Source organism: Leptodactylus fuscus, chromosome 9 (assembly GCF_031893055.1).
Source record: "Leptodactylus fuscus isolate aLepFus1 chromosome 9, aLepFus1.hap2, whole genome shotgun sequence".
Lineage (NCBI taxonomy): Eukaryota > Metazoa > Chordata > Amphibia > Anura > Leptodactylidae > Leptodactylus > Leptodactylus fuscus.
In genome coordinates, this window is record NC_134273.1 from 65,220,868 (window position 1) to 65,365,046 (window position 144,179).

Here is a 144,179-nt window from a genome sequence, read left to right on the forward strand (position 1 = left end):
CCTTACATGTTATGATTGTTTGTATGTGTTGCCATGTTTATTCTGTATTCATTTGTGTAATGTTGTTAAGCTATTGTTCTCTGGTTTCACTTGTCCTAGTGAGCTGTGGTCTCCATAGCAACACACACTATAGTGAGTGGATCTGTAGCTGGAACAGGAAATAGTCATAGCAGAGACAGGAAGTAGTATTCTGTAAGAGCCAGGGAAGGAGAAGCAAGGAGAAGTGTGGCAGTGGCCATCTTGTGTTTCAGACACTGTGTTGTGAGGATTGCCATAGCAGCAGTAGCAGGACAGAGAAGCTGTGTGACAGCGCCCCCATCACTATCAGTAAGAGGACAGGATTACATCAGGCTGAGCAAAGCTATAACCCTGGCAGCCTGCACCGACCTCTACAAGGTAACTGAGCCCCTGCAGTAGACCATAATCTGGATCTGCAGACATCTTAGACTCTCTGCTAATACATGGGAAGGTGTCATCCAGCTACAAGCCCCTGTGCCACAGCTCACTGCTACAGGACAAGTGACCAGCAGATGCCTGTTACAATAAAGCAGTGAGCACTTCTACTGATCCTGGCCTGGACATTGCCTTCCTTACAGCTAAGCCCTGGGCTAAAGCTCTTTGTTGGAGTAGAGCACTGGCACCCACATCACCATCTCAGCCCAGAGACCAGTGGGTGTCTCAATACTCCAACTGGCGTCACAACTAACTGACTCTGCCTATTACCCTGTGCACCTCTCCTGGGAGTTCTGGTGCCAATAAGGTCACCGTGACAGTCCAGCCTCCTGCACGGTTCTCCCGGGGTGGTCGCAGTTGGCGTCACGAACAGGATTGCTGTGCCATTGAAAAAAAGAAGGGAGGCACTTGAGCTGCTGGCAGGAAAAAGGATCTGTGACTGCGACACTGTGCAATATCGCCATCTTGGCCCTGCATCGCACGCTATACCTGAATCTACAGCACAGGCAACATCAGGTGAGCCACGTACCTCCAGTATGTTTAGGAACAAAGAAAAAAGGGATTTTGTCAGTTTTAAACACCAAGGGTTCAGTAGTGAAGATGAGGAAGAGGGGTGTAGTGTTTCAGCCCCCACAGCTGCAGTAATGCCAATCACAATGCCTTATTACCCAGGCATGCCATGGCTGCCACTCTATGTAGGCGAGCCAAATACTCTAAAGGACTTTAAAGAAAAGATGCAAGCGACTTTCAAAGTTTATCCCCTCACTGCTGAGCAGAAGGTTGCTATGTTAATGGGTCAGATGGGAGGAGCAGCCCTCCGTGAAGTTAAGTCCTGGGATGTTAAGGAGAAACAAACTGTTAAGCAAATTTTTGATAAACTGCGCGCCATATTTGAAACTAAGACTCTGTCAGAACTAAAAGCTCGGTTCTTTAGCCGCAAGCAGAACGCAGGTGAAAGTCTTAGAGACTATGCTCTGAGCTTGGATGAAGCTCTCCGCCAGGTTGCGCAACTAGATCCTCATGAGCTTCACAATTATGATTGCACGCTGAAGGAGCAATTCATCGAGGGTGCTACACCTGATGCAGTTAAAATGCAACTACGTATGCTTAACTCTCAAGACCCCGACCGACCCTTCAACCTATTTAAAGAGACAGCCATCCAAATCCTTAAAGTGGACACAATGCCAGAGGAGCGGCATAATGTGCCCTCAGCTTCTACAGCACCTCCGCCCTGTGTAATCCAACAACCCATTGCTCAGTGCACACAGATCCAACCTTCTGACTCCAACCTTGAACTCCAAGGACAAATCGCTGAACTTTCAAAGAATCTAATTAAGCTTTGCAAAAAAGTGGATGACCTTCAGCTGACACCACCGAGGTCTCCCTCATCCCGGCACTGGCAGCGACCTTCGCCACGTCAGTATTCACGCAGACCGTTATTCCGACCTGGTCGCAGGGTCACGGACCAGTTTGATTCATCCGGAAGGCCCATCTGTCGAAGTTGTCATTTACCAGGACACGTTGAACGAGAATGCCAGTCTTTAAACTAGGCCATCCTGGGGCAGAGGACCTACCCCCAGGAGACAACCACCACTATGGTCCACTATCACCTGAATGGGGCCGACGTTTCATTGGAGACCGTCCTATCCTTTCCATCAATATGAACAACATCCCACTGACTGCTCTCTTGGATACGGGATCACAGATGGCTACCATGCCCCTTGCCCAGTTTGAAAAATATTGGTCTCGAGATCAGCTACAACCATGCAATCCTCATGAGCAGGTGACTCTAATTGCCAGCAATGGACAAGAACTTAAACAGGTAGGATACTTCCTAGCCACCCTTAAGATTGGCAAAACCGAACTGAAGGATCAAGGGATTGTCATTGTGGACGTTGCCAAAGACAGAGACACTCCCTCCATCATTATTGGGACCAATGTCCTAGTTAATTGTTTTGATGAAGCCATTGCTGCCTTGTCTGACACTCTTCAAATAGCCGCTCCAAAAGAGAGACACATCTACCATAAGGCCATTAAGGTTTTGGTCCAACAACAACAGGTCCAACTTTCCCAAGGTGAGATCGGAAAAGCTAGGGTGACTGACGCTAGACCCATCATCTTACCACCTGGTCATGTGATGATGGTCTGGTGCCGGGCCAGGTTTGGTGTCAAAGGCAGGGATTACTCCGTGCTCATCGAGTCAATGCCTACGGATCGTACAGTTATTGCTGCCCGTAGTTTGGCTAAGGTGACCCATGGATGAGTCCCTGTACAATTGTTGAATTTTGGGGATTCTGAAGTTACACTACCACGGTATACAGTGGTTGCCAAATTATCCAGAGTTCAGGATGCTGATTGCCTCCAGAGAGTCCATTGTGGAGCTCAGACCACCAATTCACAACCCACATGTAACCCCACTGGGGAGCAAAAAGAATGGTGGCAAGAGATTCACCTTGGAACCCCTGAGACGCCTTCATCTCAGCTGCAAGGGGTATTGCGGGTAGTTCACGAATTCGAACACATTTTCAGCAAGTCCCCTATGGACTTTGGGCATGTCACTGCAGTGGAACACACAATTCAAACTGGTGATCATCCTCCCATCAAGGAAAGACATAGGCCCATTCCCCCAGCACAATACCAACAAGTAAAAGGCTTACTCCAAAACATGAAGGATTCTGGTGTCATAAGGGACAGCCGAAGCCCTTGGGCTGCTCCCTTAATACTTGTCAAAAAGAAGGACGGTACCATTCGCCTTTGCGTGGATTACCGCAAATTGAATGATATCACCCACAAGGATGCGTATCCGCTGCCCCGGATAGAGGAGTCCCTTGCAGCTCTTCAGTCTGCAGCCTACTTCTCTGTTCTGGACCTTACCAGTGGATACTGGCAGGTCCCTATGTCCCCAGCTGATGCTGAAAAAACTGCCTTCACAACACCAATGGGTCTGTTTGAATTTGACCGGATGCCATTTGGGTTGTGCAATGCGCCTGCCGCATTCCAACGGCTCATGGAGTTCTGTTTAGGTCATCTAAACTTTGAGTCTGTCCTGTTATATCTGGATGATATAATTGTTTACTCCAGAACATATGCAGAGCATTTGGATCACCTTGCGAGAGTGTTTGAGTCTTTGGATCGCTATGGTCTGAAACTCAAACCTTCCAAATGCCATCTCCTAAAATCTGAAATCCAATACCTGGGACACATTGTGAGCGCTGATGGGGTGTCGCCAGATCCTCAGTACACTGAACGGATACGCGACTGGCCAACTCCTGAAACGGTAAAAGACATCCGTAGATTCCTTGGGTTCGCCGGTTATTACCGTCGATTTGTAAAAAACTTTGCCCGGATTGCTGCACCCTTACAGGCTGTACTGATAGGTCAGTCTACCACCCGATCTGGTAAGAGTCCAACTATCCAATGGACCCCTGAAATGCAAAAAGCATTTGAGGAGTTAAAAGCGGCCTTAGTCGGTCCAAATGTCCTTGCTTACCCTGATTACAGTAAACCGTTCATTCTGCAAACAGACGCAAGTAAAACTGGACTTGGTGCTGTCCTTTCCCAGAAACAAGAAGGTTTGATTAGACCCATTGCATTTGCCAGTCGTTCGCTTCGGGCAACTGAACGTAATGACTCTAACTATAGCTCCTTTAAGTTGGAGTTTCTGGCCTTGGTTTGGGCGGTTACCGAAAAATTCCATCATTATCTCACCGCCACTCCTTTTGTTGCATACACAGATAATAATCCTCTGACCCATCTTAGCACTGCCAAATTGGGAGCAATTGAGCAGCGTTGGGCTTCACGTCTTGCCAATTATCAGTTTACCTTAAAATTCCGTGCAAGTTGAGTCCCTCCATCATATGGATTGGGAACAAGTCCAAAAACAAGATCCAACATTGCAAAGATTAAAAGACCTTTTAAAAGATTCTAATTCAATAGGTCTAGATAACAATGCAAGCCCTGAACTTCAAAATCTTTGGCGAGAGCGCGGTCGTTTAACCTATCTGCAGGGAAAACTGGTCCGCCGTTATGTAAATCCTCGTACCCATGAGCGAGTGTTTCAGATTGTGATACCAAGACAAGACGCTCCTTTGATCTTGGATGCGTATCATAATCAGTCAGGACATTTCAATGCCCAAAAGACAGAACGAACCATTAAGGATCGTTTCTACTGGGTGGGAATGCGCCCTCAAATTGAACAGTGGTGCCGGGATTGTGCACAATGTGCTTTGTGGAGAGGATCTAACCAACGGGCCCCTCTACAGGGCATTGTCACAGTCAGACCACTAGAGTTGGTAGCGCTTGACCACGTCAAGTTGACTCCAAGTCGGTCAGGTTACACTTATGCACTAACAATGATTGATCATTTTTCAAAATTCATGGTTGTAGTCCCAGTAAAAGATCTCACTGGTAAAACAGCAGCTCGGGAATTCCAAAGACATTTTGGGCGACCCTACGGTTATCCTGAAAAGATCCTTACTGATCAAGGACCTGCATTTGAGTCAGAACTTTTTCAAGAGTTCTGCAACCTCTATGGGTGTCAAAAGATCCGCACTACAGCTTACCATCCCCAGGGTGATGGGCTTTGTGAAAAAGCCAATCAAATCATTATCAACATGCTGAGAACAGTTGCCCGTGAAAAACGATCTGAGTGGCCAGAGCTATTGCCAGAGATCACTGAGATCTATAATAACACCAGACAGGATTCCACAGGGTACACTCCTGCATACCTCCTTAGAGGACAGTTAGGACAGCTCCCCGCTGATCACCAAATGGGAGTGATTACAGAGGTTAGGTCCCCACCTTTACCAAATGACACTTGGGTAGCAGAAAGACTAAGGGTTAATAGAGAACTTCAGGAACTTGTGTGTAAATCTCTGGACCAGGCTAGACACAAACAGCCTCTCCAGTATGACAAAGGAGCAAATGCTCAACCCTTGCAACCTGGAGATAAGGTCCTAAAAAGGCGACATGTTAGGCATCATAAGTTAGAGGATCGTTGGGAAGACAAAGCCTATGTTGTCCAAGAGGCACCACATGATAACCCTAAAGTGTGTAAAATTGTTCCAGAGGATGGAGAAGGTCCATCCCAGTTAGTGTCTCGAGATGATCTCAAAGTCTGTCCCTCCTCTTATACCAGTCCAAGAGTGACCCGTCGGTTACCGGCTACTCCACACGCTCTGTCACAACCAAGACGGACATTACCATGTATACCCATTCCTGGCCAACATTGTACAGAATTAGGACTTGCTCTGGCTTCCCCTAACTTATACTTCTTTGTGAGACCTACGGTTACACCGTTGCAAAGAGAGACTCCTTCTGTGTCAAGGGAAACAAGTGACTCCATTTCCTTAGAGGACTTTGTATCAGAGACTCCGGATACTCAGGTACTCCCTGTTGACAGAGAGGAGGCCTCAGAGCCTGAAACAATTTCTCAAAGGAGATCCCAAAGGATAAACAAGGGTAAACCCTCAGTTCGCTACAGCCCTTAAAGGAGCATGCCAAGATCAGCCATAGTAGACTGTGCATTTCAGCTGATCATCTGCCTTGGAAACTTTTGTTTATCTTCACTTCAACAAATAAGCCATATACCTGGTGCCATAGTGGCGACACCATGCTTGGACTGCCCAAAGTTCTACCTCTATGTTTATTATTTGTTCCTAACCCATTTAATGTTTATTCCATTTACTTTGGACTATGGGATATTTAAGCCATTGACTGTTTTCTGTGTTATTGGTAGCCTGAGGACGTGCTACATTCAAGAAGGGAGGGATGTAACCCCCTCACAGGAGTTACTAATGGTTATTTGGCCATAGAAGTGCCTTACATGTTATGATAGTTTGTATATGTTGCCATGTTTATTCTGTATTCATTTGTGTAATGTTGTTGAGCTATTGTTCTCTGGTTTCACTTGTCCTAGTGAGCTGTGGTCTCCATAGCAACACACACTATAGTGAGTGGATCTGTAGCTGGAACAGGAAATAGTCATAGCAGAGACAGGAAGTAGTATTCTGTAAGCAACCAGGGAAGGAGGAGCAAGGAGAAGGGTGGCAGTGGCCATCTTGTGTTTCAGACACTGTGTTGTGAGGATTGCCATAGCAGCAGTAGCAGGACAGAGAAGCTGTGTGACAGCGCCCCCATCACTATCAGTAAGAGGACAGGCTTATATCAGGCTGAGCAGAGCTATAACCCTGGCAGCCTGCACCGACCTCTACAAGGTAACTGAGCCCCTGCAGTAGACCATAATCTGGATCTGCAGACATCTTAGACTCTCTGCTAATACATGGGAAGGTGTCAGCCAGCTACAAGCCACTGTGCCACAGCTCACTGCTACAGGACAAGTGACCAGCAGATGCCTGTTACAATAAAGCAGTGAGCACTTCTACTGATCCAGGCCTGGACATTGCCTTCCTTACAGCTAAGCCCTGGGCTAAAGCTCTTTGTTGGAGTAGAGCACTGACACCCACATCACCATCTCAGCCCAGGGACCAGCGGGTGTCTCAATACTCCAACTGGCGTCACAACTAACTGACTCTGCCTATTACCCTGTGCACCTCTCCTGGGAGTTCTGGTGCCAATAAGGTCACCGTGACAGTCCAGCCTCCTGCACGGTTCTCCCGGGGTGGTCGCATTAATGTAGTCCATTATGCATTGTGGGAGTCCCTCGATGTCACCTGGAAATGCGTCTTGAAACACTTCCCATAATGTTATATTAAAACAGTCTCTCAGAGTCTCGACCCTTGGGATACAAATACAGTGTCAATCCTCCCTCACTACATCTATTCCGGGAGCTGCTTGAAACTGTCTCCCAAATGCCCTACATTAGATTCCTCACTGAATTGTGTGCCTATTCTAGTGAATCCTGTGATAGAAAAAATTACCTTAATTTTCCTTAAAACACAAAGCCATAGTGTTTGATTCAGCATCTCCACATACAGTTTTAGAGCATAAACTAACATTAAGTATATGTCTCAAATGACTCATGCTATGTATTTTATCTATATGTAACTGTTCCTCTGGGTTCTTATACGGAAGATTCACATAAGTACAATTGTCATCTCATTATCCTACTCTTCACGAAACTCAGGATTTAGCTCAACTGTAGAAAACACCTTCTACAGCAGACATAGATTCTTCATGCAAATAGGTAGCATGTAATGCTGTATCTCCTGCTGCAGCCATCTACGCCTAACTGTGGCGAGCAGCACGATGCAGGATCTGCAGCCTTTTTCTGGCCCAGTAATGAGCCCAGGATCTACACCAGGCCTGAAGCCTACTCCAGATCTGCCCTGGACCACACATACGTCAGAAACCTGGGGCTAATATACAGGGGTGAACCTGCCCTTTTCGCGGACAACAGAAAAGCCGCCCCCCATCCCCCCGGGAGGAGGGGGTGGAGCGGAGGGGGCATGGTGGAGCGAAGGGGGCGGGGCGAAGCTAATGGGTCGGGGCTTAGCGGTGTTCGCAGGCAGAGAGCAGGCAGGGAGAGGACCTGCTCTCTACCTGAGCGTGAGGGGAAGCCGCTGGAGAAGCGCTGCTCCAGCGGCCTCCCCAATCCACCGCTCGGTGCTAAGCCAGTCCAAGACAGCTTGTCCTGGACTGGCTTAGGTAAGCAAAAATGCCGCCCTCCCTGGGGCCCTGGCATAGCGCCGCCTGAAGCGGTCGCTTCAGGTCGCCTCATGGGAGGTGCGGCACTGCTAATACTGTATATCTGGATTCCAGCACTCTGCCTGTCATCAATTTTATATCGGCAGTAGAGATGAGCGAACACTATTCGAAACAGCCGTTTCGAATAGCACGCACCCATAGAAATAAATGGACGTAGCTGGCACGCAGACTTTGCCGGCGGCCGGGTGTTTAACCCCCCGGATGCCGGCTACATCCATTCATTTCTATGGGAGCGTGCTATTCGGAACGGCTGTTCCGAACAAGGTTCGCTCATCTCTAATCGGCAGGAGTCTGGCTGCAGGGATTCCCGCATATCAGCTGTTACTGTACTTTTCATAGTGGCTGTTGTGAGTACTGAAATGATTGCTCCATGTGAGTCTATGGGCGAACTGCTGTAGTACTTACAATGCTATCAAATGTACTGTATATGGTAAGGAAGCACTGCAGGGGAAACAGCTGATATGTGGGGGAGGGGGGAGGGGTCTACAATTAATATAAAGAGGATGTAAATTTTCAAAAACCGGATGAACTCTTTAACCTGACAGTTTCAATGGCTTCTGAAGTGAGTTATCAGATGCCAACATATTATCAGATTCAACTTTTCTACATCTCTATCTAATTTTATTGTATATATTTTTCTTGTATTATATTGTTCAAAATCTATTTGTATAAATACTTTAATAAAATAACACGTGATCACTGAAGTGCATGATTATAGTTACCATTTATAGTACAATTCAAAAACAAATGATAAAATGATAATAAAATTTGGAGGATCTGCGCTCCATCTGTGTACTTAACCCTTTCCTGATGTTTCGGGCAGACCATTTTGGCTGGGATCGCTGTGCTAGCATTGTATTCTGTGACCCTAGAGGGTCAAAAATTAAAAGTAAAAAAGAAATTTGAAAAAAAAAAAAATTATTTCAGAGACTGGATTACATCCTAGTTAAAGAACTCTTGATAACATCAGTTAGAGCAACCCACGTAGGCCCCATTGCTATTTATGACCATTCCTCGGCCCTAATAACAATCATGGTGGCTATTGTACAGAGAAACTGGATTGGTGCTCGTATGAGTCACTGTTATAGCGCCCAGATTATATACAATACATATATAACAACAAACTCCAATAGCGACATAAATGTAACTCAACTGATACATATCAGTTGGATCTAAGTATACTCAGATTGAATTTGAATGATCTTTTGGCCAAAACCCCCCAGCATCATAATATTTACATTAGCAGCCCAAATTCTATGCTCACAAAGAAAAGGGAGGAAAAATTAATGTCCGCCTTCATCAAGAAGTATAAATAAAAATCCTTCATAAGAATAAAGGGGCTTCCATATCAAGAACATCTGAAATTGAACAAAGTTTTAGTGACTATTGCTATGACTATTACTTTCCCTTTTCATGGACCCTTGAATAAACTGAAACCTATGAGGGATCCTTCAAAACGGATTACCCTCGGATGTACACATGGCTGTGAAAAACATACTTTTTCACTCTCAGCTACAAGTCCCTGTTGTGTTCTGTAGCTGTCAGAGCTTTGTTATGCTGAACCTATCACCAATTTCGGATGGATATTTAAGGCCTGTTCTCTATGTTTCAGGTGCCTGCTATTAGTTATTTACTTACTAAGGGTGCATTCACACTGAGTAAACGCTAGCTTATTCTGAACGTAAAACACGTTCAGAATAAGCGGCGTCTAAAGCAGCTCCATTCATTTCTATGGGAGCGGGGATACGAGCGCTCCCCATAGAAATGAATGGGCTGCTTCTTTCACTGCGAGCAGTCCCATTGAAGTGAATGGGGAGTGCCGGCGTATACGGCAAGCTCTGCTCATGCCGGAGCGTACACGCCGGCACTCCCCATTCACTTCAATGGGACTGCACGGAGTGAAAGAAGCAGCCCATTCATTTCTATGGGGAGCGCTCGTATCCCCGCTCCCATAGAAATGAATGGAGCTGCTTTAGACGCCGCTTATTCTGAACGTGTTTTACGTTCAGAATAAGCTAGCGTTTACTCAGTGTGAATTCACCCTAAGTTTGGCTTCAGATCATATATATATATCTATATCTATATATATATATATATATATATATATATATATATATATATATATTCGTAGCTGTAATACTGACCTTGGTTTGTTTGAAAGATATTCTCTTGTCTTCTGATTTTGACGCTGACTTGGATTGACCCTGGCCTGGATACAATTCAACTCTCCTGTTTTTGAGCTGCCTAGTGAGTGGTACGGAGGGTCTTGTTTTGTATTCAGCAGAGTCTGAAGCACTGAGCACTTCTCATATGGAGATTAAAATTTTAACATTTTTAATACTTATGTTTTTTCAGTGCTGAATTCTATTTTTTCGGTTCCCACTACTGGGATGGTAACCTTTGTCCAAATTCAGTATAAGACCAGCCAGTTTTGCATTAGGCTCTGGTGAAGAACATTTGGGGTGCCTTATATCTATCTCCTTACGCATTGTCAGATTTAACTTGTTTTACTACTCTCTATTATCAGCCATTTTGTGGGAATTGTTCGACTGGTAACTCCATAACAGAAACATATCAAATGTGTTCCGCTTGCTTCTACCTATGCTCTGCCTTACTGTGGTTCTTGCCTATTACTTCTCTAATGACATTTGGGAAGTCCAGCTTGTTTCAGGTGAGACTTATGGAGAACACTCCAGGGTTAGCAATCTAGGGATTCCCTATAGGTAAGTGGAGGGAAGTACACACGCTCCCGTAGACTCTGCTCCAGGGGTTAATCTCTAGGTCAAATCCTTTAGTGACCGAATAGTCTCTTTCTCCAGTAAGCCATTGTTGCACTATAAATGCTATAGACCAATCATACCTGGATAAAGGTTGAGTCTAGAAAGTTGTTAGGTCCTCCGTCCTCATCAGTCTACCCTGTATGTCCATTGTTAATGGAGACTGGTAATAGTTCCAGGGATGGACAGAAGCCCAGTAAGTAAGAGGGGCCACCGATACTCTAAAATCGGGAAGTACGGTAGCTATCTAATGGGATTTGGTGTAATGGGGGACGCTTTATCATGAGAGTTAGAAGCCCATATAAGGTGCACGTACAGGGGCCCATTGCTGTGTGTCTGCTCCTCCCAAGTTCATAAATAACTCCCACTCTAGAATAGTTCTTCATTTGAAAGAGAAACACTTTTACTTTTCTTTTGTATATAGTAACATTTCGTAAGGAGTGTTTGCTATTACTGAGGTCTTTGTTTTTATCTAGAGGAGTCTGGGACAGAAGGTCTCAGGAAGGTAGTCGCCAAGACTGATCTACTGTGTTTAGCCTTGCTAAAACATACGTCACTCAGGAGGTTCTGTCTTTGCCTGTCAGTAAAGTTTCTCGCATTCGATGACAGAAATTTCCAGAGGGCAACGCTGGTTTCTCTGTGCTGTCCAGCTGGTCTAAAACAAAGCAGTTCTTGGAAAGCGCGTCCATTATATAGCATTAGTCAGGATGTAGTGATGAAGTCCAGCATTAGTCAGAGCAGGACATTCTCATAACCTTGTCAATGAACTTAGGGTCAAAGGATTGGAAATTGGGATCAGGCAGTGATGAGACGTAGGTGTGAGTGAATAAACACATAGTAGAATTTGGGATGGTTGACCTTTCAAAGGACAGACATACACTGCAAACAGAATATTTTCATGAGATAACTTTAGTGAAATCACCAATTCCTAATTTGTTCCTGAATGCAAATCATGTATATTGATATCCTTTACAGGTTATATTATTCAATAATTTCTTAAAAGTGATTTCAATATATGATGAAACTTCTTTTTAGTGCACAAGGACTGCAATGGGTTTGGTTCCAATAGCTCATCTCTATTATCTCCTTTCCAACTTTATTTTTTTTTTATAAAACCATTGAAAAATTAGGGCATTTTATAAAATATCCTTTCCAATTCCAATTCTGCTAACCTAATAATGTCCAAACCAGCAATCGTAATAATTGTACACAATTGTGCCAAGTATCTGGGAAATGGGAGAAGAGGTAGAGTGACTCGAGGACTAAGTGCTGGTTTGGATGATGTGACCTGGGGTGAAACCCATTTGGAACTCCTGGATTTGACACCTTAAAGCCTCATAGGACGTCAGTATTCACAGGCTCTCTGGAGAAACCCTTAAATTTTTATTTAAATGGATATGCCCATCTGGGACATTTATGGCACATCCATGCCTCTTTTACTTGCATCTGTTTTAAGAACTGGGTCCCTGACTCCCGTTGCATGACTGCAGTTAGTACTCTGTATTCACTTTTATGGAACCCTCATCCCATAGACTATGCTGGTCTCGCATGCATGGAAATAACTCATTAAATTTCAAGTTATTCCTACTCCATTGGAAGCATGATAATGACCAATAGGACCACCATGTGTAACACCCTTGTGGAAGATGTATATGTCACTAAGATTTCTAGACAAGGTAAATAGATTTTTTCAACAGCTTGACGAAACACTGTAACTTGGATTTACTTATTTTAAAGATTCTTGGAAAAAACACTTTTTCAAGGGAACATGTCTTGTAACCACAGGCAGCGTGAAATCACAACTCGGTCCCTAAAGGCAGAATGTTACATTTTATTCTGGAACACAACTGTGTTTCAGAGAAAACATAGTTTTAAAATAAGGGGGTAGAGAAGAGTTTGCTGTGTGGTTTCAATGGCTCTGCTTCCTTGTCAAGTCTATCTCTATGGGTGAACGCAAGCTGAGCAAAGCACGGAGAGTCCATAGTGGACTCATCTCCCTGTTCCTAGACTCATCTCCCTCTTTCTGGACTTATATCCTTGTGTCTGGACTCATCTCTCCATGTTTGGACCCATCTCCCTATGTCTGGACTCATCTCCCTATGTCTGGACTCATCTCCTTGTGTCTGGACTCATCTCCCTGTGTCTGGACTCATCTCCCTGTTCCTAGACTCATCTCCCTGTGTCTGGACTCATCTCCCTGTGTCTGGACTCATCTCCCTGTTCCTAGACTCATGTCCCTGTGTCTGGACTCATCTCCCTGTTCCTAGACTCATTTTCCTGTGTCCGGACTCATCTCCCTGTGTCTGGATTCATCTCCCTGTGTCTGGACTCATCTCCCTGTGTCTGGATTCATCTCCCTGTGTCTGGACTCATCTCCCTGTTCCTAGACTCATCTCCCTGTGTCTGGACTCATCTCCCTTTGTCTTGACTCATCTCCCTATGTCTGGACTCAACTTCCTGTTCCTGAACTCATCTCCTTGTGTCTGGACTCATCTCCCTGTGTCTGGACTCATCTCCCTGTTCCTAGACTCATCTCCCTGTTTGTAGACTCATCTCCTTGTGTCTGGACTCATCTCCCTGTGTCTGTACTCATCTCCCTGTGTCTGGACTCATCTCCCTGTGTCTGTACTCATCTCCCTGTGTCTGTACTCATCTCCCTATGTCTGGACTCATCTCCCTGTGTCTGTACTCATCTCCTTGTGTCTGGACTCATCTCCCTGTTCCCAGACTCATCTCCTTGTGTCTGGACTCATCTCCCTGTTTGTAGACTCATCTCGCTGTTCCTGGACACATCTCTTTGGGTCTGGACTCATCTTTCCCATTCCTGTCTCACGTTTAAAATGTTGTTTTTTCTAAAACAATATTCTCTACCATGAGGGACCATGTCGGGTTTTATGCTGCCAGTAGTTTCGGCAGCGAGGTGGTGGCCGGTACCCTTTGATGACTTACTTTTCATATGTAATATATTCCCGGCTATTTCCACAGGTATTCATCCCCTATCTATTTTATAAAGCATGTACGTGAGATTCTAAGACCGCTTATTTACTTTACTTATGGGGCTCTGACCTGCCATGAGAAACTGGCAAGTTACATCCTCCATAATTCCCTAACTTTTCCAGTTCATCTTCACATAACAAGAGGAGGGGTAGCAGAACTCAACAAATAAACAACAGGCTTTGTGATCCGGCTAGCTTTGAATAATGAAGTCATCCTCACTAGTCTGCATGTGGACAGGCAGGACATTCATGTGAACACAACACATGGACCTAGTGTACCTAACAGCTCATATTATTTGTCAGAAGGGAAGCTAACTTGTGAATCTGGAGAATGGAATCAGGTCTGTAATACAGATGAAGCTGTTCCCATCCTGCACAACATGTTCCTATAATAAGATAATTAGCGGCATATGGACACGTCTGCATTGTGTTAGGGCAGACACACTGGCTTCTCTTTGTAGTCTACAAGTGGCCTGCAAGCTGTGGTTCTTCAGCCTTAGCAAAACTACAAATCCCAGCATGTACTGACAGCCACCAGCTGCTTCACAGCCGTCTTGGAAACTCAAGTTTGCAGACCACTGCTTGGAATAATTTATAGTAGAATAATATTTGTCTTGTGATAATTTATTATTAGATTTCTAGGTAGGGCTAGAAGCTCTCATCTCTGCCACATGTAACCCTAGGGCAGTGCTATATCTTTAATAACTACAGTTCGCCATCAAATTAAACAGAATTATTATGCAATAACATTTCACTAAAATCATTAGTCAGACAGGAACAGAGTACAAATATATCAAGTCGGCTGAGATTTAGATTTACATTCTTTGGTAACTGTTTCATGTGCTTAGACAAAGGAGATGGAAATGGGAACTTGAATCCTGCAATATATATAGTGAATGAATGTCAATGGGCATATATTAAATCATATGTAAAATATGGCATATATGTCATCATCATAGCTTAATATAAATCCATTTATTCATATTAAGATTACAAAATCCATATTTTTTTTCATTTTTCTATTCAAGGATTCGTACAAGGGCTTATGTTGTGTTGGTTTCAGGATGCTTTGCAGTTGGCATGAGACAAGACTGGTGGTAGCGCTCACCTCGTCTTCTCCGAATAAGCTATTTTCCAGATGTCCCAAACAATCGAAAAAGGGGATTCATCAGAGAAAATGACTTTACCCCAGTCCTCAGCAGTCCACTCCCTGTACCTTTTGCAGAATATCAGTCTGTCCCTGATGTTTTTTCTGGAGAGAAGTGGCTTCTTTGCTGCCCTCCTTGAGACCAGGCCTTGCTCCAAGAGTCTCCGCCTCACAGTGCGTGCAGATGCACTCACACCTGCCTGCTCCATTCCTGAGCAAGCTCTGCACTGCTGGTAGCCCGATCCCGCAGCTGAAACACTTTTAAGAGACGGTCCTGGCGCTTTCTGTTCTTTCTTGGGTGCCCTGGAGCCTTTTTGCCAACAATGGAACCTCTCTCCTTGAAGTTCTTGATGATGCGATAGATTGTTGACTGAGGTGCAATCTTTCTAGCTGCGATACTCTTCCCTGTTAGGCCATTTTTGTGCAGTGCAATGATGACTGCACGTGTTTCTTTAGAGATAACCATGGTTAACAGAAGAGAAACAATGATGCCAAGCACCAGCCTCCTTTTAAAGTGTCCAGTGGTGTCATTCTTACTTAATCATGACAGATTGATCTCCAGCCCTTTCCTCATCAACACCCACACCTGTGTTAATGGAGCAATCACTGAAACGATGTTAGCTGGTCCTTTTAAGGCAGGGCTGCAATGATGTTGAAATGTGTTTTGGGGGATACAGTTCATTTTCTAGGCAAATATTGACTTTGCAAGTAATTGGTGTTAAGCTGATCACTCTTTATAACATTCTGGAGTTTATGCAAATTGCCATTAGGAAAACTGAAGCAGTAGACTTTGTAAAAATTAGTATTTGTATCATTCTCAAAACTTTTGACCACGACTGTATGTCTAGTAGACTGTAGACTGTACAGTGTACTGGGAAGCTGTAAAAAATATTATAATGTGGTGAAACTGAAAAAAACCTTACTTGTGTCATTTTCTTATAAATTTAACTGTACGGTGTTCACCATGGGGTAAAACCAAGATGTTACCTATATTATGTAGGTCAGTATGATCACAGCAATACCAAATTCATTTATTTTTTCATGTTCTTGTTAAAAACTACAGCTCATCACCAAAAAAATAAGACTCAAACATCATATGTTACAAATGTTATGGCTATGAATGTGGAAAAGTTAAAACACAAGAATTCCCTTGCCTATCTCAAGTACAGCACCCTATTTTCTGTCTGTACAAGGGCTCTAATACAAACTTTGTAGCATATAACTTTCTCTTTCCTTTTTAGGATATGTTCACTTGTGTTTTTTGGTAGGGGGTTTGGAAGAAATTACAAGAAATTATATTAATTGCATTTACAAAAAAAAAAAAAAAAGATACAAGAAAACTCTTTCCAGAGAGTGACTGGGTGTATATTCTAATGGATGAAGGAAGCTGAGGCATAACTGGACTTATTGTAACTCTATTACCCAAGGAGGGGCCTACATAAACTTGGAGCCAGAAGCGTAACTTGATGGGGTGCAGAGGGTGCAATCGCACCAGGGCCCAGGAGCCTTGGGGGCCTATAAACACTATCAGTACTTCCATCTTGAACATAAGCCAAGGAGGCCCACAGGTTACCCTCACCACATTAAGGTTGATTAAACCCCTTAGCACACGTAACCCTCACTATGAAGAATTCATTGTAGGGATGAGGTAGGGGGCCCCAGACAAAAGATTGCATGGGGGCCCACAAAACGTTAGTTACGCCACTGCCTGGAGCCTCCCACCTCCTATCCCTGTATAATAACCTTAGCACAGGTCACAGAGCATGCCTAGAATACATTTCCATTGACTTCTATTTGATTTCCAGACCACAGACCCTTATGGGCCACATGACTACTATAAAGCATATTTCTGACAGCTGATAACAGCAGCTCCGACAAGATGACCACTCTTATATATCATGTAGAAAATATTTATCAGTATCTTATTGTAGTAAGTAAAATATATAGGGGATACAATCCCTTTAAGAACATTTGTTTTCATATTTAGAGCTTTACTTTAAGGTTAAGGCCCCACGTGGCCTCCTGCAGCAAAAAAGCATTAGCTACCCATTACATAATGTAATGCTATCACCTGGGAAGCCAAACTAGCTCTTATTTTCATTTCACTTGTATGTTAGCTGGAACTTTATTACTGTTTCTAGTTTATAAACTGGTCTGACAGCGGCTAAACAGGTCCGTCAGGTCTGCGGGTGAATTGCATAAAGATATAGACGCTAAAAATCTTCTGGCAATCCTTATGCTTACACGAAACACTGTTTTATTTAGGCTGGTTTGTTGGTGTCTCTTATTTGCTAAGCAACCATTTACGTAATCATCATCTCCAAATATTAATTTATAATTAGCCCACAATATTAGGTGTAAAAGGATATTTCCACCTCTCAACACCACCTAGATTTTATATAGAGACACAATCCAAATAAAATGGAGTATCTTTGTGACTATTGTGCTTTACAATGCTCAAACAATTCTAAGGTAATGGATTACTCTCCTTGTTCTACTGGTTGTCATTGGAAACTGGCTAAAAGTTGTGGTCAGACACACCCTTCCAAAATGTAATGGACCATATCATGTTACTGTATATGGCTGATCACAGACTGGAAATGATCATACAAGTCTCTATACATGTAATTAAAGAGGACCTTTCACCACTTTTGGGCACAGGCAGTTCTATATACTGCCAGAAAGCTGACAGTGCGCTGAATTCAGCGCACTGTCGGCTTTCCCGATCTGTGCCCGGTGTGAAGAGCTTACGGCCCGGTACCGTAGCTCTTCTATGGTCAGAAGGGCGTTTCTGACCATTAGCCAGAGACGTCCTTCTGCCTCGCGGCGCCTATCGCGCTGTGCTGTGGAGCGGGGAGGAACGCCCCCTCCCTCTGCTCACACAGATTGTCCGTAGACTAGCATTATCAGCAGAGGGAGGGGGCGTTCCTCCCCGCTCCACAGCACAGCGCGATTGGCGCCGCGAGGCAGAAGGATGTTCCTGGCTAATGGTCAGAAACGCCCTTCTGACTGTAAAGCGCTACGGTACCGGGACCGATAGCGCTTTACACCGGGCACGGATCGGGAAAGCCGACAGTGCGCTGAATTCAGCGCACTGTCAGCTTTCTGGCAGTATATAACACTGCCTGTGCCCAGATATGGAGAAAGGTCCTCTTTAAGCTTGAAAAGCTGAGATATGTAAAGGGAGTCCGTTACCAGATCCCAGCGTATCAACCCAGCACTACAGATAGATAGTGTCAGGGGCAGGGCTGGAACCTCCGCAGCGCCATGCAGAGACTGCCGGCCCTCCTCCACCTGCACTCCCAGGTCCCTTACTTCCAGGCCTCAGGAGGCAGACCAGAACCTCCATAACATTGTGTGGGAATTGCTGGCCTCCTCCTAAGCTGGAAGGGGTATTTCTGGTTTTCGGCCTAGTGGCGGGCTGGAACCTATTTAACGTGGCCTGTCGCTGGCTAGTCAGTTGAACTAATGTCCTGGCAGTAAGCGTTCTCCTGTGTTCTGATTACCTGTGTTTCCAGCCACCTTGCCTTGACTTTGACTTTGCCTCCTGACTTTGTTCTGTGCCTGCTCCTGTTTATGACCCCGGTTTGCATCTAGACCTCCACTTCCTGAATTACCATTTTGTACTGATTGACCGTCCATGTTACCGACTTGGTCTACCTGATGTTACCATTGGATTAACCTCTGTACTGTGTTTCCCTCTTGGTGATGACCCTGGACCGTATGATTACGCTGTACTCTCTGCTGCCACCTGCCACATCCTTCTGGATCCTAGGACCTTCACTGCAACCAAAAACATCTGCTGGTAAGAGATTTCAGTGTCTGGTTTACTGTGAATTGTGGTGTGCTGTGTGTTTGGCATTTCCCAACCCATACCACTCGCCCAGCAGTGCTGCCAAGTCCATCCCCACCATCTGAGGCTCTGGTGAACACCATTGTGGGGTTAGAGTTGATACAGCCCAGGAGGTGTTGGATACACAGTGCCGTATTTACCATTTAAATCTGAGTATCTAGTACTGGTTCTCTCTAGAAGCCCAGATCTGTATCTCTTATCTTAACAAATAGGTTACGGCCACATGAATCAGTCATTGTTTTGCCTTTTGTGAATCAGCAGCTCCATTGCAAGACATTGCTGTTTTTGTCAAAATGCAAATGAGATCTTTAGACCAAATGAGATCTTTGGCATTGTCATGGCTCCAAAGAGGCAACACCCTCATTGCTCCAAAGAGTTCATTGGTATATTGACAAAATGGTTATATTCTGGCAACACAGTCATATTACTAAATAGGTCCCTTCGATCTGATGAGGCTATGAGTGTTAGGACAGTGCGGCAGCTGCGGCTCGGTTGTTGTATTTTGCCGGCTGTCACATTTTCCTACTTGATACAGACCTGCTTATCAGGGGTTAACTTCACTTGCAGCACTAGGGTGTGGTTGGTTATCTGACTGACTAGGGTGTCAGCCAATGTGCGCCCGGGGCTGGGCTGGTTGGTCAGGACCGCCCTTTCCCTATTTAAAGGGATTCTACCACTAAAACACATTTTTTTCTAGTTAACACGTCGGAATAGCCTTTAGAAGTGCTCTCCGCCGCGCCGTTCGTTCAAAATACCGGTTTGTACCGGTATGCTAATGAGTTCTCTCGCAGCGATGGGGGCGTCCCCCATCGCAGGAGCAGCGATGGGGGCGTCCCCATTGCAGCTCGAAAACCGACCGCAGCGCCGCCTCTATGGTCTAGCGTATCCTTCCCTTGCCTCTTCAGCGTCTGTCGGACGCCTGCGCAGTACGCTCTGTTCGGCGAAGATTGCCAAACGTGCTGCGCATGCGCGAAATTGCAGTGCCCGCACTATGGCTGGGACCGCAATTTCGCACATGCGCAGTACGTTCGGCAATCTTTGCCGAACAGAGCAGACTGCGCAGGCGTGCGACAGGACGCTGAAGAAGCAAGGGGAGGATACGCAAGACCATAGAGGCGGCGCTGCGGTCGGTTTTCGAGCTGCAATGGGGACGCCCCCATCGCTGCTCCTGCGATGGGGGACGCCCCCATCGCTGTGAGAGAACTCATTAGCATACCGGTACAAACCGGTATTTTGAACGAACGGCGCGGCGGAGAGCACTTCTAAAGGTAGGAGACGAATAGCCTTTCTAAAGGCTATTCCGACGTGTTAACTAGAAAAAAATGTGTTTTAGTGGTAGAATCCCTTTAAGGAGCCAGGTAACTCCACCTGCTGCCCGAGTCTCATTCCGGATCCTTGTGTGTGTGCTTACTTACGTGCTTACTCTTTAGCTGGCCTTAGCTAGAATCTACCCCTCAGATAGAATCACACAGTTAGTTGGGCAGTAAGCTGCCTTGTTCTGTTTGCACTGGTAGCACACACTCTGTACTGGTCTTTGTCTAGTTCAGAGGTTCTGACTAGACTCTCTTGTTTGTAGTAGTGACTGCACAGGCCTTCACTGTGAATTAACAGAGCACACCGGGTTGGTGTAGTGATCTGCAGTGACACTTACTGCCAGACCTTGTTCACACCACGGTGTTCCTGCAGTTCAGAGCCCATTTGGGCTCCACAGGGTTTTTGTTTAGTTGTTTTTTTAATAACCCTACTGACCATAACAATGAGGCTGGTGAACATTGAAAATCCATGTCAGTATGGCTGTAAAATTCTTTTTGAAAATGTCCTACCTGTCCTACCTTCTTAAGGTAATCCAGGTAAGGAGTGACACTGCACTGAAATAAGCTCAGTCTAGGACTCATGAGATCTCATTATTTAGCTATTAGCAATAATAACATTCTCTCATTAATATTAGATGGGGAAACTTTAACAAAGAAATGAAAGCTATTCTACTATGGCTTTTCATTGTAAGCACACAACACCATCAGGTGTAAGGCTGCGTTCACATCAGTGTTTGGCTCTCCAGGCAAAATCAGTTTACAAAACAGTCTCAAAATTCTCAAAAACTGTATTCAGTTTGTATTGTGAAGTTTGGTGAGAGATGCTGGATACATGTGAAAGCGGCTCTGAAATATAATAAACCTGTACATAAGTAATGCAATGTATTTTCAGGGTCATGCAAATTTTGGCTTTAAAGGGAGTCTGTCAGAAGTAAATCCATTATGACATGAATCCCAGAACTTTGTGCAGGCGATTCTAGAGTTTCCAAATATGCCTCTGTATTCATCGTTGGGGCCTCATGTTTATGGAAATGGATATTGTATGCATATGCTAATGAAGGGGAAGTGCTTTGGGAGTGTCTTAGCTTAAAAGGGTTTACCCAGGCAAAAAATGTTTTTTTTTGTTTTTTTTTTTAAAAGGCCTGTTAGTGCTATATATATGGGTTAATAAGTGCATACCTTTAGCAGTGTTTTGAGTGATTTATGGGGCTTCTGGGAGCTCCTGGCACCTACTGCATTTGTTTAAATGGTTCAGCTTCGTGCTACGTAGCTTCCACACTAACCCCTCTCACCTCCCTCCCTCCCTCCCTCCCTCCCTTATATGTCTCTCTAGCTTTCCCACCCACTATTAGCCCTTCCCAACTAACTCTGCTCACCCCCCAACCACTTACCTCTGTTCCTTCCCAGGCTCCTCCTGTAGAACGGCTTCTCCATCTTTTCTGACTGCGGGCATATAGTCATCTTTTCTACTACGCAACAGTGGCAGCGCACCAGCAGTCAGAAAAAAGGGAGGAGCCATAACTTACCGCAGGAAGAAGTCTGGAAGGAAGAGAGGTAAGTATAATGGGATGGATAGGGAAGAGTAGTATATGTTTAGTGTTTATGTTTAGTGTAGGGATTAGCGTTTATCACAAACAACCCCTTTAACTGGGCTTTGGTCTAAGCTCTAGATTCCCAGATAAAGCACTTCCCCCTCATTTGCATATGAATAAAACAGTTAATTACTTGAAAATGAAGCTCCAAAACTAAATTACATATTTGGAAACTGTAGACTGACCTGTACAAGGTAATGAGAATAGCTTTATACTGAATTTACTGCTGGCAGACTCCCTTTAGCTAAGTAATATAATGATGACTCCACCCTCATAAAACTATAGTACTGCTTATTGCCAACAATATTTTACATGTAAATGTCCATCTCAGGCCCGGTTCAAATCTACATTTCGATCATTCCGTTCCCCTCCCCACAGAAAAGCGCTGCAAGCAGCATTTTTTCTCTCCACATTTTTGGTGCGGAAACCACACGGACCCCATTATAGTCTAGGGGTCTACGGGTTTCCTAAGATAACCGCTTTTTTATGCGGATTAGGTTTCTGTTTGGGGGGTCCCGAAGCGAACTCCCCGAACAGAAACCCATGCCAAGATGCGAACTGGGCCTAAGAATTTGCTGAGGCAGCTTTTGCACCTAATGTCTCCTGCTATACTCTATGACTAGATATTCTGCAAAACTCTAAAACAATCAGAATAAGGAAAACTTCCGTCTCCTCCCTCAGGAAAAAAGAAAGCTTTTAATCTTTCTTATTGTTGTCCAAGGTCAGTCATACTTAAGGTTCAATTGACTTCCTTCCTCCACTTGATGTATATCTTAAGCAACTAGTGGTATATAACTCAAGCCTGTGACTAATGTGATACGCCGGATTTACTGACATTGTAAGGAAATGGTAACATTTGTACAAATCATTATTAGGGGGGATTTTTGGTCTTTAAAAAGTTGCCCCCGATTTTTAAACACTATAGAGCAACAGCTAATAAAAGGATGGCAAGAATTTCAAAAACTTTGAAATATAATGTTTCTTTGTCTTATTTTTGTCTTTAATTGGAGGTATTTAAGCGTCAATGCACATGGAGTTTTTGGCTGTGGAGTCTGACGCGGGATCCGTGTCAGAATCCGCGCAGAAAAAAAGCCTCCCATTGACTTCAATGGGTTCCTTTTAGGAACCCATTGAAGTCAATAGGAGGCTTTTTTTTCCACATGGATTCTACTGTGGATTCCCCGTCAGAATCCGCGCCTAAAAACTCTGTGTGCGTTGACCCTTACAGAAATAAATCTCACTGAGGATGCCTTAAGTAAAGGCAGGAATCCCATTCGAAATGTGTTGAAGGCTGCCACCACCCCTGTGATCTTATCATGTGATTTTATGAATATTCAATAAAGTTGGAGGATTGTGGTCTTAAACTCTCGAAGATTCACCTAAGGACACTTACCCAGTGTAGTTCCATGTGCGTGCATGATGGGATTCATAGATGAGGCATGGTCAACTGGATTTTATAATTGGCTGAGTGATTTTACTCTTATGGCACAGATAGTCAGTGTCATTCTACAATGAAGTCTATGGAGAGGAGGAGAAGGAGAGGAAGGAGGAGAAGGAGACAGACAATGATATGAGGCTAAATCAGTTGCCATCATTGCAAGCAGGCTTATAATGACAGGAAACACCTACCTGTATATACAGTTAGGGCCAGAAATATTTGGACAGTGACACAATTTTCGCGAGTTGGGCTCTGCATGCCACCACATTGGTTTTGAAATGAAACCTCTACAACAGAATTCAAGTGCAGATTGTAACGTTTAATTTGAAGGGTTGAACAAAAATATCTGATAGAAAATGTAGGAATTGTACACATTTCTTTACAAACACTCCACATTTTAGGAGCTCAAAAGTAATTGGACAAATAAACATAACCCAAACAAAATATTTTTTTTTTCAATATTTTGTTGCGAATCCTTTGGAGGCAATCACTGCCTTAAGTCTGGAACCCATGGACATCACCAAACGCTGGGTTTCCTCCTTCTTAATGCTTTGCCAGGCCTTTACAGCCGCAGCCTTCAGGTCTTGCTTGTTTGTGGGTCTTTCCGCCTTAAGTCTGGATTTGAGCAAGTGAAATGCATGCTCAATTGGGTTAAGATCTGGTGATTGACTTGGCCATTGCAGAATGTTCCACTTTTTTGCATTCATGAACTCCTGGGTAGCTTTGGCTGTATGCTTGGGGTCATTGTCCATCTGTACTATGAAGCGCCGTCCGATCAACTTGGCAGCATTTGGCTGAATCTGGGCTGAAAGTATATCCCGGTACACTTCAGAATTCATCCGGCTACTCTTGTCTGCTGTTATGTCATCAATAAACACAAGTGACCCAGTGCCATTGAAAGACATGCATGCCCATGCCATCACGTTGCCTCCATCATGTTTTACAGAGGATGTGGTGTGCCTTGGATCATGTGCCGTTCCCTTTCTTCTCCAAACTTTTTTCTTCCCATCATTCTGGTACAGGTTGATCTTTGTCTCATCTGTCCATAGAATACTTTTCCAGAACTGAGCTGGCTTCTTGAGGTGTTTTTCGGCAAATTTAACTCTGGCCTGTCTATTTTGGGAATTGATGAATGGTTTGCATCTAGATGTGAACCCTTTGTATTTACTTTCATGGAGTCTTCTCTTTACTGTTGACTTAGAGACAGATACACCTACTTCACTGAGAGTGTTCTGGACTTCAGTTGATGTTGTGAACGGGTTCTTCTTGACCAAAGAAAGTATGCGGCGATCATCCACCACTGTTGTCATCCGTGGACGCCCAGGCCTTTTTGAGTTCCCAAGCTCACCAGTCAATTCCTTTTTTCTTAGAATGTACCTGACTGTTGATTTTGCTACTCCAAGCATGTCTGCTATCTCTCTGATGGATTTTTTCCTTTTTTTCAGCCTCAGGATGTTCTGCTTCACCTCAATTGAGAGTTCCTTTGAGCGCATGTTGTCTGGTCACAGCAACAGCTTCCAAATGCAAAACCACAAACACCTGGAATCAACCCCAGAACTTTTAACTACTTCATTGATTACAGGTTTACGAGGGAGACGCCTTCAGAGTTAATTGCAGCCCTTAGAGTCCATTGTCCAATTACTTTTGGTCCCTTGAAAAAGAGGAGGCTATGCATTACAAAGCTATGATTCCTAAACCCTTTCTCCGATTTGGATGTGGAAACTCTCATATTGCAGCTGGGAGTGTGCACTTTCAGCCCATATTATATATATAATTGTATTTCTGAACATGTTCTAGTAAACAGCTAAAATAACAAAACTTGTGTCACTGTCCAAATATTTCTGGCCCTAACTGTATGCTTAGTGGGTTTTCCTTAAGGCTCAGTTCACATGTGCGCTGAGTCTCCGTACAGGGTTTCTGTTCCCCTCTCCGCATGAAAAATGCAGAAAGAAAACCACCTCAAGTAGTGTTTTCTTTCTGCATTTTTCGCCCTTTTCAGGTAGAAACCCAACAGAAACCACACGGATCCCATTATAGTCTATGGGTTCCACGAGTTTACTAAGGTAACTGCTGTTTTTTTGCAGAATAGGTTTCCATACGGGGGTCCTCAAGCAGAACCCCCCAAACAGAAATCTGAACGCAGATGTGAACCGGGCCTTAGCCCACTGAGGGCTGGGGTTTATATAATACATTAACATATAACTTAGGGCGGGTTCACACCAGCGCCCGATCTCCATTTTGCAGGTTTCCGTTTCCTGCCTGAGAAACTGGACAGGAGATGGAAACAGGCAGACAGTTTTCAAACCCAATGATTTGAATGGGTTTGCAAAGTGTCCGCCCGTGAGCGTCTTCTGCTCTCCGCGGCCAAGCCGTTTTTTTTTTAATCGGACACAAAGTCATACATGCAGGACTTTGTGTCCGGTTAAAAAAATGGTTTTGCCATGGAGAGCTTCTAATTTACTTCAATTAAAAAAAAAAACAACCTATAATTGCCCATTTTCCTAGAGCGGTTATGTGACCACCTCAGGGACACTTTCTGATAATCCGGCGACGATCTGTTTCGCTGCTCCCAAAACGGAACATCACCATCACTATCCCCATCAATACTTACCAAGCCAATCTGTGTCCGGGGATGGCTCCACCCTGTCTTTCTGTCGTCTAGTAGTGGGCAGAATAGATTAGCCAGGAAGACGGGGGAGGGTGGGAGGGGCTAATAATGGTCAGGATCGATAGTCAGTGAGAGTGGGAGGTGTAGGCTTAGTGAGACAGTGAGTGTGGGAGGGGCTTAGTGAGACAGAGAGGAGGGGGGCTGACTGAGAGGGAGTTAGTGCAGCAGCTACACAGGAAGCTGCACAGCAGGAACTTACATCTTGTAAATAAAGGGAGAAAATGCCAACAGCAATCAGAGACATCCAGAAATCACTCCAAACACTGCTAAAGGTATATGGGTGTACAGATCTTTATAAAAAATTATTTTCTGCCTGAAAAACCCCTTTAAGCATGCTTCTTATTCTCTGTAGCATTTTCAGCCACATAATTTCCTGCACAAATGTGTTATATATACACCAAATATTGGACAGGGGATTTTCATTTTCTATTGACTCCGATAATAGAAATCATCTTCTTAAAGGATTAGAAAAAGTAAAAAAAAAAAACTGTGCCAAAGCTGTCTACAGGCTGTATATGGTATTGCAGCTAAGCTTCATTAGCTAAATGGAAATCAGCAGCAATATCAGACACAACCCATGGACCAATATGGTATTGTTCTTGAAAAAATGCATCTAGGTTTTCTAATCCTGATTAATCCCTTTAAACTCCTCAAGAAGTGACATGACATTTCTGGCCATGAAACAGAAACTCTTTCTAAATCAGCAACATAAAAATATAATGCTGTGTATTTCTAATTAAATCAATGGGATGATGTTGGCAGGAGCGTTGGATGTGTATTTTGCCAAAATATGCTTCCTAAAGGCTAAAAATCTGGTCTGTGTACTAGCCAGATGTCCTAGCCTGAACCCAGTCCAAGCACCCGGAATTATTGCATCAGTCACCTACCTATACTACCTATGGCTGTGTACAGTATGGGGCAGTAGAGCTGTGTTCAGACAGGGACTCATTCCCCTGCATTCCCCTAAAGATAGTCTTAAGTAGAGATGAGTGAACACTGTTCGATCGAATATCAGGCCGTTCGAGGTATTCGATTCCAATCGAATACCATGAGGCAAACGCACTAAAAATTTGTTTCCCCTCCCACCTTCCCTGGCACTTTTTTTGCACCAATAACTGCGCAGGGGAGGTGGGACAGGAACTACGACAACGGAGGCATCGAAAAAAAATCGGAAAAAGTAATTAGCTGGCTAAATCAGGTGACCTCCAATTTATACGAATGGTGGATTTAACATTCGGTTAATTTGAGACTGTGAACTAGACAGGGATAGATGTACTGGCAGGGTTAGCTAGGGATTACCTTTATTTAGGTGGGAAGGTCACTCACCCAGCTCTTTGGGGCTCTATCTGGTCGGGATCCCTGTCAGCTTGCGATATGCGGTTGCTGACTTTTTCCCATAGGAATGCATTGACTAGTGTTGATTGGCCAAATGCCATACAGAAGTACAGCATTCGGCCAATCAACACTGGTTCTGCCGGAGGCTCGTCTGTGAGGAGGCGGAGTCTAAGATCGGACCAGAATGGAGACTGCTGTGGACCGATCTTAGACTCCGCCTCCTCCGGCAGAACCAGCGTTGATTGGCCGAATTCTGTACTCCGTATGACATTCGGCCAATCAACGCTGGTCAATGCATTCCTATGGGAAAAACTCAGCTCACGCATATCGCAAGCTGATAGGGATCCTGATGTAATACAATGACTTGGGCATGTTAGATGCCCCCAGACATGCTTCCTCTGCTGTCCCAGTTGCATTCCAGGGTGTTGGCATCATTTCCTGGGGTGTCATAGTGGACTTGGAACTCTCCTGAGTCAAAGAGTGGGATCCCCTGAAACGAGCATTTTTCTCCATAGACTATAATGGGGTTCGATATTCGTTCAAATAGTCAAATATTGAGGGGCTATTCGAAACGAATATCGAATATTTTACTGTTCGCTCATCTCTAGTCTTAAGTATAACATTTCTCTCCTGACAAAGCTTGTATAATATATTTCATGTGTTACTGTCATGGACATGGATATTGTGCTGGAAATAATATTCTATTCACTGTTTATATAGTGTTTATAGTAAATACATTGGATATGTTGCCACATCATACTGCGCACACGTATGTCTGTGTAATGTCTACAAATATTACACAATAGTCACAAATTATACAACTAATAATCAATAAGTTATTAATTAGGCTATTGACCCCATGAGTATTTGACTGCAAGGAAGAGTAGTCTGCCAAGGTATATACTGGTATACATACCATTAACTATAGGGCTGATGTACTAACATGGCGCTTACTAAATGGAGTTGGTGCACCAGGTAATAGCTGATTTGCTGCTGGAATTTACTGTAATGTTATAGTCATCAGAAGCAACTTCCGGAAAATAAACATTAAAGGGGTTGTCCAGGACAAACTAAGAATTAACCCCTAAACTAAACACTGTCCCCCTACTTAACTTCTAATTGACTTCAATTAAGAAAAATCTATAATTACCCAAATCCCTGGAGTGGTCATGTGATTGCCCCAAGGACACTTTCTGATAATCCAGTGACATTCCGTTTCACCACTTCTGAAACGGATGGCTCCACCCCTCGTCCTGTCTACTAGTGGTGAGAGGAATAGGTTAGCTAGGGAGATGGGAGCAGGGTGGGAGGGGCTAGTAATGGGCTAGATCACTGGGCTATGGAGACGGGAGCAGGGTGGGAGGGGCTAGTAATGGACAGGATAGCTAGGCTAGTGAGACAGGGAGGTGGAGTGTAACAGAGTGAGAAAGGAGGGGGTGCTGAGTGAAGGGAACTAGTGTAGAAGCTACACAGGAAGCTGCACAGCAGGAAGCTAACACCTTGTAAACAAATGCAGAGGATGACAGCAGCAACCAGAGACACCCAGAAATCACTCCAAACACTGCTAAAGGTATATGGGCGTACTTATTAACCCATCCCTAGCACTAACTCACCTTTCTTAAAAAAAAAAAAAAAAAAAAAAAAAATTTTTGCCCGGAAAAACCCTTTAGGTTACATGGGCAAACTAAAATTTTGTCATGGATTTTTCATGGCAAAATTTGTGACAAAATTCACAAGAGTCACTTGCAGATTTTGTTACAGATTTTTCAGCAAATATTAATGCTCTAGAATATAAAATTTGAGAATGAACATAAGTCTAGAGAGATCTCATTGATTTAATGCTACTGTATTATACTATTGAAGATCTGAGTATACCCTGCAACATTTACCCTGAAAATTCGGCCTGGCTCTTTTTTAAAAATTTAGACTAAATAATTTGCATAGCTTTTAATAGATTCAATATGAAGGATAGATTCTGTTATTTTGACACTTAAATAGGGATTTCCATGGACATAAGCAATAACACTTGATAGATGGGGACTGAACTCTGCAATTTTCACCCATGAAGGTTCCATGTCTAACCATTAGGGCCCGTTCACACGGAGTAAACGCGCATGTATTTTGGCAAAATACACGTGTAAAAATAAGACTCCCATTGACTTCAATGGTCAGGAAACTGACTCAAATTCCTCCTCCAAAAAACGTCTCACCATACAGTCCTAGGGTGAGACGTTTTTAGGAGGAGGAGTTTGAGTCAGTTTCCTGACCAAATTCCTGAACAAAAAACTCAGTGTGAACACAGCCTTAGAATAATACAGCAGTTCAGCATTTTTGCTACTGCTCTGCTTATCTACTTTATATGGGACTGCCGAAGAGAATTAGATTATATCACCGTAGAGTTGTGTTAAGTGTTAGCTCTCTTCTTGACTTCCAATCTATTCCAACAGAGGGACACTGGACCCCCATTCTCAAGATCAGTGGATCTGCTGGGAACACCCCTTTAAGCTAAGGCCCTACGGGGTGTCCCGCCGCAAAAAAAAGTTCTGCAGGAAAAACCATTGCGGCAACGCATTGCGGTTCTTCCTGCAGCGCTTTAGACAGAAAGTTTGCAGAGGTTTCCTCTGTGGACTTTCTGCTTCAGTTATATCTATGGAGAAACCGCAGCGGTAGGTTTAATTGACATGCTGCAATTTTCAAAAATATGCCAGTTTTGGAAACAGCGGCATGTCTGCACAGTGGTTTTTACCGCAAAGTGGGAATGGGATTTGCTAGAATCCCACCCACTTTGCCCTGATTGTAAAACGCTGCCATTTTTCCCACAGTGGGCGAATCCCAGCGTTTACCCCCCGTGGGGCCCCGGCTAGACTAAAGTCCTATGTGGTGTTCTGGAGCAAAAAAATGCCATAGGAAAAATTGCGGCAGCAACACATCGTGGTTTTTCCCACAGAGGTTTCCTCTGCGGACTTTCTGCTTCAATTATACCTATGGGAAAACCGCTGACATGCTATGATTTCCAAAACCACATTTTTTCAGTTTTTGTTCTGTATTGTGCTGTGAATTGTTTGTTTTACATCCATATTTGTTTCATTTTTGTATCAAAAAACAAATTTTTATACTGTTTTTGTAATAAATATGCAGATACAGTATAACCTATACAAACACGGAACATGCATTGTGAAATTGATCTTCATGGACTTAAAATGGGCAACATATCCATAAAAGCTCCGAGCGTCATCTCATGCCATATTATGAAGATATTGTTTAGAAACTTTGTAATGTGCACAAGGACAAATACACAATAACCATGTATATAGTGTGTGCAGTCTAGTGGGCCCCAGTGCAATCTTTTGTCCGGGGCCCCCTACCTCATCCCTACAGTGAATTCTTGATAGTGATGGTTACGAGTGCTAAGAAGTTTAATCCACCTTAGTGTGTTAAAATAATCTGTGGGTCTCCTTGGTTTATGGACCAGATGGAAGCTGCAATCTCAATACTGATGCCAGTGCTTATGGCCCCCCTAAGGCTCCTGGGCGACTGCACCCACTGCACCAGATCAAGTTACGCCCTTGAGTATATGGCTGCTCCCGCTGAGAACCATGATCAAACACTCCAGGTCTGGAGATCGGAGCGGGGTCCTATCATCGGTGCCATAAACTCTTCAGATCTCAGCTTATAAATTATACAATACTGTCTTAAAAATAAATGAGAAAAAAAATCTAACTTTCTAAGTTCCTTACAACATACTTATAATAAAGAAGATTCTACTTAGAAACTAAACTATCCAGCGTTACACATAACTTAATCAAAGTTTCTAGGATTACGTCAAATAAAATTCAGTGTCGCAAGGATTTCTCTAAATTCTCTTCTGCATCCCCTAACTCCGAGGAAAGCAAGGATCTTACTGTTGTGCAGCTTGCGGTGTGAGGAAGAATGTCATTGGATGAGGGGCTGGCTCTGATCCAGGGCTAAACCTCTATATACTTCTGCTAATAAGAGACTGCTTCAGAGTCAGAGAACTAAAGAGTGCTCCTGTCAAGGACAGCTGTATCCGACAGCCAGAGACAGACCCGACTGAAGACTGCGACTCACAGGCAGAAGACCAGAGACAGCACAAGACACAGCCAGTTACTTTTAAGAAAAGAAAAGCTTCTCAGAGTTTCCTCTCAAGGACCAGAGTCACTCAGCAGGCACCAACATGTGTAAAGGATTAGCAGCGCTGCCCCACACCTGCCTGGAGAGGTGAGACAACCTACAAATACTATAGTATTGTGTTATAAGATATAGGACAATGGGTATATAATGTGTAACCACACCAAAAACTTACTTAGAGATGTCCCAAATCAATTGGAACGATTATTAAGATGTGTTCCATGTGATTTTACATAGAAGTCAAACTCGATGGACCTATTGTATGTTTTGTATCGACTAAGTAACTGCGAGTAAATTTATTGATTTTCTTAACTCTGTGAGAGTTATCACCTATGACGAAAAAGTGATCCTCAAAGAGTTAACAAATTCCACACTGCGACATCTATTCCATAATAGTATTACTTGTATCCTATAGTAGAGGTTTATAGGTTATGGATATGTTATAGGGTCATACAAAATACGCCATTTTACTACATGATATCCTATGACGGGCAGATTGATGCGACTCCGGAGATGTCCTGACACAGAAGGATTATGATCTGGGTAACTTTACCTATAAATATATCTCATAAAAAGACTAAATCATTGACGTTTACGCCAATGGTAGTAAGATAGTGGGACGTGTAATACTAAACACGAGCATCTGCTATCACTCACACTTTATGTATGTGCAATGACAGAAGAGCCCAGGGTTATTCATCCTGAAAATGGAGAGCGACTCATAGGATGAGAAACTCGACTTACAATGGGAAAAAATAAAAGCTAGCGATAAAAAAAAAAATCTAAAACTTGATTGATTTTGTGTTTTTATTGAGATTTATTTATAGGTCATGAGATCTTTATAAAGGTATCTGGTTCGTAGTCCTTCTGTGACGCACCATCCGAACATCTCCGGTGTCATATCTCTATCTATCTATCTATCTATCTATCTATCTATCTATCTATCTCCTATCTATCTATCTATCTATCTATCTATCTATCTATCTATCTATCTATCTATATAGGATGCCATTTGTCAATGTATTACCTGTGGCTTGACTCAGACTACGGGTAATCTTATGGCATTATCCGATCTGATTTCACTTAGATAAGCCACATTTTGGTGAATTTTATACTATGGACATATTTGCCACAAAATCTGCATGTATTACATAGGAATTTGGATAACATTTATCATGGAATTGCGTCATTAGCCATTGCATTGCAAAGTTCCAAATCCACGTCAAATCCCAATGTGAGGTTTATCTGTGACGTAACATTCCTGTACATGTAAAAATACAGCTTCAGCACTCATCGCACCTAAATCACCATAGGGTTATATAGAAATCTGGTTCAGTAGACCTGTAGGTGTTCTGTGTCTCGCAGCCATATAAAGCTAGCCTAAGTCTCTGTTTATTCGTGACCCAAGACGTCTGTTCATCCACCGTACAATGTAGCCCAGCGCTCCATCAACAGGTAATGGGGTCTGCCTTTGGATCTATTGTGATGGTACTCCTTACCTAAATGTTACTCTCAAGAATCAGTTCAGTGACAAATTTACTACATCTAAATATAGAAAATACATATTAAGAAGCCCATGCACTTAGTATATGAAAAATTGACATATGTTTAAGTAGGAAGCTGCAGCTGTAAAGTCCTGACCCTGTGACTTTGCTGCGGGTATCTATACATTCAGTGAACTTGGATATAATCTAGAGTCTAGATTATAAGTGTGTATATAAGTGTGACTTAGACCGAGCCTGGACGATGCCTACCAGATCGGATGTTATAGATTCTAAAACATCCGGTCTGGTAGGCATCGTCCAGGCTCGGTCTAAGTCTCACTTATATACGCACTTAATTCACTGGTGCTTTTGTTAAATTTGTATCCAGTGTAATTTCCATTGAAAGCCTTCCTGATGTAAATCAATCCAATGTTCAGCCGCTGAGAACTAATTCAATAGAACATTGTGCAGACTGATTGGTATCAGGCCAGACCTGCTCTAATTCTTCTGCCATCAAACAACTCAATCCAGTGGAAATCCTTCTGATAAATCATCTTTCCATTTTTATTGCTGTTTGGTCTATTCTTAGGCTATGTACACAGCCATAAGCATCTCCCAGGACCATGGAATACGGTAGACACGTTGCACATGGATGATATTTGTGCACAACCCAGACCTCGATGGATCCATTACATTTACATTACATCTAGCTTGGGTCGCAAAATGGACATGTATAGGACATGTCTTGAGTTTTGCTTCGGGGTCACGGCCCCATATATAGGTTAGTGAAGCCAATATAAGGGGTCAATGAGCTAGAGTTGCCAGTAATGGCTTACTGCCCTTTACCCAGTTACATTTAGGACCAATCAAACCAAATGTACTAAGTATAGGGAGTTCCTAAAGAATACTGAACGTTAAAGTGTTAAACTGACAGCTGTTGAAGGTATGTTGTACCATTATCCGAAACCACTGAAAAACTCATATCTACTATGTGCGTACTGTGTATGTTGTAATGTTACCCAATACCCCGTACAGTTAGACTGCTGAGTATCACAAGTCAGGAAAAATGCAATTATTGGATGTGGCATTAAATGGAATATTCTTCAGATCTGGAATTGATGTGTCAAATTCCACCTTAAAAATAACTATAGGATAAAGCAAGGAAAACATATTATAATAAGAGAAGACTAGAAACATTCCTATGTGCAAAGTTGTACAATGGAAAGACAGAGCCACGGCAGAACAATATCTACAATATCATGTGCCGGGTACAATGGGTTATAAGTAAACAAGCGATGGATTTCCCAATATTTCCTTTGGCAGCGGTATAAATTATTCTATAGGTCTATACAGATAGAACACTATGTGTTATACCGCACAATAACAGTTTCACAATGGTGGTTTTGTGTTGGGCACCTTGAAGGCAGAGAAACTGTAATATTTCGTAAGAAGACTTGTCCTGCTGTCTTATCCCGATTGTCGCAGACCTCTATCTTTGTAGGCATCGCAGTCATAATACACACTTACATAGCTTATAGGGTTATGAAAAGATATAGGTCGATTAAGTTCATCCAGAAATGGAACATTGGAAATGGAAGCGTAAATCTTAGAACTTTGCAGCCATAAAGTACGAGCCGGTCTGCCCTAAAATGGGTGAACTCTTTATTAAAGGAGTTGTGCCATTAAGGAAACTTATCCCCTATCCCAATATAGCAATATAAGAACTGCTAATAATGGATATCAGATATCTAGATTTATAGAGGACTTGCTAATTAACAGGCTTACTACAGATCTTAATATTCAAGGTGTACTCTCATTTTGGATATCTGTGGCATAACTATAACATATGTCATAACCGTTTGATAGATGCAATCTTAGGGTCCACTCCCATTACTACCTCTAATACAAGGGTCCCCTAGTCATCTTGCTTTGTCTGGGGCTCCTGTCAAAGGAGAGTAAGTACGCTCGGGTGTTTCTTAAACTTGCATAGAATGAAGAAATCCACAAATGCACTACTGATGCTCTTTTCGTAGTAGCTGTGACACCAGGTAGAATAAGGGGGTTAGCAGACCCCTGTTTTGAGAACAGGTGATGGTCCCAGATATCCAGTACAGATCTATCAGACATATCATCTGGATATAGCATAAATGTCCATAGTAAAGAATTTTAGGCTGATTTCAATGATAATACGGGTGTATTTATGTTCAGTATCATGCCATTGAGACTTGGAGCACCTACAGTCCAAATGTACATATCCATATAGAAGATTATGGTGGTCGAAATTAAGTTCAGAAGTTAGAATGTGGTTGAAATATAGACATTAATGGGGAACTTTTTCCTGCATTGTTAATGGGTTATTCTCTGGTTTATACTGTCAGTTAGGACATGCTTTAAGGGGTACTCTATGGTTGACAGAGTAAATGAGGGAACGTTGGGTCCCACTCTTTAAGGGGTACACTCTGGCTGACAGACATAATAAGAGCACTTTGGTTTCCACACTCTAAAGGATAGATAGTAAGGACACTCTGGTTTCCAGCCTTTAAGGCAGGGCTAGGTAACCTTCGGCACTCCAGCTGTTGTAAAACTACAATGCCCAGCATGCACACTTGGAACTTCCATGGAAGTGAATGGAGCATGTTAGGAATTGTAGTTTCCCAGCAGCTGGAGGGCCGAAGGTTACTGACCCCTGCTTTATGGGATACTTTCTTGCTGACACATAATGAGGGCACTCTATTTTCTATACTTTATGGAGTACTCTCTGCCTAACAGAGTTAGTGAGGGCATGAGCTGGGTTCCACTCTTTGAAGGATACTCTCTGGATGACAGAATCAATGACAGCATTTTGGGTTCCACTCTTTAAGGGGTACTCTCTAACTGACAGAGATAATAAGGGCACTCAGGTTTCTACTGTTTAAGGGGTACTCTCTGTTGGACATAGAATAAGGGCACTCAGGTTTCTACTCTTTAAGGGGTACTCTCTGGCGGACATAGAATAAGGACACTCAGGTTTCTACTCTTTAAGGGGTACTCTCTGTTGGACATAGAATAAGGGCACTCAGGTTTCTACTCTTTAAGGGGTACTCTCTGGCGGACATAGAATAAGGACACTCAGGTTTCTACTCTTTAAGGGGTACTCTCTGTTGGACATAGAATAAGGGCACTCAGGTTTCTACTCTTTAAGGGGTACTCTCTGGCTGACATAGAATAAGGGCACTCAGGTTTCTGCTCTCTAAGTAGTAGTCTCTGGCGGAGAGTTAATGAGGACACTGGTTTGCTTCAGGGCATGCTGACACTATTAACAGCTGTCATTCTGGTGGCAAGGTCAACTTATGTAAAAAATCACCCCAGCATCTCCCTAAAGCGTGCTTTCAAGTTCCAGATGTGGTGCTTTGTGATATTTTTCTTCTGGCCGACATCAATAGCGAAAAACAGAAAAATAAATTCCATGTGCACTTTTTTCTTGTATTTTTACGTTTGGGGTAATACAATCTAGAAAGATTTTCGTAAAAGAAAGAACAATCTCTCAATCATATGTGAAATATGTGTTTGCGGTGTTAATGTCTCGTGTCCTGGCATTTGCATGCGTGATACTAGTGTGGCTGCAGCGACTGTACACAGTGGGAGCAACATTATATTATTCACCATGGAAAAACCTCAGAAAATAATTTGTAAAAAGTTGTTTTTCTCTTCCGTGCTATTTGGAAACCTTGCAGATCTGACCGGTGTTTTGACACCGTCTTATAAACTTATAGGGCTGCCTTCATATTAATTCTGCGTTTATGACATAATGTTGAACTGAGATTTTCAGAATTATTATCACCTGGGCAAGTTATGATGGATATTAACCAATTCGCGAGTTATTTTTAGAATCACAAAACTTCCTATCAGTCACGCGTTTCGTTTCTGTAAGGCGATACATCTGTTAGGATCAGCACGCCAAATATGACTTCCATTCTTTATCCTGGATGACTGCCGAGCTGGTGCTTTGTGGATATTCATCCCTTGTTAGACAGTTGATACCTTTCAACTATATTACTCCTTGGTAGGAAAAGAGCAGAGACAAAGGTGAGTAATCTCAGCTCTAAAGGGGTTTTCCAGGGATTAAACATGGATGATGAACTATCCTTAGGTTGTCAATATCTGACCACCCGCACACCAACAGATCAGCAGCTCAAACTGGCACCATCTTTTGGGTGATAGCTGCTTATACTTTACAGGCCAGTGACATTGCGAAAACCCCTTTTAGGCTAAGGAAGTCAAGAATGGCTATGAAATGGGAAATATATAGGAAGCTCGTATACTCCTACCTATTTCTCAATTCACTCCTGGCTTTGGCTCAAAAAACTGCAGCAAAATCTGCAACAAAAAAAGTTGCGTTTCTGCAACATGGGGCCTCGGCCTTAAGGTTGTCTACTCTTATAAAATTGATGGCTTGTATTTAGCATAAGACATCCATATTAGGTTGGTGAGGGTCCCATCTGCAATACTAAAGTCTTGTAATGGTTGACATTGGACCGGACATTATTTCAGTCTAGATCAGCTCCAGACACAGATATTAACAATCCATCCCGAGTCAGGACTATACAAGAGTAATAGCGTCATTCGTGGTTCACAAGATCTCCATTAGTGAATAAATTGCACGATGTTTATGGGCTCCTCCAATCCATTCCCAAAGTAGGGTTTCGTTTGGGGTGTAACTGGTGGGCACGAACCCTTAGTCACTCAGGGCACAAGGGATGCTAACAAGTCACTATATTTTGGTATTTAGATACGGAACCAAGGCAATAACTGAATCTTAGCATTTTCCTCTATCCATATGATCTATTCAAGCATAAGGACATCATAGACAAGGTTTCTACTCCAAAATACTATGTCATCATTTCCCAACCTTTTCAGATTCAGGGGCCCCTTGAAAAAAAAATTCCTGGGTCATTACTGCCAAATAACTTTTACCAAAGGACCAAAAAACCTCCTAACAACACAGATACAGTCAAATTCCCAATAAGATTGTTGCGGCCCCTTGGTGATTTTTCAAGGCGCCCCTCTTGGGAATCGCTGTCCTATGTATGAGCTGAGTGGGGAATCACAAACTGGAAGCAAATACGTCTCTGGTGAACTCCAGTCCATTCATTATTATTGTCTATGACAGTTGATCATTGGGGGTTGCTGTTTTTAGAGAACCTATTGTCCTGGTCAGAGGACCCTTTTAAGGATCAGGCCTATGGATCATGTAACCAAGGAATATATACATATGATAGGTCCCTAAAAAGTGACACATCCCTACATAGATTCAATGAAACTTTTATTATTTGTTACAAAGTTTCCTGTTTTTTGCTTTGTAGGGCTCCGTAATATGCAACTGTCTGGTCTATTAACAGATAACATTATATTAGAAACACGATTGAAAGTGGTAGAAGAGCAAATATAGATATTTTTACATCTGAGGCATTCTGTGCCCTGGCACCATTGCCAAATTTCTGTGAGAAAGCAATGATTTATGAAGGGGTGATATAAATAGAGACCCTCCTGTACATTCCTTACACAAAGCCCCTTTATATTAGGGCATCTGAATGGCTCCCTGGTGTGCCAGTCCCGGGACTAGTAAATACCTTACCATGTATGTCCTCGCCTCTGGGAACCGTCTCAGCTATTCAGTACACGGGTCCGACAAATGTATGTGCAGTCGCGATTGCCAATAACCAACAACAGGAACATTGGGGGGCAGCTACTGCACCCCTGACTGACTATTGGCTGTTAATAAGGGATACTTGCACCATCTGCTCAGTCTCCAAAGGCCGTTATGTAGAAAAATTCCAGCCTACATGGATATCTGAATATTTTTGTCCGTGCAGACTGTGGGAATTGATGACATTAGTTTTGTATGTTGGCACCTTTGGAACAGGTGTTAGGAAATATTAATTGGGCGTCCCACAATAATGGTGCAATGACGAAAACGTCTGCCTTCTGGTGATCATGGCATAGCACCCAAAGTCTATGAAGGCTGTGTATTCATTGCAATAGTAAAATAGTCTAATAGTACATATAACAATGGTGCCATTCACTAAAGCATTTATATAGTCAAAGGTTTCCTTGACACGTAAGTGCGCCATTCATTACTTTGCCAAATCCATTAGTACAAGACATTCTGCTATTTATGGAAACCTGTAATCTGTCATTAGATCCATACAGATGTGTTCACCAATACCCTAGTTTCCACGAATCCGATTCAGTGCAGTATTGCAACCAGCTAGCAAGACCCTCGACACCAACACCACTGGGTGGCCACATGTAGACATGCATGGGAGTATATTGTGTAATCATGTTGTTTTTTAAACCTGGTCATCTTATGGTACATATCTAAGAGCACATGTTTAATTTGATGTATAAGAGCTGGAATAGTAGGTGGACCGTAAACATTATTGCACTCCTGTATGTATATCATTGACGCCCTCCATAGTTGTCTTATGTCCCTAACCTAATGCATGACAGGACAGGTCTTCCAGAGCGACGATTACTCTTTGCAACAAATCTCCACCCTAGAGATGGGGATCCTGAAAAGGGAATTATTCTCTACTGGGGTAATATTAAATTGGGTTTTCTAAACTGGACAACCCCTTTAAGGATAAGGGATTGTCCATGATAATTATGTAAAGCCTATGTTCCTCCATAGACGCCATCATTCTTGTTAATTGTCTGGTATTATAATATATCCTCACTTGAGTAACCAAGGCTGATCTGCAATCCCCGACACAGCCCAAGGACTAGACTGCTATGGGTTTTTTTTAAAATAAAATGAATCCCTGTTCTAACGCTTACAACCTTTGTAAGCATTTTATTTCCATCTGTAAGGTCACTGTCAGTATGGATGCAAACAAATGTAACAAACCTGTCTTCTCGGAGAGAAAACTGAGAAAGGTTTTAAATCCAAATGTCAGCATAGTATTGTGTGACATTTCAGGATGGCGCTTCACTTTGGATGAGCAAGATGCAACATCGTGCGGAGAGATATCATTGAGATTGATAAACATAAAGTAAGAGCTGACATTTAGTGCTTGTTGATCTAGCGTTACACTTACGTAGACTGCAGGTAAGGATGATGTATAACACAAGGTTTCATCTATCTGTCTGTGTACAGGGCTCTAAGCATATCTGACGTCTTAAGATATGACCAAAATGGGTAGATACGCCCATGGGCAAGGGTTCTATAATACAGTCCTATGAAAAAGTTTGGGCACCCCTATTAATCTTAATCATTTTTAGTTCTAAATATTTTGGTGTTTGCAACAGCCATTTCAGTTTGATATATCTAATAACTGATGGACACAGTAATATTTCAGGATTGAAATGAGGTTTATTGTACTAACATAAAATGTGCAATATGCATTAAACCAAAATATGACCGGTGCAAAAGTATGGGCACCTCAACAGAAAAGTGACATTAATATTTAGTACATCCTCCTTTTGCAAAGATAACAGCCTCTAGTCGCTTCCTGTAGCTTTTAATCAGTTCCTGGATCCTGGATGAAGGTATTTTGGACCATTCCTCTTTACAAAACAATTCAAGTTCAGTTCAGTTTGATGGTCGCCGAACATGGACAGCCCGCTCTCAAATGATCTGAAAACAAAGATTGTTCAACATAGTTGTTCAGGGGAAGGATACAAAAAGTTGTCTCAGAGATTTAACTTGTCAGTTTCCATTGTGAGGAACATAGTAAGGAAATGGAAGACCACAGGGACAGTTCTTGTTAAGCCCAGAAGTGGCAAGCAAATAAAAATATCAGAAAGGCAGAGAAGAAGAATGGTGAGAACAGTCAAGGACAATCCACAGACCACCTCCAAAGAGCTGCAGCATCATCTTGCTGCAGATGGTGTCACTGTGCATCGGTCAACAATACAGCGCACTTTGCACAAGGAGAAGCTGTATGGGAGAGTGATGAGAAAGAAGCCGTTTCTGCACGTACGCCACAAATAGAGTTGCCTGAGGTATGCAAAAGCACATTTGGACAAGCCAGCTTCATTTTGGAAGAAGGTCCTGTGGACTGATGAAACAAAGATTGAGTTGTTTGGTCATACAAAAAGGCGTTATACATGGTGTCCAAAAAAAACAGCATTCCAAGAAAAACACTTGCTACCCAATGTAAAATTTGGTGGAGGTTCCATCATGCTTTGGGGCTGTGTGGTCAATGCCGGCACCGGGAATCTTGTTAAAGTTGAGGGTCACATGGATTCCACTTAGTATCAGCAGATTCTTGAGAATAACGTTCAAGAATCAGTGACGAAGTTGAAGTTACTTCGGGGATGGATATTTCAGCAAGACAATGATCCAAAACACCGCTCCAAATCCTCAGGCATTCATGCAGAGGAACAATTACAATGTTCTGGAATGGCCATCCCAGTCCCCAGACCTGAATATCATTGAACATCTGTGGGATGATTTGAAGCGGGCTGTCCATGCTCGGCGACCATCAAACTTAACTGAACTTGAATTGTTCTGTAAAGAGGAATGGTCCAAAATAACTTCATCCAGGATCCAGGAACTGATTAAAAGCTACAGGAAGCGACTAGAGACTGTTATCTTTCCAAAAGGAGGATCTACTAAATATTAATGTCACTTTTCTGTTGAGATGCCCATACTTTTGCACCGGTCATATTTTGGTTTAATGCATATTGCGCATTTTCTGTTAGTACGATAAACCTCATTTCAATCCTGAAATATTACTGTGTCCATCAGTTATTAGAGATATCAAACTGTAATGGCTGTTGCAAACACCAAAATATTTAGAACTAAAAATGATTAAGATTAATAGGGGTGCCCAAACTTTTTCATAGGACTGTATGTTGTAATCACAGGGCAGACCCCCATTTTTGGGATTGATGAAGGTCCCATTGGTGGGTCCCCCATACGTTACTTATGGCACATTCTGGTATGTAAAATTAGTAAAAGTTTCAATTCAGCCATTTTTAGAACTATGTATTTTTGGGAAAAGTCATTAAAGACCAACAGGATTCCTGCAAGAAAGGTCAGGGTACAAATGTCCAGAATAATCCTTAAAGATTATAATCTCCTAAAACATCTGACACCAGATAGCCAACTGACTTGTATAGAACATTGACAGAAGGGCTGGAGTACAGAGACAACTTGGCCCTTTCATGTCTTCTGAGGATACAGTTTGGACAGTCTTTAGACAGAAGTATGCGACTATGACAAATAACATGAATATATGTATTTAGAAGAGAGAATAAACCCCAAATAATATAAAATCATGTAATATGGGAATATGTGTATGGGAAGAAAGAAATAATGAGGAGAACGTAACTGAAATATACAGTATGTTATCACCATGTCAAAACATGAACTGCTTTCCATACCCTTTCAGAATGACCTGATGGTAGCGCCAACCTCTGGTAACTTCTTGCATTGCAGCATATCTAAAGTCAGAGAATTTTAAACTTCTATGTTACCTAATGTACAATTAATTTGATAATAGTAGCTATAAATCCATTATTGGAGGTGTCTACAAAACCCTGGATTTTGGACTTTAGGGTACCATTAAATGAGAAGGAAGGAACATTAGCCCATGTAATAGGATTGCGTTGGCTCATTCATGGGGTATTTGGCTGAAAAAAAAATCATTGTTTCCCAGCTGTGGCGTAACTAGGAATGTTGGGGCCCCGTGGCGAACTTTTGACATGCCCCCTTTCCCCACGGGACCGCCCCACCCTGAAGACCCCGAACAACGGAGCCCCCCCTCATTCCTGCATGCATTACTATGCCCCATATTGAGCCCTGCACACAGTATGATGCCCCGTAGTGTCCCTATAGTAGTCTTTTCAGACCCCAGAATATAGTAATCGGAGACCCAGGGGAAAATACAAACATTAAAAACACTGTTACTTACCTCTCCTGGGCTGCGGTGCATTCCCTGCTAATGTCGGCCATCTTCAATGATGGCATAAGGATGCAAGCCCCAACCCAGGTGATGTCTGTGACATCACTAAGTAGACTTGAAGCCTTCCGGAGCCAGGAGAGCTATGTAACAGCATTTTTTTTATGTTCCCTCACCTTCCCTAGCCCTCCGATTATTATACTCCGGGTCTGAAAAGACCCCTGAGTATAATGATAGTGTTTGTGGGGTTCGCGGGCCCACGTCCTCCGCCCCTGCAAGAGACCGGATCGGTAAGTAAATAGGGCCCGTTATATGCTGGAGTTACTCCAGCAGGTAACGGCCTAGTAAAAAAAAAAAGCTAATCCGTAGTGATAGCAGCTGCTGCCGGGCCCCCTAATGTTCCGGGTCCTGTGGCTGCCGCTACTGTTGCTACCCTGATAGTTATGTCCCTGTTTTGCCAGCAAACAATGAGGGAACAATAGGTTGTCCTCTACATCAGTCTATCTATATAATAGGTCAATGCAGAATGTGTGCTGATCGGAACGTTGTACACTGATCTTTTTGACTAAGTGTTTTATTTACATAGTACATTTTTGCTAATATCCATTCCTTTTCTGCTGTTGAATAGACATTACAATAGACAAGTCTTATAGTCCAATGACCCTGTGCGACTTCTAGAGAGGTTTACAGATACTGGTGTGGCCACTGTTACATACGCTATAGGAACTTTTCAGTGTATCCTCTAAAAAGATGCATAGTGAATGGAAAATATGGTGAACAGCAAAAGTCATAAATAAATCGAACTTGGTGAAAGGCAATCGCTCTTCACAGGAATGCCATTTTGTAAGATGACAGAATTGCAAATATCCCCCACAACTGGCGGCCTGCCGTTGACTTTTTTGCTCCTGACCGAGTTTTTGCTGCCATATTTCAAAAGACTTATTGCAAACATATGATTCTCATTTTTGCTAAATTTCACTTTTCATGTTGATGTCGAGGCCCCAGGCAGGGTCATCTATTGAAGCTATAACTTAGGCAAATATTCCTTTACTGTCAGAAAAAATTACATTGTCTTCCCAAATGAAAGGGATCCTATCTGCACAAATTGAAGCGATTGGTAAAATTACAAGCACAATGGTTGTGTTGTTCCCATTGCAAACACTTAGGTGAGGCATAGGAATATGCATCCGAATTAGTCATGGTATATTACAAAGCAAGATATGATTTGCTACCAAGTACATGGAAACTCCAAAATACGGGCAAATCTTGGTATGGAATGAATGACTGCTTACCTGCAAGGTTCTTTGTAACCGTGTAATTCCTGTGGTTTTTAATTTAAGAGACCTAATCCTCCCTGTAATTTGTAATCTACTTCCTACTCACCCGCATGACCCATGTTTTCGCATTCATTGAATTCTGAAGGTTGTTTATTTTATAGCTGCAAACTACAAAACTTTCATCAATGTCCTACTTTATACTCAAAAGTGCAATGGACCTTAGAACTTCACAATGTAGCATTTCACCGGGGACAAATATGAGAACCAGTTTACTGATGATCATGAAATGCCTTGTGGATCATGGACTGGCCCTGGACGTTTTGTTGCAGCATTCATTCCCATTGGGCAGTACAGATTTTGTACCTCTTTTACAATTTCTTATCTGGAGAGGTATCACTTTTACTTGGGCAACCAATGTGTTAAAATGGTACAAAAATGCAAAATAAAACTGTTCCTCTAGAACAGTGATTCCCAAAGTGGTCCAGGTGGATCCCCAGGGGTCCAGGGGAGACTCAACAGGACCATTGTTAGATCTAATATACACATTTTTTGATAAGTTTTGGGAATATGGTAGAAATGTAGCAGCAGGGGATCCACCAAAACCAGTAAAACTTTGAAAGTGGTCTACGAGAAAAAAAGTTTGGGAACCTCTACTCTAGAACCACCTTTTGGAAGGTAGCTACCTATAGATTAGTGTCTAGCCTTCAGGAAACCTATTGACATGATCTGGGATTAAAACCAAGTCAGAATATCTCCTCCATCCAGTCAACCAGTACCTAAATGAGAGACCATGGTCAATTGCCCCAAAATAGCTGCGTGGATATGGGTTTTTCTTCCATTTAGAGGAGATATTCTGGTTTGGCTGTAATCTCAGGGTATGTTACTAGGCTACCTGAAGGTCAGGTACTGATCTATAGGGAGTAGCTGTAACATCTCTGCCTGTTCAGGTCACTGCGCCACCCTTTGCTCACATGCGGCGGTGCAGGAGGCGTGTGCAGTTTAGTTCCTTGCTTAGAGTTTTTGGTCTCACTGTGTGAACACATCTCTAGTTCTTTAATTGAATTTGCACCACACCCGTCTTCTGCCCTCGACTGCCTCTGTCCATGAAGTAGTTACATTTGGTCTTGCCCTGTGATTGACAGCCTGTCTTCCTGTCAGGTCCAGGGCAGGTTCATCCTCCCCTATTTAGTCTTGGCTCACATTCACACTGGTGCCTGTTATTGCCTCGTGCTTACTGGCTTTCTTTTGCTGTTAATTTACTTGTATTCTTAATCTTGACCTTGGCTTTCCCTATTGACTATTCTTTTAGACTTCGATTTGGCACTACATTGCTCGACTGTTACCATACCCTGGCTAGCTGACCTCCCTTTGTTGTTGTTTGTCTTTTCTGCGTTTTGTGTGTCACATATATAGGAAGGGATCGTCTCCAAGTTGCCGCCTATTGTGTAGGATAGGGCCTGGCAAGGGGAAGGGACAGTGGGGGCTTCAGCTTAGGGCTCACTGTCTCTTGTGCCCATTCCTCCAGGGTTCTCCAGCAGCTACTGGGGAATTGTCATCTTGCAATTCCCCAACAGTAGCCTTACAGAAGGTGGTGCTAGAGCAACAGATTTTGATATTCTTTCTCACAATTCCCAGCAAAGCATGAACCTATAAGACTCTGCACATCTGTAAAAAGTGACATTGTAACCCTGCTGTCCCTTAAAATGAGTCTGTTGCAAAAAAAATCAACCCAACACCATAGATGTATAGGTTTAAGTCACCTGAATCAAACAGTGCTTTCCCTTCGAGAATTGGTGACTTCAGTGCTAGTATCACCGTTTTTGTCACTATGTCAATGAGCTCTTTCGAGCAAAGGCAACACCCCCATTGCTCCAAAAATCTCATTTGTATATTGAGAAAAACAGTGATATCTTTACAACCGACACACAAGGTGAAAACATTGTTCAATTCAGGTAACCATAACCTATCTATCTGTGGGGCTGGGCTGATACGCTGGTTCCTGGTTAAAGACTCCAATTAAAATGATCCTATTTGCAGATACAGCACATCAATTTCATTATTTTATTTTTTATTTAACCATAAAGGGAAATGATCTCGACAGAGAGAAGTATAAAACAACCTTTCCTGTGTGAAATAGGACAATACATCCTCGAAAGCAACCCAACAGTTGCGAGATCTTATGTAGAAAACAATATTCGGTTAGAGGGATTGTCTAGGCCCTTAAAGTGTTTTACATCTGAAGTGCTTAGAGACTAATTCTTATAAGGAAGTGCTCCTTCAAAGGCAAAGCTAGGAGCAAAATCACCCAGAGTTTATTGTATGGAGCAGGAACCTGAAGAAGCACTTAACCAACAATCCCATATACATACTGCTTGTGAGTCATCCTAAGAGTCTAAGTGAAATGTGCTGATGCTATGTAGGATTGTTTGGTGAGACTAAAGGTTATTTCAGGTTAGTAGAATCATTGCTTGGAAGCTCTAAGATATTTTTAATATTTATTATATGACCTATGGTGTCGTCCACATTTCTGCTGAGGTCGCTACACTACGTCGATCTGGTCCCATTAGATTTCAGTTCAGTGGGATTTTCTCCGTATGTTATAGTCTGTTTGCTCATGGATGGGAACGGCGGTGTAGACTGTGTAAATGTTTAGCTATGAATCTTTCAGCAGGAAAGCATTAGGCCAGCTGCAGGTTAATGTGATGCTGGTTTTGGCCAAGAATTGTAGCCAGCCGGTTGGCAGAACGATAGTCAGCCTCTGGATTGTAAAGTGTCCTCTTAGTTTCATTTATCGCAGATAATGGTTTGTCCTGGATGTAATATCTTAACTCTGACTCATGAAGCCTATCATGTAAGCGATCACCCCTAAAGTGCTATCATTCTACACTTACAGTGGATTTTACGTACGGAAGAAGACATTACCTATGAACAGGGCAATGACTGTACTGAAATCAATAGAGAATTGATAGAAGGAGATTGAGTTCATTCTATATAGAAACATAGTCATTTCCCATTATAGGAGAACTCTATGATTTACATGACCAGTCCTAACCATCTGGAGGAGAGGGGATCAGCCCAAAATATTGCGAGAGCATCATAGGTCCACGTATGACATCCATCTAGAGCCATGTGACAGTTTCTCCTTATATTTACTTAGAGAAAACACAATTTAAAAACTTTCCAAAATTGTTTATATGGAAATTGCTATTTTTACTGTCCCTGAATTAAAAAATAAGTCAAATAGTCTTAACAAACCCTTAGCAAACAAAACAGTCTGATCCCTCAGTCATGCTTTCTTTCATCTGTCACCTACGTCGAAAGACTCTAAACATATGTTTCCAAAAAAATCATCAATGAAGAGAAGGTTATATGGGTACAGGATCAGGCTACACGGGGTTGGTTTGTTGTCTGTTACAAAGGAGATCCATAGGTCTACATAGGAACTGTAGAAACCTTTAGGTTTTTTGCATTGTCTGTGTACTGGGGAAACAAACATATTAAGTGGACATAGCTATTAAAGGGATTCTATCATTAGAATCCATTTTTTAACTAAGAATACGTTGGAATAGCCTTAAGAAAGGCTATTCTTCACCTACCTTTCTTTTCCTGATCTGCGCCACTGTTCCTGAGAAATTTTGTATTTCTTCCATATGTAAATGAGTTTTCAGACAGCACAGGTGTCTGAAACTCTCCAGCAATGCCTCTGTCTTTTTCTGCTGGCCGCCTCTCCGCCGCGACACCGGCCACATCTTCATCCAAAAGCACTGACTGCGCATGTTCATTGGCCAATTTCTTGTGGCCAAACGGGCGCTTCTGTAAGAGGCCACAGGAAAATGACCGACAGACTTACGCAGTCGGCGCTTTTGGATAAAGATGCAGCTGGTGACGCCAAGGTGTCGCTGGAGAGTTTTCGGACAGCACAGGAGACGCCCCTTGTTCTGTCTGAAAATCCATTTACATTTGGAAGAAATAGGAAATTTCTCAGGAACAGTGGCGCAGATCTGAAAAAGAAAAGTAAGAGAAGAATAGACTTTCTTAAGGCTATTGCGATTTGTTCTTAGCTAAAAAGGAATTCTAATGATAGGATCCATAATCCAGTCCTCCAGCCCAGTCTACCTACTGTTGATTTGCAGCTCACCCTAAGAAGCGCTATCCATGTTTTCAAAATTGATGTCCTATTAATTTTAGATTGACGGGAGTCTATATTATAGCACCTTTACAGATCAGCTGTTGCCTCTGCGTTGTTTACATTCCACTTGCCATGTTCATGACAGCAGCAATTTTAGGTAATGCGCTGGTGTCCCATTTACTTGAGGTTCGCTTTCCTAGGTTGCAGGCAAGTCACGGCAAGAGGATAGCCTATATCTTTACCTTGCATCACATGCACTGGTGATTGGAAAGGGAGGTGGGGAAAAATAGATGTCCTAGGAAACATATACAAGGACTTTTTTTAAAATATAATTTTAATGGATTACAATACAGAACAGGTTCATTGTAAACCTGTATCATAACAAGTGTTGCTAGGTTTTGTTAACTTGTGAAAGTTAAAAAAACAGATCACATAAAATTTAGCAGGTTATGATCTTTTACAACCATCACTGCTGAGTAGGGTTGAGCGATCGGGATTGGGAAAGACCGATCGGTGATCAAGCAAATTTCACGATCACGATCGGGATCGGCTGGAAAATGATCGAAAATCGGATTTTAAAAACGATCCTGAAATCTCAAGATCAGCTCAACCCTGTTCATGTATATATCATAAATAGGGCTGAGCGATCAGGATCGGGAAAGATCGTATCCCAATCGGCGATCGAGCAAATGTCACGTTCAGGACCAGGATTGGCTGGAATATGATTGAAAATCAGATTTTAAAAACGATCCTGAAATCTCAAGATCGGCTCCACCTTACTGCTCAGGTCTCGAGTCCTCACCACTATTGTTACAATATAGCAAAAAAACAGAGTCACAATGTTCTTTAGCACCCGGGGCACCGCTCACATAATGAAGCCCAGCTAATAATGACATATTGCGGTGTAGTAGGGTGGGAGTGGTGGGGGAGATCAGACAGAAGCAGCGGGTGGGAAAGCATATTATTTCTCTATCCTGTGATGTCTGAGATCCCTTTGATATGTCCAGAACTTAGTTTTTGTACACTTTGTTCTCCATCGGCTCCACTTTACTTTTTCAACATCCTTATTACTAATATTTTCTTCATAGCAGTATTCTCACTATTTGCATATGTGAACATTTTATCCCGTCTAGCAGGATTAAGCATATTAGTATCTTACATATTTATCCCATATGGTATCAATTCCCCTTAGTTATCAGCTTGGTGAAGCCTCTGAGCACACTTCCCGCACATTGCAAGTGAGTAAATGCTGTCATCGGGGGGTGATGAGAAAGAACACAGACAAAAGTCTGTACATCATAAAACAATGCTGTGGATGGATGTTCCGCATGGATGGATGATCGTGTTGCAATTTCAGATGAATACAGTTGCATAAAACAATACGGAGGGGGAAAGCGGGAGATTTTCTTCTAACTCTCATTACAATAGAAACAGACTGATGAGGAGGAAATCTTGAGTAAGCAGAGTGTATTCTGATCCCATTTTGAATTCGGGTCAAGCATTCCTATTACTTGTATTCTTCTTGGCCTATTACTTATAATCTTCTTGGCTTTTTACTTGTATTCTTCTTGGCCTATTACTTGTATTCTTCTTGGCCTATTACTTGTATTCTTCTTGGCCTTTTACTTGTATTCTTCTTGACCTATTATTTGTATTCTACTTGACCTATTACTTGTATTCTTCTTTGCCTATGACTTGTATTCTTCTTGACCTATTACTAGTATTCTTCTTGGCCTATTACTTGTATTCTTCTTGGCCTATTACTTGTATTCTTCTTTGCCTATTACTTGTATTCTTTTTGACCTATTACTTGTATTCTTCTTTGCCTATGACTTGTATTCTTCTTGACCTATTACTAGTATTCTTCTTGACCTATTACTTGTATTCTTCTTGGCCTATTACTTGTATTCTTCTTGGCCTATTACTTGTATTCTTCTTGACCTATTACTTGTATTCTTCTTGGCCTATTACTTGTACTCTTCTTGGCCTATTACTTGTATTCTTCTTGGCCTATTACTTGTATTCTTCTTGACCTATTACTTGTATTCTTCTTGACCTATTACTTGTATTCTTCTTGGCCTATTACTTGTATTCTTCTTGGCCTATTACTTGTATTCTTCTTGACCTATTACTTGTATTCTTCTTGGCCTATTACTTGTACTCTTCTTGGCCTATTACTTGTATTCTTCTTGGCCTATTACTTGTATTCTTCTTGACCTATTACTTGTATTCTTCTTGACCTATTACTTGTATTCTTCTTGAGCTATTACTTGTATTCTTCTTGGCCTATTACTTGTATTCTTCTTGGCCTATTACTTGTACTCTTCTTGGCCTATTACTTGTATTCTTCTTGGCCTATTACTTGTATTCTTCTTGGCCTATTACTTGTATTCTTCTTGACCTATTACTTGTATTCTTCTTGACCTATTACTTGTATTCTTCTTGGCCTATTACTTGTACTCTTCTTGGCCTATTACTTGTATTCTTCTTGGCCTATTACTTGTATTCTTCTTGGCCTATTACTTGTATTCTTCTTGACCTATTACTTGTATTCTTCTTGAGCTATTACTTGTATTCTTCTTGGCCTATTACTTGTATTCTTCTTGGCCTATTACTTGTATTCTTCTTGGCCTATTACTTGTATTCTTCTTGACCTATTATTTGTATTCTTCTTTGCCAATTACTTGTATTCTTTTTGACCTATTACTTGTACTCTTCTTGACCTATTACTTGTATTCTTCTTGACCTATTATTTGTATTCTACTTGACCTATTACTTGTATTCTTCTTTGCCTATGACTTGTATTCTTCTTGGCCTATTACTTGTATTCTTCTTGACCTATTATTTGTATTCTTCTTTGCCTATTACTTGTATTCTTTTTGACCTATTACTTGTACTCTTCTTGGCCTATTACTTGTATTCTTCTTGGCCTATTACTTGTATTCTTCTTGACCTATTACTTGTATGCTTCTTGAGCTATTACTTGTATTCTTCTTGGCCTATTACTTGTATTCTTCTTGGCCTATTACTTGTATTCTTCTTGGCCTATTACTTGTATTCTTCTTGACCTATTATTTGTATTCTTCTTTGCCTATTACTTGTATTCTTTTTGACCTATTACTTGTACTCTTCTTGGCCTATTACTTGTATTCTTCTTGGCCTATTACTTGTATTCCTCTTGACCTATTACTTGTATTCTTCTTTGCCTATGACTTGTATTCTTCTTGACCTATTACTAGTATTCTTCTTGGCCTTTTACTTGTATTCTTCTTGACCTATTACTTGTATTCTTCTTGACCTATTATTTGTATTCTTCTTTGCCTATTACTTGTATTCTTTTTGACCTATTACTTGTATTCTTCTTTGCCTATGACTTGTATTCTTCTTGACCTATTACTTTTATTCTTCTTAGCCTATTACTTTTATTCTTCTTGGCCTATTACTTGTATTCTTCTTTGTCTAATACTTTATTTTATCCAAATAGAATTTAGGAACTTCGTAAGCAAGCGTAGCACGGCTTCTCTAATAGTCAGTCCCTTATTCATTTTTATCAACCAGATCATAACTTAATGGAGCGTTTATAACTTTACAAGTTGTTCTTATCCATAAATATCAAATAATCAAGACCTAGGACCATTAGGTAAGTCCGTGTGACATCATAGACCATATACAGTACAGTATGCCCATTAGCTGTCCACATAAGCAGTAATAGCTTGGCCTTCCTGCTGTTGTTTCCCGTGGTTGGTGAAAGGAAGGCCATTTGTACAGTGAGGCTTTTCATCAGGACATTTCCTTTTGTGCAATGCACAGACAGGGTGGCACAGACATAGAGGAAACCCTGCTCATAACAATATGTGCCCATCTATTGTGTCCTCATATTACTATCCTAGCCTTAAAGACTGCACGTATCTGGCTTCGATTCAAAGACTTTTTACTAATGACCCAAGCTTATATTTAATATCTTGTTTTACAGATGTTTCATTGTCCATGTCAATTCCTTTCATACCCATACTTTAGCTTGCTTTTGGTTAAGGACATGCTAGCCTTCACAGGATGCAATGCACACCACAACCATTAGGTGGCTGCATGGACACATATAGGATAGACATCATGTGACATTGTATTGCAAAATCATGTTTCTTGAAAAGCTGGTCATCTTGGTCCACACATCACCAGTGTTGAACTCGCATACATCTAAGGATAGGTCATCAAAATATCCCATATCTCCCCTTTATTTTGAAACTCTTGGGTCCCAATGTAAATCAGTTTAAATGGGGCCCCCACCTATTATGAGTAATAAGTGATCTGGATCAGTGCTGAATGGCTGAATGGGGCCCCATAGACTATAATGGGGTCCACGTGCTTGCCGCGAGATGTCCGCAGGGAACATGCGGACAGGATAAGTAGTTCACAATCTACTTTTTTGTCCACATGTTCCCTGCGGAGATCTCGCAGCAAGTACACACGACCCCATTATAGTCTATGGGGTCTGTGTACTTTCACTGCACACCGCTTGCAAATACGTTCGGTAGTCCGTTCAGGGAGTCCCCATTTGAGCACAGATGTGAACCAAGGGTTATTAGAAAACCCTTTTGACCCATTTCTAATTGGTGGGAGTCCCAGTTAAAATTAATTTCTAATTTAATTGGATATTATTAAGGGGATCATATCAAAAGTGCTTTTAGGTGGATTGCTATTGTAACCTTTAGCGTTCTTAGCAGTATTCATATGGAATCCATTTTGTATGTCAAATCCAGTTACGCCAAAAAGAAATATCAGCAGAGAACAACAAAATTGTAAAAAGTTGGCATAGGAAAAATAGAATTATATCCAGAGTAGGTCATCTGATGTAATGTCCGTAGATGGCACCTTCATGATTTATATAGACAACTTTACATGTCGTCTGCCTTGTATGACTCACGTAGCGTTTGCGTCATCTATCAAGATTGTTTCCTTCTCTTTCAAATCTGTTGCTTCTTTTCTTCAGAAAATCCCAGGAAATGATTTATGTTTGGAAGACAAAATGTTTAAAAAGAAAACCTTAAGCTGTGTGTTTTCAACCAAGCAAAATTCTTTCTTCAATGTCATCGTCCCTGGATAAATAAACAGCTTTTCTGAAAATAGCGGCTGCTCATCTAGATGAATAGATATCGCTCCAATTATGGAAACTTTTTCTTTCTGATGTTTCCCACTTTTCCTGTCATTTTTTGATTTGCTAACCTCTTGTTTTGGCATGTTTATGTGACCACATGAGGTTCACTTGGGTCAATATGATGTTTCATAATCATCTACAGTGTCATTTCTCAACCTGGACGGGGTTGTCAGATGTAGAAAGCTAATAATCACAGACCTTATTAGGGAATTCTGAGTTAATCGATGGGGTCCTCTACTAAGCCAGAATGGAGAGAGGCTATGAAGAGAGTCTCTTGCTCTGGATGACCTGGCGTGACCTTCTAGTAGATAGCAGAACATCAAGGAACTTGGTGGAGGTCTCTAAGAATAAGGACACCTGGGCAGAAGGACCACCACATGTCCATTAAGAAGTTAATGCAATTTATTTAAAGGCTCTTGAGACAGTGAGAGGAATTTACTAACATGTCTACAGGAATTTTCTGGTGTAGACGAGTGTAAATGTAGCGCAACTTTGGTGTACAACCATTTCTTTGCCAAAGATGTGACACCATCTTCCTTGTGCATCCCACTTTGCACTTTTTACAAAAGCCACCTTTGTCATGTCAACATGTCTCCGAAAATTTGTTGTCTGAGGATCCAGTTAAACAAACGGCATCAATATCCTATCGTGTTTCTCAGGGTTCTGGTATTTCCTGGCAAGTTTTGTTGTCCATAGACCTGGGATTTGACATATGCTATGACTATGCCCCTGCACAACTTTGGCCTACTAATAATGTCGTACATATTCAACACATCCTTTTTTCCAGGTAGCATTCACCAGTCAGTCAAGGGTCAGATACCCAGGTCCTGGCTGACCAGCTTGGGCCCCTTTATAACTTACCAAGCCCAGCGTCATACATTTCTATGGCGGCTGTGCTTGGTATCACAGCTTAGCCCATTCACTGGAATGCAACTGAGCATAGACCACATTTCAAGAAGCACCATGTAATACTGATTTTCTCCTTTAGAGGTGCTGTAGGATCATTAAACTCTTGATTCTACGTTTCCATAGAGTTTACAGCAGACACTGAGGGTCCCAGCAGGACACCCTGTGATCATTTTACATGAAAGGGACCCTTATTACAAAAACAGATAGGTCAGGAACAAATGTGAATATTCATACCTGGTAGAGACATGTTTTGCCACATATCCTTTTGCTACTTATTGACGTAGGTTTTTAGCCATTTTATCTGAAACCTGCAGCTCAAAAACACTTGAGTTCACATTCTGTGCTGCTTTCCTAGGAAATGTAATGATCGAGCCAGGGACTGTACGAATAAAACCTCAATTCAATAGCTTTGGATACATAAACTAAGATGAAGCTTGGGTAACACTTCCTGTTTTTCTACTTGAAGTGGAATGTTTGCCCTTCTAGGTTTCCCTTGGTTGTTAAAGGACCTGTTTTATACACAAGTGATCCTAGGAGGAAGCCATGTGGTAAACATTTATCTAGTCGATACGGCCTTTGCATCAGGACCAAGACATAATAATGACCAGGTGGCTTTGCCATTTCCTCGATATTTCTTCTGATTGTTTATGCTGAACTCATTACGCAGACTTTTCTGTTTAGTCTTGCATCAGAGCCCCCCGCCAACCATGATCTGTATCAGTCGAAATTCTAGCTAGGGATGTGGTTATTTATAGCTCGTCTTGCCATAATCTGTGAATCCTGGGATAGGTGCCAGTATCCTACATTATTGTATGTATTCTATAGGAGGAACAGGATATTTTGAGAGAGGAAACATATTCTAGTTTGTGCTATCCTTATCTAGTATGCCAATATGATAAGCACAGTCATGTCTGCCCAACATACTTCCATAAACCCATTAGTTATGGCACCAAGGGCAGATGCTGAAATGTTTGGTACCCAAATATGCGAGTTATCTCAGCAGGGTTCCAATTTTTCGTCCAGGAGATTGTGGTTTAGAAGGATGGGACATGTTGGATCTCAGTATGCCAGATCTCATATTCTCATAGGAGATAAAGTTCTGTCAGAGGTGCCAAGAAGCCGCTTAACCCTGAGCATACATGTGTATGAGTGATGGAAGGGAATAGCGTTTAGCCAAACAACCATTTGCCTGATAGCTATTGGATTTCCAAGGTAATAATATAGGGATGTGACTATTCCCCTTGCCAATAACCCTGTCTTCTTATAGGCAGGGTAGTAACAAAAAACGGTTGGGCCACATAGTAAACTTATGAATGATACCTTCCCCATATGATAACCAAGATATTGCATTCCCTAACTACTATGTCTTCAGTTTCATCAGAACTCCTCCCTGTTGTCAGAATAGGATGGGGAAAAGACACAAGGTGGCACTGGTGGCATGCAACAGCTGTACTGCCTGGACCACGAGCTCCATAGCAGATGCTACTGCTGATAAAGCGATAGATCCACCTCTGCTGATGGGTGAGGCATGAATAGATACATCAGACCTTTGGATAAAAGACTAAATCAATATAATTATCACAATTACTCTTTGCCAGGCTTTTGTGACAACTACAATATTGTACATTTCTCTTATATAACTTTATATAGTTTAAGCTAATTATTATAATTAGAATAGCAGATGTAATAATGCTATTTCTTTAGTAACGGACATAATAGACTACCTTTCGAACTTGATATTAATAGAACAATGTTGCTTTTTATTCCATAATTACCAATTGGAAAAAAGACTAGAAATATATTCTCTAAATGATTCTGTCTTCTGACTTACTGTATGTCATTATTAGAGGTGAGCGAGTAGTACTCCATCGAGTAGGTATTCGATCGAATACTACGGTATTCGAAATACTCGTACTCGATCGAATACCACTCGCTATTCGAATGGAAAAATTCGATGCAGAACCAGCGTTGATTGGCCGAATGCTATATAGTCGGCAAATCAACGCTGGTTCTTCTTCTACCTTTAGAAGTCTTCTCCGTGCAGCGTCCCCACGGCGTCCTCTGGCTCTGAATTCACTCTGCCAGGCATTGGGCCTGGGCAGAGCCGACTGCGCATGCCCGCGCTAAAGAAAATGGCCGCTTTGACTGTAAGCGGCCATTTTCTTGTAGTGCGGGCATGCGCAGTCGGCTCTGCCAAGGCCCAATGTCTGGCAGAGTGAATTCAGAGCCAGAAGACGCCGCGGGAACGCTGCACGGAGAAGACTTCTCGGAGAATCCAGCCCGACCCTCACTCGTGAACTTGGTAAGTTCAGTTTGATAGAATGTTGCCTACCCCTGAAACGAGCATTTTTCCCCCATAGAGTATAATAGGATTCGATATTCGATTTGAGTAGTCTAATATTGCGGGGCTACTTGAATATCGAATATTTAACTACTCGCTCATCTCTAGTCATTATCACTGGCAAGAAGTGACTGAGAAATCTTAGACGTCTCTTCTGCAGCCACCTCCAAACATGCTGCGCTGTTCTAATATGGCTAGATCACTTAACTCCGCCCTGGTGCTGATGACATCATAAGGGACTCAAAAGTTGCAGCAGATGAGAGGAATTGTCAGAAAGCACTAAGCTAATCGTATCATCTGGATTGTATCTGCTGTTAGCCCCTGGGCCAACAAGACTAAAAGCTACTCCCAGCAGAAAAATGTGTTTTTGGAGACTAAAAATAGTCCTTGTTTGATATATTTAAAATAGAACTTTGTTAGAAGCAGCGATATAGTATCTGCCAGTAATTCTGTAATTGTTAGCTCACATTAGCCCTCAGTCTTATAATTTCATTAGTTTTCACGCTGTAATGTCTGATTCTGTCTGTACACATATAGCAAAGTTTAATTTTACCTTGTGCATTGTGATAACTTGTTGCAGAGTAATATGCCTACATGTATCTTCTAAGACCACATTCACATCTGAGTCAGAGTCTCCATTCAGCCGAAATCCCAAACGAAAAAGTCTGCCAAGATTGGCTATCTTGGCTGGCAAAGTCTTCTAAAAAGTAACATATACCCAACAAACTCCATTATAGTCTAAGACAGGGGTGCCCAATACGTCGATCGCGATCTACTGGTCGATCGCAAAGGACGTATGGGTCGATCCCCGGTGTCTGCTTGTTCACAGTGCAGGCTGAGAGTCAACTCTCAGCCTGTGCTGTGAACAAGCACTCTGGACACTTGCAGGACGGGCAGCAGCTCCGGGGGATGGCGCACTCCTCGCTGTTAGGGATGGAGGGAGCCGGGGTGCTGCTTGTTCACAGCGCAGGCTGAGAGTCATATCCGGACACAAGCAGACACCGGGGATCCCTGGGCGGCCACAGAACGCTGCTGTCTCCTGCTCTCACGCTCCGCCCGCCCACATCGCCGCCCCGCCCACAGACCACTCGCCCCTCCCACAGGCCCGTCCACAGGCACGCCCCGGCCCCGCCCACAATAAGTGGGTAGTAGATCTTTTGCCTTGGTCAGTTTATAAAGTAGCTCACATGCTGAAAAAGTGTGAGCACCCCTTGTCTAAGGGGTTCCTTGATGTCCATAATTTGATGGACCATTTTTGAGATCTTCTGGTCCTGCAATGGACCAGAAGGACAGAGAAAGCCACAAGTAGGAACATAGGGTAAATTGCAAAGTACAGTATATATTCCATAACATCATGTTGACATCATAGGAGTAGCAATAGATCAAAGTTTGATGCCTAGTTTTATGGTCATCTACAGGCAGGGAACCCACCATATTAAAATATACTTAATTTTCCCAGATATAATAAAAATCTCCACCTGTCTTCATCTCACAGTTTAAGATATAACATAAAATCTATACCCTAGTATTGATCTTGGAGGCTACATCCAAGCAAAGGGAAATACAGTACACTGTTTATTCATATGTATATGCCTATAGTAGTGAAATATGGTTTCATGTTCTAGATTATTTAAAAAACCCATATGTGTAACAGATTTATCCAGACTTCAGGTGCTGGAGAAATCAACAAATTCTTATCCTAGATTCTGCGGAACTGGACAATTTTGCAGAAATTTGAGAAATTTGGAGGGTGTGATCTAAATCACTTATGGAAACCATTTCATGTCTAGCCTTTTAGATATTTGGCAGAAGACAAGAAAATTACAAGTAGAGGGAATTGCTTCCAGAAAAGGAACAGAAGATATTTAAGAAGGAATTGTGCAAACATTACTCTGGAATGAAGTTGTTGACTTCTTGGAGAGTGTTTAAGCCAACAAATGGTTTTCAATAAGATTAGTGAAATGTGGTCATAGTGAAGGTGATAGTTGAGAGTCCCACCTCTTCGACCCACACCTATATCTAAAACTAAGACCCCCAAACCCTGTCCCAGCTCACAACTGTCAGTACTGTTAGGGTTCACGGAAACAGCCAAGCTCACTGAAGTATGCTTTTTTTTTTTTTTGGTAACTCTCATAGAAGTGAATAAAAATTAAGGAAACGGGGTAGTTTCAGACATTTATAACATATATTGTGGACATGGTACAACCTCTTTAAATACTTAACCTTTTACTTTTAGGTATTTATCCAGAATTCTAGAACTCTATATGATTTTTTTAGATTTAGACCATTTGTAGGAAGATTTAGTGATGGCAAACAGAACATCCATGGTTATCAGTGGTATAAAAAGACCTTCCTTATATTTTGATTTTTGATAGTTTCTTAGCCAAACTTGATATTGGATTAAAATAGAGGATATGTTGAAATATATTTGATATACTCTGCGTCTCTTTGGGATCCACTACTGATTTGGGCTTAAAAAAAAAATCATATGTCCAGTATCTACCAAATCAAGAGATTGTTCTGGCCATACAAACACCTTTGTCGTCTACAGGGAAGGGGCTAAAGGAGGTCACTAGTTCTTAACACATTCTAGAATTTACTTTTTACCTTCTGGTATCTTTTTTTGCCAAATTATAAATTCTGATGTAACATTATAATATATTTATGTATCAAATAGATTGTCCCAGATTGTCTCTCTCTATAATCCACTCTGGTTATCATCTCAATTTCACCCCTGTACTGATTTCCTTCTTCTACAATCTACAACGTTTCCAATCCCTGTTGTATTGTCAGACACTGATGCTGATGAATCTATAGTTAGCCCCTCCCTTTCTGGGTTCTCTCCTTGCTCTGTACACTGTGGCACAGTCTGTGTGACATCCCCATTCTTCATTGTTCTTCCCTAATTTCTTATCTTTAACCTGATACAAAGCTATTTGTATGATATTGTCCCTATGTTTGTCCCTGAAGTTGTGGATTCTTTATTTCCTCTCCATCACTAAGACTCTACAGGAGCAAAATGATAGGAAATAATTACACTAATTAATGTAATTTAGCTTAATTTAGCAAATAAACAACAAAAAGTCCATAGCTGTAAGGATTGGGAAATGCTATAGGGATTTGGGAGCTCATACTTTTTATCTGGCCATTGACACATATACAAAATTAAACAATTCTGTTAACTCTTAAGGTAAATTAAGAAACAAAACTGCTACCCCATAATGCTCTGGGGGTAAAATATAATGATGTCATTTATCTAGCTGGTTGTATCTTGAAATGGTTGGTAACGTTTCAATAAATTTTGCCTAAGTCAATAGCACAAGTGAAAATAATAAACTCTGTAATATCTCATATTAGAGAAAAATGCTTCTTTCTCCATTGGTGTTACACCAGCCTACAATTCCCTGGTTCAGCTAAACTGAATTTAATTATGAAATATATACTGTATTGTTATAGTAAGACGGACAGAAGGTAACAAAGGTAAGGTGTTATATTAGAAGCCAAGTGAAGGAAGGAAGAAACAGATTCACAGATAACTGCAAGCAGCTAAATAGGAAACTTTGTCACCCCGAGTGCTTTAGTCACATCAATACAGGTCAATATTTTTCAATAATGAGCCACATGATCCTGCTGAAGCTTAAGGCCTGGTTCACATCTGCATTCGGTATTACGTTCAGGGAGTCCATTTGGGGACCCCGAAACGGAATACCTAACACATTAAAAAGCAGTGAGCAATGAAAGCAGTGTTCACATGAATCACGCAGAGAGGAAAGTAGTTTGTGAACTAGTGCGGACATCACGTGGAAAACACACGGTACCCATTATAATCTATGGGGTTTGTGTGCTTTCATTGCTCACTGCTTTTTAATGCATTTGGTATTCTGTTCGGGGGGTTTCTAAGCAAACTCCCTGAATTCAATAGCGAACGCAGATGTGAACCAGGTCTAAGAGTGTGTGTAAGAGTGAGAGTTATGGAGCAGATTCTTCTCTACTATCTGTGTGCATTGTACATTGCATCTTATCTCCACGCACCATCTCTGGATAAACTCAAAATTACAGATAGAGCATTTCTAAAAAAAAAAAAAATTGTAAAATATTAGTTAAATAAATATTGTTTTATTGCTATTTTTAACCTGTGCCAAATGCTTTAGGCCATTACAGTGTAGTTCTCAGGAAATGTTGCTGCTTTGAAAATAAGGTGTAAATAAAGTGCAAAGAAGAGGAATCATGGCTCAATATATTCAATGCATGTAGGTGACTGTAATTATTGCATTTCCTCTCCGTAGGGCCAAGGAAATAAAGACCAAACTTGGAACCCTTCTTCAAAAGCCAGAAACTGCCATCGACCTAATTATCCCATATCCTGAGAAGCCGGAGAAGACAATCAAAGCGCCCAAGTAGGTATCTTCATAAGACAATGTATTTCAGTGCAACCTACTTCTCTGTTCTTTTTATAAATCGCACCATCTTCACGCGTCACCAATGACGATTTCTTCAGAAAGGAATAATTTATTACATTGCGGCATGTAAAATAATTACATTTTTAGTTCTCCTGATTCAGTATCCCTGCGGTTGGCAGGAATTTTATCATAGAGAGTAATAAATAGAGATGAGCGAACACTAAAATGTTCGAGGTTCGAAATTCGATTCGAACAGCCGCTCAATGTTCGTGTGTTCGAACGGGTTTCGAACCCCATTATAGTCTATGGGGAACAGATACTCGTTAAGGGGGAAACCCAAATCCGTGTCTGGAGGGTCACCAAGTCCACTATGACACCCCAGGAAATGATGCCAACACCTCTGGAATGACACTGGGACAGCAGGGGAAGCATGTCTGGGGGCATCTAACACACCAAAGACCCTCTATTACCCCAACATCACAGCCTAACAACTACACACTTTACACACTCAATACCACCTCTCTGACAGTAGGAAAACACCTTGAAACATGTGTATTTGGCACTTGCAGTGAGGAGAGCTTGTCACCAGCAGTGAATTTGGCCCTTGTAGTAAGTTGAGGTTGGCACCAACATTTGTTTTGAAAATCAGGGTGGATTGAGCCTCTAACCAGCAGAGTTTGGGCAAATTCATGGTGGAGGGAGCCTCTAAAAACCCCAGTTTGGACCAATTCATGGTGGAGGGAGACTCTAAAAACCCCAGTTTGGACCAATTCATGGTGGAGGGAGACTCTAAAAACCCCAGTTTGGACCAATTCATGGTGGAGGGAGCCTCTAAAAACCCCAGTTTGGACCAATTCATGGTGGAGGGAGCCTCTAACCAGCCCAGTTTGGACCAATTAATGGTGGAGGGAGCCTCTAAACAGCCAAGTTTTGGGAAATTCATGGTGGAGGGAGCCTCTAACCAGCCCAGTTTGGACCAATTCATGGTGGAGGGAGCCTCTAAACAGCCCAGTTTGGGCAAATTCATGGTGGAGGGAGCCTCTAACCAGCCCAGTTTGGACCAATTAATGGTGGAGGGAGCCTCTAAACAGCCCAGTTTGGACCAATTAATGGTGGAGGGAGCCTCTAACCAGCCCAGTTTGGACCAATTAATGGTGGAGGGAGCCTCTAACCAGCCCAGTTTGGACCAATTAATGGTGGAGGGAGCCTCTAACCAGCCCAGTTTGGACCAATTAATGGTGGAGGGAGCCTCTAAACAGCCAAGTTTTGGGAAATTCATGGTGGAGGGAGCCTCTAACCAGCCCAGTTTGGACCAATTCATGGTGGAGGGAGCCTCTAAACAGCCCAGTTTGGGCAAATTCATGGTGGAGGGAGCCTCTAAAAAACCCAGTTTGGACCAATTCATGGTGGAGGGAGCCTCTAATTAGCCCAGTTTGGACCAATTAATTGTGGAGGGAGCCTCTAACCAGCCCAGTTTGGACCAATTAATGGTGGAGGGAGCCTCTAACCACCCCAGTTTGGGCAAATTCATGGTGGAGGGAGCCTCTAACCAGCCCAGTTTGGACCAATTAATGGTGGAGGGAGCCTCTAACCAGCCCAGTTTGGACCAATTAATGGTGGAGGGAGCCTCTAACCACCCCAGTTTGGACCAATTCATGGTGGAGGGAGCCTCTAACCAGCCCAGTTTGGACCAATTCATGGTGGAGGGAGCCTCTAAACAGCCAAGTTTTGGGAAATTCATGGTGGAGGGAGCCTCTAACCAGCCCAGTTTGGACCAATTCATGGTGGAGGGAGCCTCTAAACAGCCCAGTTTGGGCAAATTCATGGTGGAGGGAGCCTCTAACCAGCCCAGTTTGGACCAATTAATGGTGGAGGGAGCCTCTAAACAGCCAAGTTTTGGGAAATTCATGGTGGAGGGAGCCTCTAACCAGCCCAGTTTGGACCAATTCATGGTGGAGGGAGCCTCTAAACAGCCAAGTTTTGGGAAATTCATGGTGGAGGGAGCCTCTAAAAAACCCAGTTTGGACCAATTCATGGTGGAGGGAGCCTCTAATTAGCCCAGTTTGGACCAATTAATTGTGGAGGGAGCCTCTAACCAGCCCAGTTTGGACCAATTAATGGTGGAGGGAGCCTCTAACCACCCCAGTTTGGGCAAATTCATGGTGGAGGGAGCCTCTAACCAGCCCAGTTTGGACCAATTAATGGTGGAGGGAGCCTCTAAACAGCCAAGTTTTGGGAAATTCATGGTGGAGGGAGCCTCTAACCAGCCCAGTTTGGACCAATTCATGGTGGAGGGAGCCTCTAAACAGCCCAGTTTGGGCAAATTCATGGTGGAGGGAGCCTCTAAACAGCCCAGTTTGGGCAAATTCATGGTGGAGGGAGCCTCTAACCAGCCCAGTTTGGACCAATTAATGGTGGAGGGAGCCTCTAAACAGCCAAGTTTTGGGAAATTCATGGTGGAGGGAGCCTCTAACCAGCCCAGTTTGGACCAATTAATGGTGGAGGGAGCCTCTAACCAGCCCAGTTTGGACCAATTAATGGTGGAGGGAGCCTCTAACCAGCCCAGTTTGGACCAATTAATGGTGGAGGGAGCCTCTAACCACCCCAGTTTGGACCAATTCATGGTGGAGGGAGCCTCTAACCAGCCCAGTTTGGACCAATTAATGGTGGAGGGAGCCTCTAAACAGCCAAGTTTTGGGAAATTCATGGTGGAGGGAGCCTCTAACCAGCCCAGTTTGGACCAATTCATGGTGGAGGGAGCCTCTAAACAGCCCAGTTTGGGCAAATTCATGGTGGAGGGAGCCTCTAACCAGCCCAGTTTGGACCAATTAATGGTGGAGGGAGCCTCTAAACAGCCAAGTTTTGGGAAATTCATGGTGGAGGGAGCCTCTAACCAGCCCAGTTTGGACCAATTCATGGTGGAGGGAGCCTCTAAACAGCCAAGTTTTGGGAAATTCATGGTGGAGGGAGCCTCTAAAAAACCCAGTTTGGACCAATTCATGGTGGAGGGAGCCTCTAATTAGCCCAGTTTGGACCAATTAATTGTGGAGGGAGCCTCTAACCAGCCCAGTTTGGACCAATTAATGGTGGAGGGAGCCTCTAACCACCCCAGTTTGGGCAAATTCATGGTGGAGGGAGCCTCTAACCAGCCCAGTTTGGACCAATTAATGGTGGAGGGAGCCTCTAAACAGCCAAGTTTTGGGAAATTCATGGTGGAGGGAGCCTCTAACCAGCCCAGTTTGGACCAATTCATGGTGGAGGGAGCCTCTAAACAGCCCAGTTTGGGCAAATTCATGGTGGAGGGAGCCTCTAAACAGCCCAGTTTGGGCAAATTCATGGTGGAGGGAGCCTCTAACCAGCCCAGTTTGGACCAATTAATGGTGGAGGGAGCCTCTAAACAGCCAAGTTTTGGGAAATTCATGGTGGAGGGAGCCTCTAACCAGCCCAGTTTGGACCAATTAATGGTGGAGGGAGCCTCTAACCAGCCCAGTTTGGACCAATTAATGGTGGAGGGAGCCTCTAACCAGCCCAGTTTGGACCAATTAATGGTGGAGGGAGCCTCTAAACAGCCAAGTTTTGGGAAATTCATGGTGGAGGGAGCCTCTAACCAGCCCAGTTTGGACCAATTCATGGTGGAGGGAGCCTCTAAACAGCCCAGTTTGGGCAAATTCATGGTGGAGGGAGCCTCTAAAAAACCCAGTTTGGACCAATTCATGGTGGAGGGAGCCTCTAATTAGCCCAGTTTGGACCAATTAATTGTGGAGGGAGCCTCTAACCAGCCCAGTTTGGACCAATTAATGGTGGAGGGAGCCTCTAAAAAACCCAGTTTGGACCAATTCATGGTGGAGGGAGCCTCTAATTAGCCCAGTTTGGACCAATTAATTGTGGAGGGAGCCTCTAACCAGCCCAGTTTGGACCAATTAATGGTGGAGGGAGCCTCTAACCACCCCAGTTTGGACCAATTCATGGTGGAGGGAGCCTCTAACCACCCCAGTTTGGACCAATTCATGGTGGAGGGAGCCTCTAAACAGCCCAGTTTGGGCAAATTCATGGTGGAGGGAGCCTCTAACCAGCCCAGTTTGGACCAATTAATGGTGGAGGGAGCCTCTAAACAGCCCAGTTTGGGCAAATTCATGGTGGAGGGAGCCTCTAACCAGCCCAGTTTGGACCAATTAATGGTGGAGGGAGCCTCTAAACAGCCAAGTTTTGGGAAATTCATGGTGGAGGGAGCCTCTAACCAGCCCAGTTTGGACCAATTAATGGTGGAGGGAGCCTCTAACCACCCCAGTTTGGGCAAATTCATGGTGGAGGGAGCCTCTAACCAGCCCAGTTTGGACCAATTAATGGTGGAGGGAGCCTCTAAACAGCCCAGTTTGGGCAAATTCATGGTGGAGGGAGCCTCTAAACAGCCAAGTTTTGGGAAATTCATGGTGGAGGGAGCCTCTAACCAGCCCAGTTTGGACCAATTCATGGTGGAGGGAGCCTCTAAACAGCCCAGTTTGGGCAAATTCATGGTGGAGGGAGCCTCTAAAAAACCCAGTTTGGACCAATTCATGGTGGAGGGAGCCTCTAATTAGCCCAGTTTGGACCAATTAATTGTGGAGGGAGCCTCTAACCAGCCCAGTTTGGACCAATTAATGGTGGAGGGAGCCTCTAAAAAACCCAGTTTGGACCAATTCATGGTGGAGGGAGCCTCTAATTAGCCCAGTTTGGACCAATTAATTGTGGAGGGAGCCTCTAACCAGCCCAGTTTGGACCAATTAATGGTGGAGGGAGCCTCTAAAAAACCCAGTTTGGACCAATTCATGGTGGAGGGAGCCTCTAATTAGCCCAGTTTGGACCAATTAATTGTGGAGGGAGCCTCTAACCAGCCCAGTTTGGACCAATTAATGGTGGAGGGAGCCTCTAACCACCCCAGTTTGGACCAATTCATGGTGGAGGGAGCCTCTAACCACCCCAGTTTGGACCAATTCATGGTGGAGGGAGCCTCTAAACAGCCCAGTTTGGGCAAATTCATGGTGGAGGGAGCCTCTAACCAGCAGAGTTGGGGGAAATCAGGGTGGAGGGAGCCTAGTATTAGCAGAATTGTGCAACGCTTATGGTGGATGAGTATGAGGATGCGGAGGAATTGGAGAGGTTGAGTACAGACATGGAGTTTCATGTTGGGGTGCTTTACACAGGTGGGCACAAAAATGACGGCTCTACCCAGTGGTGGTTCATTTTTATCAAAGTGAGCCGGTCGGCACTCTCAGCTGACAGACGGGTGCGCTTGTCAGTGATGATGCCACCGGCTGCACTGAACACCCTCTCAGATAGGACGCTGGCGGCAGGACAGGACAGCACCTCCAAGGCATATAGGGCAAGTTCAAGCCACAGGTCCAACTTCGACACCCAATACGTGTAGGGCGCAGAGGGGTCGGAGAGGACAGGGCTGTGGTCGGAAAGGTATTCCCGCAACATGCGCCTATACTTCTCACGCCTGGTGACACTAGGACCCTCCGTGGCGGCACTTTGGCGAGGGGGTGCCATCAAGGTGTCCCAGACCTTAGACAGTGTGCCCCTCGTTTGTGTGGACCGGTGAGAACTTGGTTGCCTACTGGAGGAACTGCCCTCCCTGCCGCCAACGTCACATGCTGGAAACATCTCCATCATATTCTGCACCAATTGCCTGTGGCAAGCATTGATGCGATTGGCCCTCCCCTCTACCGGAATAAAAGACGAGATGTTGTTTTTATACCGGGGGTCAAGGATAGCAAAGATCCAGTACTGGTTGTCCTCCATGATTTTGACAATACGCTTGTCGGTTGTAAAGCACCCCAACATGAACTCAGCCATGTCTGCCAGAGTGTTAGTTGGCATGACTCCTCTGGCCCCACCGGAAAGTTCAATCTCCATTTCCTCCTCATCCTCCATGTCTACCCATCCGCGCTGCAACAATGGGACGATTCGAAGTTGCCCGGAAGCCTCCTGTATCACCATCACATCATCGGACAACTCTTCTTCCTCCTCCTCCTCCTCCTCCTCCTCCATTAAACGCAGTGAAGCGGACAGATGTGTGGACCTACTCTCCAGCTGTGACGGATCGGATGCTATCCCTAACTCCTCTGTGTGATCTGAGTTATCCCTGATGTCAATCAGGGATTCTCTCAGAACACACAAGAGCGGGATTGTAAGGCTCACCATCGCATCCTCAGAGCTCACCCTCCTTGTGGACTCCTCAAAGACCCGTAGGATGTCACAAAGGTCTCTCATCCATGGCCACTCATGGATGTGAAACTGAGGCAGCTGACTTTGTGGCACCCTAGGGTTTTGTAGCTGGTATTCCATCAAAGGTCTCTGCTGCTCAACCACTCTATTCAACATCTGAAACGTTGAGTTCCAGCGTGTGGGGACGTCGCACAAAAGCCGGTGTTGTGGCACATGCAGGCGTTGCTGGAGAGATTTTAAGCTAGCAGCGGCTACTGTCGACTTGCGAAAGTGGGCGCACATGCGCCGCACTTTCACCAGTAGCTCTGGAACATTGGGGTAGCTCTTTAGGAAACGTTGCACCACTAGGTTGAAGACGTGGGCCAGGCATGGAACATGTTGGAGTCCGGCAAGCTCCAGAGCTGCTACCAGGTTCCGGCCGTTATCACAAACGACCATGCCTGGGCCCAGGTGCAGCGGCTCAAACCATATTGCCGTCTCATCGAGGAGGGCATCCCTCACCTCGGAGGCAGTGTGCTGTCTGTCCCCCAAGCTGATCAGCTTCAGCACAGCCTGCTGACGTCTACCAACGCCAGTGCTGCAACGTTTCCAACTCGTAGCTGGGGTCAATCTAACAGCGGAGGAGGAGGCGGTGGCGGAGGAGGAGGCGGTGGCGGAGGAGGAGGCGGTAGAAGAGGAGGAGGAGGGGGGTGTTCTTCTCGTGTCCCTGCCAGGAATGTTAGGCGGGGAGACGAGGTACACCGGGCCAGTTTGGGAAGCAGTCCCAGCCTCAACTACATTCACCCAGTGTGCCGTCAGTGAAATGTAGCGTCCCTGTCCGCATGCACTTGTCCACGCGTCGGTGGTCAAGTGGACCTTTGTGCAAAGCGCGGAACTAAGGGCCCGCCTGATGTTGAGTGACACGTGCTGGTGCAAGGCGGGGACGGCACACCGGGAGAAGTAGTGACGGCTAGGGACGGCATAGCGAGGTGCCGCAGTTGCCATCAGGTCCAGGAAGGCGGGAGTTTCAACAAGCCGGAACGCCAACATCTCCTGGGCCAGCAGTTTAGCGATGTTGGCGTTCAAGGCTTGCGCGTGTGGGTGGTTAGCAGTGTATTTCTGCCGCCGCTCCAATGTCTGAGAGATGGTGGGTTGTTGTAAAGAAACGCCTGATGGTGCCTTTGATGGTGCAGGAGAAGGAGATAAGACAGGACCAGGGGAGGATGAGGTAGAAGTCAACAAAGTGGCGGAGGCAGATGAAGTGGTGTCCTGGCTCGTCCTCTGGAGTGCATCGCCAGCACAGTCAGCAGTGGCAGTGGCAGAGGCAGAGGCAGAGGCAGTGGCAGTGGCGTGAACGGCAGTCGGCCTTTGTCCTGCCGTTGCTGCCTGCCACTGATTCCAGTGCTTGGATTCCAAATGACGGCGCATTGAAGTGGTGGACAGGTTGCTCTTCTCAGAGCCCCTAATCAATTTCGAGAGGCAAATTGTGCAGACAACACTATATCTGTCCTCGGCGCATTCCTTGAAAAAACTCCACACCTTCGAGAAACGTGCCCTCGAGGTGGGAGTTTTTCGGGGCTGGGTACGAACTGGAACATCTTGGGAGATTCCGGGTGTGGCCTGGCTTCGCCTAAGCTGCTGACCTCTGCCTCTGCCTCTAGCTACCCTTTTTGGTGCTGCACCTGCCTCAACATCCACACTACTTTCCCCGCTTGACATCCCCCCTGTCCAGGTCGGGTCAGTGTCCTCATCATCCACCACTTCCTCTTCCAACTCCTGTCTCATCTCCTCCTCCCGCACAATGCGCCGGTCAACTGGATGCCCTGACGGCAACTGCGTCACATCATCGTCGATGAGGGTGGGTTGCTGGTCATCCACCACCAAATCGAACGGAGATGGAGGAGACTCTAGTGTTTGAGCATCTGGATACAGATGCTCCTCTGTTAGGTTCGTGGAATCGTGACGTGGAGAGGCAGGTTGAGGGACAATGAAAGGAGCGGAGAACAGCTCTGGGGAGCAGGGACAGTTTGGGTTATTGTTCTGTAAAGCTTCGGAATTTTGGGAGGAAGGAAGACAAGACTGTTGGGTAATAGGAGGAGAGGAGGCAGAGTCTGACTGGCTGCTGGACAATGTGCTGTAAGCGTTCTCTGACAGCCATTGCAAGACCTGTTCCTGGTTCTCGGGCCTACTAAGGTTTGTACCCTGCAGTTTAGTTAATGTGGCAAGCAACCCTGGCACTGTGGAGTGGCGCAATGCTTGCTGCCCCACAGGAGTAGGCACGGGACGCCCTGTGGCTTCACTGCTACCTTGCTCCCCAGAACCATTCCCCCGACCTCGCCCACGGCCTCGTCCACGTCCCTTTCCGGGAGCCTTGCGCATTTTGAATTCCTAGTTAGAAATTGGCACTGTATACCAGTAGTAAAAATTGTGGGTGCACGTAACCCCAATATATTCTTTGAATTCCCAGTCAGAAACTGGCACTATATGGCAGTAGCAAGAAATGAGGGTATTTGTATTCCCAATATACTCTTTGAATTCCCAGTCAGACAATGGCACTGTATACCAGTAGTAAAAATTGTGGGTGCACGTAACCCCAATATATTCTTTGAATTACCAGTCAGAAACTGGCACTATATGGCAGTAGCAAGAAATGAGGGTATTTATAACCCCAATATATTCTTTGAATTCCCAGTCAGACAATGGCACTGTATACCAGTAGTAAAAATTGTGGGTGCACGTAACCCCAATATATTCTTTGAATTCCCAGTCAGAAACTGGCACTATATGGCAGTAGCAAGAAATGAGGGTATTTGTATTCCCAATATACTCTTTGAATTCCCAGTCAGACAATGGCACTGTATACCAGTAGTAAAAATTGTGGGTGCACGTAACCCCAATATATTCTTTGAATTCCCAGTCAGACACTGGCACTATATGGCAGTAGCAAGAAATGAGGGTATTTGTATTCCCAATATATTCTTTGAATTCCCAGTCAGACAATGGCACTGTATACCAGTAGTAAAAATTGTGGGTGCACGTAACCCCAATATATTCTTTGAATTACCAGTCAGAAACTGGCACTATATGGCAGTAGCAAGAAATGAGGGTATTTATAACCCCAATATATTCTTTGAATTCCCAGTCAGACAATGGCACTGTATACCAGTAGTAAAAATTGTGGGTGCACGTAACCCCAATATATTCTTTGAATTCCCAGTCAGAAACTGGCACTATATGGCAGTAGCAAGAAATGAGGGTATTTATAACCCCAATATATTCTTTGAATTCCCAGTCAGACAATGGCACTGTATACCAGTAGTAAAAATTGTGGGTGCACGTAACCCCAATATATTCTTTGAATTCCCAGTCAGAAACTGGCACTATATGGCAGTAGCAAGAAATGAGGGTATTTGTATTCCCAATATACTCTTTGAATTCCCAGTCAGACAATGGCACTGTATACCAGTAGTAAAAATTGTGGGTGCACGTAACCCCAATATATTCTTTGAATTCCCAGTCAGAAACTGGCACTATATGGCAGTAGCAAGAAATGAGGGTATTTGTATTCCCAATATACTCTTTGAATTCCCAGTCAGACAATGGCACTGTATACCAGTAGTAAAAATTGTGGGTGCACGTAACCCCAATATATTCTTTGAATTCCCAGTCAGACACTGGCACTATATGGCAGTAGCAAGAAATGAGGGTATTTGTATTCCCAATATATTCTTTGAATTCCCAGTCAGACAATGGCACTGTATACCAGTAGTAAAAATTGTGGGTGCACGTAACCCCAATATATTCTTTGAATTACCAGTCAGAAACTGGCACTATATGGCAGTAGCAAGAAATGAGGGTATTTATAACCCCAATATATTCTTTGAATTCCCAGTCAGACAATGGCACTGTATACCAGTAGTAAAAATTGTGGGTGCACGTAACCCCAATATATTCTTTGAATTCCCAGTCAGAAACTGGCACTATATGGCAGTAGCAAGAAATGAGGGTATTTATAACCCCAATATATTCTTTGAATTCCCAGTCAGACAATGGCACTGTATACCAGTAGTAAAAATTGTGGGTGCACGTAACCCCAATATATTCTTTGAATTCCCAGTCAGAAACTGGCACTATATGGCAGTAGCAAGAAATGAGGGTATTTGTATTCCCAATATACTCTTTGAATTCCCAGTCAGACAATGGCACTGTATACCAGTAGTAAAAATTGTGGGTGCACGTAACCCCAATATATTCTTTGAATTCCCAGTCAGAAACTGGCACTATATGGCAGTAGCAAGAAATGAGGGTATTTGTATTCCCAATATACTCTTTGAATTCCCAGTCAGACAATGGCACTGTATACCAGTAGTAAAAATTGTGGGTGCACGTAACCCCAATATATTCTTTGAATTCCCAGTCAGACACTGGCACTATATGGCAGTAGCAAGAAATGAGGGTATTTGTATTCCCAATATACTCTTTGAATTCCCAGTCAGACAATGGCACTGTATACCAGTAGTAAAAATTGTGGGTGCACGTAACCCCAATATATTCTTTGAATTACCAGTCAGAAACTGGCACTATATGGCAGTAGCAAGAAATGAGGGTATTTATAACCCCAATATATTCTTTGAATTCCCAGTCAGACAATGGCACTGTATACCAGTAGTAAAAATTGTGGGTGCACGTAACCCCAATATATTCTTTGAATTCCCAGTCAGAAACTGGCACTATATGGCAGTAGCAAGAAATGAGGGTATTTGTATTCCCAATATACTCTTTGAATTCCCAGTCAGACAATGGCACTGTATACCAGTAGTAAAAATTGTGGGTGCACGTAACCCCAATATATTCTTTGAATTCCCAGTCAGACACTGGCACTATATGGCAGTAGCAAGAAATGAGGGTATTTGTATTCCCAATATATTCTTTGAATTCCCAGTCAGACAATGGCACTGTATACCAGTAGTAAAAATTGTGGGTGCACGTAACCCCAATATATTCTTTGAATTACCAGTCAGAAACTGGCACTATATGGCAGTAGCAAGAAATGAGGGTATTTGTATTCCCAATATATTCTTTGAATTCCCAGTCAGACAATGGCACTGTATACCAGTAGTAAAAATTGTGGGTGTATATAGCCCCAATTCTATTGCTAGGGGACTTGCAGGGTATTTCTGGGGTGAAGGTGGGGGGGCACACCGTTGGAACGGGTATCGGGGTATATATCGGGTATACGGGAATACACTGACAGTGTATTCCATTCAGGATCCTGGGAAAGCTGGGTTGCGGCGATTGAGCCCGTCAGTGCCACGTTACACTGACAAGCTTCTCCCTGGAATTTAGCTCTTACAAGAGCTGTTGGTTGTCTTCTCCTTCCTATCCTAGCCTGTCCCTGCCTACCCAGAATCTAAGCCCTAGCTAGCTGGACGGAAACCTCCGTCCTCGGTGAATTGCAAGCTCAGAATGACGCGAAGCTGGGCGTCGCTGTTCTTTTAAATTAGAGGTCACATGTTTTCGGCAGCCAATGGGTTTTGCCTACTTTTTTCAACGTCACCGGTGTCGTAGTTCCTGTCCCACCTACCCAGCGCTGTTATTGGAGCAAAAAAGGCGCCAGGGAAGGTGGGAGGGGAATCGAGTAATGGCGCACTTTACCACGCGGTGTTCGATTCGATTCGAACATGCCGAACAGCCTAATATCCGATCGAACATGAGTTCGATAGAACACTGTTCGCTCATCTCTAGTAATAAAGTAGCATTGCAGTCTATGATCTACGTGATCTAATGACGGCATGTTCAAGCATCCTAGGTGAGCTAAAAAATGGTAAGAAGATTGTGAGAAGTTTAAAAATCTGCAATATCTATATATAAAAATTCAAATGAACCTCTTTCTTGAGATTACGTATAAAAATAAATATACTAGGCATCCACATGTCACAAAATGACATATGGCTTGCGTTTTTGTAAGGGCGGGTTCACATCTGTGTCCCGGTCTCCGCTTTGTGGGTTTCCGTCTTCTGCCCGAGAAACTGGACAGGAGACGGAAACCCGGCAGTCAGTGTCCACCCGTGATCGTCTTCTGGTCTCCGCGGTGAAACGTTTTTTTTTTAACCGGACACAAAGTCCTGCATGTCCGACTTTGTGTCCGGTTAATAAAACCGGTTTCACCGCAGAGAGGCAGAAGACGCTCACGGGCGGTCACTTTGCAAACCCATTCGAGTGAATGGGTTTGAAAACTGACTGACGGTTTTCGTCTCCTGTCCAGTTTCTTGGGCAGAAGACAGAAACCTGCAAAGCGGAGACCGGCGCAGGTGTGAACCCGCCCTAAATCGCAGCATGTCAGTTATACCTATGGCAATCCTGCCTGCATCCTCTCATCTATCATGTGGAATCCATTTGGTGCCAGAAAACTCGTTTAAATTTTAATTAATTAATTTAATTGCTATTATTATTATGAATAATAATTTAATAATAATAAAAATAAAATATTCCAAAATAATAATAAAACTGGCAAAACTTACCGTACAATGAACATGTTTTGCAGCACTTGTTATGCGAAGAGAGCACTGGTGCACATACCTAGCCAGCGCTCCATTCACTTATATGGGGGGCTGGCTGGTAGCCTCATAGAAGTCAATGGAGTACTTGCCACACTCATTTACATGAAGCATTTGGGGAACTTTTATTTTCATCTTTTGCATTTTATTTGTCCCTTTTTTCTCTTCTTTGTATAAACCATAAGTTATAAAGGTAAATGCCCAGAAGGCAGTGCCAGTAACAAAGTATTTCCCAGTTGCTAATACAATCCTCTTATTAAAAGTGCAGTTTAAAAGCAACATTTTGTTCATCTTTGTCCTTACCCAGGAATCATTACACGTAACTGTAATTGACATATTAGCCTGAGGTCTCAGCCCCCTGCAGGAGAGAAGCATAAAATTAGATGTTCTGGGGGATATTTCACAGTCGTCCAATAATTGCTCCACAATTGGATTAAAGAGGTAGCACAGCCCCAATCGTCAATAAAGCCTTGTCATTTAGGGAGGTGATCAGAGCAATGAGAGGAGGACAGACATTATTTATGGAGGGATCATGGCGTGTGGCCGGAGAAAGAGGCTGATACCAGATGAAGAAGTCATCAGCACATATACTGTATACGTTGTACATTAGTATGGCAGAACTTCTAAGCAGCTGAATATTCCTGATATGATGTGATTATACCTAGTGACAGTAATAAAAACTTGCTCTTCGGTATCTTAACGGTGCAATTTGAGGTCATTGCAAATGATATAAGGTTGCTTTATTTTTTTTAGATAGAAATGACTCTAATAAATTAGAAATGTAACGTTCTACATGAAATTTTATTAAATAGATGAATCTGTGATGTCACCATGCTGATGTCATACCTTGAACCTGGTTTACCTTGTGTTTCCTTTACCAGACCATCGGTAGATGAGGCCGTGCAGTGGAAGGATTCTCTGGAGAAGCTTCTTCAGAACAGCTGTGAGTATCCATCTCTTGCCTCAGCTTCCGCTCTGCATCCCATCATTGAGGGCTTAGCATCACTACGATACATGCCATTGACCCCATATAGCTTCACGTCTTTTCCCACAAGCAGAATATTTCTCTAGCTGGAAAATCCAGACCTTCCTGTCCTCTATTCTCAGATGACCCTGCGCTGGTTTGGATTCCTGGAAAGGTTTAAGAGAGGCCCTGTAAAATCCTGATATGATTTGTCACACATAGTTTGTTAGTAGTAAACACTAGACATATGTTTCATTACGAATTAATAGAGATGACTCAAGTAGTGAAAATCTGCCTTATATCAGCACTTTCACCGGTTTACACCAACGTTCGAAACTTACAGCCTGCAATAGATCACTACGAGCAAACCATCTCATGGGAATGTATGGCCCTGACTTTATAGGCTTCACAAAATAAAATTGAAATGTGGACACTTTTATTCTCCATGTGAAGTGCCTTCATTGATATCCTTTTAGCCGCATCACATTACAGCTATATTATATGAACATTGGAGGAATTCATTAAAGAGGGATTTTCATGTCCTCAGGCATGTGGTTTTATATACCACTAGAAAGCTGACAGTGCGCTGAAGTCACTATCGGCTTTCCCGTTATGTGCCACAGGAGAAGAGCTACCTGCGCCGTTACTGATGTCTGCCCACTGTCAGAAGGGCATTCCTGACAGTCTAGCTGGGAACGCCCCTCCTAACAGTCTGTCTGTAGCGCTGTACTGTCAGAGGGGGCGTTCCTTACCGTCCAGCCATAACAATGAGCGGTGAGGAACGCCCACTCCTCCGGACAGTACTCGCCCATAGACTAGTACTGAGGAGGTCTTCCTCACTGCTCAGCATCATGGCTGGGTGGTAAGGAACGCCCCCTCTGACAGTACAGAGCTACGGACAGACTGTCAGGAGGGGCTTTCCCAACTAGACTGTCAGGAACTGTCACTGTAAAACTGTTGGGCCAAGTTGTCCCCACCCTAGCCCAACTTGATCTCTTGCTCTGCTCACTTTTCTAAGGTTGGAAAATGGTGAAAATTGAGCATTTTTATGCACTTTTTGATGCAGTGCAAAAATTGACAAAAATTCTCCCCATTGCCTTGAATATGCAGCTAGTGTTATCCATCCCTTAAATATAAGCGCTTAATGTTAGGAAACAGTTGTTTGTCTTATTCATTCCTATCTCACATAGTGTGATATAATGCAAATGACCTGCAGTAACTCAACACAGCCACTACACGGTGGCTGGTGCTGTCTACTTCAGGCTCTATACCGTGTATAGTATTGGTGCTGCAGCTGATGAAATCAGCCGATTGGTGGGGAAGTCTAAAGTTGAACCCCTACCGATCCCATAGACTATAATGGGGTCTGTGTGGTTTCTGCCCAAAAAGGGTGACAAATGTAGAGGGGAACGGAATCCCCAAACATAGTACAAGCGCTCTATTACAGAATTATCTGACCCCCTGTATAAGCAATGCCGCCCCTGCTACCTCTTGTGTCACCCCCTCTACCTCATAGATTGTAAGTTCTTGCAAGCAGGGCCCTCAGTCCCATTGTGTGAAATGACTTTCTTAGTAATGTATCCTTCTGTCTGTATTTGAACCCTACAAATTGTACAGCACTGCAGAATATGTTAGCGCTATATAAATAAAATGTATTATTATTATATTATTGTATAAAAACACACAAAAAGTGCAATGACGCATAAAGCTATTCTTTTCACCATTTTTGCAGAATAAAGACCTTTTCGTTTGCTCTGAATGTAAATGCAGGATGATAACCTAATTTCACCTGGACCTACATGTAGACAGTCACCTAATGCGAGGTCTCTAGTTCTGTATCTCGCTTCATCTTCCCACAATCTATTGTTAATTTGCCTTTGGCTGCCATACAATGGAGTCATATTTACTGAGCTTAATTGCTCAAACAAAAACAGGCGTGATGTGAGCACAAGCCCGCGGGCGGCATAGAATAGATTACAGGACCTTTCACAATAAATTGTCATATTTTGCTCTGATTAATTATAAAACATCTCCGTGGAGCTACAATTACCATTCATTTAGCCTCCAGGACAAGCGAAGCAGCACATTATTTTATATATCCCATTATTCATCCCATAAGGAAGAGCGACACAAGAATACTATTGTTTGCCATCGCATTAACAAATTGTTTTTCGTGCAAGCTACCTTACAAAGCCCTGCTCACGTGGTGACCAAATATAACGCTAATAATATAACATAATGCATTACATAATGACACTCTATATACATACATGGCATGCTGCATGGTAGTCAGTGATACATAGTATCTTCACCCCAACCATAGGTCTGCACTGACGCCAGTTCTCTCTCGTGGAATTATGTGCAGCGAGTGTGAAACGTGGAGGGTTCCTGTGACACATGTGTTAGCTGTGGGCAATATTTTGGGCAATTCTGACTGCCCTGTCACCCCAATTATACATCAAATGATACGTTTTAGACAATTTTTGCAATTTACTAGACAGGATTGTAACATATCTAGAAAATGGGCATGGCTAAGAGAAGCAATAAAATGATGAATATTTACTAATGGTAAGATATTGGTCAAAAAGTGGTATAATAATGATAATAATAATAATAATAATAATAATAATAATAAATTTTATTTATATAGCGCCAACATATTCCGCAGCACTGTACAATTAATAGGGTTCAAATACAGACAAAAAGTCATAGTTATGGGACTGAGGGCCCTGCTCGCAAGAGCTTACAATCTATGAGGTAGAGGGGGGTGACACAAGAGGTAGCAGGGGCGGCATTGCTTATACAATGGTCAGAAAATTTTGTAATAGAGGTGACTGTCATTACACAAACATAAAACTTTGAGCCATCACCAGTCGTGTCCTTTAACATGTGGATGGAGCTTGGACATATAGAGTTAGCCTGAAATGGCATTATACTGTGGGGTAATGAGGAGGGTTAAATTTTGGGGATTCTAATGACGGTACGGAAGGGTTTACATTAAGATATTGTGATAGGCCTGTCTGAAAAGATGTGTCTTTAATTTGCGCTTCAATTTGTGCTTGAATTGGGAGTTAATCTGACTGTCCGGGGTAGAGCATTCCAGAGAAGTGGTGCAGCTCGGGAGAAGTCTTGTATATGAGCGTGGGAGGTTCTGATAATAGAGGATGTAAGTGTTAGGTCATTGAGTGAATGGAGAGCACGGGTTGGGCGGTAGACAGAGATGAGGGAGGAAATGTAGGGAGGTGCGGCATTATGGAGAGCCTTGTGGATCAGGGTGATAATTTTATATTGTATTCTGTAATGAATAGGCAGCCAATGTTGTGACTGCCACAGACCGGAGGCATCGTTGTAGCGTCTAGACTGATAGATGAGCCTGGCCGCTGCATTCAGAATAGATTGTAGAGGAGAGAGTTTAGTAAGAGGAAGACCGATTAGTAAGGAGTTACAGTAGTCAAGGCGAGAATGAATCAGAGAGACAATAAGTGTCTTTAATGTATCTCTGGTAAGGAAAGGGCGTATTCTGGAGATGTTGAGGTGGGGGTGACGTGAGCGTGCAAGTGTGTCAATATGGGGAGTGAAGGAAAGGTCTGCGTCAAACATGACCCCGAGGCAGCAGGCATACTGCCTAGGAGTTATAGTAAGGCCTGAGACTGCAATGGATATATCAGGGACAGATCTGTTAGATAGTGGAAACAGTAGTAGTTCAGTCTTAGAGAGATTTAGTTTCAGATAGAGCGAAGACATGATATTTGAGACAGCAGAAAGACAGTCGCTGGTGTTCTGTATTAGTGGAGGGGTGATGTCATGGGAAGATGTCTATAATTGGGTGTCATCAGCATATAGATGGTACCAGAAGCCACATCTGGCGATGGTTTGTCCAATGGGGGCTGTGTAGAGAGAGAAGAGCAGGGGGCCTAGGATAGAGCCCTGAGGAACCCCAACAGCAAGGGAAAGAGGGGAAGAAACAGAGCCCACAAATGATACACTGAAAGTGCGGTCTGAGAGATAAGAGGAGAACCAGGAGAGCGCAGTGTCCTTGAGGCTGTATGAGGAAGAGCATGTGTAGCATGCAGTGTGTCGCACCAATTTACACATAAGCAACACTTCCAACTTCATCCATGCCTCCTTTGATCCTGTCCAATCGCAACCAATTCCTTTGTGCCCCACATAGTATCGTGACCTCACAGAATATAATGCTGTTTGTGGCCCTCACATAGAATAATTCCCCACAGTGCTCCCCACACACTATAAGTTTCCTTTGTACCCCCACGTAGTATATTGTCCCCTTGTAGCCCACACACAGTGTACTCATCCTCCTTGTGATCCCCACACAATATGTCGTCCCTCTTATGGCCCCCACATAGTATAACAGCTTAAAGGAAAAGGCATAATGTAGGGTCACTTGTGTCCAAGCAGCCGATAACAGCAATTGGGGTGCATGGTGGAGTAGGGATCTGTAGGCTCTCTACTTCACCATTGTACTCAAATTAGGCCTACAGCTCCCTAACCCACCATTGTACTCAGCTGGAGTACACAGATAAAGTTGAAATGGAACATACCACTAAACTGACAGGGACAGCGGGATAGCACCAGAAATCGGGGGCTGTCCCACTGAATGCATGATGGATGAGAGATATGCCTGAGCCACTGTGGGAAGCTTGGCACGGTTTCTCCCTGTTTCATTTAGTTTTATGATATTTAGGACAGTATTACGCCCCCACCGATGTAGCATTGACAAAACTCAACATAGCCCCCATTAGTGTCACATATGTACACCATTCATTTTTGTGATAATGACATTCGAAGACCTTCCAATTTCCCACCATGTTGCTATTTTCGGGATGAAATTGGAGCCCAGTTAATTCGTCGGAGCACCGTTCCAATTTATTTACAGAAATAGCTTGTTATTAAAGAAAGTATCATTCACTTTTAAGACTTGCGTGTATTATGGGAATTTGTTGCTTTCATCGCCTGCTAGTTTTGGAAAGGCTTTCAATAAGTGAGTTAAAAATACACGGATGCAGAAATACTATACGTGGCTTTAACCTATATGTCATGGTGTTTGTTGTAGAGTAGTGTTCAATTGTCATATATTTCCCAGGCGTACGTGTAACCCGTGTATAAACAGAGCAAAGCTCTGGCTCTGTCTTTCAACAGCAAATTCATATTTTGGTCGTATGTTGACATGTCTCCGTTCTCTTGCTTGGAATACTGTGGTAGGTTTACGATAGTGATAGACCAACACTGGACAATTAATTTTAATTTAGCATAAACATATTTATTATACTTATATCAATGAATCTTAGTTTTGCAACCCTACTAAACAAATGCACGTAGCAAATGGATGGCTTCTTACAATGGAATTCAAAGTCTCAGATTCATCTCTGGACTGTAACAGTTGTAGAAAGGAAAATCACAAATTTGTCTTTACGAAAAGATTTTGTGGTTTTAAATAAAATGAGTACAGAATTGGTAAACTCGTAATAATATTCTATGTATCATAGTGGTAAGTGTTTCGAGATGAGTAGTTGCACCTCACTAAATACTAAACTATTTTTGGATTAAACTGAGTTTTAATTATAAAGCAAAATTATACTCATATACATTTGCTCTTTGCTTTTTTGGATTTTACACCAATGAGGTTTCGGTATGAGGTACACATTTGGATACCTGAAAGGTTTCAATTACTTTAATGGGACATGGGAAGAATATGCAAATCTGTCTCCCAAGATGTAAACAGGGAGACAGTGCCTCTGTTGTGCTGCCCTCTATAGCAAGCACTCTGAACATCATGCCCGACTTCCCAGAAGTCTTCACTGCATAATGCGAGGTTATAACCAAATCAATTTCTCAGCTACGGACGGCACCATTTCTATCTGGTTGGACTTCATCAGCGCAGCCTAGAGAGAATTGATTTGGTTTAAGTGAGAGGCTGAGAGACCAGAGACAGAGGCAGTGTCTCCCTGTTTACATCTTGGGAGACAGATTTGCATATTCTTCCCATGTTCCCTTGCAGTGGAGCAACTATGGCTGTATAAGTCTCCACACACTTGAGAAGGTGGTCTCTCCCTAAGGATAGACGTTATCCCCATAATTTAATGGGGCAGACAACTCAACTTTACAGTTTTGTCCAGGTCTTTGGACTAGTCTCCACTAGACATAGCTAGACAGAAGACTAAGGGTAAGTTCACACAGTTTTTTTGGTCAGAATTTTAAGGCCGTATTTACCTCAAATCCCGACCAAAAAGACGGCTCCCACTGAAATCAATGGGAGCCAGTCAGGAGTTGAGTGAGATGCTCATTCTTCAGGCCAAGTCGCCTCGCGATTCGGCCTGAAGACACTCCCTCCTCCGGACTAGGCCCATTCATTGGGCCTAATCCGGAGCGGAGTGTGCGGCAGGATGCTGGTGCACTACACTGGCTTTCAGTCACGGATACCCGGCTTTTGGACCGGAGCCTGAGGCGGCCTCCGCTTCAGCTTCCGGTCCAAAAACCCCAGTGTGAACTTATTCTAATTCACAGTACCAAAGCAATGGACAGGGTAGCAGATAAGTAAATGGGGTTATGTATGTAAACTGGGTGGATGTCGAAAAAACACAGGAGACCCACCATTGCACTTCAGGAGTCAAAGGAACTTATTGGTCAGGTACTGAATTACGTGGGAAGAAACATTAAGAAGCCTGGGGCACCTATACATTGAAAGCAGGGTCCAATGATGTGAAATTGCCATTTGCAAAGGTGGGAACCAGTACATGTGAATTGGTATAATACATCGAGACTCCTGGGCAAAATATTTTGCGAAGGGGGCATTAATGTGTGACCAACCAGGGCTATACATCTGATGACATGGTAATGCATAAAGACAGCCCCACTGTCACTCAGGGTCTACTGTTGGGGGAAACAAGATAAGTGGCTGCCAATACCGTTATCCCATCACAAAAAAAAAACCAAACCATCAAATTTGTTCTATCAATGCCCCGTGTCTTGTTCTTACAATAGTATGAGAAGGGCTAGATGGAGCCATAGCCTAGTCCCATTGTTACCACGACATTAGTGCTAGTATTTTCAGCACACCAGCCCTGAGCATACAGTAATGATCACAGTGAGACCGAGTTAGACCACTATTCTTCATTACATCTGGCGGTTCATTGCTCTTTATTTAACATAGGTGCCTATTCTCTTTATAGTGACTTATACACACATCTGTGATTCAATCCACCTGCAGACTGCCGCACTCGCTGTGTAAATGAAGGCTTATAGCGGTGTCATTATCCTGGATTCTTTCAGAAAGGAGATGTTTATCTGTAGTGTAAATATTGTCCAATATATTATTCACATGGAAGCGTGGGCAAGTGGCAGAAACCGCAAATAGATGATGTAACTTCCTCCCCATAACAGGAAATAGAGCGGCGGGGAACATTCTTGTCCTGTGTACCCATTTATCATATAATTCCTTGCCTTCGAGGAACAAATAACACGTACAGGGCATTCATTTCTGCAACATATACAAATGTCTCATAACGGTAAACAGCAAGGAAGGATTCTAAGAAAACCTAGCGCACTTGCTATGTGAGACACCGGAAGGGACTAAGGAGATGAACGTCCTCAAATAAGGCAATGAATATGCAGAAGTGTTTCTTGTATCTTTTCTTTGTAAAGCCCCAGACCTTGTCCTATCGTCACTGTGGGAATAAAGAAATTACTTAACATTGCAATGTATTGTATTAGTGATCAGATGCCCTAGAGTTCAAGACCCCTTGGGGGTCTATAACGTACAGGACAAAATAAAAAATTCAGATCACTCCCTTTCCCTAGAACACATATAAAAGTATGTAAATAAAGTGAAATTCATATACGTTAGATATCCTGTGTGCGAAATCATAGCCATAGGTTGCCATAGATGTCATTTTGGCTGCATAGTGAATGGCGCTACAAAAAAAAGAGGAAAAAAAACAAACATGTTTTTACATGTGAGATATTTCTAACATTTATAGATCTGGTTCCCTCATTAGAACACTTGGTCATTTTCAGTTGAACAGGGAAACTACTGGGATCAATGGGGTGCATCAAAATGTCATTCAATTCTATGCCATTAGTCTACTCAATAAAATGGATTCAAGGAGACTTATCAACAATTACTCTAATTCTTATATCGCATGAGCGACCACCTCTCCATTCATGGTGTCTGCTGGATATGGATCCTCAACCCAGTTCTTTAAATAGATATGAGTCCCACTGAGGGATCCCAAGTGTATAATACATTTATGGCATACCCTGGCATTTTCCGTATGATACAATGTTTCCAACACAGTCTTTTCTTTTTCTAGATGGACTTTCCGCCTTCCAGAACTTCCTGAAGATGGAATTCAGTGAGGAGAACATTGAGTTCTGGATGGCGTGTGAGGAGTACAAAAAGACCAAGTCCCCAAACAAACTGGCAGCAAAGGCTAAAAAAATCTATGAAGAATTCATCCAAACAGAGGCCACCAGAGAGGTAAATGCAAGAAATAGGTCAATGTGTTATTTTATACTTGGCGACTGCTACATCAGTATGAAAATTTTGGCAATTAATCTGCCACAAGTAACTATATCCTTACTGGTCTGCTTTAAGATGCCTCCATATGTAGAGGTGTAGCCATTGGGGTTACAGAGGTTACAGTCTCCTCTAAACCTTGGCATCTATGGGGGGGGGGGGGCAGAAGCCTATCTGCTATAGTAGAGCATACCAGTATTATAAATGGCACAAGATCGGCCGGGGGCTGTTACAAATTTTACATTATATCTGAATCTGTATTATTCAGTAGGACATACTAGTATCTGTGAGTTATTGTCTGTACCGAATATCTGTATTCACTTGTTTCCGGTACTTAGGACGCTTACACAGTACAATAATATTCCCACAGCCTTTGTTAAGTCTTTTCTGGTTGGAAACTCCCAGCTTGAAATATCCATTAAATAGTTGTCATCGCTTAAATTCAGAAACAATGTCACATAAATGCAAACCATGAATATAGTTGGATATCTAACGTCTGCCATCCCCACCAATGGAGAACACAGACAAACCCAATCCCCAGAGAAGTGGACGCCTATGTGCGAACACTCTCCATGAAAGTGAATGATAGATACAGAAAAGAGAGGGTGCTGGACTGTTACCATATCTCCTACTCACTATACTGGAGAGTGATCAAACATGGACAACCACATTCCTGCTGAGAACAGGGAATTCAGCACTTCTGTTCTTTGTTGGAGGTCCCAGTAGAGTCCCATTGATGAAATATTTATAACAAGCCTAGACGTCAATATCCTCTAAATGGAGAAACCCTTTAAATACCATTATGGTATTCCATGTGTCTGTTACCTCTTGAGTTTCTTGTTGCTTCTACCTAAATGTTAGACTAGGGCCATTGGCTAGGAACAGTGTGAATAAGGGGCGTTCACACTACCATTGGTGACCATAAGCACTGGAGGTCTTCTTTAAATGAATTATTGCAACTTTGACATCAGCAAGAACCATTTCTAAGGGCTAGTTCACACATAGCTATTTGTTCCGGATTTTGATGTGGGAAGCCGCATCAGAATTCGGACCAAAATGTGCCTGCCGTGGATAGCCAGGACTGTCGCGGAGTCACAGCTTTCCACTCTGTACTAGGCCCAAATGAATGGGCCTAGTTTGGAGGGATTCTCTTGATGCGGATGCCGCGGCAGTTTCTGAAAAATGAGATGACCGGCTCCCATTGAATTCAATCGGAGGCAGTTTTCTGACCCATATTTTGCCACGGATTCCACGTCTCAAAATGTACCAAATAACTACGTGTGAACTAGCTCTAATGGTTCCGGATTCTCAGTTTTGTACTATTTATGTTCTTTTTTTGCAGTAACATTTCATTCACACTATTAGCTTTCCCACAGGCTTCCTCTGAACATTACTCTTCCTTTTCAAGCCCAACTCTATTTTCCATCATCAGTGGAAATACATTAGTATCATCGCCCCTACAATGCTTCATCTTTCAGTCTTCAAGGACTCGGAGGGCATAGGTGACACATTTACGCAAGTCCTATCTTGTGATTAAAGGCTGGCTTCAGAAATGTGATCTAAGAGCGGGCGTTGCACAAAAGACCGGATGAGTATTTGTGCGAGTTGTGCGCATTTACTGTCATGCAGCAAAACAAATGACCAGAGCACAAAGTTTTCATAAAATAGATGGAAGGAATATATTTCCTCAGTCATTTTGTTGGAAAGCATCTTAATAGTAAACAACCAGGGTCGTGCCAGTTTCTGCCAAATACTTCTTATGTATGTCATACCAGAATATATTATCAATCAACTTGTGTTAGGTCGTCAGGATATACTTACGTGAAGACGGTATAGTGTTACAGGATATAAAATGTAAGTTAATAAGAGGGGCAGAGTTGTGCCAACTTTGTTAAGATAACGGTAGTTGATCAAAAAAATCAAATCCTGAGATCACCTTCAACCTAAAAAATGAATGTTCCTTTTTTGGATATTAATATGGTTTTTTTTTTTGTTTTTTTTTTTGTTTTTTTTTTTATATGGATGCGGTTAACATGCTTAGGGTCTTTGTATAGATTTCCCTCCACTGATGTGATGTTAGTAGTGTCTCTTGACAATATAGTGACAAGACCCCTGACGATCATTTGTCATCCATGATGAAACTTGACCTAATGTGTAGCCTTGACCTAAATTTCCCTGCAGCGCCACCACAGGTGAAGAGAATAACTACACCGTACCCATTTAAATCAATGGGTTGTCTATGAAATATAGAACAGGAAAGGTACTGCACAGTGAGAACTTAGCAAAGTGATGGCCAAGAGATGCTGAACAGGGAACCCCACCTTATTAACTCATAAGTCTCTAAGTCCCTAACAGAGTATATGAACAACCTTTTCAATCACACGTCTAATAATAGTCGAATCAGCTCATCAGACAAGTCTTTAGTATGGATATGGTCTTAAATGTTCTGCTCCTTATACTGGAGTGGTCGGGGGTTCAATTTATAAGCTTCTTCAAGTGATCTCAATGAAGACCTTATCTGGCTTAAATGACATGTATATGACATGATGAAAATGTCATGAGAGTTTTTTTTTTTAATGGGAAACCCGTTTTAGGGTAAGCGCACACGGGGTTTTTGGTAAGGATTTTGAGGCAGTATCCACCTTAAAAGCCTGATCAAAAAGACAGCTCCCATTGAAATCGGAAGAAACGGCTCCCGGAAAAAAGAAGAGATATGCTCATTCTTCAGGCCGATTCACCTCGCGATTTGGCCAGAAGACACTCCCTCCTCCCGACTAGGACCATTCATCGGGCCTAATCCGGAGCGGAATGCGCGACTGGATGCTGGTACAGTGCACCAACATTCAGTTCTGGCTACTGCCTCAGTTTCCGGACCAAAAACCCCACGTGAACTTACCCTCAAGCTTAAAGGAGTTGTCCAGACAAAACAATTATTTTTAAAATAGCCTGGGGAGGTGAAATTTTTTTTAAAGAAGTCATACTCACCTGTCCCCGGTGCTCTGGTCTCCTCCCAGTGCGGTTCAATCCTTCTTCGGCGTCTTCTCAAAGAAAAACTGCTGGCAGGGACGTCCCAGATCCCTTCTGCTGGGGCCAATCAGCAGCCTCAGTGGGCTCAGGAAGAGGTAGTGATATTACGCGCCCTTCACGATTACGTATGGTGGGGTGGACTCTTTCGCTGGAAGACAACAACAGCCCAGGTGGACCGGACCACGCTGAGAGGCACTGGAGCACCAGGGAAAGGTGCGTATGAATATTTTTTATTCTTCCCACCACTGTGCCTAACACTGACATATACAAGAATAGTCTTGTCTGCCCCATTATCTTTAATAATTTTTTTGAAACTGCATTTATCAGAACAGCCCAAAGCCCTGCGACACATAGCAAGTTGGCGTTATACTAGTACATCAACTAAAAGTCATTAATCATAATAGGTAAGCAGATTTGTCTTTGGCTCTGTGCTGTTCTATCGCATGCAGACATGTGAACTAGAGCCAAGCCAAGCCTGCCAAACAGCTGGTTTAATTCTCCTCCAGTCAGTACAAATCACACCGGCCACAAAGATTCAAACCAGAACAAATATGGCCAGAAGTGTAGACACCTTCATTGTTCCTTGTCAAGTAGTTAATAGGGCCTAAAGTATTCTAAACAAGTTTTCAAGTAGGAGATGACATCAAACCAACATTTAGCAGACTGTCTTTCTATCATCAACAGAGAAAAGCTGCTACTGAATGTACCACAAAGAGCTGGGATAATATAGGACATACAATGTTTTCCTATTAACATCCTTAAAGAGAACCTATGGCCACCTCCACCAACTCCAGTTCTTTGCATCCATGCCAAGGACTCTGGCACAGTTGGAATTTTTTCCGTAGCACCTACTAATCCCAAGCCATCAAATTAGTGAAGTGTGGTGGCTAATATACTAATGTTGTCAAGCGGGCCCTCTCCATACACAGCGGATGCCGGCTGTATGGAGAGCCGACACTGCAGCTGTCAACACCTGAGATGCCGCGGTTCTGCCATGGACGCCACCATCTTTTCCCTTGAAGACTCCCAGGCAGGGGCGTAACTACCATAGAGGCAGCGGAGGCGGCTGCCACAGGGCCCGGGCCATTAGGGGGCCCGGTGACAGCCGATACCACTGCGTTTTTTTGTTTGTTTTTTTTAAATTGGCCGTTACGGGCCCTATTTACTTGCCGATCCTGGACATAATACTGTGTGCAGGGGCCACTATGGGGACATAATACTGTGTGCAGGGGCCACTATGGGGACATAATACTGTGTGCAGGGGCCACTATGGGGACATAATACTGTGTGCAGGGGCCACAATTGGGTATAATACTGTGTGCAGGGGCCACTATGGGGGATAATACTGTGTGCAGGGGCCACTATGGGACACAAAACTGTGTGCAGGGGCCACAATTGGGTATAATACTGTGTGCAGGGGCCACTATGGGACATAATACTGTGTGCAGGGCCACTAAGGGACATAATACTGTATGCAGGGGCCACTATGGGGTATAATACTGTGTGTAGGGGCCACTATGGGGGATAATACTGTGCGCAGGGGCCACTAATGGACATAATACTGTGTGCAGGGGCCACTAATGGACATAATACTGTGTGCAGGGCTTACTAAGGGACATAATAGAATGCGGAGGAGGGGGTCAGTCGAGGTCTTCGGTGTCGGATGGGGGGGGGGCCCATGTCAAAAGTTCGCCACGGGGCCCCGTCATTCCTAGTTACGCCACTGCTCCCAGGCTAGCCATAGTCAGCGTGTAATAGAAGGGAATGTATTTTACTCATTAGTCTTGCAGTGTATAGTATGAGCCATCAGACCCCCTAGGGTTCAAGGGCCTTAGAAAGTTTGAAAATAAAATAAAAACAAAAAGAAACAAAAGTTTTTAAAAACCGCACCGGTTTTGGAAATCGCACTGCGTTTTTTCCGCATAGTGGGCATGGGATTGGTTAGAATCCCATCCACTTTGCCCTTACTGTAAAACGCCACGATTTTTGGAAACTGTTCAGGATTCTGCAGCTGTGTCTTAGCTGTGCATAGTTACATTGTATATGCAGTTGACGATACTTCTAATTAAAGTTGGCGCTGTAGGATTCCCAGTCACATATGTCTTCCAATCTTTATATATTTGCATTAATAAATGCTTTGTGCAATATTGGTTGGCAACAGACAGGTTAACTCCACTTACTGCACTCCTACTCAGGCCAGGTGCACCTTACAGCAACAACGAAACGTGAATGTCTCATGAACATTAGCGGCTGCTGTGCTGGTTTCTATGGAGAAGCTTCAAAGGTCAGAAGCAAAGTTAATTCACCTTCTAAATGTGAATAATTAGGAGAAATAGTTTATTCGTATGATGTGCCGCTACCATGCCATATGGGCTGAGTCACAGCCGGAGCTGCAAAACAAAGATCTGGCACAATACTGTATGTGGCTACCTTTTTACTTTACCAGCCACTGTATTATAAGGTATATACTGTCCCAAGGGGGCAAGGATACAGAGACGTGGTGCCCTTCCACAGGTAGACTAGTGGCCCACCCAGATACTAAGAACCATGGCCATGAGACACCACCATTTCCCTTCCTAACTCAGCTCATCTGTACTGTGATATAAGATGCTGCGAGTATGGAAATAGTAGATCCATGGGGATTCCGGAACTCACCGCATCATAGTTTACTGCACATGAGCTGGTCTACAAAATGTTGCAATCAAATAGACCGGTGTTCTGATCCCAGATCTTGCTATACTTAGTCCAATGGGACGTCCTACTCAGTGATTCAACCTTTTACACATGCAGCATGACAACACCTTAAAGCTGAAGCCCCTGGTTGACGAAACGCAGCTTTTTTTTTGTTGCAGAATTTGTTGCCTTTTTCGAGCCAAACCCAAGAATGGCTACAACAGGAATGGGCAATGGGCAATATGTAAGAAGATTACCTTCCACTTCTGGCCTTGGCAACAAGAAATCTACAACAAAAAATCTGCGTTTCTGCAACGTGGGGCCTCAGCCTAAGGCTAAGATCCCACGTTGCAGAAACACAGCTTTTTTTTGTTATAGATTTTTTGTTTCCAAAGCCAGGAGTGGTTTGAGAAGAAGGTAGAAGAACTTCTTATGTATTTCCCATTCCTTTTATAGCCGTTCTTGGCTTTGTCTCAAAAAATCGCAGCAAAATCTGCAACATAAAAAGCTGTGTTTCCGCAACGTGTGGCCTCACGGAGAAAAATACTGAGATGGATTTATGAATTATTAATATTGTCTAATATTTAGACAACTTAGAACTATATATGTCATATCTTGCTGGATGACAAATTTGGGGGATTTTTAGACACTCACCCACATTTTCTAATAGTTAAAGGGATTTTCCAGGGCAAAAATGTTGATGATCTATTTTAAATATGGGGCATTAACATCAGAACCGTAGGGGTCTGATATTGGGCACAACCACCAATAAGCAGTTCTCCGCAGCTCATACATAGGGAATGCAGAATCACCTCTTTATTGGCTTTGTACAAATTCTGGGCCATAATGCCGCAACCTTAGATGTCTAAGCGATCCTATGCCATCAATTCCATTCGGATATACACAGAGTTTTTTTCTGTTGATTTCCATATGAATCTGACGGTAAACAAATTGCGTCATGTGCAGTAGGTTACGATTTCTCAGTAGGAGAATGAAACTTGCTGTTACAAGGACCAGAGAAGTAACTTGAAGTTTTTGGTCCCCAATGCAAAATCTGTGATGGGGCCCTTGCTTTTGGGGCCGCTCAGTAATTACTGCTTCTGCTACACGTCCTATACCCTTGTAATATTGCAGTGTGTACTGTAACATCAGAAACATGGAGTATACAAGAGATAACCAGTCCTCCAGCATTTTACTCCCACAACATGATCGATGAGATCCTTTATATAGAGCTATTTACTCCTTAGGAATTGCTTTTAGAGGACATAGCTCTGTATTTGTGGAGTGTCATTGACAAAGGACATTAAAGGAATTTTCCAGGATCAGAATGTTGATGGCTTATGGTTAGAATAGGACAGCAATATTAGCCTATTAGGAGAATCTCCATACCCCCGCTTATCAGCTGTTATAAGGGGCTGTGGTCTTATCTGAGTTCTGTGGCCTCTTCTTTGCTTATATTGGTCCACTTACATACTTGAGCATTACCTGTTTAGTATACAGTGCAGAGTAGCGGAGTCTTGGTACCTTCCTGCCAATAGGAGGCGATCAGGAGTCTATATTCAACTTCCTAAATGGAAGATTATGCGGATCATTAAACTGTGCCCAAGGGAGAAAGACTACCCCCACCATCAGGTACACAGCAGCCTTGTAGGAAAGATGGATGAGTTTGGTTGAGTTTGGGCTAGTTCACACGGGGATTCTACGTGTGCACTTTCCATCGCGGCTGCCACGACGGGATGCCGGTGCAGCGCATGGCATCCTATCACGGCTTTCTGCTCCGGATTAGGCCCAAATGAATGGGCCTAGTCCGGAAGGTGCTGTCGCGAGGTGGACGCCGCGGCTAAATCGGCTGAATCACCTGAAGAATGGGCAGCTCGCTTCTTTTTTCCACTAGCAGGAACAAACCACTAGCGGAAAAAAGAACGCTAGCGAACTGCATAGACCTCTATTGTGAGGGGGCGGATTTTGAGGAGGATTCAGCACCAAAATCCGCCCCCTCTTGCCCCGTGTGAACTTGTCCTTATATATCCACTTTGACAAGTCCAAACTGGAGATCTACTACTCTGATCCTCCAGATCCTCTCCAAAGGGTTGCTGCATTTATATCAAACAGCCAGACCCTAACTAATTTGATATTAATTTGTCTCTTATCGTGAGACCATTGATATTCAAATCCTAAAAGACCCCTTTAACACAAAAGCTGCATTTCATATTTGTTGAAATAAAGAGTATTCCCAAGGTAAAAATTTTGATGATCTATCAAGATCAGATTGGTGGGGGTCCAATACCCAGCATCACCATGAATTAGATGCTCTCAATAGCTGATACACAGGGAATGGAGCAGGAAGCAGACAGCTCCATTCTCTGTGTAGTGGTTAGACCATGTTACTGCAGATTAACTCCTATTCAATTGAATGGGACCTAAGCTGCAGTGACAGCATAATCTAGTGACAGATCCATCTTAAATAGCAATTACATTTGATCTTTAGTTATCCTTTGTTTAAATCTTTTAAAATATTGCTTTGTCTGGCAGAAATCTGTGCAGGCCATGTTGTGGCGCTCCATGTATGGGTATAGTCTAGTTATAACTCTGTACTACTTGGCTGATTTTCTATGTTCTGAAAGAGTTTCTCACATCTAGAGGAACCGGCCAATTCTAAAGTATTTTTAAGAGCCCTCATAAACATGTACTGTAGTCAGTAAGATCTCGAGATCTCCCCTTCTTGGTGATGTCATCTAAGTCCTGGCGTCAGCCTTACAGTTACAACTATACACTGGCTCAAGCATGGTACAATGTGGACATTGGCTTAAAATTCTTTGACTTGCTAGACACATGGGTGTGGATGCTCAGAAGAAGGGGGCACCAAAGACGCACCAGTATTGTGTCATTAAATTCTGGCCTAGCAGCATACCACACATAGAGTGCCATTTCCCAACCACCAATTATTTGCGTGTCTCCATAACTTTGTAATAACATTGCTAGACCCCCCCAACAGTACAGAGTTGTAATCAGTCAAAAAATCTTGAGATGACTCTGCTGACCCTGTCTTGGCATACACAGTAAAGCTAAAAAAAAAAAAACCAAACCTTTAGTGTGTTCTCCAGTGGCCATTAATAACTAGAATATTTCAGAATTTTTTTTTAATATAAAATGCCCCATAAAAATACCAGCAATCTTTTTTTTAATGTTAAAAAGAAATGTCACTTTGATACATTGACCACATTCAAAAATAAATTTTCCAGAGCGTAGTACAAAAATACTAAGTCCAAGCAGATGTGATAAATTACTGGATAATTTTATAGGAACACTTGGCATCCAATATATAGTGTGGCAGACATATCCTTGTCTGAACATCTAGCCCTAAGGCAGTTGAGCCCTTTCACAGCTTGAATTCTGCACGTAGTGAATGTCAAGGACTTTGCTTCCCATGGTGATCTACCCAAGCAAGAGACAGATGTTTTATCCCAGCAGAGCTGGTCCTGCCACATTATGCGGATGTGGAGTCTCCCAGGGGGAGTCATAGTGACCCGGCCTGTGCTCAGACACTTGTGTAAATATTTGGTGCTGCGGCTCGTGACATGCGGTACTGTGAAAAACGGCGTGATGGGTCTAACTGGAGGAGAGCCAAGTGTGCAGCTGGCAGAAGACTATCTGCAAGGGAGACATGTTCTTTCTCAAAATGACCACTGCATCGAATGGAATGATGTTCATTAAGAAAACGTAACTGAATATATATTATAGTTACTATATAACTTCCCTATAATATACACACTATATGACTGTTATACAGAGTCTATCATATGCCAAATATCCTAAGACCCGGTTCACATCTGCGTTCGGTATTCCATTCGGGGAGTCTGCTTGGAGAATGCATTAAAAAGTGGTGAACAATGAAACCACACAGACCCCATAGACTATAATGGGGTCTGTGTGTTTTCCATGGGGTGTCCGCATGAATCATGTGGAGAGAAAAGTACTTGAAGTACTTTTCTCTCCGCATGATTTGTGTGGACACTGCGCGGAAAACACACGGACTCCATTATAGTCTATGGGGTCCATGTGATTTCATTGCTCACTGCTTTTTAATGTGTTCGGAATTCCGTTCAGGGAGTCCACTTGAGGAATACCAAATGCAGATGTGAACCGGGCCTAAGAAGAATTCTTTGGATGTGAACATATATTTTATGTTTATTTCAGGCATGGTTCACACCATAGTGCACAATTCTTAGAAAATATACTATAAAAAGTCAATTGGTCAAATTCACTAAGATTTATAGAAAAAAAAATTAAAAGGGAGTCTGTCAGCACAAAATTGAGATATAAACTAAACACTGTTCTAGGAGTCTACCATTGCCTACTCTCCATTAGGGCATTCACCTGACAGGTGCAAATCATTGCTCACTGTGGTATAGACTATATTTCTGTGTATTTTAGGACATTTTTCTGTTATTTCTTTCTAACACACTCTCCAAGTAACATACATTAGGATCTCAGATCCCACTTAGGTCCATATTATAGGACAGTCGCTTCTAGTTTATCTGACAATTACTTTGTTTTACAAAAAAAAGTATTTTTTATTGTATTTTATTTGTAGCTGTTTCTCATGATAAAAAGTAAAAATTGTGAAATATATTTGAGTATCTGCACGACAACATTCATTCCTTTAGAAACCAGTTGTAGCGCTGACACATGTACTGAACATGCCGTTGTCAAATTATAGCCTATATTGTAGCTCCATGGGGACTAGAATTGTCTATACAACTGCCGCGTGGAATGTCGCTGGGGATATTTTATCCCATTGGCAGTAGAATAAATTGTATGTGATTTGAAGTTGTTATGTTATGTTAGCCCTAACAGTCTTCTAAATGAGGTCTCAGACACAGTCTCTACACACACAGTCTCTACAATTTCCCGCAACGCGGTAAGTGCATGTTAGGTTTTTCAATACCTATGTTTTGTGTGGATCACTTTTTCAATCTATACTTAAGAACAAATTGCTTTGATATCTAAATGATTTTAGTGTTTTTGTTACCTTATTTACTAAGATTTTTCTTTTTATAAAACTTAGTTGTTAGTGCTAGTAATGGGTTACTAAGTACACCCATATACCTTTAGCAGTTTTTGGAGTGTTTTCTGGGTGTCTCTGGTTGCTGCTGCATTCTCTGCCTTTGTTTACTTGGTGTGACTTCCTGCTGTGCAGCTTCCTGTGTAGCTTCTACACTTGTTCCCTCTCACTCAGTCCCCCTTCCTCTCTCACTCCGTTACACTCCCCCTCCCTGTCTAACTAAGCCTAGTGATCCCGTCCATTACTAGCTTCTCCCACCTTCCCAGTCTACCTAGCTAAGCGACCACACCCATTACTAGCCCCTCCCACCCTTCCACTGTCTACCTATAACTAACCTCTCCCACGCTCTTCCATCTCCCTAGCTAATCTATTTCACCCACTACTAGCAGACAGGAAGAGGGGAGAAGCCGTTCCTGGACACAGGAAGGCTTAGTAAGTATTGAAGGGGGATGGGGGGTATAAAGAGTAATGGTGATGTTCTGTTTCAGAAGTGGTGAAACATAACCTCACTGGATTATCAGAAAATGTCCCTGGGGTGTTCACATTGTGTCTATCCCTATTTGACTTAGGCCTAGTTCACATCTGCGTTTGGTATTCCGTTCGGGGGGTCCCCAAGTGGACCCCTCGAACGGAATACCAAATGCATTAAAAAGTGGTGAGCGATTCCGCACGGTGTCCACACGAATCAAGCAGAGAGGAAAGTAGTTCTTGAACTACTCATGACTCTATGGGCTCCATGTGATTTCATTGCTCACCACTTGTCAATGCATCTGGTATTCCGTTTGGGGGGATCCCTGATCTATATATAGGGTGTATATAGCATCTACTATCTTTTTGATCTACATGGCTGCACTTGTTGCCTTTGTAAAAATGGTCAATACAATAAAGCCAAAAAAGCCAATATCACTAAGTAGAATAAACATAAGTGCAAACAAATTTTTGCCAAGGTCCGCATCCATTAAATATGGCCGCATAAAAAAGGCCATTGTCCAAGACCGCTGTAGAAATACCACTTGTAGGTATTGAGGATACTTGTCTTTTATCTGCAGGTCACCTTAGTCCATGATAATAAGGACATGTATACTCTTCTCAGGTCAGGCAGATTGCGGGAATCAGTCACCATCTAGGAAATAAAACATCCTTACTGTCTTTTTATGTTGCCATGAAAGCCTCATCTTGTATGTCAGCATATGTGAAAGGAACATCAGGCAGTTTTTCCACTCTAGGACAAAGCATTGTATGTATAGATCCCTGCATAGACTGTCCTGTAAATGTACATTGAAATTGAGCAACTGAGTAATGTCATGGCAAACAAACGAAAAAAAATAATTTAATAAAAAGCAAAAATTCATATTGAAAATAGAGCGAAAATTGTCAGCCATAGTGAATTATTATATGTCGCCATAGAAAATGGATTCAATTATCATGAGCATTTGCTACTTGAGTCATGAGTTGTGTAGCCTTTATTTCTTAGGAATTTTCCAATTTTGTTGATGAAACGTTTAAGGCTGAGGCCCCACATTGCGGGAACGCAGCTTCTTTTGTTGCAGATTTTGTTGCATTTTTTTGAGCCAAACCTAGGGGTGACCACAAAAGCAATGGGAAATACATAGGAAGCTCCTACACTTCTCCCTCCTGCTCAATTCACTCCTGACTTTGGCTCAAAAAACCACAAAAAATCTGCAACAAAAAAAGCTGCGTTTCTGCGACGTGGGGCCTTAGCCTAAAAGGAACCTAAACCACCACCAATATCTGACACTACTTCACTGAAACCAAGTTTAGGGGAGTCAGCAGTACGCTCACGGGCATAGTTATAAGGGCTGTGTCGTGAGGGGGCCCAAAAGGTCTGCCATAAAATCTACCACAAGGTAGGGAAAGCCCCCCTGACAAATTTTACACTGGGGCCCAAGAGCTTCAAGTCACGGCTCTGAGTATGCTCCATGTTAGATCATACAAGTAGTTAATGATCTGGTGGGGCCAGTGGCATAACTACCGCCGTAGCAGCAGAGGCAGCTGCCACAGGGCCTGGGACATTAGGAGTTACTTCAGCCGGTAATGGGCCCTATTTACTTACTGATCCTGGCTGGGCCGGGATCGGTAAGTGACACCGCGGGCCCCATAAACACTATCATTATACTCGGGGGGTCTTTTCAGACCCCCAAGTATAATGATCAGAGGCCCGGGAGAGGTAAGAAACATAAAAAACACTGTTACCTACCTCTCCACGATCCGGGCAGGCTTCAGGCCTAGTCGTCTGACGTCTCATGACCCCAGCCTGCGTCCTGGGGCATGTGACGTCTGACGTCATTGAAGATGGACTACAGCGGAGGCCGACAGCAGAGGACTGCAGCAGAGCCGGGAGATAGGTGAGTAACAATGTTTTTTTATGTTTTTCTCCCCCTGGGTCTCCAATTATAATTGTTTATGGGTTTCCACAGTGGGACATAATACTGTGTGTAGGGGTCACTGAGGGACATAATAGTGTGTGCAGGGGCCACTATTGGGGATAATACTGTGTGCAGGGGCCACTATGGGGGATAATACTGTGTGTAGGGGCCACTATGGGGGATAATACTGTGTGCAGGGGACACTATAGGGTATAATACTGTGTGCAGGGGACACTATGGAGGATAATACTGTGTGCAGGGGCCACTATGGTGGATAACACTGTGTGCAGGGGCCACTATGGGGGATAATACTGTGTGCAGGGTCCACTATGGGGTATAATACTGTGTGCAGGGGCCACTATGGGGCATAATAGAGCGCGCAGGAGTGCGTAGGAGGGGGTCGGTCGAGGTCTTCGGCGTCGGTGTTGGTCGGGGGGACGCCCATGTCAAAAGTTCACCACGGGGCCCCGCCATTCTTAGTTATGCCACTGGGTGGGGCATCTGTAGGGCCCGTAGAGTTCAGCGTCCAGACACAACGGCGATCCCTGCGGCCTTCATAGCCCTCTGTATCTATTCCAATACTTCCATTATCAATAGGTGAAACCAAAAAACAGAGAAAGGCACCAAAGATCATTTCAGATTCTTTACTATGTTGGAAAGCTTTTGTGTTCTGGTCTGTACATGGGACAGTGACTACATACTAAAATAGTCTGTATTCTGACTGTGACAAAGGGATGAACCTGAGAATGTGACATTGCCCTCGTTTCCCTGCCTGGTCTGCTCATTACAATATCCCAAGTAATGGATGTGTATATATATATATATCTCCTGAATATGAAGCAGAATATCTGCAAAGTTCTGCTCTTCATAAAAAAATAAGCATCATCTTGTGGGAAACTATTGCACTTACACATTAGTTCCAGTCTATTCCCTCCCCAAGGATAATAAAATGCATACAAAGAATATGACACTTGCCCCCGTTACCATGAAAACCGCACAGATTACCCATAATAATATCACTTGTTTATACCAATCCAGGACCGGGTCTTTTTTTTTTTTTAATTTATTGAATCTTTTTTGCTTTAGGGATATAATATGCAGTCATACAATGATTTATCTCTGAACGCTATATACTATTGTTTTTTCAATTTTGCATTAGTTTCTAATTTTTATCTATTTATAATAATTTATAACCAATGTGTTAATAAAACCTGCCGCCAATATGCCCTATTATACTCAGTTTGCAGAGTGCATTCATGCGTCCGTTTTTCCCGTTGGCTGTCTCATGTAACACCTTTCACGATAATCTAATTTGGGAACGTTTTTAGGGGTCTATTGCAAGCTATAGGGACAAAAGTAACATATAGCTGAATGTCTGTAGTCATGTCGATCCTAATATTATATCATGTATTCTTTCAGTCTATTAGAAGTACAGATGACTCCACTACACTGATCTCATATATATCACAATGCATCAAGGAACAAGTTCAGCTCTGCTACATCCAGATTTGTTACGCTCTTTTTCACTTGTTTTCCGAACACTTTAAGATGCCCTTTCAGTGGACCAAATCGCAGTCTTTTAGTAACTAATTTATTCCATCTTTTCCTCTCTGCGTGGTATGTTCAGTATGTGAGATATTATTGATGTAGTCTGAAATGCACAAAGAAAGACATTTTTCTCAATGTTCTTTTCGACTAAGACCAGCGGGATTCATTTACTCTCCGTACATTCAACTAAAGTGCATTTACAGACTACAAAAACAGGTTACAACTAGAGATGAGCGAGTAGTATTCAATCGAATACCTCGCTGCCATAGGAATGCGTGTAAGCGGCCGATCACCAAGGGGTTAAGCGCGTCGAATATTCACTGCATTTAACCCCTTGGTGTCCGGCCGCTTACACGCATTCTTATGGCAGTGAGGTATTCAATCGAATACTACTCGCTCAACTCTAGTTCCAACACCATCCTGTAAATAGTAAGAGTAGGCCTAGAATAGTGAAATTGTGGGTGGAAATTGAGCGACATTATGGCAGGAAAGTGGATGCAATTTTACCAAATCTCATCCACACGATATGGAAAATATTGTGTCCCCTGCCAGTCTCTATCATGGCTTCCATTGCTGACGTTACAACATGGATATGCAACCTTTGCAGCCAATCCTTTTTAATGGAGTATATAATGGAGTATCAAATATTCACTGCACTTAACCCCTTGGTGTTTGGCCGCTTACACGCATTCCTATGGCAGCAAGGTATTCAACCGAATACTACTCGCTCATCTCTAATAATAACCTATCTGCGTGGCTGGATTGATATGATGGGTTCTGGTGATAGACTCTATATAACTGGTATATAGGGGTTGTTGTGACAAAGGGAACGTATTATTTCTATGTCAAAGAAAATCAACTTTTAATCCATATACAAATGAGTTGTTTTATGCACCAGATCATGGCAAAGGCTGTCAGAGCCCTGCAAATTATCAGGACGGGGTTCTGTCCCTGACAACTACAGACTTTTCACATGCCAAAATGTAGCTGTGTACACACAACATAAGGCTCAGACCCTACGTTACGGATAACAACTTTTTTTGGCAGCATTTTTTCAAGCTAAACCCAGTACTGGCTACAAAGGGAACGGGAAATATATAGGATGTCCCTATAGTTCTCCATTCTGCTCAATTCGTTCCTGGCTTTGGCTCATAAAAGTGCACCAAAATTTGCTACAAAAAAAATCTACTTTTCTGCCATTTGGGGCCTCAGCCTGAAAGTTGATGGTAATATTGCACTTTGACATAATAAAGATATTTTAATCTTTATTATTTAATAAGAGGTTCAGAAGTGATTTTGATTCTGGTAGACCTTAGGTTTTTTTTTACTTGTTTTATGGATAGAGGACAAGGTAGGACAGGGCAAGATGAACGTTGAAAATGCAAATGTATGAAATTTGGTGAATCTGAATTCTTTGGTGTTATCCTTGTAGGAGACCTTTCTAACCACTGCATTACTTATTTTGGCAGGTTAACATTGACCACTTCACCAAAGCCGTGACCATGAAGAACCTGGTGGAACCATCTCCCTCAAGTTTTGACCTGGCCCAGAAGAAGATCTTTGCTCTGATGGAGAAGGACTCACTGCCCAGATTTATCAAATCAGAGATCTATCAGGAGTTAGTGAAGTAGCAGCGTGGCGGAGCTGTGCAGTGCACCCCCAGTACACCTTTGGGCTTCGCCCTTTGGTTTGCTGGTTTGTTGTTTCTGCCGTTGCTTTTTCTAATGGGCCTTTCCAGTTGACTGTTGTTGCCAATCTGTCCATTATTTTACATACAATAGAGCCTGTCCAACGTCTGCTAGTAATAAGTAGTACGCAAACATAATAAAAAGTTATCCTATTCAATTTATTCAACACGTTTTGTGAGTAGTTGTACAAAGCCATACCTAGTGGATTGCAGTGACTACAGTGGTTTGCTTAGCGCCATATAAGATTTTGGTCTGTTCCTTGTATTGCCCCACCTGCCCCGTGAGATTTGGAGAGAGAACTTTGTGCAACAGGTCAGAGCCAAGTTGTAAGGGGATATTTTAGTTGTACGTACAACTAAATGACCTGAAGAGTTATCACAAAATAACTATTGGATTGGAGCCAAGGTTGACTCTACTCACCACGGCCTTAGTCAGCATAAGAGGCAGAGTGTTTCGCTGAACGCCCTCTTCATGCTGGTCATGATTCATGGTGTATACACCTTGAAGACATCTCAAAGAACTTCTGTCACGACCTCTAGTAAGGCAAGAGGACGGGAAGTTCTGAGGGCAGATGGATGCCATTATAAGTAACCCATTTAACATGCAGAGGCACATTCCCTACTCACGGCTGACCAAGAGGAACACAAGTTTCCTAACCCATAACTTCATTCTTATGCTTCCCTATAATATTTCATTTTCATATTACACAATGCATGTCCACATCCTAGTGACCTGCAGAGACTGTCACAGTAAGTTATTTTCTGAAGGCAATACTTACCCAGATGGGGCCTGTAGGATGGCACTCCCAGCCCCAAGATAAGTATTTGTAAAGGAGATATGTCGTAAGGTTCCGGGAATGGGGTGAAAAGCTTACAGAAAGGTATGATACGAAATGGGTAGTTTCAAAAAGTACAGGATGACCTAAATGATTTTCTATGGAGGCGTGATAGTGTTTGGAGGACTTTAGGATAAAGGGGCCTTATGTGATAAGATGGCATTGAACGTTCAGGGCAATGTAAATGGGGTTAGAGGGATGGCTACTCCAGGCAGGTCAGTATTCGATTTACATCTGGGACTATAAAACTACAAAAAGGAAAAAATATATATATATTTGCTTAGAAAGTACTTTACCACTTGTTAGATATCCTTAGATAAGGCAAATTAACTTTCATAAGTAACAAGTAACAAACCTACCAGACAATATGACCTCGTAGCCATGAATGTGAGCAGGACATGTCCCCAATTGGATATGTGATTGTAAAGAAGGCCCTATAAGGATAAGCTAACAATAAATTAAGATTTTTTTTCGTCTTGATGTATAATAACCTGAGACGATCATGACATTTTCCCATAGGACGAGATGTCTCTGCTGGGAATGTCCAGATTGGTCGCCAACTCCATACGTAGCGTCATCTCCTGAATCATTGAACACAATCGTACTAAGTCCTGTCGTGTTCACCCTGTTTAGGTTTACACAAAGAACAGCCTGTACATGAGGGATCCTTTCTGTAAGGCAGGCACGTGGGCTGAAGAATGGTTTTACATGTAACCTAGGACAGTACTTAATATGGAAACTATAGGAACACTGCTCAGATTGTAATCTTGTAGAGGTGGAAACAAAAGCAAATGCATACATTCCCTTTAGATGTTGTAAGCGTTCTCTGCTAGGACTGGTTCGCTATGAGGGTGCATTGTTTGTCTTTGATCTATGAGTTTTTTTTCTTAAATAAAATCTTTAAAACGTGTGTCACATAATGGAAATCGTGAACTTTTTGTCCCATCAGAGTATCAGTCACTTGTATACACTATAGGCCATTATTATGTAAGTCTGTAAGAATCGGCACTAGTTCTTCATGCTTAGGCTCTGTTCACATGATATTTAGAGGTATCTGTCAGGGGGATCTTCCAATGTGTCCAGTAATCCAGTAGGTGGCGCTGCCGTTTGGTAGTATGAGACACCACCTGCGGAGTCCACGTCATACCAGGCGGGATAGGGTTGCATATAGTGGAGACATAGTTAGACTCTACATCAACAATCCAACAAGCGAAAATGTAGAGGCTCTGTGTGTGTTAGCTGTGACGGGCTAGCACCAGAGCGCACAGCTAACACTCCCAGAATTGAAGCAGCGCCACCTACTGGATACAAAACATACCTATCATGCGGATTCCGTGGCTGAGTCAGCTTCATGGCTTGAGACGCCCTCCTGCTTAGGCCCATTCATCCAGATCTAATCAGGAGCGAGATGCCACGACGGGATGCCAATGCATTTCATCGGCATCCCGTCGCGCCCAGCAAAAAAAGTTTACCCCACCCTAAAAATTCTACTTGGTGTAAAAAAAGCAACAAAACTCCATATCCAAAAATATGCATAATGTCAAGATAGGAATTGATATAAGGGGGATCCGTAACACTCTCAAAGCTGGCAAGATTTAAAGGGTATGCCTATACAAGCATAGACTGATAAGGGGATATGGCAGAATTTTTTGCAACAGTACCAATATTCTAAATGTGACTTGCCAAAATCGATGGGCTTCCTGCCAAAATATCCTTGTTCAGATAAATGAAACTAATTTTCATTTCCTGAAATTTCTGCCACAAATCTGTCTTATGTGAATATGTGCTTATAGGTAGTCTGCATCTTCTTTAGAAATACCGAATCCAATAACAATTAGAACCATTAGGCGACTAATATAAAGCAGGACACCTTGGCAATAACAGGAAATAATACCAATATGTTAATGCTTTTGCTTACGGGACTTCTGCACAGCTCAGTAACCTGCAAACTGAAACGTTGTGTCTTCTACATGGTTTATTTTTGCAATGTGTTATATGCTGTATTCTCGCTTTGTAGGAGAAATGCTAATCTAATCTTCTGTACGTACCGTCATTTATCAGATAGCTATATCTGAGGACTAAGCTGCTTGTACCATAGAAAAAAAATGAAAAAAAATCCAAAAAGAGTCCAGCACTTATTATTGGGTGATTTGGTATTATTTGCTCAGTAGACTATCCTGGTATCATGATATATAATAACTAGAGATGAGCGAATACTATTCGAAACTGCCATTCCGAATAGCACGCTCCCATAGGAATGAATGGACGCCGCCGGCATGCAGTCGGGGCCGGCGTCAGGCCGCTTAACCCCCTGCACACCAGCCACTCCCATTCATTCCTATGGGAGTGTGCTATTCGGAACGGCAGTTTCGAATAGTATTTGCTCATCTCTAATAATAACCCCTGGTAATAAGAGATATAGATATGGAAATGGGTGACTTGTGCTTGGATAGGATTACTCTCATGTCAGCCAACATGAGACACCTGTCATAGAAGGTTTAGCGTGTTCACATGGCCATTGTGATTACTATGGATTTACTGAAGAATATGATGAAATATAATGATTGTACACCCTAAGGCTTCATGTACACGACCGTAGTTTGCATATAAAAGTACAGCCTGCCCTATGGATACCAGTTGGGTTCATATGCACATTTATGGCAATGTAAATGTTACATCCCTTATGGTATGGAAAGCATGTATACTTCTATACACATATGCAAAGTCTCTACCAAAAAGATGTTAAGCAATTCCTCTTGTGGAAGATCTGTTAAGGTCTACCATGAGTAAAAAATACCAATCCATGGAATGATTATGAGTGTAATAACCTATATCATTAAAATGGACTCCGAAATGTGCCCCTGTTTTTTCAGTTATAACATATTTCTGCCAGTGCCCTCTTTAAAGGGGTTGTCTGGGGCTAAGCCATTGATTGCTGTGGCTTCAGCACTGAGGGTGTGTTCACACGGAAGAATTTTCAGCGGATTTCGCCCCCCGAATCCGGAGCAGATTCCATTGTTTTCAATGGGAGGCAGACACGGAAAAAAGAAGCGTCCTGCTCAATCTTGCCGCGTATTCCGCGGGGCTGATACTTTCACCTGATTAGCCCCATTCATCCAGGCCTAATCAGGAGCGGGATGCCACAACGGGATGCTGATGCCCTGCATTGACATCCCGTCACGGGTAGCCCATGCGAAATTGCCATTGGCGAAAAATGAAGAGGAGTAGAGTGGTGATTGTATAGTGGCTGTGCTTGGTATTGCAGCTCAGAACCATTCATTTGAAATGGATTAAGTTATAATATGACCAAGTGACCAATGGACATGATGTCACTGAGCTCAATATCACAGTCCCATTCAACCTCTTTAATAGCTATATCGTGTGGATGCAGGCAAATGTTTCATGGCTCCAATGGCTCCAACCTTTCTATCTCTACTGTCTGTAGCTTTGGAAGTCGAATGAATTGGATAACACATGTTTGCAGGGACTACACAGGGGGTTTGTTTGTAGTCTGTTGCCATGAAAACACTTGTAGAACCTGTCCACATTCTATTAATGTTACACCTACAATTGCAATTGTTAATCTCTTACCTGTCCAGTTTCTGGACACTGATTTTCTTTCTACTGGTACAAGGAAGTACAGAGGAAGCTGTAAGGCCGAGATAACGTCTCCTACATCTTATACAATAGCAGCTCCGTCACCTTGCTTAGCCTTTTCACCAGTATATACAGATGATGTTCTCCTGTAATGATTTTATTGACTTCATCACCAAGACTGAGATAAATGAGGTCTCCTTATAATACATCCAAGGAGATCATTAGCTGCTAGTGGGAAGAAAGCTATCAAACCTAAAAAACAACACAAAAAAATAAATAAAAATGTATTTTCAGCCTATATCTGGGCACTATCGAACCTACAACACGAGCGTTGGCTGCTATTCAGATCTGATGAATATATAGAATAACCAAGGGAATGCTTTTAACGTGTCTGTATTATTCAACAAATCACTATTAAGTGCCCTACAGATGTAATACGGCCGAGCTTGCTAGTGTAGCAGAGCCGAGTATGTCATTCCCCATTACTGTGATGCATCTGAGTCAATTCTGCCAACATTAAGTTAGCAGTCAAATTTTATCAATCTATATGGCCGTCATCGCTTTACCGTGGAACGCGTACATATGATCAGATCAGCGTGACCATATCTCAGTCTTCTTAATGTATACAATTTATCTTCCTGTTAACTCAGGCAGCAGAATCTGGATCTCCTTCTCTAAATCATCCCATAGATTTCTAGTGTGAAGTCATGAGGGGAACATACAACGCTTCACATTTTGAAGCAATGATTTAAGATTCGCCTGTTTGCTCGGTAACCAGGGTAGGGAAGCGCTCGCAGATCTATGATACTAAATAAATAAAATTAGGCGCCAGCAATAAAACATTAGGCGCCCGCACTCCAGGGAATAGATCAAACTTGTTTAATTCTCCCCACGGTGGATTATTAAAGTCTATCATGTGCAGACTCCCTTTATGATTTGGACAGATATACAGTCTCACGTTATTGTAGAAGTGGATGCGTGTGTCCCTCCGGAGTACTAAGATACGACGACGAGAAGAGGTTATAAACACCGCCATGACGTGCCGCTAGTGTAGTGTCATAGCCAGAACATGTCTCCTCTCTGAAGTCTCGCTTCTTGGTTAGAAACACTGCCAGGTTATTTCCTGGATAACAAAATGTTCCCCACAAAATATCTGCCTCTATAAGCATACCTAAAAAGGTCACAGGGAGGAACGAGGAGGACATTGATGGACTTAAATCATTGCTATGTTATGTTCTCCTGTTACTAGGCAATATCTGAGAAGCCAAAAAGCACTATCTGGCCCGAGCACTGTTACATAGTGCCGAGTATATACTCTGTCTTCAAGTATGTAGCGAGAAAATGCCATGCGCCATGTGTTTCCTTGACTTCCAAAGGATGCCTTTTTTATATCCCTTAGTGGGGCTCAAATTAAAGGGATTGTCCAGTTTCAGCAAATAAATGTTATAGTTTATATAATGAAAAGTTGTACACTTTTCCAGTATTCTTCCTATATCAATTCCTCACAGTTTTTTAGAGCCCTGCTTATTGGGATTCTTTATTTACACTCAGTCATGTGATGGACAGTCCATGGTCATGTGATATACAGTCCCTGGTCATGTGATGGATGCCCAGGTGCACAGCTCGTTACAGTCATAGCGCAGTAATCAGAGATCTGTCTCGTAATGAGCCGTGCACCTGTATCTCATCATATGACCATGGAGTGTATATCACATGATCATGGACTGTATATCACATGACCATGGACTGTATATCACATGACCATGGGCTGTCCATCACATGACCATGGATTGTATATCACATGACCATGGGCTGTATATCACATGACCATGGGCTGTCCATCACATGACCATGGACTGTATATCACATGACCATGGGCTGTATATCACATGACTATGGACTGTATATCACATGACCATGGACTGTATATCACATGACCATGGGCTGTATATCACATGACTATGGACTGTATATCACATGACCATGGACTGTCCATCACATGACCATGGACTGTCCATCACATGACCATGGACTGTCCATCACATGACCATGGACTGTACATTACATGACCATGGACTGTATATCACATGATCATGGACTGATTTTTATCCCCTAGAAGTAAGCAGAGTGAACGATAACAAGCAGACATCTAGAAAAAACGTGAAGAATTGATACAGAAAGTATAATGGAAAACTGCACAACTATCATTATGCAAAAAATAACATTTATTTGTTGAAACTGGTCAACTCCTTTAAGTCCTGTATTTTTACATATGTCATTAGAACTAGGGCTTGCGCACATGGCCGTACTATGGCCTGTGTTGTACGGAGTTGTAATATGGCACCTACTGTACATCGACCTGTCTTTGATTTCTTATGATGCTATGTAAAGGTAATAAATCCTAAAGATTTGAGCGTGTTCCATCAGTTGTCATATTACGGGGCTATCACACAGCGTGCCTATGACTCTGTAACTATCACAGAGACTCTGCATGCCACCACACAGTCTTTGCGTACAAGCCCTTAACAAAGGAGAAAAATTCAATCCATAGTTTTCTAACGCTGACAAATATACCCCCAAAAATCAGACCGATATAGCTAATATTGAGGTGCAGCCGTTGAACTACTGAGGGTTGACTCCATCTCATCTCCTGGCAGAATGTGATGGTGATGTGTTGCATGTACTACCTATGATATAATATTTCTCTTTGGATCTATCTGGCTAACATTATATAAACTCAATGTAACTCTGCATGTGAAATAAATAGTAAGAACTAGCCTGGTGTTTGTGTGATCAGTGCAGACAGTAATGCATGCTAATGCTATGTATTGCGTATGTGTGTAGTAGATGGCGTCTGATAGGACTGGTGTAATAAAGGGTCTATACACCGCCTGTCAAGAGTGATATATTGATCACGTCTAGTAATGCATACACTGAGCTATATTTAGATCTTTCATGTAATTGTTGGTTTACAAGAATTTCTGGAAAGCGATGAGCTGTGTTAGGATATTAGCAGAGAGTAGTCAAGCAATGGCACTAATGGGGCTCCAGCGGGGTCAGCATTCGGCCCTATTCTTTTTAATATTATTATTATATTTATTAATGAACAGCAACTTGGGCACAGAATTGGTAAATGGGTTTAATATGGAGAAACGTAAGTTTTTGCACATGGGAAAGGTAAATACATGCCAAGGTGACTTACTATATGGGAACATGCTGGATAACATAGACAGGAATTTTGGTTGACAGTAAACTGAACTGTTACAACCGGTGGCAAGGCAAATAGGATCATCATTACCTGAATCAAGATGGTGACAGATGCACATGACATGGTTATACAGTAATTCCGCCACGTTACAAATTACTTGTCAGACCACACATGATATACATGATAAACTGCTGAAAAGTAAAACTTTCTTACGTTAGGTTCACACTAGGGAGGCATGTCAATTGTTTGGGACACGACCAATGGAGAGGTGGACTGCTAAAACCGAGGTTACACACAAAGCCCAGCAGACTCCATTGACTATAATGGGGTCCCTCAGATGTTTTTAAAATGAAACTGGTGGAAGAGAAAGTCCCCTGACAATTTTCTGCAGACTCATGAAGCCCCTCGTAACAAAAGCTCCAACAAAGTACAACCCTTGGACACCATCAATGATCCTGCTCCTGATCTCAAGTTGCGAAGAACAATTGGCATGCATAGTGTGGCAAATAGATGAATGAATGGTGGTTTCCAGATTTCCAAGTGATGCCTGACATTTCTAACAGAATCTGTGACAGCAGCTCTATATGCAGGTGTGAACACTCCTTTACCTAGGCATTGATGTTTGCAGCAGTTTCCTTTATATTGCTTTCTAATTGTATTTTGGTTACAAAAACTTATTGTGGTGGATCCAGATTATTCTTCTGAGACTAAGTGGAAGCCAAATTACATAAATTAAGATCTTCATTCTCCATGTTTTACTGATAACCCCTTCATGACTACAGACATGTTGCTGTACAAGGGCTGTTAAGGGGCTTTATTAAAGGGATATTTTTATGGTAAATCAGTTGTTGCAAAGGGAACCAGATGACCAGCTACAACTATATAACCATTATATAAGGGTTAACTGTCACTCTACCAATCTTTCATATCGGTCTCCAGATGGACCACAGGTCACGTAACTCATATTACACATGTCTATAGAAGTCATCTATCACGGGTACTATACACCAACCTGTTATCATATCACAAATATGATTTATTATCAATAAGTTCTAACAGGTTATTTGTGAATTATCCCAAAGAAAAATTACACTAATGAAGTGATAAGTTCCATATTGAGCTCCAAATGGAGTTGTCTTCTACATTGGCACCCTTGATGTGTCAGAGCCTGGGCTAGATGGATGAGTTGGGCCAGTCCAACCTTTCCATCAAGTCTCAAAACTTTTGACATGACTTTGGGAGTAAGGCTAAATAGGAAAGAGGCACGACTTATCAAAAGAGGTATTGTATAGTATTCACTAGTGTACTGCAATATATGCCAAATCACACTAAACTAATATATGACCTACAGATAGTCAGAGAAAAAAATAAATATATATATGTATATACAGACCAGACCAAAAGTTTGGGCACAACTTCTCATTCAAATAGTTTACTGTATTTTCATAACTATGAAAATTGTAGATTCACACTGAAGGCATCAGAACTATGAATTAACACATGTGGAATTACACTCACCGGTCACTTTATTAGGTACACCTGTCCAACTGCTCGTTAACACTTAATTTCTAATCAGCCAATCACATGGCGGCAACTCAGTGCCTTTAGGCATGTAGACATGGTCAAGACAATCTTCTGCAGTTCAAACCGAGCATCAGTATGGGGAAGAAAGGTGATTTGAGTGCCTTTGAACGTGGCATGGTTGTTGGTGCCAGAAGGGCTGGTCTGAGTATTTCAGAAACTGCTGATCTACTGGGATTTTCACGCACAACCATCTCTAGGGTTTACAGAGAATGGTCCGAAAAAGAAAAAACATCCAGTGAGCGGCAGTTCTGTGGGCGGAAATGCGTTGTTGATGCCAGAGGTCAGAGGAGAATGGCCAGACTGGTTCGAGCTGATAGAAAGGCAACAGTGACTCAAATAGCCACCCGTTACAACCAAGGTAGCCAGAAGAGCATCTCTGAACGCACAGTACGTCGAACTTTGAGGCAGATGGGCTACAGCAGCAGAAGACCACACCGGGTGCCACTCCTTTCAGCTAAGAACAGGAAACTGAGGCTACAATTTGCACAAGCTCATCGAAATTGGAGAATTGAAGATTGGAAAAACGTTGCCTGGTCTGATGAGTCTCGATTTCTGCTGCGACATTCGGATGGTAGGGTCAGAATTTGGCGTCAACAACATGAAAGCATGGATCCATCCTGCCTTGTATCAACGGTTCAGGCTGGTGGTGGTGGTGTCATGGTGTGGGGAATATTTTCTTGGCACTCTTTGGGCCCCTTGGTACCAATTGAGCATCGTTGCAACGCCAAAGCCTACCTGAGTATTGTTGCTGACCATGTCCATCCCTTTATGACCACAATGTACCCAAAATCTGATGGCTACTTTCAGCAGGATAATGCAATGCCATGTCATAAAGCTGGAATCATCTCAGACTGGTTTCTTGAACATGACAATGAGTTCACTGTACTCCAATGGCCTCCACAGTCACCAGATCTCAATCCAATAGAGCATCTTTGGGATGTGGTGGAACGGGAGATTCGCATCATGGATGTGCTGCCGACAAATCTGCGGCAACTGTGTGATGCCATCATGTCAATATGGACCAAAATCTCTGAGGAATGCTTCCAGCACCTTGTTGAATCTATGCCACGAAGAATTGAGGCAGTTCTGAAGGCAAAAGGGGGTCCAACCCGTTACTAGCATGGTGTACCTAATAAAGTGGCCGGTGAGTGTATATACTTAACAAAAAAGTGTGAAACAACTGAAAATCTGTCTTATATTCTAGTTTCTTCACAGTAAACCATCTTTTGCTTTGATTCTTGCTTTGCACACTCTTGGCATTCTCTTCATGAGCTTCAAGAGGTAGTCACCTGAAATGGTTTTCACTTCACAGGTGTGCCCTGTCAGGTTTAATAAGTGGGATTTCTTGCCTTATAAATGGGGTTGAGACCATCAGTTGTGTTGTGCAGAAGTCAGGTGGATACACAGCTGATAGTCCTACTGAATAGACTGTTAGAATTTGTATTATGGCAAGAAAAAAAACAGCTAAGTATATATATATAAATGTACATACTTGAGGCACTGGCATCCTAATTACATCATGGAAGTCAGATTTGCATATTCTTCCCATATTTATAAGAAGTATAATAACAAAATATCTATTTCTAAGCTATCAGTAATGGCAGTCCATCTACCAACGAAAATCCAACGTAATAGACCCAAAGGGGTAATGGAGCGGGCACATGACAGTAAAAAGGATACTGAGTAGTGGAAGAGTGGGTCAAAGAGAGTTAAGGGGTCAGATTGATGATTATTTCTAATTTATAAAAGAGGGGTATAGAGGGTGGAGGGCACACATCACAGGAGTGAAGAAGTCACAGTTTGTCCCACCCGCCTTCCCTTTATTTCAGGTGGTTTCTTCGTCATGGCAGCATGCAAAGGAGGAAAGTGGAGGCATAAATGGAAAGTTTAAGCAGCAATGGGGGTGGAGGACCAATGGGTCGTTTCCACCCAATTGGAAGTATGGAAAAGTGCAGGCTGGTTTGGACTTACCCTCCGAGGATAGTGCACATAACAGCTGGATTATGGCTGGGGTTAAAAATCGGAGACTTGGGGTCGTGTTTTTGTTGGTCGGTGACAGCTCTATGCAACAGAAAAGGACTAGGATTTTCCTGCTGACTGGTTAATTGACTTTTTGCCTCATTCTGTGTACTACCAGCCTCTAAACTACAACTTAGCAGTCTTAAAAAGCAAGGAATAGCAACAACAATTATTTCAGTGTCTTTTCGATCCCTCATTCCTCTCTTCATAGTCTAATATGAAGAAAGTGACTGAAAAGTAGAGAAGAAAACATATTTCTTTAATAGAATATATTACAAAGTTTCTTATTTTCACCTGTACTACTTATTTATGATAAGGTGTTTATAACTGGAGGTCCACTTTAAAGGGGACGTTCGAGTCATTTTTTTAACATCTTTAGGTACTGCAAATAGGGCCAATAAAGTATAAAATTGTACTTAACTCTCCGTGGTCCTCTGGTCCTCCCTGGCTGCCATTGACAGGTCCCTGACATCAGCAGTGATGTTCCGTTTGCGTGAGGTCACCACTGCAGCCAATCACAGACCTTCACAGGGACCTCTTCACAACCGTCACATGACTCCGAAGGTCAGGTATTGTGCAGCTGAAACAAATGAACAGTTTCACGTCCCTGACCTTGTCAAAAGTGACATTTTATTAATAACACAAGATTTTAAAGGGTTCACGTCTAACACATCATAACATTAGTGTCGATGAGATTGTTTCATCACATTCTGTGATAGACAAGGCTCACATTGGGTTAATGATATATGATATATGGAGTAGCGAAATTGTTTCCGCCAGATTCTGTGTTACAAATCATCACAAATTTCCATCATCATAAATAAACTCCAATAAATTCCATGGAAATCCCTAAAAATTTGCAACAAAAGCCATGGTGTTTTTTACCAGTAAAATAAATGCAAGAAACGATGTGTGAAAGAAGCCTTAAAAGGATTGGCAGACATGCCTTTATGTCCCTGGAGACATGACAAATTGCAAAGAAAATTAACTTTGATTTATTTATTTCTATATTTCTCTTGTGTATATAGTGGCAACACAATATAAATAGCGGCTTATAATATAAATTCTGTAGCAGTATGTGTCTGGAGTGTGGGAGGAAACCAGCGTACACAGAGGAATCCATGCCAAGTCTGAGCAGATGCTACCAAGATTGAAACACAGGATGGTGGGGCAACAGGGCTGACCAGGGCTTTACCGTGCAATATGCAAATGTGTTTGCAAGTGGCGTAACTAATTTCTTGTGGGCCCCGCTGGAATCTTTTGTCTGGGGCCCCCTACCTCATCCCTACAGTGAATTCTTGATAGTGATGGTTATAGGTGCTAAGGAGTTTAATGGACCTTAGTGTGGTTCGGGTAATCTGTGGGTCTCCTTGGCTTATGGGCCAGATGGAAGGTGCAATCTCAATACTCATGCCAGTGCTTATGGGACCCCTAAGGGATGCTGGGCCCCGGTGCAACTGCACCTTCTGAACCAACCCAAGTTATGCCCCTGCTAGTGCCCATTGGGTGGTTCTCAGCCTGGCAAGTGCCCAAGTGCTTTTAACTAAACTCTTACCATGGCCGCCCTCTTCGTTCATGATTGACAGCTTCAGCGATATTGCTGCTGCTACGTCCCCTCTTCTGGATATACTGCACATATTATAACTAGTTAGGGGGGATGGATGTATCCTTACATAAATGATTTGCAGGGTTCTCCCCAATCACAGCATAAACATTAAGCCCTTAGGTTACTTTCATAGTTATGTGACCTGCCCATTGTTCTTATCCTGATAGAATGGCCATAGGGGCTATACTGAAATGATATTACACATATAGAAGTCCAAAGGTGTCATTAGTATATATAACATAGTAAAGTGCATCTAACCATACCAATATTAAATACCTAAATGGACTATAAGTAAATGGAAACGTAACTAGTCACAATAAGAGCCCTCATATAGACTATGTACGATTAATGTGCCTCAATGTTCGTTTCGCCAGAAAGGCTTCACGGGGAATTGGGGAATGCCTTTCTGGTCAGGGCACATCGGGGCGCGTTCATCGTAGCTGGTCCATATGAGGACCCAGATCAGGGCGCATCAGGGCGCGTTCATCATTCATGGTCTGTATGAGAATCCAGCTATGCTATTTCCTGCAGCAAGTCATAAGGCGAAAGTGATAACCAAGTGGCTCAGTGAGCAAGACGTTGAAAGGCCGCAGAGGTAGCGGCTGCTGCTGGGCCCCCTAATGTCCCGGGCCCTGTGGTAGCTGCTACCCCAATAGTTACTCCCCTGATTCCAGCTCTGCTGAACACTGCTCGCTATTGTTCAGCAACCTTATACTAAAGACAAAAGTGAAATATGTTTTATTTGCTAATTCCCCCGCAAACCACTGCAAAATGGGAATTTTATGACTTATCAGATACAGTGAATACATTATAACCCATGCTGCATATGGTTATATAGGATCAGCTGCAAAGATCTGTTCACAGGAGAAGCTGGGCCACCCCGTCAAGTAGCTGAGATGACATGAGGAAGTCATGAACTTCCAAATATTTCCCATGTTGCATACATGGCAGGGGATTACAGTACACAGTGTCCATTCAGTTACATGGCTGTGCATGTAGTGCCCATCAGAATCTCCAATCGGGCTTATAAACAAGGCTCCCAGTATGTCCTAACATAAACACTTCTTTAGGCTGAAGCCCCGCTTTGCAAAACAGTACCTGCAAAGTGAATGAGATTCTGGCTACTCCCCTCCACATATTGCAGAAAAAAACTCCCGTAAAGATGCATTTCCAAAAACGCCTCCATTTTTGAAAATCCATTTTTGAATTTCTAAGTCCTGAAATGAAGAACAAGGGAAAAGTCACAAACTGAGATTATACACAGCGAAATCCAACTGCCTGATTTGCTGATTGGATGACATTATACATTACCGATTCAGTCATCACAATCCGGTCAGATGAAATCCACATGTTCTCATTGTGAGTGGCTAAGTAAAGCCCTGGAAACATCCATATGGCAGATATTAGTACAGTTCCATCTAAGTGATGCTTTTATTTAGAAATGTAAAAATATATATATTTTTAGAGACATTTTACTCAGCTTTAACATAATATGACAATGTAACCACGTCCCACGGGCATGTCATTTCAAGGAAATTATTTGATGTTATTAAAGCTAAGGTTCTTAACCTTCCTTGGCGGGGGCCCAGACTAAGCCTGAGAGATCGCTTCCCAAACCATGGCTTTAGTCTTCAATTAATAATGTATTTCCTTTTATTTACTTTACTGTTGTCTGGACATTAAATATGTTACATCTTCATAATCTAAATAATTAGGGATCTAGGAGTAAAAGAGCACGTACGTCTGTACTAATAAAACACTCATCTATGCAGGGTTTGTCCCGCATATTAAAAAACCCAACAAAACCTGGATGCCTCTGTATATATAATATATATATAGTATATGATGATGCTATGTAAGACCATGAAAGCAGCTTCAACCATGCTAATGATCTGAAGCAAGGGTACGTGGTAGCCCAAAGGACTGGAACTGTCTTTGGTAACCAACCATGACTTGAAAAACCCAGTAGATGGAGATCAGGACAGAAGAGGTGAAGTTCCTTTATTTCAGTGAGACATCAGCTTTGAAGGCAGCACCAAGAAAGGCCCAAGGGAGGATCCACAGGGAGTAGGCCGCACAAGATGGGATAAAATTTGGGAACCAAATCTGGTAGTCTAAGGAATTGTCCAAGTTCGTATGAAAGGTGTATTCAGTCAGATAGTGCTGATACACTGTCTACCAATAAGTATTTGGACACTTGTGGTCCGAGCAGCACGAGTGGCAATTACAGCCTCAGCCCTCCGGGGTTTTCCACAAGTCCTTGTATAACGGCTAGTGACATTTTATTTCATTCGGCTGGGAGAAGACAGGTAAGTTCTTTCACCAATTTTGGACGGCTGCTGCACCCCTTAGTTCAGCGATCCAAGAAGTGCTCGATAGGGTTCAAGTCTGGGCTCTGGGCTGGCCAGTCCAGTTGGTTAACCTGTACCAAGCTATGGTAGACCTCACTACATGACAGCTTGTGTCATCCTGGAAGTAACATTGGTCCGACCCATAGAACCGCCATAATGTAGGAAGCACACTGTTATCTAAAATAGTGCAATAGGCGTCAGTGTTGAGTTTACCATGCACTGGGACCAAGGGTCCATACCAGGAGAAACACCCCCACACCATAACTCTACCTCCGCAGAACTGTACTGGGTGTCCAAATACTTATTGGTAGACAGTGTATAAGTATGGGTACAATTGTATTTAAAAGAAAAAAAAGGTCTTTGATCTACATGGAAATCATTGATTTAAGTGACTTTCGGAGTACAATGATCTCCAAACTACAAAGTAAATGAACCAAGCAATAAGTTCTTCTACATCAGAGCAACTTCAGAAATTCAAATGAATTGGCAGGCGAATAATCAAATGGGCGAATAACAGAAGGATAGGAGGATAGTACTGCCTAACAAGTCAAAGGAATTAGCCATAGTGTAACTGCATATCATGCTAAAGCTAATATTACTGCAGAAAAAAGTATGTAAATACTGACCAGGAGCATGCCAAAATTACACTTTTTTGGCATACACCAAATCAGTCAAGGCCTATAGATACTTTCAGCAGGCCAGGAGTTTTCCTGGTGCATAAGCTGAACATACAGCAGGTGGAACATGAGAAGTGCACAGGTCCTTATGTTATAACCTCACGCACATTGTTATCACGGAAATCCAGTTATCATGCTTTTAGAATGTGGTAGGAGGCTGAAGTGCAGAGGAAGCAAAGTTTACTTTCTCTGAATATGGTAACTTTCTGCAGTGTGATAGCTTAAAACACCAATGAAAAGTCACGGTCCCCAGAATAGTCACTGATGGGCAGCAGATGTAGTGAAGGAGTTGCAGTGTAGTCAGGAGCAAAGACAAGCTGTCATGGAGATGATTAAGAGTACAAAATATGTGGAGCTTTGTAAAGAAGACAGGGTCAGGGTTAGCCATTGGCAACAAAAATCCTAGGATGTAGCATGAATGGTGGTAAAGCTGGAGTCCATTTCAAATAGCCAATAGCATCAAGGAGCACTGGGTGCCACAAGAATTCAATGGCCCAGCATTGGAGATAGGGAGAGCTGTGGCTTAGCAGTGGAGGTAGGGGAGCTGTCGCTCAACAGTGGAGGTAGGGGGAGCTGTGGCTCAGCAGTGGACGTAGGGAGACCTGTGGCTCAGCAGTGGAGATAGGAGATCAGTGGTTCAGCAGTGGAGATAGGGAGAGCAGTGGCTCAGCAGTGGAGATAGGAGATCAGTGGCTCAGCAGTGGAGATAGGGAGAGCAGTGGCTCAGCAGTGGAGATAGGAGAGCAGTGGCTCAGCAGTGAAGATAGGAGATCAGTGGCTCAGCAGTGGAGATAGGAGAGCAGTGGCTCAGCAGTGGAGATAGGAGAGCAGTGGCTCAGCAGTGGAGATAGGAGAGCAGTGTCTCAGCAGTGGAGATAGGAGAGCAGTGGCTCAGCAGTGGAGATAGGAGAGCAGTGGTTCAGCAGTGGAAATAGGAGAGCAGTGGCTCAGCTGTGGAGATAGGGAGAGCAGTGGCTCAGCAGTGGAGATAGGAGAGCAGTGGCTCAGCAGTGGAGATAGGAGAACAGTGGCTCAGCAGTGGAGATAGGAGAGCAGTGGTTCAGCAGTGGAGATAGCAGAGCAGTGGCTCAGCAGTGGAGATAGGGAGAGCAGTGGCTCAGCAGTGGAGATAGGAGAGCAGTGGCTCAGCAGTGGAGATAGGAGAGCAGTGGTTCAGCAGTGGAGATAGGAGAGCAGTGGCTCAGCAGTGGAGATAGGAGAGCAGTGGCTCAGCAGTGGAGATAGGAGAGCAGTGGTTCAGCAGTGGAGATAGGAGAGCAGTGGCTCAGCAGTGGAGATAGGGAGAGCAGTGGCTCAGCAGTGGAGATAGGAGATCAGTGGTTCAGCAGTGGAGATAGGAGATCAGTGGTTCAGCAGTGGAGATAGGGAGAGCAGTGGCTCAGCAGTGGAGATAGGGAGAGCAGTGGCTCAGCAGTGGAGATAGGAGAGCAGTGGCTCAGCAGTGAAGATAGGAGATCAGTGGCTCAGCAGTGGAGATAGGAGAGCAGTGGTTCAGCAGTGGAGATAGGGAGAGCAGTGGCTCAGCAGTGGAGATAGGAGAGCAGTGGCTCAGCAGTGGAGATAGGAGAGCAGTGGCTCAGCAGTGGAGATAGGAGAGCAGTGGCTCAGCAGTGGAGATAGGAGATCAGTGGCTCAGCAGTGGAAATAGGAGAGCAGTGGCTCAGCTGTGGAGATAGGGAGAGCAGTGGCTCAGCAGTGGAGATAGGAGAGCAGTGGCTCAGCAGTGGAGATAGGAGAACAGTGGCTCAGCAGTGGAGATAGGAGAGCAGTGGTTCAGCAGTGGAGATAGCAGAGCAGTGGCTCAGCAGTGGAGATAGGGAGAGCAGTGGCTCAGCAGTGGAGATAGGAGAGCAGTGGCTCAGCAGTGGAGATAGGAGAGCAGTGGTTCAGCAGTGGAGATAGGAGAGCAGTGGCTCAGCAGTGGAGATAGGAGAGCAGTGGCTCAGCAGTGGAGATAGGAGAGCAGTGGTTCAGCAGTGGAGATAGGAGAGCAGTGGCTCAGCAGTGGAGATAGGGAGAGCAGTGGCTCAGCAGTGGAGATAGGAGATCAGTGGTTCAGCAGTGGAGATAGGAGATCAGTGGTTCAGCAGTGGAGATAGGGAGAGCAGTGGCTCAGCAGTGGAGATAGGGAGAGCAGTGGCTCAGCAGTGGAGATAGGAGAGCAGTGGCTCAGCAGTGAAGATAGGAGATCAGTGGCTCAGCAGTGGAGATAGGAGAGCAGTGGTTCAGCAGTGGAGATAGGGAGAGCAGTGGCTCAGCAGTGGAGATAGGAGAGCAGTGGCTCAGCAGTGGAGATAGGAGAGCAGTGGCTCAGCAGTGGAGATAGGAGAGCAGTGGCTCAGCAGTGGAGATAGGAGATCAGTGGCTCAGCAGTGGAGATAGGAGATCAGTGGCTCAGCAGTGGAGATAGGAGAGCAGTGGCTCAGCAGTGTAGATAGGAGAGCAGTGGCTCAGCAGTGGAGATAGGAGAGCAGTGGCTCAGCAGTGGAGATAGGAGAGCAGTGGCTCAGCAGTGGAGATAGGAGAGCAGTGGCTCAGCAGTGGAGATAGGGAAAGCTGTGGTTGCAGTGGAGGTAGGGATAACTGTGGTTCAGAGGGGTCACAGATAACACAGAAAGGATCTGTGGTTAGATGACAAATAAGTCAGATTATCTAGCAAACTGATGTGGGTAGCCATTACAGGTTGATCCATTGCCTGCTTGCTAAATAACTAGATACCCCCAGATGGAACAGCTCATTGTGGAGAACTTATTTCTAACAAAGATAACTTTTGTACCAGTAAATGCTGTAATATCTCAGTTCCATAGATGCAAACTAAACCTCCATATTAATATGCTAACACAATATCCCCAAAATAACCCTTTAGAGAACGTAGACTTCAAGTATATTCTCCTCTTCCACTCAAGCACTAAAATTCTGATGTGGTTGCCATGACCTGCAATATGTTATCTGACCCCAAGTAGTGGCTAGAAAAATATATATGGGACATCACCTTGTGTATTATTATAAGAATAATGGTGGATCGATTTTTGTTGAATTTGCTAGTGGAAATCCACTCCCTAAGCTGATTTGGCTGGCTGGCAAAACTCTGGAATTAGCATGGAGGGGGTTCCTATTTAATCAGTTGTCCTATAGGGAGCAGTCAGCCATGTTGTTTCAGGCATGGCAAGGTGTTCTGGTAACATTGTTAAATGTAGATGGATGGATTAGCCTTGTTTCCATATATCAAAGGATTCTTAGTCCATCCATACATCCATATGAACTGATTTATATCCTATACACCAATCCATCCGACCATCTTCTGAAATATGGGACTGGGTTTTTTCAAAGACAGGTTATGGTTTGACTTTATTGCCAGATAATGTCACTAGGTTTTATAGAAAACCAAGCATTTATCTATAGGGAGCTACCGTCTAAATGGTGGCACTAGAGGATGTATATGCATATTCCTGTGGTTGGATGGGTGTAATGTCCCTCCATTAGTATGCTCCACCTGACAGTGAAACATTGCATGTAATATATAGCCATCAAATAAAATCGGCATCCTTCACTTTCCCCTAACCCTCCATCTTTTGGTCAGGGTGGTAAGAAAATAACACACAGCAAATACACAGCGATAATGTCCATGGGTTGTCAATAGGAAACATCTTTATTTCAAGTAATACAATAAGTAGTCTCAAATCCAGCAACATATGGCATGAACCAGGCACAAAATATAGAAAGTTTTCTGTTAACATTCATGTACTGCATACTGACATTACAGAAGAACAAAAACACAACTGTGATAGGGAACATATGTACAGTACAGGGATTATCAGAGAAATACCATGTTACACAGCAAGTCCTAGAGTAGCCACGGCTTTATGTATACAGCATACTTCTACTGCCAGGCGTCCCTATATATTAATATTATCCATGGCCATAAGTCCCATAGTCTATAATATTAACTATTGCACTGAAAATAAAAACAGAATATGCCTCTCTTTGTACTGCCCTCTGTGCATATTTGGTATTTTTGTCACTTTTTTCTTAAGAATTTTATTACAATACTATGGACCTGGACCATGATGCTCCCCATGATACCGATTGCTAATGCAATTCACTATTGGTACATAAGAGTCAAAGTGTCCGAAACCTCAAGAAGTCTCAAGTTCCTGGGCATCTTACTTTGAGTCATTTTATATACGTTTTTCAGTATTACAGTATATGGCCTCCAGTCGGTTGCGTTCAATACATGACAACCAAGCCTGCTTCTATATAGTTGAGCTTTATAACCTATTATATTCGGGCTTTCAGGTAGTATGTCTGCTCCGGCTGAAATAAATATTTCCATCTCTCTCAATAAAATATACTTTGTGTAAGTGCCTGAGAGTATACTCATTACACATGTCCGGTGTGTCTGCGCTGGGACATCCTATCCCAGGATGGCGTCTCCACAACATAACACTATGTACATGACATGGCTATTTGGCATTGCATACTTTTTGGAAATCACAAACATGCACAGGTATTAAAGTACCCAGGCAGATACATGCTGGTAACACTACTGAATGAAACGTTGTTCCCGGCATCACCAGCCATAGTTGCCGGCAGTCACAACTATCCTTGTTCTGCTTTGATCCCTCTCAATTGTCCATTGACAGGGTGTTTGATCCATGAGAGCCCCATTCTTTTCATCTCCATAATAATATAAATTATAAAAGCAATGCAAAAAACGTAAAACAAATCCGAAATATGCTTAGAAAAAAGGCATATCGACCATAATAACCTTAACAACAGCATTGTCAAAATAAATATCTGTAATAAAATAAATACAGTGTCGTCTGCTTCACTCAGTAGTATCTCGCTTCCATCTATGACACTGTAAATACAGCAATAATATGTTGCTATCTTTTGGCTTCCCTGGGCTAGAGAAAGTTGACCATCTTGACTGTTGACCCTGACCACATCTTCTCCATTAAAGGTATGCTCCTTCTTACGGTATGTCCTCAACATTTACAATTCTAGCTTACCTTCACGCTCTGCTGGCTAGCGTCATTGGACTTTTATAGTACATCATGTCTTGTACAAGATGGATGAGCTATGTCCTTCATGATGAAGGCACCTTAAATCTTTCACAAGATTCACCTGAGAATATTGTAGTAGACATGCTTAACCCATATGCCAATGAGTCCCTAGTCTGTACAACATTGCACGGGACTGAATGATTCTTCCAGCTCACCCCAATAGAACAGAAATGCATGCAAGACACACACATCTAATAAATAAGAGGAGCTAGCTCAGGACCAGGTCTGAGCCATCTTAGAGTATAGATAAGAGCACATAAACAAACAGTTCTTATCTGTGGCCATGCACAGTCTGTGTCTTAAGCGCACTGAGGAATGAAGGGGTTGCTGTCAGTGCTGAGACCTTTCATCTTCTTACTGCTACCACCGGTGGTCAAGTGGACAAGATCCAGGTAGAAATGTGACTTGAGAAAGCGTCGGTATGAATCCTTCTCCATTAAGATAAATATTTTATGCTGGGCTTGGTCAAAAGTAGACTGCGTTGGGTGAACAATACTATTGACTGTCTCTTCTCGAGTAGTTGAGTCCAGATTGACCTTAAGAAAGTTGAAGAAAGAAAAATATGTCAGGTACTATTGGCTAAAATGGTGGTAAAATAATAATTATATGATAATAATATTGGGAGATACACGCCTATTTATACATATTCTGTATACATCCAACTATGAGGACCAATGTCGCCTCTATTAGCTAGGTCCACCAAAAACAAGGAGACAGATAGTTTCTACAGTGAATGTGAACCCCCAAGTGGTTGAGTAAAAGTCATGGTGATAGTTGAGTGAGGGTATCACGCCTTTATAACAAAGTTCTGTAAAAATAAAGACATTGTCTACTTACTTCTCTGGAAGCCTCCACTGAAATGAAGTCCTCATAGATTTTTTGGGCTTTGCTTGAAAGCTTTGCTGTTGACTTTGTCTTCTTGTAATTTTCACAGGCCAGCCAAAAATCCAAGTTTTCTTCGCTGTACTCTGATTGAAGGAAGGATCTGAAAGCCACTATGCCACCTAAAAGGAACAATGACATCTTTAGAAAATGAAGACGACCACTGATATTTTCTAAGTTCTCTGACTAGGTTTCTCAACAATGTCCTTCAGAAAGTGTTATAAGTAGTAGATGTACAAGTAGTCCTTAACACATCCTGAAGTACTGAGCATCTATTAAACAAACTAGCCAAGTGAGGATGTGTTTTACGACATGACAGTATTATAATACATCATGTAGTTTCTTGACCTTCCGCCTACGGTATGAAATAAACAGTGATGGACTTATTGAATAATGAGGGTCCAACCAGCAGCTCCCACCATATGTTTGACATCTGACTGACGTAGTGTAGGTCACAAAGGAGCAAAAGTTCTTAAATCTGGGAAGCATGGCCCAGTGATACTAATAATTCAATTAAAATCCTTCTGTCTCTGGGGACTGCTAGGACACTCAGATTTTTGTACTACAGCCAAACCAAGGACACTTGAGACTAGAAGTGACCTCAAGCTGACGTCATTGAAATATGAAATGTAGCTCTAAAATTCATGATATACTGAGAGCAATATCTCCAGGATATTTGCGTTTCTCACGTCCCAGCCATTTGGGTTTCCTTAGCTGACTTAAGTCACGTATACACAACTGCAAACTATGGAAGGGTCTTCATGCCAACTTTACTATAAAGCATTCAGGTCAAAACTGAGTTCACATAACTAGCCAGTGGCTCTCCGGCTGTGGTGGAACCTTAATTATAGCCTAAAGAAGCTTCAGTATCTTCTGAAGGATGTTGTACGATGTAACCAGTTATGGGACCCGACTAGGCAATACTTTCTTAACTGTATTTCTAAATTCTAGAACATTCCTCCTGTCTAACCCCTAAGAACCACTAGAAGAAATGGGCTGAAGCACACTTTAGGCTCCCATTGGCCATTATGATCAATGGTCCAACACCAGCTTTGTAGTGTGAGACTTTGAGGACCAGAATAAGTTCTCCAACCCTTTGTTCTAGTGATCACTGGGGGTCTCCCTGGTCTTTACTAAAGCATGTACATTTATTTATTCATCCTAATTTACTGATATTTATTACAAGTTACAACTTATCTTCTGCTTTACTTACATTCACTGTTCAGCAGGTTTTCCATACTCTCTGCCCATTTTTTAACCTCTTCTTGAGTTAGCCTGAAAAAAACCAAAACATATATTCTGTAAGCTTTCAGCTCATTTTAGTGCATAACACATTAACGAAGGTCTCTATGGAGACTAAATTAAAAGCTTCTACCCTACTCTATGGGATAGTAATCTGGAGAGGGGATTCTGCCCCTAACCCCCGAGAACAAAAACCTTGATCCTTCTTTCCCCAACCTCCATTGTTTGAGCAGACTCAGGAACCCCCCATCCTCCATTACAAATTATATTGCCAGCTGTTCCTGCTGAAATTGGTGGGTTTGGCCAATAATGATTGTATATGTATGGCCAAGAATCCCTGGAAAATTTGTGTAAATCATACTTTGCAATGGCTATCCTACTAAAGTTAGCTTAAAGGGGCTCTATCACTGGGAAAGGCATTTTTAACTAATCACATCCTTACATAGCCTTTAGAAATGATATTCCACACCTAACTTTAGTATGTAGATTGCCTCAGTGGTTTCTGAATAAGTCTGTTTTTATTCATATGCTAATGAGCTTCCAGCCAGCACAGGAAGTTCCCAGCAGCACTCGTCTCTGCTATTATCTCCTATGTATGTGCAAACAGGAAGCTGAGTCATCAGCAGCAGCAGCAGCCTCCCATAGGAAACAATAGCAAAGGGGTGCATGATCTATTGTGCACCAGTCTAATTAGCATATGAATAAAACTGACTTATTCAGAAACCACTGAGGCAATCTACATACTAAAGGTAGGTGTGGAATAGACTTTCTAAAGGCTATGCAAGGATGTGATTAGTTAAAAATGACTTTTCCCAGTGAAAGAGCCCCTTTAAGGATGGCGTTGAAATCATGTGTGCACATGCTGATTTATCTGCCTTCCAAAAAATATTTGCATGTGCATGACACAATGAATATTGCACGTAGTCAGGTGCATGTTCTAGATCTATTACCATAATCTCTATGATTAACTAATTGTTTCATGCCAGGATCCAGATGATACAAGAGAAATAAATCTCAGGTATTGGCAGTCCTAGCCGTGTGCGCCCTGATAAAGTCTTATATAACAGCCTGCACCAGATGATTATCTCCCCGGCAGCCCGCAGATGTGATTAGCAAACAGCTCTGCTTATTACACCGTACCCAGATGGATTTCCCTTCCCTAGGATTACATAGAGCTAGCCATTAGCAATGAATCTATGGGTAACTGGCAATTATTAGCTATTTAGTGTGCAGCATAAACACACCCCGGGGACAGGACGACTTACCTCTGACAACCAGGTTTGTCTTTTTTCAAGCCGCTGCCATTATCGCAACCATCAGTTTTCTGTAGAAGAAATCCAAGTCGATGCTTCATATCTTTGGCACTGTAAGGAAACAAAGTCATTGTATAAATGGCAATGTCATCTGTTCTTTGTGATTGCGACCAATTATACAAAACACTGCTCAGACATATATTATATAGTCGCACAAGTTGTCGCAGATATTCAACAAGTACAGGTCAAGCACATGAGGGCAGATTTAGGGTAAGGCCCCACGTTGTGGAAACGCACGGTTTTCGTTTAAGATTTTGCTGCATTTTTTGAGTCAAATTCGGAAGGGAAAGGTCTAAGAGCTTCCTTTATATTTTCCATTCTTTCAAAAAAAAACCAGTAAAATCTGCAACAAAAAAAGCTGCATTTCTGCAATGTGGGGCCTTACCCTAAGGCTGGGGCCCCACGGGATGTAAACGCTACGATTTGCTCCGCTGCGGGAAAAATCGCAGCGTTTTACAATGCAAGCAAAGGGGATGGGATTCATGATCCATTACAATAATACAGGATCGGGTGCCTCATGACCCTTGTTCTAGTGATCAGTGGGGTTTCCACAGCAGAACCCACGGTGATCATACAGGTACCGCCTATCCTGATCAGAGGCCAAAGAATGGGGTTATCAGGAAGTATAAAGCTTTGCATCATAAGTCTCCTAATCCTGGATTTACTCAACGTGATCTGCATGATGTAATAAACTATACTTAAAATCATACCACAATACAAAGGGCAAAGAGGAAACCCCCACTTCTCTAATAATAAGCTACTGCTGCCCTTTATGTTATGTTAGATGGAGTCCTGGCACTAGAACTCCCGGAATTTCCGTCATTGATACATTACATGTAACCATGGAGTATATCATAACACCTATTATTCTCTACATGATCAATTGACATTGCTCAATAATCATAATGATATTAAGTATCAATTTCTCATAGTACATACACGACCTGGTAAACAAATGATGTAAATCTGGACTGTCCCTAATAAAGAACGGTATAATAATTCAGTCAGTGGTAGAGTAATATATCATATACAGTCATGTGTATCAGGGAGTCTGCAACATGGAAGAGCTGAGCGATAAAACCACTATATATAGTCTCATATCTCATCATAATAAATAGGGTTACTGCCCTGTCGTGCAGTGACATAGACCAGCAACAATACGCAGAATTTCTCGTCCATATACAAAACAGGTTTACTATGATACGGACCAGATTTCACGAGATTATTCGTATGGTACATGATGTATACATATAGGAGCGGCATTAATACAACGCTGTCATAGTACATGGGGCAGATCCTACTCCTCTATAGGGATATAATTATACATCACTATAAAAATATGTAAAAGCATTCAGTGACATGTGAATACTGTACATACAAGCCATTGTGCTGTGTTAGCAGATCAGAATAGAAGCTGTACACCCACTCCATACAGAATAATAGGCAGTTATCTAGCAATGGGAGCCGTATTTATCATCAAAGCATAATAATTTGTGTATTTTACAATACATGTGCCAATAGTCATGTCAGTAATGAGAAAGCGATGGTTATTTTAGAGTCTTCAAACACTAATACCTTGCTGTCAGGAGTGAAGTGTATATTTATATACTACAGTACAGATGTAGCAGGGCTGAGTTTGTGATAATAAAGTGTCATCTGCTGCTAAACTGACTACATTACCTTAAATCAGCATGCTAATGTCATAGCCCCAAACCGTGTCAGCTCTGCCGCATCTGAAGCGTATTTGCGTCACAGCAGACAAGACTAGCTCCATAAATATTAACCCTAGACTTTCTGTGCAAGACTTCCATGATGTGCATTATGTATAGGAAAAGCATATACTCAGATGCAGCAGAGCTGAGTGTGCTTTATCGGAGCTACAGGTAAGATGAGGATTCCTGGCTCTGAGGTTATTAGGGGCAGCATCTGCTTACGGACTAAAGTCCCCCTGGTAATTGTATGGGCTTCCTCTATGTCCTCCAATTTCCTCCCACGCACTAAAGCCTTACTGATAAGTTAATTGTCTTTTTATGAAGTTGACCTATGAAGTTGACGTGTGTATGAGTGTATGTGACCTAGGGAAAACCTCGCTGAGGACAGGGAATGATGTGAATGGTATAAGATCAAAGCTCTACAGAATATGTTGGCGCTATATGTTCTATTATAGAAGCAGAACAATATTCCTATATTTATTTCCAGTGATATTTCTTATAGACCTACAGTAAAGCTACTTTATGTCCTTATGGCTCTTTTTAATACTAAAACATTTATAATAATATAAAGTAAGAAAAATAAATAAAAAAAAATTTCAACAATAAAATAGCAAGAAATTGATACATTTCTATGTAACGGATTAAAATGGTTAATAGTAAGTAGTCAGGAGATATTGAGCAGTATATATTATACTGCTATAATGTTACTAGTTACATAATAACTGGATTACTATATTTGCAGGGTATTAGACGGAATAGCATAGAGTATAATGATAACACTAAACACTTTATGGCCAAGGCTCTCAGGCTCTTTGCCAATGCCTTCTATGAATACAGGGCATATGCCAGTCACTATAAAAGCTGCTTATATAACAAACTTTGTCCCCTCTGCTCATTGACGTGCCCATATTATACAGTAACCTGATTCAGCTACATTCTTTATCAACATGAAAATAATCGTTCCTGCTAAAATAATATATATATATATATATATATATATATATATATATATATATAGGCGACGAACAACATTAGAAATTTTGGATCCTGCAAATACCATGTATCAGAAAATGTGATCATAAGCAAAAATGCTAATACTTTAATATTCTAATGCCCATCTAAATACGGCCAAAGCCGAAAGTCATCTTTTTGAATAGGACAAACCATGGTGAAGTTAATGCCTGAAAAGTCCATTGCAGCTGTTTCTAACCTAAACTCCACGCAACACAATCTAAAACCGACCAACTAACAATGGGTTAAATCCTTGAGGTAAGGAACCAATGATGTTCGCTGCTTGGAAGCAGCCGCTTGAGGCTCCCTAAACTGGGATGAAATGCTCTGCAATGCTGTATAGAAATATAACAACCCCCCCACAGCTGCCCAGAGTCCCCGATAGAATCTCGCCGGCTATATACAGATCCCTTCTATTAAAGGTCCTGCACCCCACCATTGCATGCTCATAGTATGTCGCAGGGCAGATTGCAGTCTCACCTTTTCAGACAGGTGGCGGGGAAGGAGGTCACTCCAGCAAGTCCTTTGCACATCTTGGCTGTAAGGTCAGGTTCCCAGACCCGAATGCTATTATGTCTCTGTTTGGTGTCTGTCTCACTGGATTTGTCTGTCCAGCTTGTCAATGCTCGGCTGCTGCTGCTTCCCATCCTCTCATCTTTTTATAGCCTCAAACAGCAGGACTCAGATGCAGGCAGCAGCCAATCACATCCACCCCCTGATCTGCTCCCAGCATCCTCCCTCCTCCATGCAAGCATCATCCCTCCCTTACTCTTTTTTTTCATTTCCCTTTTTTTCACTCCTCCTCTAGATTTAGTGGGAAAAATAAGCCAGTGTTGACGTGTGAGGAGGAGGAGAAGCAGACGCCAGTGCTGGCTGTGAGGTGATAGAGAAGAGTTTCACGTAGACCCCAGAGGTGGTGGGCTTGGCGTAGAGCAAAGTCTGGAAATATTTATCCTACACTAAGACTTATGGGAATAAGAGTAATATTTACACTGAGAGAAGGCGCAAAGTGCTGCCACTTACTTATGTCTGACTCATGCCCCCACGCCTCCCGGTGCCCACCGAGATCTTACTCAGACTTCATTACTTATCTGATGCTAAAGTTATCCAGTCCTGGGCAATGGGGCTTATCCTTCAACGCAGTCCCTAAAGACAGGTTTTCCTACTCACATTTGCTATGAAGTTAAAAATCTACTGTTCTCTGTTATCGGCTGAAGAGATGTAAAAAAGTTAACCCGAACTTCTGCCATAGGATAAACTGCTGCAGCGTGATATCTTATCACAAAACAATGAAAAGTCATTGGAAAAACATCACAATGCAGCAGTATAACCAATTGCAGAGGTTCAGGTTAACCCTACTGCAATGTATATCAGCCCCCAATCATTACTTTATGTCTCGCATCTCTGCATCTATAGATGTATACGTCAATATAATAATAAAAAATTGCAGGAGAACGCTGCAGGGTATATCCAGGTCTATCACCTTACATGTTACATGCATGGACCCCACTGAGTGCCATATATACAGACAGGGCAAATCTAGGACAAAGAGCTGCCACTTACTTATGTGTGACTCATGGCCGCCCTGCCAGGCTGGTGCCCACTGGGCGTTCAATGAGGCTTCATTAGTTATCTGATGCTAAGGTTATTAACATCCAGGCAATGGGGCTTATCCTGACACCAGGGGATAGCCTCAGCGCAGTCCTATTCCCTTGTCACATTTCCAATGCAGATAAAAAACATAGAAATCCTGTCTGATCTATTCACTCTAGGCTAAAATTCCCCAGCTCCCTTGTCAAAAAACTACTGTATATATTTAAGGTCCTGTTTTACCGTAATATACAGTATTTATGGTGTATTCACACACAGAAGAATTGTTACAGAAATTTCTGTTGCATTCATCTTGTAAAAATCTATGGTCAAGATTTATTTAGCAAAATGCGTTAGGATACAGGGATCATTTGCATCAAAAAACTGATTTACATGTGCGCCAAGAGTCTTAGACATTTTTCATTTTCCAATTTGTGATCTATAGAGAAAGGGGCCTGGTCTCATGAAAAAGGAGTATGGTCTATCAACTTTCATCCACTTCGTTGGTCTGAAGATGTTGGTACAGCATGAAAATGCGTTGCTTAAATTTCCATATCAAGCCAATTGTCTGCATATTACCTGATGAAACATTGCTCTACCTAATCCCAGTATTATTTTATATATTTTTCTCTCCTATGTATGAGATGATGGGATCCTAGGAGGTTCCCATATAACATGGATCCTGCAGGGGTTGTAGCCCTTTTTTTCAGAGAAAATATTCATATAAGACCCTGTCTTATTTTCGGAGAAACACGGGTAGGACATTAGTTATTCGAGTACGCACGTGTCAGTGTTCAGCCTATAAATGTGACTTTTGTTGTTTCATTCACCACTGGGAATGATGAGAACTTCACAGACAGCTACAGTATGTTATTGGCACTAAAATCAGTGTATGGAAGACTGCTGGAAATATAACAGTATGATGTTGTGCAAGAATGCTAAATCTGGTACACGCACATGACAAGGCCAAGCACTTTGTCTGACGTGGACTGCAAAATAACAGAACAGCAGCCTGCTATGCTTCTCTGTGGATCTACTTCAAAGTGCAGACCATAAAGTGACATTTCCATCGCTCATCTTGTATGACATGTGTGGATGGGCTTTATCTATCTACGGAATATTTATGCATTGAGGAAAAAGAGATAGCTGTCTGTATTGCAGTGCGCCTGTTCACATCTGCTCTACTCCGCTGGGTCTGACTTTTTGTCTTTTGTATTGCACATACTGTAGTGTTGCTCCTTCCATGTTGGATACACACTCCTCAAATCTTGCAAGGATATTTTAACTAGAATAGAGCATGTCTCAGGATCCTACATGCCTCATGTTCGCTTTACAGGCCTAGATCTGGGCCAAAACAATTATGATTGTATATTGTAGGGTGCCGTCTGAATTAAGTCCTCTTGAGTTCATCGGATGGGCTCTCACAATTTGATCAAAATGAATGCCAAGAACCTCAAATTTATGTACATAGAAGGAATGCATTTTAAACTCTAATGGGTACACTTATGAAGACTGGTATATTGAATGGCACCAATGGAAGACCTGCCTAATTTATCAGATAATGCATACCTCTTCATAAAGTTAGTTTTGAGTTTGCAATGGTATAATATGAGCTAAATTGATCAAATGTCACATGATGTTTGATATATTTGGTGCATCTATAAGTCTAACACATCTGTTCTGAACTTGTGTTCAAATTTGTATGCGCCCACACACTAGATTGAAATTTTTAAAAAGTTGCATTTGATAAATCTGGAGTAGGGACATCTAGATCACCTAAACGTGGACACTTTCCCACCCACTTCTCAAAAGTGTAGTGAGTAGTGTAAAAATGCAGAATGTCACATTTTTAACACATATAAGCTATAAAAGGGTTGCAAATCTCAAATTTTTTGCACCAAAATTCTGGAGTGCAGTGGTGTGTTTGTGCGAGCATGCGCGTGTGTGTTTGTGAGTGTGTGTGCGCGCACGTGTGTGTGTATTTCAATGTATCAGGATTTATGAGTGACCGTCTTCTGGCTTTTCTCATATTACCCTAACCACTGAAAGATATTCAGCAAATATCTAGGATAGGGTTAATTAAAATAAGGAGACAACTAGCTTTCTTAGGACATTTTGTTCATATTCCGCCCATAAAGTCATCGGTGCTTGTATTAGCTGGTACAATCCTGTCTACAAGGTTCTTGCACTTTAGGAATGTCACCAGTATGTAGAAGTTGACCAATGCAGAATGGTTTGAGGGCTGCCATCCATATCACATACCGCACATTCACAAGGGTGGCTGGACACGACCATCTCTAGATGTGAAAAAGCAAAACATTTTATATATTGTTTTTATCATTATTAAAGTTATTATTGCCTCATGCCCGCTGACTTTCCCAGTTCACCACTTCTTGCGCTTTTGATTGCTGTAAATCAACCTTGGAGTGTACGGATGAAGATTTACATGTAAGGTCCATCTTAGGGTTAAACAAGAATCACTCTAAGGATGGATAACAGTAGATCCTGAGGGCCTCATTGACTATGATCATCTATAATCAACTATGTGTCCACTAATTTCTCCCTAAAATTGCCTGAAGAAGAAGTCAACTTACTGGATGGGCTCTGAAGGAGATGTGAATATAGCCTTAATCCGGTTTATTGTCTTCTGAAGTTTGCCTTACTCCCCATACATTGCGGACCGCTCGGTCCCATTCACAGAGAAATATATCAGACGTCTGCCCTTATCTCTGCTCCCCTCTGCTCATGTGGCCGACATCCTTTTAGGCTTACTTTATTTGGCAAAGATGTCAGATTGAATGTTCAGCAGAAAAGAGAGCGAGACCATAGAGAGCTGGTTTTATGTATTTCATTCTGGAAGGCACTGAGCTGCCTGCAATGTATAAGAACTCATGTACGGTAGGTTGTAGAAGAAAAAGCAGCTGAAAATAAAACCTAATACCAAAAATTATTTTTAGCCAAAAAATAGGGACCTTTGAGTAAATAAAATCCCAGAAAGGTTTCAATAACCTTTAGGTTTTGTTCAAATGGAGGAATTTGCCATGGATTTGGGGGCGGATTTTGCCCCTGAATCCGGAGCAGATTCCTCCCAGAATCCACCTCCCATTCTTTTGAACAGAAGACAGAGATGGCAGCAGGATGCGGAAAAAAAGAAGCGTCCTGCTTGATTTTGCTGCGGATTCCGCATCTTCAGACTCCTCAGGAATCCGCAGCAAGATCGAGCAGGACGCGTCCTGCTGCGATCTCTGCCTCCCACATGTAGCAATAAAAGTTTAATTCACAGTAAGAAAACCATTACAATAATAGGCAATACAACATCGCCCACAACTATTTTGGAGCGCTTTTCTTAGAACTCTGTTGTGCCGTTCCTTTGTTAACACTCATACACCTATATGAAGTAGTTTACCATTGGTTTATACCATTTCCATTGCCACACTGCCGATACTTAGTATTGAAAGAACGCATTCCCCAACTGGTAATACGCAAACGGGAACCCTGAACGGAATATCGAACGCATTAAAAAGCGGTGAGCAATGAAAGCACACGGACCCCATAGACTATAATGGGGTCCGTGTGTTTTCCACGCGGTGTCCACACGAGTAGTTCTTGAAGTGCTTCTCTATCTGCATGACTCGTGCGGACACCACGCGGAAAACACATGGACACCATTATAGTCAATGGAGTTCGTCTTCTTTCATTGCTCACCACTTTTTAATGTGTTTGCTATTCCGTTCAGGGGGTCCCCAAGTGGACTGCCCAAATATAATACCGAACACAGATGTGAACCGAAATAAAACATAGTAATCCAGTATTTTTAGTAGCATGACACCAATGCTGTACTTAGAAACAATTTACATTTAGGTTATACATTAGATATCATTAGCGCCATTGCCCGGACATCTCCATACGCTGCAGAGTAATTGGACCTTTTATCTTGTATATACTGCAGGGGAGTAGGGATCGCTTACATTGGACAGTCAAGTACTCATGGCTTACTGAAGAGCTCTTTTATGGCTGCTAAGAACATACAATTACCAGAGTCTAACAATAGATCCTTTCGCTGTCCGCTGTTTGTACTAGTCAGACGTGTCTGCAATGCAGTGATAGTGCACGTCATGATAGTTATGCTCTTATGTTGTGAAAAATGATTTTTTACATAGGTTGTCAGAGATTACCTAAAAAAGTTTTTAGTTTTAGTTTTTGTTTTTTTTTGTTTTCTTTTTGTTCAGAAAAAACCTTATCCATGCCCATAAATTGCATCTGGTATTGCATGGGGCTAGACAAACACAGCCTAGTAGGATTTTGTAAATAGTATTGTTTATTAAGCTTTTTATTCAGATATTTTATTCCTATAGTAAAATATTCATATGTTAAAATAGCACAGAATATTGAATTTCAACTACGTATAAAAAGTTATACAATTTAGTTAAACAACCTTTCATGTCCTCGGACATAGTCGGCTCTATATACTGCTCGAAAGCTGACAGCGTGCTGAATTCAGCGCACTGTTGGCTTTCCTGTTGTGTGCCCCGGGGCAAGAGATATCGGTGCCGTTACCTATCTCTGCCCACTGTCAGAAGGGCGTTCCTGACCATCTACCTGGGCTGTGAGGAACGCCCCTCCTGACAGTACTCGTCCATAGCTCTGTACTGTCAGAGTGGGCGTTCCTTACTGCCCAGCAATGACTGTACTCATCCATAGACTAGTAATGGGGGACGTTCCTCACAGGTTAGCGTCACGCTGTTCCTAGCAGCTGAACCACCTACAATGAGAAACTGAGCATCGCCTTTCAATAAAGTGATTTTCATAGCATAGTAAACGTATACAGAATTTTCTAGCAACAAGTGATCTTAGGGGTCAGTTTGGTCTTCACATGTTATATATCTAGTTGGCTCATTGTAGATGATACCCTATAGGTATAATTGATAAAGTCCACAGAGGAAACCTCTACTTTGCCGCTGCTGAATTTTCTCGTAACGTTTTTTATCGCTGCAGGACGGTAAACGGGGCTTTAGCCTTAACAAAACTGCTGTAGATTTCAGTGGACACACACAGCCCAGAAGAATATAAACCTCTACCAAAGCAAATATTATTAACACAGGTCTTAATGACCCCCCGAGCATTCTTACATCACATGGGATCTTAATGATTGGTATTGCTGACACTTCCTTAAAGGGCTATTTCCATCAGATTGATGTGTAATACCAGTGTAATACAATAATTTATCTACAATTGACAGGTCCAGGAATCTACAGTAAGAGTATATTGCACAACTGACATTATGGGATGTACTAATAATTATGTCAAAGTAGCAGGAAGTCATATTGTAATTCATATTTATTAACAAAATATTAAGCAATCAGAGATAGATACATATTCCATCCACATATTAGTAGTCACTAGAGATGAGCGAGTAGTATTCGATCGCTTACCTCGCTCCCATAGGAATGCGTGTAAGCGGCCAAACACCAAGGAGTTAAGCACAGTGAATATTCGATGCGCTTAACCCCTTGGTATTCGACCGCTTACACACATTCCTATGGGAGCGAGGTATTCGAATCAAATACTACTCACTCATCTCTAGTGGTCACTTTTTGGCTAGTTTATTGTTTATTACCATACTTTATAAATGAGTATTGAAACCCTGGTGGCCCATAAGCGGCTATATTGTTTCAGTCAAGAGTAGTCCCAGACAGCATAGGGTCCCTGTGTAAGAATATGTGTGAAAAACCATTCAATATATTTTGCAACATTAAAGAGGACCTTTCACCACCTTCACCAATTCAAGCTCTTAGCATGTGTTAATAGGCACAGCTCTACTGATTCCAGCACAGTTGTAATGTTCTGTCTAGCCCCCACCATTCCTGAGCACCATCACAGTTAGTTTTGGTGCCTGATGTGCTATGTAAGCTCTGTAATGTCAGAAGGGCGGTGTCAGACAGGGTGTGTGATCCAGAGCTCCAATCAGAGGCAGCCAATGTCAGAGATCACACCTCTTGTCAGCTCCTGCCTGACACCGCCCTACTGACAGTACAGAGTCTAAATAATATATCAGGCACCAAAACTAACAGCATTGATTGGTGGGTGCTGGAGGAAAATATCCAACTGTGCCAGAATCAGTGGAGCAGCAGCTATGTAAAGAGATGGACTTGTTGGAAGTGGTTAAAGGTCCTCTTTAAGCATCATCTTTCCATCTATAGTGTCTACATCAATAAGCAGCCAATCGCTGCTGAATGTACAAGTGTCTCCTCTGGGGTCAGCAAGTGGCTGCAAGGGTCACATAAATAATATATGGAATATCATCAACTCAAGTGGTGGGGAATTGAAGGGGCGAGTATTAGTCATTCTTGGCCTAGTCTTAGCCAAACTTTTCAAAATCCCAGACAGCCCTTTAAGTTCCAAACACCATGACATCCCTGATCCATAGGCTCAATAAACCATGTAATATATGTATGGCTCCCACCGTGTAGCCATACATATTGTATATTACATGGACAGCCTTTTATCTAAATCATCGCCACATATATATGGTATATTGTCAGAATTCTTGAAATTTGGACTAGTGGCAATCACTATGGCACGTTGGCCCTGATATTAAGGAGTTTGTTGATGATGGGGCAACCCCTTTAACAACTCAGACATGTGTTATGTTTTTATTCTTCTCATATCTGGCACTTACTTCTCTTATAACTGGAATTCACACAATAAAGTGTCCGTTTCTTAATAACATCCACAAACACAATTGCAAAACAGTTCAAACTGGAACCAAGAGATATAGATCATCCATAGCCTTGCTCAGACCTTGTTATACCAATGACAATATGTATATACAGTATTTCGGTTTCTGGAAATGAGCAGAGCGGAGGTCTTGTCACATGCTGCTGCCTTTCAACAAAAAGATATTGCACGGCCATTGTGTAATCCATGTGTCTCGGAGACCAGGGATATTTTTAGCTGGGGGATTTTCATATAAGGAGATGTCATTGGGAATTCATAGCCAAACACATGTCTCAGCCTGTCTGAAATATTGCACTCTTCCAAGGTTGCTGGGAAACTTTCTCACTGGATAGTCTGTGGGTTTTACCGAGTTCTTATTACTGGAAAGTTCTTACTGCCCTTACTCACTTTACTTACAAGCCAGGTCAATTAGGGGACATGGGGTATCAAAATTACTAAAATTATATATTGGTCCCTTGTTTCAATGGCCTGTTAATAAGGGTCCTCGAGGCTGTGGTGCCAATAATATTGGTTGCCCATACAACAGCTATTTCTCCCCGTTGCTCCATCATGCAACGGGCCTCGGGGCCCCATTGCTCCATCGGGTCTCGGGGCTTGGAGAACTGCATGTGTATTAAATAGGAGAGGGGAGGAAGCTGCCGCCAGATACCTCTCTCCAGAAATAAAAGGATTGGGCAGCTGAAATCCAGGTGTCTGATCCTTATCTTCCTGACATCTGCTGGCACAGAAAATTCAGGAAGATGGGGTCACACGGTGGCTCAGTGGTTAGCACTGCAGCCTTGCAGCGCTAGTAGTCCTTGGTTCAAATCCTGCCAAGGGCAAAAAACCATCTTCAAGGAGTTTGTATGTTCTCCCTGTGTTTGTGTGGATTTCCATCCCATATTCCAAAGACATGCTAATAGGGAAAAATGTACATTGTGAACCCTACGTGGGCTCACAATCTACATTTAAAAAAAAAAAAAGAAAGAAAATTCAGAAAGACCCATAAATGTTAGATAGTCAGTCAACCCCACAAAGATAGTGTCAAATATCAATATTACTTTGAGGGTAAGTATGTATGACCCCCTGCCTCTGCTACAATTGCCCAGAATCACTGTTATGCATTGGACAAGGCTGCAGCACCACTCCTATTACATGAAGGCCTGCCTGGAGTTTGCCGTAGCAGCTGATCTGTGCCGGGTCAGGGTGTTGGACCACCACATATGATATACTGATGACCTATCTTTAGGATAAGTTAGCAGTATGAAAACCTGATTGAGGCTAAGGCCCCACAGCACTTTATTGCTGCGGCGGCAACACATCGCGGTTCTTCCCACAGCGCTTTAGACAGAAAGTTAACAGAGTTTTCCTCTGCGGACATTCCGCACTGGTTTTGGAAGTCGCAGCATGTCTGTACTGCGGATTTTACTGCAAAGTGGGCATGGGATTGGCTAGAATCCCATCCACTTTGCTGTTACTGTAAAACGCCACTATTTTTTCCCACAACATTCCCACCGTGGGCATTTCTGTCCCGTGGGGCCCCAGTCTGAAGTCTAGGAAGCCCCTTTCATGACATCCAACATTGAAAAAATAGAATTTCATGTAGTGCCAAAGGAAAGTATTAGATACTTGTGATACTTTAACTTGTCTTTATTGCAAGATTGTGAGTTCCAGCACCGAGTCTGATGACTTTATCAGATCATCAATTCCCATTCTTCAATCAAGGACTGACTAGTTATTTGTACTCCATGTGTGGTACATGGTATGTGGTATGTGTACATGGTGATCTCTCCCAAAGGAGTGACAATATCCCCTTAACCCTGTCTAGAAGCCTCTCACCTCTGCCAAGTCTTCTCTGCGCCGGGCTGAAGAGATCCAAATAGATCGAAACAGCTGTCCTCGGCTGAGAGGCTGACTTGGTAAAATCCCACATCATGGCAGCAAAGGCCTCTGGGAAGTCGGGCATGATGTTAAAGGGAGCTCCCCCTAGTGGGCTGCATGACTGAGGCACTGTCTTCCTATTTACATCATGGAAGACAGATTTGCATATTCTTCCCATAGTTATTTGTAACCATAAAGTTCTGGGTTTTGGATCAGGGTTGGGTTTTTTTTTTAAAAAAAAAACCATGGTGGCTTGCATGACTGCATGTTTATTGTTTGTTTTTTAACCACACCAAGGCAACACCTCCAAAGCCCGATGTTTGCAAACCTGGAACCTGTGCTGTAATACATAAATTATTACATCTGGGCATATGTGGATTGGCTGGGAAGGACAATGAGGTAAGTATATAGCAATGAGGTCACTGGGAGGAAGTAAAGAGACCTTTACACCAAGGTGGAGTAGTGGATGGCACAGCAAAGAGGAACCTAAACGCGTAGGTGAGAAAATCTTCTAATCTGTAAAGATAAATGTTTACTTTCTGGTTTATGGCAACAGGTAGAAACAGAAGAAGGAAATCCCGCACAACAAAGTCTTTCTAGAATTCTAATTCTTAGGACAGACTGTTGTGGTCCAATATACTGTGGACAATCACGTTTTTAACCCTTGGGCAAGTCGGCCAATTTTCAGGATTTTTATTTTTTTTAGTTTTTGCATCCTCACCTTTCAAGAGCCATCATTTTTTTATTTTTCTGTCAACATAAACCTATATCGGATTGTTTTTTTTGCTGAATGACTTATAGGAATGATCTAATGTTCCATATAACATGCTTAGAAAATGTGAAAAAAAATTGTAGGGGGAGAGAATGGTTAATAAATAGAGATGAGCGAGTAGTATTCGATCGAGTAGGTATTCGATCGAATACTACGGTATTCGAAACACTCGTACTCGATCTATTGCAGAACCAGCATTGATTGGCTGAATGCTATACAGTCGGCCACTCAACACTGGTTCTTCTACCTTTAGAAGTCTTCTCCTTGCAGCGTCCCCGCAGCCTCTTCCGGCTCTGAATTCACTCTGCCAGGCATCGGGCCTGGGCAGAGCCGACTGCGCATGCCTGCGCTAGTCAGTGAATTCAGAGCCAGAAGAAGCCGCGGGGACGCTGCACAGAGAAGACTTCTCGGAGGATCCAGCCCGACCCTCACTCGTGGACTTGGTAAGTTCAATTTGATCGAATATTGCCTACCCCTGAAACGAGCATCTTTCCCCCATAGAGTATAATAGGATTCGATATTCGATTCGAGTAGTCGAATATTGAGGGGCTACTCAAAATGAATATCGAATCTTGACCATTTTACTGTTCGCTCATCTCTATTAATAAAACAACACAATTCTTGCCTGTACTAAGGGTGTTTAAGCTCAGGGAGCCAGGGATATGTGCCCATACAGCAGCAGACCTTAGGCAACAGAATATCAATGCAAGATGGTTGGTTATTGGGGCCCCTGCAGTGTGACTGAGAAGATGGGACCCAGAGAAGATGTATACTGGTTGGATGGAGTCTACAGTTAGATGTCATCTCAGCCACCAAGTGCATATAAGAATAAACTCTGTTTCTTAAATAATCAACTCGGTATATTATACTGGTTGAGATACTGTATGATGAGTATCTAGATGAAGTGTAATAGGTGTGTTGTGCCATGCCAGAGTAAGCTGAGGCCCACCTAGTTCAGGTGCCCACTTGGATAATCACAGAACAGACCAACTTATCTTAAATTAATAGGTTATTCATCTCTATAAGGATATGTAGGATTCTTCGGAGTGTGAGGCTCTTCATAGACCCTCTCTTCTATGGTAATAAAGAGGTCCTGAGTGAAGGTCCACATAGCCTTCCACCAACCCACTTAAGAAGTAGCATGCCTTGCTTATGTGGTACTGTGGGTATTACATAGTCAACTCTTCTACATTAAGACCATGTCCTATTTAATATCAAGAAGCCATCCTCTACTAGGGAAATCTCACGTCCTGAATACAAGTGGGATTGAGCATGACCACAACTGAAGTGTATGGTTGGGCTCGCCCATCACCCGTTCATGTGCTACAAATAGGCAGAGTTGTATAGACATGGTTATAGACTTTTGTAGTTGGCTCTTCAGTCTTGGCCTGGTATAAAATCAATTCTAAGAACAAAGCGTTAAAGTTTTGGCAGTGAATTCAGTTCTGATTTTTGCCCTTGAAAATATAACACCCATGTTCCTCTATATCACTCACTACTACTAGGTGACCAATGATAAAATACCTATCCAGGGTTCATATTCCATTCCTTATTCCATGAAGAATCCAATTCTCCTAGAAAACATTAATACGAGCTCTTGGTTTGACACGTTCTTGGGACGTCTCCAGTAACGTGACGGGAAGTATACAAGATTCATCCCATGACCCTGAAGATCAGAGTACGGAAAAAATCCCCACTCTCTTCATGCTGTGAATTTTGGAGGCACATGTTGGTGACACTTGTCCCTGCTCGTACAGTCGTCATTGTCTGTAATTTTTTTCAGCGTAAATTTCGCTTTGGAAGTTCCACTATATACAATGAATCATTTTTATATTATTAGATAAAAGACCAACTTGTTTATACAAAGAATCAGCGTGCGGGATGGTGAGCGATGGGCGTAGGGCACAGCTAGTCATTTATATTTAGTATATTGGGATAATTTGTTATCTGCATGACAACTGAAAAGGTTTTGTCACGTTTTTGGATTTTTCTTCATTGCTCATATTCTTTTCTTAGCGGTTTTTGCACCACTGCAACTGAGGGCGGGTTCACACCTGCGCCCAGTCTCCGTCTTCTTCCCCCAAAAACTGGACAGGGGACAGAAACCCGGCGGTCAGTTTTAAAACCTATTCACTTGAATGGGTTTGCAATGTGACCGACCATGACCATCGGACATGCAGGACTTTGTGTCCGGTTAAAAAAACTGGTTCTGCCGTGGACATGAAGAAGAAGCACACGGGTGGTCACTTTGCAAACCCATTCAAGTGAATGTGTTTGAAAACTGATCGCCGGGTTTCCATCCCCTGTCCAGTTTCTCGGGGCAGAAGATGGAAACCCACCGGATTGGCTAAAGTGGAGACCGGGTGCAGGTGTGAAACCGCCCTTAAACGTAACTGCTATCCAGAGTAGGGAGTCACAATGGTTGTACCCCCACCAAACACAAAAATGGGAATGTTTTTCTCCTAAGTCTGAATGAAGCAGGGGTTGCAAAAGTGGGCCTCTTTTTAATGGGACCCCCAGAGACAGCCAAGCGCTGGGTTATCCCCAACTACTGATATAGCCACAGCGGCAAAAAATTGCTGCATTTTACAGTGCCTGCAAAGTGTATCTGCAGCGATGCTATGGTTTCAAAACCATTGCGTTTTTATAAATCGCAGCATGTCAAACGCCAGCATTCTCTGTATAGGTATAAATAAAGCAGAAATTCTGCAGAGATTTACTCTGTGACCTTTTTGTGAAAAGCTCTATCGATGAGTTTTCGCCGCGGTCGTTTTTGGCTGCGGCACCCTGAGTGAGAGTCCATTAAATTTAATAAAAACAGACATGTGAATAGCACCATTGAAATCATTGTGTTCTAAAAATGGATGTTACAAAAACAGCCATCACTTGTCCGTTTTTTACCGTTGAGTACATGAGGCCTTACAGAGTAGGAGGCATCGGATGCAGAGAGTAAGGGTAAGTTCACGCGGGATTTTTTGGTCAGGATTTTGAGGCCATACTCGCCTTAAAATCCTATCCAAAAAGAGAGCTCCGGTTTCTTCCAGCTGCCAGAAAAAGAAGCGAGATGCTCATTCTTCGGGCCGTTTCGCCATGCGATTCGGCATGAAGACACTCCTGACTAGGCCCATTCTTTGTACGAATGGATGTCAACGCAGTGCACCAGCAATCAGCCGTGGCAACCCGTATTTTGGACCAGAACCTGAGGCGGCCTCCATCTGAACTTACCCTTAGGGGGCATTCACATGATGTAACGCGATGTTGATTCTGACACGTAAACTCTAGAGATGAGCGAACAGTGTTCTATCGAACTCATGTTCGATCGGATATTAGGCTGTTCGGCATGTTCGAATCGAATCGAACACCGCGTGGTAAAGTGCGCCATTACTCGATTCCCCTCCCACCTTCCCTGGCGCCTTTTTTGCTCCAATAACAGCGCTGGGTAGGTGGGACAGGAACTACGACACCGGTGACGTTGAAAAAAGTAGGCAAAACCCATTGGCTGCCGAAAACATGTGACCTCTAATTTAAAAGAACAGCGACGCCCAGCTTCGCGTCATTCTGAGCTTGCAATTCACCGAGGACGGAGGTTTCCGTCCAGCTAGCTAGGGCTTAGATTCTGGGTAGGCAGGGACAGGCTAGGATAGGAAGGAGAAGACAACCAACAGCTCTTGTAAGAGCTAAATTCCAGGGAGAAGCTTGTCAGTGTAACGTGGCACTGACGGGCTCAATCGCCGCAACCCAGCTTTCCCAGGATCCTGAATGGAATACACTGTCAGTGTATTCCCGTATACCCGATATATACCCCGATACCCGTTCCAACGGTGTGCCCCCCCACCTTCACCCCAGAAATACCCTGCAAGTCCCCTAGCAATAGAATTGGGGCTATATACACCCACAATTTTTACTACTGGTATACAGTGCCATTGTCTGACTGGGAATTCAAAGAATATATTGGGAATACAAATACCCTCATTTCTTGCTACTGCCATATAGTGCCAGTTTCTGACTGGTAATTCAAAGAATATATTGGGGTTACGTGCACCCACAATTTTTACTACTGGTATACAGTGCCATTGTCTGACTGGGAATTCAAAGAATATATTGGGGTTATAAATACCCTCATTTCTTGCTACTGCCATATAGTGCCAGTTTCTGACTGGTAATTCAAAGAATATATTGGGGTTACGTGCACCCACAATTTTTACTACTGGTATACAGTGCCATTGTCTGACTGGGAATTCAAAGAGTATATTGGGAATACAAATACCCTCATTTCTTGCTACTGCCATATAGTGCCAGTGTCTGACTGGGAATTCAAAGAATATATTGGGGTTACGTGCACCCACAATTTTTACTACTGGTATACAGTGCCATTGTCTGACTGGGAATTCAAAGAGTATATTGGGAATACAAATACCCTCATTTCTTGCTACTGCCATATAGTGCCAGTTTCTGACTGGGAATTCAAAGAATATATTGGGGTTACGTGCACCCACAATTTTTACTACTGGTATACAGTGCCATTGTCTGACTGGGAATTCAAAGAGTATATTGGGAATACAAATACCCTCATTTCTTGCTACTGCCATATAGTGCCAGTTTCTGACTGGGAATTCAAAGAATATATTGGGGTTACGTGCACCCACAATTTTTACTACTGGTATACAGTGCCATTGTCTGACTGGGAATTCAAAGAATATATTGGGGTTATAAATACCCTCATTTCTTGCTACTGCCATATAGTGCCAGTTTCTGACTGGGAATTCAAAGAATATATTGGGGTTACGTGCACCCACAATTTTTACTACTGGTATACAGTGCCATTGTCTGACTGGGAATTCAAAGAATATATTGGGGTTATAAATACCCTCATTTCTTGCTACTGCCATATAGTGCCAGTTTCTGACTGGTAATTCAAAGAATATATTGGGGTTACGTGCACCCACAATTTTTACTACTGGTATACAGTGCCATTGTCTGACTGGGAATTCAAAGAATATATTGGGAATACAAATACCCTCATTTCTTGCTACTGCCATATAGTGCCAGTTTCTGACTGGTAATTCAAAGAATATATTGGGGTTACGTGCACCCACAATTTTTACTACTGGTATACAGTGCCATTGTCTGACTGGGAATTCAAAGAATATATTGGGAATACAAATACCCTCATTTCTTGCTACTGCCATATAGTGCCAGTGTCTGACTGGGAATTCAAAGAATATATTGGGGTTACGTGCACCCACAATTTTTACTACTGGTATACAGTGCCATTGTCTGACTGGGAATTCAAAGAGTATATTGGGAATACAAATACCCTCATTTCTTGCTACTGCCATATAGTGCCAGTTTCTGACTGGGAATTCAAAGAATATATTGGGGTTACGTGCACCCACAATTTTTACTACTGGTATACAGTGCCATTGTCTGACTGGGAATTCAAAGAATATATTGGGGTTATAAATACCCTCATTTCTTGCTACTGCCATATAGTGCCAGTTTCTGACTGGTAATTCAAAGAATATATTGGGGTTACGTGCACCCACAATTTTTACTACTGGTATACAGTGCCATTGTCTGACTGGGAATTCAAAGAGTATATTGGGAATACAAATACCCTCATTTCTTGCTACTGCCATATAGTGCCAGTGTCTGACTGGGAATTCAAAGAATATATTGGGGTTACGTGCACCCACAATTTTTACTACTGGTATACAGTGCCATTGTCTGACTGGGAATTCAAAGAGTATATTGGGAATACAAATACCCTCATTTCTTGCTACTGCCATATAGTGCCAGTTTCTGACTGGGAATTCAAAGAATATATTGGCGTTACGTGCACCCACAATTTTTACTACTGGTATACAGTGCCATTGTCTGACTGGGAATTCAAAGAATATATTGGGGTTATAAATACCCTCATTTCTTGCTACTGCCATATAGTGCCAGTTTCTGACTGGGAATTCAAAGAATATATTGGGGTTACGTGCACCCACAATTTTTACTACTGGTATACAGTGCCATTGTCTGACTGGGAATTCAAAGAATATATTGGGGTTATAAATACCCTCATTTCTTGCTACTGCCATATAGTGCCAGTTTCTGACTGGTAATTCAAAGAATATATTGGGGTTACGTGCACCCACAATTTTTACTACTGGTATACAGTGCCATTGTCTGACTGGGAATTCAAAGAATATATTGGGAATACAAATACCCTCATTTCTTGCTACTGCCATATAGTGCCAGTTTCTGACTGGTAATTCAAAGAATATATTGGGGTTACGTGCACCCACAATTTTTACTACTGGTATACAGTGCCATTGTCTGACTGGGAATTCAAAGAATATATTGGGAATACAAATACCCTCATTTCTTGCTACTGCCATATAGTGCCAGTGTCTGACTGGGAATTCAAAGAATATATTGGGGTTACGTGCACCCACAATTTTTACTACTGGTATACAGTGCCAGTGTCTGACTGGGAATTCAAAGAATATAT

The 144,179-nt window shown here is 42.7% G+C and overlaps 2 protein-coding genes across 2 annotated transcripts; one reads left to right on the top strand and one right to left on the bottom strand.

Annotated features, from left to right (window-relative positions):
• Positions 1 to 31,227: 31,227 nt before the first annotated feature.
• RGS5 (regulator of G protein signaling 5) lies at positions 31,228 to 106,801 on the top strand. The gene is made up of 5 exons (XM_075287387.1): positions 31,228 to 31,476; positions 60,852 to 60,962; positions 74,590 to 74,651; positions 83,000 to 83,166; positions 99,375 to 106,801. The coding sequence occupies exons 1-5, from the start codon at positions 31,433 to 31,435 to the stop codon at positions 99,534 to 99,536; spliced, it is 546 nt and encodes a 181-aa protein (XP_075143488.1). The 5' UTR covers positions 31,228 to 31,432; the 3' UTR covers positions 99,537 to 106,801.
• Positions 106,802 to 119,121: 12,320 nt separating this feature from the next.
• RGS4 (regulator of G protein signaling 4) lies at positions 119,122 to 127,444 on the bottom strand. The gene is made up of 5 exons (XM_075287386.1): positions 127,198 to 127,444; positions 123,947 to 124,045; positions 122,653 to 122,714; positions 121,395 to 121,561; positions 119,122 to 121,093 (listed from the first exon to the last, which is right to left on the bottom strand). The coding sequence occupies exons 1-5, from the start codon at positions 127,362 to 127,364 to the stop codon at positions 120,857 to 120,859; spliced, it is 732 nt and encodes a 243-aa protein (XP_075143487.1). The 5' UTR covers positions 127,365 to 127,444; the 3' UTR covers positions 119,122 to 120,856.
• Positions 127,445 to 144,179: the final 16,735 nt, after the last annotated feature.

Excerpts from the sequence above, each read along its gene's own strand:
- RGS5 (XM_075287387.1), top strand. The coding sequence starts at position 31,433 with ATGTGTAAAGGATTAGCAGCGCTGCCCCACACCTGCCTGGAGAG. Across the intron at positions 31,477-60,851 it reads CCCCACACCTGCCTGGAGAG|GGCCAAGGAAATAAAGACCA; the intron begins GTGAGACAACCT and ends TCCTCTCCGTAG. Across the intron at positions 60,963-74,589 it reads AAGACAATCAAAGCGCCCAA|ACCATCGGTAGATGAGGCCG; the intron begins GTAGGTATCTTC and ends TTCCTTTACCAG.
- RGS4 (XM_075287386.1), bottom strand. The coding sequence starts at position 127,364 with ATGGGAAGCAGCAGCAGCCGAGCATTGACAAGCTGGACAGACAAATCC. Across the intron at positions 124,046-127,197 it reads CCCGCCACCTGTCTGAAAAG|TGCCAAAGATATGAAGCATC; the intron begins GTGAGACTGCAA and ends GTTTCCTTACAG. Across the intron at positions 122,715-123,946 it reads GACAAACCTGGTTGTCAGAG|GCTAACTCAAGAAGAGGTTA; the intron begins GTAAGTCGTCCT and ends GGTTTTTTTCAG.